Source organism: Balearica regulorum, chromosome 5, assembly GCF_011004875.1.
Source record: "Balearica regulorum gibbericeps isolate bBalReg1 chromosome 5, bBalReg1.pri, whole genome shotgun sequence".
In the NCBI taxonomy this organism is placed as follows: domain Eukaryota; kingdom Metazoa; phylum Chordata; class Aves; order Gruiformes; family Gruidae; genus Balearica; species Balearica regulorum.
Window position 1 is genome coordinate 21,243,047 of NC_046188.1, and position 144,179 is coordinate 21,387,225.

Genomic DNA, 144,179 nt, shown 5'->3' on the forward strand with positions numbered 1-144,179 from the left:
GCTTGCTGGCTTTTTGTTTGTTTCTAAGTTTTTAACTTTATTCAGTTTGACACAATATCTAATAGAGACTTGCAAAAAAAAAAAAAAAAAACATCCACACTCGTCCCTCTTCAAACTCCTAAGAATATACTAATGCAGTGTACTTTTGTGTCAGGTCTGATGGTCATGCAGATAAAAGGCAAGTTGGTTTAGTAACCTGATTTGATAGAAAGACAAGTACCAAAAATCTTCTGGTAATTCTGTGGAGCAACGTACCCCCAATGGCTTTTGTTCCTGCCAGTCTTTCTAAAATTTTATAATAATCTGTATAACTTTTATGTGGAAGAGATTTCCTGCAGACTTCCTGCAGATTTTCCAGCAGCATCATTTCCTAACAGCACAGCGAAAGTGCCAACTGCAGCTCTCCTTGACCTGACCTGCCAGCATGACATACACTGAACATACTGGCCACAGTGGAGATGTCCTTCAGTTGGCCACACTTTCTGCCTTGTTCTTTAGCATCCATGTGTGCAGCACCCAAGATTTCAGTCCAACAAGTTTAAACTCAACACCCTCAAATTCCTAGTTTGGATTCTCCAGGTAGAGAGCTTTTGGACTCCCATTCTTAGGTCATATATGTCTTTTCTTTTACTGTTGTAAAACAGAAACCAACAGCTAAATTTTATTTTCTTGCTACTCTTTTGCTGCACTCTGGTTTCAAAGTAAGCAATATATTTCTAACATTGTCTTACGTGAGAGTTCATCTTGCTTTCATTGGATTTTGGTTAGATTCCCCTCAGAAACTAAGAAATGTGCTGGAAAGAATAAACAAGACCCAGATTTGTTAGGATGCTTTTCTAATACACTTAATTCTCAGCAACTCAACTCATCACACAGAGAGAGTGACCGAGAACCCATGTCCTAGGGGCATTTTCTGTTCTGGATTCTAATAGGGACAATGCACTACTTACCTAACGGTGCATGAATATAAGATAACAATTAGATTTAATATAGCTGAATTTATGAGAGCAAGCAATCTAGCCTGTGCCTGAGCTACAGGCTGAAACTCAATTTCCTTGCATTCCCTCTTCACTTGCCCAAACAATCAGCCCAGTGGTGCATAACCTCTTTCATTTTGTAAAAATTCTGTGCTGGGAGCTATGATGACTCAATATTTTATTCTCACCATTTTCTTATATCCTGGCAGCTGTTGCACAACTGCTGCTAAAGTTTTAATTTTGCACTGGCTCGTGGTGTGATTGTTAATGCTTGTTCTTCATCAAAAGTGTAATGGATGTGAACAGTAATTGCATAGAGTTAAAAGGGGTTAATTGGGCACGCAAGCTTCTCTGCAGGTCGTCCGCTTGGCTGTGAAAACAAGTGACACTGCAAAAAAGCATCTTCTCAGTAAAAATGCAACGTCCCTATGAAACACAGAAAGCACACTGACATCATTCTGACAGGTAGAGTACTATGCTAAGCCATTATTATTGCCATGCAGATTTTTTTGTAACTATCTGCAGAGTACTTACTTAATTAATTTTGTTAGTGGTCCTTTTTACGACACTGAAAGACAAAGAGAAAAAAAAAAAGTTTGCTTTCAGAGCATATGGCATATATTTTATAATTCAGTGACTGCAATCCAAAAAAGACTGTATGAGTCTGTGTGTGTGTATGACAAAAAGATGAGGGAAAAAGGAGAGAGTTTCTATGAATTCGTTTGATTATCTCTAGATTTTTTTCTCTATCACATTTCATTCACCTAATTTTCACTTTATAGCTCTATAGGAAAACAATGACAGTATCTGAAAATCATAAGGTACTGAACAAGCACTCAGCACAATCCTATATATATTTATATATATACCTGTAGCTGCTACTACCTGAAAAGTTTGCGTGGGCATTCAGCCTATAAAGTCTCCCTGTCTTGGTAACTCTCAAGTACTGTGACTGATGGCAGATGCCAACAATCCTCCTCCCAGTGCGAAAAGCATTGTGCTACAAAAGCAGCTGACATTAATGGACCTTCTGTGGCACCCCTGTGAGTGTGCTACACTACAATGAGAGTGGAAGACTTGGATTCTGACCAATGTTATATGCTAAAAGTTCTATCTATCATCTTCTGTGTCATTCAGAAAAAAAAAAAAAAAAAGGATATATATTATCTAAGGATACTTAAGGGTTTTTGTGATTTTTAAGCCATAATAATACTTCCACTTTTTGGTTGTACAAGATGTCTATTTTATTAAGCTTATAAGCAATGCTACATATGGCTCTTTGGGGAAGGAGGGATGGGATTGATTTCTGCATGCATATGTGTAAGCAGCCGAGTTCTATTTGTTTATTCACACATTCATTTTCCCACCTGACAGCCAACCAGATGAAAAAGGTACCAACAATAATATCCAAAATATCTGCACGTACAACATGACTCAAGCCAATGGATGTACACAAGAAACAGGATTGCACCCTCCATACATGTTAAAAAGGCTTGTCATATAGTTACAAAATCTCTGGTTTTGCTAATGAATAAGTGTAACTTAACTACCCACTACAAATTTCTACTGTTTGATGCTCTTCAGAGGTACAAAACAAGTTGATGATCCTGTTTTCATCACATTTTCAACCATGTGTTCTCATAAAAGTGCCTGTTTCTGCTTTTTAAAAAACATCTGCAAAAGGCATTCGAACCAGAATATTCGGAGTGACAAAGGGCTTTTTATGCAAATTTCTTTAATGCAAATAAAGCTTTAGTAACTTAGGAGATTTAGTCAATGTGCTTTTTATAAAGTAATTTTTGAAAGAAATATTTTGAAACAAAATTGCTGGGCACTTTAACATTACCTACTTTTATGTTGTATATATTGTTTGCTTGAGTAAGTCATGAAATAAATAATAATTCATTGGAGGAAGCCCTTCTTGCTTCACTGTATGTTAGCAGGATTTGATATATGCATCGGCAGGGAGATACAAATCATAATAGCAGCCAGTGCCAGTTTACACACTTTCTTTAACCCAATATTCTCTGAATATTTTACAAACAATGATTAAAGCTCCCAGTCTTATTGGGCTCATAACAAAGTATTACCTACCTATCATACAGACGAATAGAGTTATGTTTTATAGAAGAGTGCAGAGTCGGGTCTCTCGAGCCCCGCTGTAAATAAAGCATGCCAAGATAGCTCTGAAGAAATGTTTCAACAGTCCTACTGGGTATAGCTCCTATTGTATTAGAGGTGCAAGCCAATGGTTAATAAAGTACTTCATAAATCTGCAATCTCTTATCTGGCTGTAGAAATTATGCAAGTCCTTAAAAGTACATGGAATGTGGTTGTGCTGAATGAAAGTAAAGGGACACGGTCAACCTGATATCTAACCAATTACTAAATATGAGCTAAAAGTGGTTCTACAGACATTTACAAGAGCCTGGCTGCTTCCTAGTACTTGCAGGGGGATTATTTGTAGGTAAATCAGATATTTCTGGCTGATTTCTGGCAGGACATAATCCCAATATTTTCTGCTCTGACCACGTTTAGGTTCAAAGATCTTAGATACAGAAACTTTCCTTCCCTACAGAGAACAGCCATTCCATCTGGACTTATACAAGCTTAAAAAGAGTAAAAAGATTCCTTGTGTGGTTCTCCCAAGCTGCATGCACACACAAAGAACTGATACTATCTGGCTGCAGGTAAATATTTTACTTGGAGGAATAGGGAAAGTGGGGAAAAAAAAAAAAAAAAAAAAAGAAAAAGAAAAAAAAGGTGTTTAAAAATGTTTTGTGTTCTGTTCACCTACCAGAAAAAATCTGCAGGACTGGTCCCCTGACAATGCAAATAGCAGATTATGCTTTAGCAGTGTTGTGCATATACAGACACATTGCACCTGTCTGAATGTGGAAGCTGAGCTCCTGCTGTGGGTGAAAACTTCCAAATAATTTATACTTTTTTGGGTGGTATTGTGAGGAAAGTAAAAGACTCTAAGAATCTTTCCTTGAAGTAACATTAAGGTTATAAAGAAAATAATTACCTATCACTGTTATTTTATTGTTCAGGTGGTAGCGACACAGAGAAAATGTAATTCTCACTGAGGTCTGCAATATGTTGGATCTCCTCTGGCAACTTCAGTTAAAATCTTTAAAATCTTTGTCCCATGTATCTACTGGAAAATTTGTAACAAAAATCATTATTTGGTAAAACAGTCCTAGAGGTTAAAATGAGATTAAGACATTTGGGATACTAAATCTTAGAGATTGTTTTTATTTTTCAGGTATCAGGTACAAATTCAGAAGAAAATTTGAGACATGCTGAAATACAAAGACAAAACACATTTTTCTTTTTGGACATATTTGCCTTTAGGCAACTGTGGGCAGAGTGACTGTGTCACATCAAGCACTCAGAGAGGCCTCCCAAGGTGTCCGGAACAGGAGAGCACAGAAAAGCCTGTCCTGACATGTGCTGTGACAAATCTCACTCTTTCCTTGGAGATGACTAAGGTGAGTAGGGGTGAAGAAGAGGAGCTACTGTTCCCTTAAAGTCTCTGCTTCATCCATAGCAGGTTTTTTTTTCTTTTTTTGTTTTCTTTTTTTTTTTTTTTTTAAATTGTGAGTTCCCTATGGATTTACATAGTCCACTCTGAGCTGTATAGATAGTGATGCTGACTTGGGCTGTTTACAGAGTTAGGTACACAGTGAAACTTGTCTTCAGTCCTACCCTGGAGAACCAGAAGGTGTGCTGCTTTGCAGAGATGTTCTTTAGATAAAGGTCAGCTAAAATCCTACTAGAAACCTTAGGGATCTTTTGAAGTAGTTCCTTAAGACAGCAAGCTGTATACTGGACATGGGATTCTTTGTGAAACTTTCACTGCTTTCCATAAAAGTCAGGGTTTCAGTGAGGTGAACTTTCAGCTGCACCAAAGCAGACCTCTCTAAGTGGTTCTTCTACCTCCAGAGGTGCCTTGAGCCAGTAACTCCTTAATGGCACCTGATGGGGGTGGGTAAGGGGGAAGCTATTAGGCTCAAGTACAAGCTTATTTGAGGGTTTAAAAAAGCAGAGGGTCTGAATAAAAGTAAAACTAAAGCTCTCATCACCAGCACAAGAGCAGGAGTATAACAGAATAATATAACAATTCTGTGTGCAATATGCAGAAATAATTGAGCATCAGCAGCAGAATGCTGCCACTAATGCATAAAGGTCCACCTCATGCTGTTCCTGGACTTCTGGCTGCAGAGTGTCTCAGGTGGCAACGCATCTCTGCACATCCTCCTGTAATGTAGGAATCCTAGTAATGCATCCTAATGGAGCATCCTAATATTTCTCACTTGGACTTAAATGTGAGCATCTTGCTTTGTATTTATGTGAGCCTTATTTCCAGGCTCCAGTACAGCTGCAAAGCTCTTCAGAGCCAGGGATAACAACTCAATGTGACATTTAAGCAAACTCTGTACCACGCTTGCTTGTACCCTGAGTGGCCAGAGACCAGCCTTTATGCCATTTGTACATTCTGAGTCACTTTTGTCTGCCTTTGAAACCAGTGTCCATAAAATGAAAGATTAATGAGATCATCTGGAGCCATCCCTCACACAAATAACATTCATCCCCTCATCACTCTGCCTCTACAGAAATGACATTTAGTCTGCTTCACACAATGCTGTCTGATATTACAGATCGTGCAGGGTCGCTTCCCCCAGCCTCCCTATCCTAAAACTCATGTGCCTGCTCCAAACTGAGTGAGATTCAGAATCAGCAGGGATTTCTGAAAATTCATGGCCCTGCATAAAGCTCTCTGCCTAAATGGTGAAAAGTCAGAAACAATCATTGTGCCAATCCCCAGCTCTTAGTTCCAAAAGAGTTAATTTCTGCTTTCTCGGTAACCTATTAAAATCTATTAAAACAGTCTTCCACAAGTCACAACAAAAGAATTACTCTAAGCAAATTAAGTTGCCAAAATTATTTTCTGAATTTTTAACTCCTTTTCTTCTTCTTCTTTTTTTTTTTTCCTGAGAAATTATGCCAAATATAGTTACTATATTGGGCATAAAAGGAAGTTTTGCAGAAGAAAGAGAGAGACAGATGGCGGGGAGGAAGGAAGGAAGGAAGGAAGGAAGGAAGGAAGGAAGGAAGGAAGGAAGGAAGGAAGGAAGGAAGGAAGGAAGGAAGGAAGGAAGGAAGGAAGGAAGGAAGGAAGGAAGGAAGGAAGGAAGGAAGGAAAAATGATGGACAGAAAGAGAAAAAGAGAGAACGAGGAAGGAAGGGAGAGAACAGAAATTGTCTAACTTGCATCTGCATGCAAAGTGCCTTCTGTAAAGTACAGGAAACTGGGTCCTACATACCCAGCAAACTCATGTATTAAGTGATTTATGTTAAAGAAGAGGTTTCATCCAGCTATATATTCTCATAGACTGTTTATTTTGGTTATAAAGGAAACTACAAATCTGCAACTCATAACTCATATAGCTCCTTTCTCCTTAATTAACTATTTAACTAAAAAACATCTGGTAACCTGCCATATGCAATCAGCTCATTCTTCAGATTTTAGTTGCAAATTCCTTGTAGTTATGATATCCAAAAGACCCTTGTTATAGGGGGAAAGGAAATTAATCCATGTCCCATTGTTCCTTGCTGCATAAAACTAAATCCTGTGCTTCTTCCTCCCTCCTCTGGGAATTTCTGTGGTGCAAGACAGAGCATATATTAAAGCAGAGATGTTTTAATGGATCATTAGCTTTCTTACTGGAGGCTTCAGCAAAGGAAATATTCTGCTGTGGTCACTGGTGAGCACAAAATATATTAAGGAATATGACACAGATGTTTTTATATCAGAGTTATTCTGGGTATCTACAAAATCCAATGCAGAGAAGTTTAAACTGAGAAGCTAGAAAGGAACTAATTTAAGGGGGCTGGTATTTAGAGCTTTTGCCTTGGTTAAGAACAGCAGGAAGCTCAGGTTCCAGCCTTAATTCAGACCATAAATGTGACTTAGGGTACCCTCTGGTTACCAGGTGTTCTTCTATGTTAACTGTCCTCTGTTTTTTTGTGGGTGCTCTCTCTCTCTCTTTCTCCCTGTTCTTTGAAAACAGAACAAGTAAAAATGGCTTGTCCTAATGAATAACTTGCAATATTCCAAAACAGTTATCTTCATACAACAGTGAAGCTGTATCTCGTTCACCACTATCTGTACGACCCTGACCATCAGTTCTATCACATTGAGTCATTGTCATCGAAATGGCAAATTTAACAGACTAGACATGGGGATAGCTGGTGTAACTTGCCTAAAAGTATTTAGGAAGGAACAGAAATCAAAAGCATCTTGAGTCAATTTCTGGAGAACTAATTGTCAGGGATGTTCTTTACAAATGATAACTCCAGCTAAAACAAAGTAGAGGATGAAAATAATCCTGTTTTGTTGTTTCCAAGTAGAATGTTTAGCTATTTTGTATGCTGACTGCAGGAATTGAATGCTGCAGCTCTGGGCAAGTCTGCAGAGCTCTGTCTTCTTTTTTCCACACATATGTTCCTTTGTCCTGTTTGAAGGAAGAAGTTTGACATACTGAGTCAAATAAAAACCCACAGATAGCTAGTCTAGGCAAAATAGACAAATAGGAGAAGGGAGGAGTGGACACCATAAACAAACAGGAAAACAACCTAATTCTAAGAGTATTTGGATTTGAAACCTTATTTCTCTGTCTGCATGTGCATGTGACAGACAATAAAGCAAATGTAAAGAAGGGACAGTAGCAAGAAAATAAGATGCAAATTTGTAAGTCAGGAGACTGGATATTAGAGTAGAGGGAAAGTAAAGATAAACCTTTGGGTGGGGCAGTCTCATCATTAAAGACTCATTTCTCTTTCATCTCAGCTCCTGTTATAAAACCCAGTGAAATGGATCTTGGAAACCGGGAAGCCAATTCCTTAATCAGTTTGGGGAAAATGAATACTGTTACTGGTGCTCACTCTCGCTCTCCCATACTCTGTCTTGCTCACTCACTGACTGCATCTGGAATGCAAGAAAAACATTTCTCAGCTAGCATGAGATTACACTTTTTACCAGCATTCGACATTTCTATGGCCTATGATCACAGTGAAATTTTCTCCATAAAATGATATCATCTCCACATGACTAAACCAGAGCTGAAAATCAGATTCAAGAAGAAAACAAGCTAAGCATACCTGACCACAGCCTTGTATCACGAAGGGAGGTGACCTGAGACTGCCAAGCAAGGGGAGTAGATGGAAGGGGAAAAGACTCCCGACTGGAGGATAAATGACTTGGTTTATATTCTTTTAAATAGTTTGTGTGACCTCTAGTGGCCTTTGCTGCCTTCCGTGTCCCTGTGCCTTCAACTTGTGGAAGTCACCTGAACCTACCAATGCAGCAGTGTATTTACGTGTATGTTAGCTAGTAATAGGTTTCTGTTGCGGAAGCACAAGTTGGCCAGTGGTTAGGGACAGACATGTCCACATTTTTTCCCTAAATAAACACAGAAAAAAACAATAATTTTGATTTAAATAAACATAGCAACTTCCTCTTCCCCCTAAACAACATCTCCCAAGACAGGATCACAGAACAGTTGAGGCTGGCCTAGTCCAGCCCCCCGCTCAAAGCACAAGGTCACCTAGGGCAGGTTGCTCAGGTCTCCGTCCCGCTGGGTTTTGAATATCTCAAAGGATGGAGACTCCACAGCCTCTCTGGACAATCTGTTCCACTGTTCAGTCACCCTCATAGGAAAAACTTCTATTTCATTACTTAAATGCAATTAGTTGTATTTCAATTTGTGCTGATTGCTTCTTGTTCCCTCACTGGATTCCACTGACAAGACCAAATACTTTTTTTATTTTTTTTTAAGAATGTGAAGAACATACAATACACACAGTAGAGATGGATTAAAATAAAAGATTTAAAAACTCCCCCTCCACACACGTATTTTTTGAGGGTGGATTTTTTCCTCCTTTCTTTCTCTCATTCCAGCAATTTCCAGGGCCTCTGAGCTGTAGCACATTCCACACAGTCCTCACTCTGTGTTTGTTTGACTTGGCTATGTATTTGCTTCCTACAGCTCTCAGGAGCCTCCTCATCTCTGCTCCTGCTGGATGCTCCCAGCTTGCCCCTTCCCTCAGTCCCTGCTGACCCCTCACACACTCTGTGGCATCCCCCACTTCCACAGGCACCCCTGCTCTTAAAAAGGCATAAGCTCCCCCTCCACCTCCAAAAGGGATCCAGAATTTTGCAGCAAGAAGTCAAACAGGTGATCTTCTTCCCTGCTGTTCAGTCACTTTTTTTAATGGAACAAAATATAAATAATGAACTGCAGGAAAAGAACAAATAACGTGTTTGCTGACTGTTAGGTATAGTTAGTAAACGTTGCTGCTAGCTTTCCAGTATGTTGGTGTGCTTAGATCAAGCTGGGAATTTTTCCAAAACTCCCAGTGAAAAAGCTGTATTAATCCAAATCAGAACATTTTCTTTTACAGGGTTAGTATTGCATTACGCTGTGAGCAGCAGATGGTAGGAATATAGTTGTATAGTGAGGTATACACAGATAGATGATATAATGAAGGTATACCCTTCATTACTTTTTCTAGAATAATTTTATGCTATAATTTAAATGTTAATAGATTTAGCTTTGTAGCTCTTTGCATGTCACTGTCTTGTCCCTGTTTTACAGACAAAGAATCCAGTCAAAGGCAATAATGAAGATCATTATACATTATCACATCACTACATTATCATACACACTAACGCTAGATTTTATACCACAGTAACAGTTTGAGTGACTTGGCTAAACCAACACAGGAAATATGTAAAAGAAACAGGATGACAGTCCAGCATTACTTATTTATTTATTTATTTATTTATTTTACATTTTATGTTGGTTTTAACCGCAAGATCTGCCTCTGCTAATGAAAAAAATGGAAGATTTAATTCTCCAATGTACATCACTATGTCACCAAGCTTGATTGACTTTAAATAATGAGGAAGATGGTGAGAGTAGGACCACATTAAACAGAAAAACTTAGGTGAATTTGGTTTTCCTGTATGTATGACCAGGAGCATTTCCTGTACCCAACAGCATATCTGAAAACAGGAAGTCTTTTGCAATCACAGAAAAGTTTCATTAAAACAATCAAAGAAATGGAAAAAAAACAACCCAACATTCACCCTAATCATCAAAATATATTTCAAGCCACCAGCCATTGAGCTAGCCTGGACATTTTTCAACCTCAAGGGATATTATTTTTGACCCTTTTGGCCTTTTGATTTAATAATTTTACAGTGTGATTGAATTCTAATATTCAGGTGCCTGGGAAGAGATGACTGGTGCTGAGCTGGTATTGCTCAGAGGGAGCAGATGGGATACATTGTCTCTGAGAAGAAGCAGCTGATATTTCTTGTTAGTTATGTTTGTACTGTGTTGCAATTAAATAAACATAGTAAATATACACACCTAGATTTTTGTTTTCTGGGGTTTTTGTTGCTGTTTGTTTGATTTTTTTTTTTTTTTCCTAAAGAAAAAGCTGATTCCTCACCTGTTTGTGAGAGATAAGCTATAATATACTGTTAACATACAGTTTTTATCTCTGCTTAGTAATAAAGATGGTTTATAAATGATATCTCTGCCATAAGGTAAGCAAAGATAATAGACCTGATTTGTACACAACATATGGGCCCTCGTATCCAATTTATTTCCTTTTTTATTTCTTGGATTTGCCTAAGGCCTGTATTCTGTTTGTTTTGGGTTTAATCCAAAAACCAAATCTTAAAGACATCTCTTCAAATTGTGCGTTGTCCCTGTTATTAACAATGTGTAATTCAGATATCTGCTAAACTGTCCCCCAATATAATCTTAAAGATAAAACTAACACAGCCAATTATTATATTAATCCTACATTGGGGAACTTTAGCATCTGCATTTAATAGAAATGTGTTATTAATGAAAATACGCAGTTTAAAAACAGGTTTAATCACTTATCTAGAGGAGAACATTTTTCGTTGCTATATAAGCATTAAGCATGCATTTTGGATCATGCTGGGTTTTGTTTGTTGTTTGTTTGTTTGTTTGTGTTAATGGAATTCTTTGAGACAGAAGAATAAAGTTAAATTAGTATAGTTCAAAGAAAGCTACAAAATAGCTTAGTGAGTTTACTTTCTGCCTAATGGCTGTGAGACTTGCCAACATCCAAACCTGTGGTTCCAAAACCTTCACCAAGCTGTTTCTAGCCCTGGAAGAACCAAAAGTCTCTCTCAGGAAGGGGTTTGACTGCTGTGGTTTTGGAAGTTAGAACACAACCTCCTATGAGTCAGCTGTATTTTAAAGAAAAGAATTAAACCTTCCTTAGTTTCTGTATCAAAGAACTTTGGCACATGGATCAGCATTTGCAGATGGATTCAGATCTGTGTCAGATTTACTTTGTCTCAGTACCAACATGATCAGAAAAACTCCGTAATAACTCTTATGTGCTACTGCATCCATAACTACCACAACGGTTTAAGCTGCTGCAGTCACGGCTCACATCCCTGTCTGATATTATACTGGAAGTTCAAAGTGAATGATGGTAACACATGATGTGTCCCTTGGAATCCAATTTCAGACTATAGGAGAAGGAGTTATCTTAAACTGTTTTCAAGATTATTCTGATTAAATTAGCTTTGCCTTTGAAATGGACAAAATAAATTCATACAATCTAAAAGAGCAGCTCAGTTCCATAAAAAATAACTGATTTTTTTTTTTTTTAATGAAATCTTAGTTTCACTGAAATCCATTAGGACTTAAGACAAAATTTCTTTGCATGAAGTTCTTGTTGATTTCCAAGAGATGAGGATTCCACCCCAACTTTTTACAGTGTCACATTTTACCAGACAAATAAAACTTAGATTGTCTTCCCTTTTCTTCAGTGCAAAATAAGCCAACCACCTGCTTTCACACTTCCTATTTGGAACTGCTCCAGAAACTGAAGCCTGAATGCAGACTGTGATTTATAGTTCTTGCCACAAATAAGAACAACACATCCCCAAAACTATGCTTCCCCCCCATCAGATCAGTAGAGCTTGAGTAACAACCCCATCTACCAGGCCTGTAGAAAAATCAGAAAGGCCTTACCTCTTATATATGGGGATCTGTTTTAATACTTTGACTAAGGGGCAGATTTTACCCTTCTGTTTTTTAGGTGCCAGGTAACTAAATGAAATAAGAGCCAGAGTTTGGTTCTGAAGGAAAAAAAAAATAAAAATTACTTTTAAATTTTCATTGGTCCTACTTCCAGAAAGCAGTGACTGAACAAGAGAGCATCATCTCACATATCCAATGCTAATGAGTCTTATGAAGAAGCCGTGTTCCATTAACTCATTAGAAGATTTAAAAAGGTGCACAGGGTGCCCACATCCCATCTAGTCTCTGCTTCCACAGACAACAGTGCCACTGCAGTATACATTTTCTGCAGATAGCTCATAGAAGAGGGCAATGAAGCTTTGCTAATGGTGCAGTTGGTAATATTATCTGATTCTATGAGGCTGAAGTTCCCCCAGATGTTAAGAGGCAGTGTCCTGGTTTGGTTCTCAATATTCAGATGAGACCTAAAACTAAAGTCTTGTACACTTACAATCATTTAAAATGTCATGACACTAAGGTATCTGTGAAAGGACACTAATGTAAAAAACCTTAATGACAATTCCTCTTGTTGTTAGATATATGTTGTGGGATCTGTAAATCTTATTAAACTGATTCCATTCCTCACATCTTGAAACTACAAAGTGGAAAAGTAGATTTTGAGCATAGTGGAACAAACGATTTAATTTCAGTTAATTTGAATAGTGTCAGCAAACAAATCAGATTTGTAAGCACTTGGGGAAAACATGATGATGAATATTGGCCAACTTTGACTGTCAAGCACAAACTGTAACAAGGCAATCTAATTTCCATCTATGATGTTATAACAGTTGATACAGATGGAGAAGTAGTAGAAGTCATACAGGTTTTTTTTTCTGTGAAGCTTTTGTCTCCCATGGCATTTTCATCAACAAATTAGGGAAGTCTAACAGAACTACGCCAGGGGACATGCAAAACCGGTTCCACACTCAGAGTTATCAACAACTCACAGAGCACAACGGATGAAGTTGCAGAATGGGAACTTGCATGCATGTAGTCATGTTTCATATTCATATTCATAACACACAGACAAGAAGATAATTTAGAAGATTCAGAACATGTGAGTTCAGAAGCCTCTTACAGACCATAGAACTTTTTTGAACTGAGCATCAAATTCATTTTTTAGAATAAACAGATAAAATGAACATTAATAAATAGCTAACCCATGCAATATTAACTTATGAGTTCTACAGGCACTCAGAAATGAAATTTCTGAAATGTAGTAACAAATGTAATAATTTTAAAATGTGTTTCACAGAAATGAATATAGTTTTAAAAGGTTCTATTAGGGACTGACACAGCTAAGGACCAACAAGTCTGACTTCCATGCTGGAAGTCAAAGTATAAAAAAAAAATAAAACAAATATATATGGGAAGGTCAGTATAATTTCTGAAAATGAAGGTTTAGGTCTCAGAGAGCTACCAGAGGTCTTTCAATGACCACTTAACACATGGATAAAGCATGAGGAGAGGATGCTATCACAAGCTGAACAGGAATCAACAGTGTAATGCTGTGTTGTGAAAAGAAAAATGCCAAACTGGAGCAACAGCTGTAAGAGTGATATAATTCTGATTTCCTTAGCACTGGTAGCATCTCAATATTATATGTAGTTTTGTTATGATGCCCTTGAAGACAACAAAGTACTTGGACAGAGTCATCAGGAAAGAAAATAAATGAAAGAAAAGATCTTAAAAGCACGAACAGCAAGAAATAACTGAAGGATCTGACCTTGCTTAGTCAAGACAGACACAGCAGAGGTTAGAAAAACTAGTAGTTCTTCAAATGAAAAAGGTCATGTAGAAACAAATAATAAATGCTATTTCATTCTCACTGTCCAGGGCTAGTAGGATAAGTAATAATGGATTTAATTTTCAGCAGGGGTTTAGATAAGGTGTTGGAAAACTTTAACTAAACTCCAGAGGCAATTCCCTGGGACATAGTATTTATCACTAAATACAAAGCATTGAACAGACAACTATCTGGAATGTGATGAGGTAGAAGAGAGGGAAGGATTAGAGGGCTTAGAACATCCTTCCCAGACTAATTTTCTATGATTCAATAATTATATCCACATGTTTCAAGTTCTGTTTCAGGAATTTTAATCTAAGTGCCGAATCTCAGTAGTTATAGAATAGTTCAGTTATGACTTTAATTATAACATTTCCAACAAAATAGCTTTGCTTGTTTTGTCATTGGAAAGCACCGACCCAATGCTTGTCAGGAATTACTACAGTATTCCTCAAAGACTAGTTTGGGCAACATTTTTCCTAGGCCATTATCATTCCAAAGTTCTGATTAATGTCATGCCTGGTCCCAGTTAAGAGCTGGTAATGAATGGCAGACATTTTTTCCATCTATAACCTTGAATTAAGTATGTTTTTCAGTTTACAGGTTGGTATCAAATTTAAGGCTTTGTATGTGGAGACATTTTACATAGGAATGTACACATTCAGTAATCAAATGGGGAAGAGAGTGGCTTACTGCTACAAAAACTCATGAGTTGCTAATAGGCAATTTGAGAACAGGTGACTTTGCATTTCCAAAGAATAATAAAAAAAACCCCAGTCTATAATTTAGTAAGAAGAATGTCAAACCCAACTCTAGATCATTACAGGTGAACAAGCTTTGGGAAGAGAAAATTATTTGGGAAGGAAATGACAGGCTTGAAGGGTTCCTAGGAAAAGATTTATACTAACAAAACCAAAACAAACAAGCAAAGCTCAATGTGACTTTGAAAGAATATTTGATTGTCCAGGAAGAAGCCCTCAGAAAGTAGTTATGCAGTAAGATGGAGATCCATCTTGAATGAGAGAGTTTCCAGCAGAATACTGGCAATAGGCAGAAAAATCTGATGTTAGTATAATTCAATAAAGTAGTGTCCTTTTGTTACCTTTCCTTTACAAGCACCTATAACATTGTTGTATATTTAAAGGTTTAAATACTTTTTATTTGTATTTCACCATAATCTGGTTCAGACTGTGGCCATTAAAATACATATGGTAACAGCAAGCTATTCTACATCAATAGATGTGGTGATCCTAAAAACTGGGTTCTTAGCAAGTTCTCAGCTTCCCTAAATATTGATGCAAGAAATTCAAAAGGGAAAAAATTCCATTCTTCCATTTCAGCTGCATGGATAAGAGACTATATCAGGAGATTAAGAGAAAAAGAAATATTTTTCAGTAGTTACTGTGTGGCACTGTAGCAAGCAGGACAACTGATGCCTGAAGGTCCCAAAGGAATTGTTCAAGAGTGCTTTAGCCAAGGTAGTTTGTGTTCATACTGCCCAGCCAGTTGAATCTCAGTCTATTAAACAAGCAAGAATAAGTGTTTTGAAGGTACTGTCAAGGTGAGGGGCTCAGTTTAATGAATAGGTAAAAGAAAAAGAGTGAGGTTCAACCAGTACATTTCTGCTGGAGATTAAAAGATAAGATAGCATAGGGAATTTGCAGAATAGGAAACACTTTACCTGACTAAGGACTGCTTTACCCAGGAGAACGGTCACAGACAGAGCTGTAACTGCACACAGAGAAACAACTAGTTGCTTTTGATGGCAGTTTAGCAAGGTGTAATGTGTCTGCTGAAAACGTCGATGGAGTGTAGAATATAGGACTGTGCCAGTATAGACAGCTTTATAGCCCTGGAATACATCATGAAGAATGGGGAGTGTTATTAAGAAGTACACTTGGAGGAACTGGATAAGGAAGAGCAGGGATTCATCCTTGAGTGGGAAGGTGTAGGGAGCCTTTACCTGGTGGGAGTTATTGCTTACTTGCAGGCATGCTGCCTGAAATGGTATCATCTTCCATGATATACGTAGAATGGCTAAAACCAGAGTTGCAGATGACGGAGCTGCCGCTCTCAGCAAGCCAGAGGTAGCTAAGGACTAGGATCCACTCACTGACACAAATACTGGGAAGTCAGAGGAACTTATGGGGTGAGGATCAGCCCTGCTGAATGAGACTACCTGCACCACAAGAAGGTTTCATGTGACAGAAAAGAAACTGGTTTTATGTAGAAGACCTTGTCTCTATATGACATTGCAGGTCTAAAATAAAAAAGAAATTCCTCATGGAAATTTGTGTCTATGCAGAGAGGTACCTCAAAGATGAGAGGAATCGTGAGAGAGACCTGTAGACTATTGGACACACACTATACTTTTACAGCTACCACATTACTGTTCTCATTTAAGGTCAAGAATGTTTCTGAGGTGCTCAAGAAATTCTTCTTCTTCATCCTAGCAGGCAGGGTGAAGTAAAGACAGCTGTAGCTTCTGTGATCAGCCTTTTTGAATGATCTATATGGTCATTATGAGTGCACTTATGGATCAGGCTAGATGGAGAAAAACACCTTGCCTCTAATCCCTGCAAGAAATTCTTCTACCTTAAAGCAAGTACTTTATCCTTTCAGGTAAGAAATGAAAAGACAATTTTTATGATCTTAATTTTTAAAGAATTATAAAATGATGATACTTGCCTCCTATTATCCAGAAATAAATTGTTTAATGGACTTTTTCATCAAAATTTTCATCAGGCTAAACTGAAAATATATGCAACCAAAAAGATTGCAATGGCAGCATAGTATTACTTCATTTACTTTCTGGTTACTACAAGGTACTTCCGGAATCTGTGTGGTTCATCAGTTTAGACACCCATACAGAAAGAGAAAAAAACAGAAATCTTCAGATCTCTATGGATATTTTTTGTAAAGCAGCACTAGGTTGAAGGAGGAACTTCATATATTCAGAGTGTTATGTGGTTTAAAATCCACATTATGTTTGATGCAACAAAATATGATCAAAGGCCAAAGGACCTGGAAGAAGTGGTACAACTGGAATAGTTGCAAGAATTCTTTTGAAGTAGAGGACTCGGTGTTACCCTAACATGCAAAATTCTTGGGAGAGAAGCCTTTAAGGGAATGAACAGTTTAATGAATCTACTTACAATGTCAGGAAATGACACAGTCAGGCTCTACCACAAACTGTACAAATTAATAGTTTGAAAGCCTGTTACAGATATACAAAGGTTATAAACATGGTTTATAGGAAAGAGAAGGGATCCCAAACCCCTCTTCTGTCTGATATACTCACCAACAATGAAAGGAAACCCATTCAAGAACATAAGTCTGCTCTGGGAGTTAGCTCCTTCTACAAGGCAGAACCACACTTCACAAAATCAATAGAAAAATGTTTTTGATAAAATAGCAGGCTTTGATGAAGATCCTATCAGACAAGGTTGCAGCCAGGAATATGAGGTCAGGGAGGTTTGAGCATTGTAATTAAGGACTAAGGCAAAATTAAGTAGGCCCTGAGACACAGTAAGGACATTTTGAAAATGCATTTTCCATATGACTTTACAAAGGCTTGGCACAATGACAATATGTCATTTATTTCCTTTTTTTCACGGTAAATAATTTACTAGAAACTTAGAACTGATGCAGTCATCTCAACCAAAGTTCCATTGGGTTTGATCAGTTCATATTGCCAGATTCTGCTCAAACTGTTCACATCTGTATTCACCATAGACAATTTGGGAGATCAAAATAGTGTCTCCCGGACTGTTCAGTGCAGAATTTTCATTTCAGAAACCAACTAAACAAGAGATGTCAGGACTCCATTATTTTTGCCCATCATGATCTTGGTGGCAATCATTTACAGAAGCAGCTGCAAAGAATACATAAAGCAGGTTGGATTTGTCTGAAAAAAAACCCCCAGATCCTAATTATTAGGATAACATCTAATGCATTCACAGTTAATTACCTGGGCCACCAGCTTGAGGATGGAATACCTTCCTAGTCCCTAAGTGAAAGCTACAGTGGATTGGATACCTGAAAGCCAAAAAACAATGATCAAGAAAATTCTTTGGATGGTGGAACCATGGTGAGTAGTGTGAATCTCAGAGTCATGACATAGGAACATATTCTTGTTGCCCATTTTTTATAGGAAGCTATTGTAAGAATATTTTTGGCAAAAAGAAATGTGGAATTCACCTTACATAACTGTAAAGTAGGACATTGAAGTAAAGGCAGAGTGAAAATGTGTTGCGGGTTTGATATTTAAAACCCTCCACTTTCTTAGATAATTCTGTAGATTGATGCAATATATGAAAGTTTCATCTTATCTTCATTTAAGATGCATCAAAATACTGAAATTCAATTATGTCCTTTGAGACCAGAATTTACTTTTTTCTCCACATTTCTAGGCTTTTCTTCAGTGGAATAATTTCTGATTAACAATGAAATCAGTATTGTATCTTCTGTTGGAAATTATTTGTTTTGATAACACTTTTGATACTATCACCAGTGGTATGACTGACAGTTCTGGTGTTTTGTCATGCTTTAAATTAGAATTGAGCAAAAATATGTAATTTACATATTTTTTTCTACATTTTAAATTATCTGTGCAAAAAGGTTTGAAAATCTATCTGATTGCCAAATATTCCTAACAAAGGCAAAACAAGGATTTGGCAAAATGTATATTTTTTAAAAAAAATCATTATTTTTTACTTAATTTGGATATTTGATGGCTTGATTCATATCCTTTGTAATCCTTGGTTGGTAATATTTCACTGAATCAGCTCATTCTATCCCATATCAAGACACTCCAACCCCCCTGATGCAGTAGGGTCATATCTGCAATTTTGTTCCTTAGAAGATATGTGACGTTTAAAAAAATCATTTAACATAATTCTTTTTTGTGTGTGTTTCTCTAGAAGTGCTGATATTAGTTTGAAGTTTAAATAAATTAAAAATTGAAAACATAAACATATTCTGAAGTACAAAAAGTGGCCTTGAATTTAAGGCTGTATTACACAATATAGTATAATAAAAAGGCTTTCAGCAAAGACTGAAATCAAACCTTCTGTTAAGAGGCCCCTTAAAGTATGGGTTAATTAAAACCTACCTTTAAATCTGACTATTTGGGATACATCTGTTTTGCTTAACTTATGCCAAAGTATAAGCTATAATGTTTCTTCACAAAGACATCTTTTTAAATGCAATGAGTCTTTCATAAATACTGTCCATTTCTTAATGTTTTAATGGGAGAACAAGGTGATGCATTGGATGAATTACATCCTCTGATACTATTTCCTTCTTTTATTTTTCTTATCCTTTCTGGTTTTAAAATTTTCAGACTTCATCCCTAAGTGAGGCTTATGCAATCAATCATCCTGCTGTTCTAATACGTGGCAGTGTTGTTAACACAACTCTAAATGCAACTTGTTTGATTTTCTTGCTTTTTTATCATAGCAATACCCTGTTGTTCCTTATTCTGCTTGGTCTAATATAATTCCTTAGATGATTTTCTTGCAGCATCACTTCACTATTTTTTGATAGCTTTATTTAGAAAACAAACATTTTGTGTCCTGTGTCTGCCTGTCAGATTGTCAGTCATATCTGTTTGGGTCGTTTTGTTGGTTTTCTTGTTTGTTTGTTTGTGGGTTTTTTGGGGGGTAGCTTGTTTGTTTGTTTGTTTGTTAGTTAATTTGTTGGTTATTTTTAAGCAAGTAGGAGAATAAATGGTCTCAGAGATAACCAGATGCTCCAAAATGTGTGAAAACTGGTGACTGGGTAGATTGTAAAGAAAGACACTGGAAATGCCCATTCTCAGGGAAAGCTAGATAGAGCACAACCAGCTGGGTAAATCAGAGCTCTGCACTGGCTTACCATTACATCACTGCATCACTACTCTTTCTCAATCACCCTCAGCATCTTTAGCCTGTTACCCAGCTAGTTCCATGTTTACATGACAGTAGGTAATGAGGAAGGAGCTCTGTTGTGCAGGCACAACATAGATATCACGCTACAGGTGGGCCCTGAACTAAAAGAAGGGACACAGTGGAAATGGACATGAAAAAGGAGGGGAGAGAAGAATGGAGAAGGATATGGGACATATGAAATAAATTCATAGCAGGTCAGCTTCATTACTTGCTCGTGCAACAATTTTATTATGGAGGGAGAACCTGGCTGGGAATTTGTACTTTTCAGCAGCTTGCAGTACATTTTGGGGACGAATTCAGTGATATGTTCACTTACATATTCTATAGCATTAGAGTTAATTAAAAGAAGCAACAAAGAACAAGGAGGAAAGAACAGAAGTATGAAGAGAAAGAGATACAGACTTGTAACTCTGCTCTGTATTTGAAATGCCACATCTTCTACATATAAGCTATGTGAACACTAAGCAGAAAGGAAATTATGGAAGTACCAAAAGGAAAAGGTTGCTAATAAATAGACTTTTTCTTTGAGAAAAGCAAAACAGTTAAAACAGCTAACATTTAGATGCAGTAACATGGCTGAGAAATACTTAAGACTAAGCAAAACTTTAGAAAATAAACCATAAAAAATCCTTGCCAGATAAATTGACAAAATGATCTAATGCTGGTTTATAGTCATATTTGGATGGATGGGAAGGGCACAGAGGTGTGACTAGAATACATTCATCCACTAGTTAAAAACAGAATTCTCCCAGCTTAAAAAATCTATTTTGGTATCATGTCTGGGCTGGAGAAACAAGTCACATTCAAGAATAAAAGCGAAAAGGCATATGGAGGACATCCAGCTGAGCAATGATCAGAGGCAAAGCAGCAGGTTCAGGAGTTTCTTTTCGCTATATTAAAAGTCTGTTTTGAAAACAACTTCAAATTGTTTCATTTGATCATTGCAGGAATGAAAGCAACACTGGTAGGCTTTGCCATCAAATTGTATTGGCATTTTTTTGCTTTAACTTTTTTTTTGAAATTCAACATATGGAATTTTAGGGCTGAAGTACAAACATACCTTCAGTTATGTTAGCTGTTTCAAAATTCAACAGAAAATAGTTATTATGAAGGTTTATTCATTTCAGCACTATCTATTCAGTGATGTTTTATTTAACAGCAGAAAGTCTGTGAACAATAAGTAGTAGTAATGAAATAATAATACAGAAAATGCTTTCTTTTGAGATTATGGGTTTTCCTCCTTTAAGAGAGCAAGTTTTTCATTGTTGTAAAGGCTAGCTGACCTTTTTAACCACCTGACAATCCTTAATTAGATGAAAACAAAGCCCGTTATCCCACTATAAATTTACAAATACATCAAGTAGGCACACTTGATACTGTAAGAGAGACAAGGTATAATTAGATGTCCACCAAAACAGAAAGAGATAAGGGAAAGATTGCCTTTCAAACAGAAGAAAAGAAGAAATCTTGTCATTGAGGATGTCCTTGATTTAAGTAACAGGAACCAGGCTGTATCATTTTAGGAAACCTACTAAGGATTCTATTTAAGTAATAAAAATATGGAAGGTGCCCTATACAACAGAGATGCACTAAAGCATCCCATTTTAATATGATATAACTTCTTTAATATCTATTTAATATTGCCTTTTACCTTCAGCTGGATTTCAGATCCTTGTGCCTTTACATGAGTGAGGAATTGGCATATAAAATACAAACACATGAAACTATGCTTCTTAGAGAAGTATTGAGTGATACGGAATATCTACCCTCTTAAGAATAAGCAATGATGCACTAATTTCTTCACTTAGAGGGCAATATCTCAAAACAAGACTTAATTAATCAATTACTTTAATTGATGGTAAAGTTAAAGATTCAGAATCTGTTTGAAAAACAATAAGCCAGAGCATGAGAATAAGACTTTAGGAAAATCTTATGAGAAATGTAATCTCATTAGAGAAGCCAGCCATCACACTGAGAAGGATAGTGTCTTCTAAAATGGAATTGACAGCTTGTAAAGATTTCTCAGAAACAGATTTTCCGTATCTAAGTTAAGGTTGCTGACTCACTGCAGAAACTATTACCTGCTTTGGCATGGGTTTCCACAGTACATTCTCTTTCAGAAGGCTTTATTTAGACTAAATCATAAACCTTAAATTGTAGAAAGGTAGTAGTAAAAATAAAAAATTTTAAAAAAATAAAATTAAACCACATTTTTAATTATATCTTTAAATACTTTAAGCCACTTCATAAGTACTCCTACAACTAAGATAATGCTTTTTATTCTTAAATAGATTATTTCCTATAATAGTCCAGATACTAGTCTCTAAACTAGATTAGAGAGGTTGTACAGGGACTCTCTTACAGCATTTTAACACACGTACTATCTATCCTACCCGTAGCTCAGTAGCACAATGTTTCCATCGCTAGCAATAGACCACAGGATTTGTACTGAGTTTATAAGGCCTCAGGACTATGGCTTATCAGACTTTGTCTGACCTTGTCGTGATCTGCCTGGAACTTTGCTTTGACCTGGTTTAGCTGTAAGAGTATTGTTCTCTAATAACCAGATGACCATGTTTAATATAGCTTGTCTTCTTATGGTATAACCATAGTTTGTTATATAGTTGTGATGAGTAGTTGTCCTGTATGGAATGAGATATTTGTGACTCTAACGTAATGAAGCAATGTAGAGAAATGCAGACCCAGTATGACAGCAGAGGCCTGGAGAAGAGGAGGCACAGGCTGCAGTACAGAGGAATACAGGCATGGGATGATAAGAGATGGGGCACAGGCTGGCATTGAAAAGCCTGTGGCTATAAAAAACTCATCAGTGGTTAGTTAAAGAAGTGCAGACCTGGACAAAATTCATTTTAAGAGTACCACAAGTGCATCATTGTGGTAAGTTTGGATGTGATGTGGACTTGCAGACCAATGAAGAAAAAGCAAGGTGTAAAAGAGAATTAACAAACATATAAAAATGACCCCAGCAGATCCAAAAGTGAAGAAGAAACCAACGATGTCAACATCATAGTCTTCCCAGGGAAGCAGTTGTGCTGCTGGTACTGGTTTAGTTTGTTTGGGGTTTTTTGTATGGTGGTATCTTTTTCTTTATATTCCTTATTCTCTTCTTTTTCTGTTATAGCTAGATGTTGACTAAATCTCTAATTAGACTGTTAAGATTTCAATTATACTAATAATGAACTACTGACTTTACGTATAATTGTTGTTTCCTTTTTTACCCAAAATGTTTTTAAGTAGAAGTGTGGATATGGTGATGATATAATTCAATTGTAGTTTGTATATCTTTATTGAAATCCTGTGGAGTCCATATATTAGATCAAAGAAATCTTTTTGCTAAAATGGTAAACCAGATTCTTATCTCCTACTAAGATGCCTCTAGGTGAATCTACTGTTTTGCAGCAGAGGTCATATAGCTGCATACGGTGAAATAATAAAAATGCCTAGATTTTACACAGTGCTTATCCCAAGTAGGTCAGTAAGGGATGTATCATTTGTCCCATTATAAGCAAGACTCAGCAGGCATACAGACTTAGGATCATTAGCATTTTGGTGTCAGAATTTCTGTTTTCTATGCACTAGACGACACTGAAGGTTAGAACTGTATATGTGGATCTACAGAAGAAATCATAACTGACCTAGATGGCCTTCTACATAAATTATTCTAATCTGACAGCAGTTTTAGCATGTTTTTGGCTAAAGATATGCTTCAGGATTCAGTCCAGAACTTGTTGAAGCGGTTAGAATAATTCCCTCTGAAGAAGTCTGTAATGCAATCCACACACCATTTCAACGCTTTTAAACTCCCATGCAATCCACATTTTGTTAATATCTTCTAATAAAGAGATGCACTCAAGTATTCTGAATGGATGTGGATCTCCTACTAAAAATATGAATGTAAATTATTGTATAATATATAAAAGCTGGAGCCATTAGCATTAACTCTGAATTTCCCATAAGTTCCAAAAGCTTTGGCTTTTATCAGTTTAGTTTATGGTCTTAACATTTTTTTAAAGAATGTAGTGCTCGTAGTTAGTGAACAGAAACCGGAGAATATGGAGCTAAACTCACAAACCAGGTTTAAGTCCCCTCACATATGCATCAGATTGAATGTTGGAGATGTGTGGCAGCTACTGTGACACCGAGGAGAGGTGACAGACATGGTGATGGTCCATCTCGCTGTTGCAATCCTCCCCCTTCATAGCACCTGCTGAGGGCTCTGCATTAGCTGTGCAGGTGGATGTGTCTGGCAAACTGCTATTGGGTCACCATCCAGCCTGAGAAAAACCTACACACGGGAAAATACGACATATTCTCCACATGATCCGCTCCAGCAGGGGTAGTCAAGCAGGAAAAACAAAAAGAAAAAACCTGTGAGCAAATCCAAGAGAGCATTGCCAAAGACGTGTCAGGGCTGGAAGCAGGTAATACAGCAGAAGACTAGTATTTAGCATGACTAAAAGACATTTCTGAAGTGGATGGTCTCTGAAACACAATTTTAAAATAATTATGAGAAATATCCTGTGAATAAAATTTTGAAGACCATAATGTTCGTTAGAAAATACAACTGTATTTTACAGCAAGCAGTAAATTCTAACATAAGGAAATTCATGTTATTTCAGGCACATAATACTCTGTACTCAACAGAGTAATACTGTTAGTGTTTTACTCATAACTTTTCTATTTGCTAGGGTTATTTCACTCTCATTCTTCATCAGCTGTCAAAAGCTAAATCCAAATGAGTACATGTCACCTTTTAGAATCAATGCAGTGAAGGCATTCATCTGACAGTGCATTTCTCTACAATTTCAAATTAAGATCAGCCTTTGAAACATAGATAAATCTTGTCTCCTGATCAAACTTTGTTTGCTGGATTATTGGGGCTTGCAGAAATTTATCTCTAAACAATTTATCTTCTTTAACAAGGCAGAGGAATGTTTGCTGTGAAATTTTGTTTTGCTTACACTGACAAACATGCAGCTTCCCAAACTCAATGCAACTCAGCACACACTGGCATCTTTGGGAAAAAATGTAAAAAGAAATTGGAGTGATTCAAATTTAAAAAATAAATAGTTGGCAAATGTACATAACAAATATTTTTTTCTCAACCTAGGCAAAAAAATTATCAATGGTCTATTAATTCAGGTGATTAAAATAAGCAGCAACCCTAATTAAATCCCACAAATAGAGAACATTGCTCAGAGAAGGAAGTTTTGTGTCTTTGTATTTACCACAATTATATCTGTACACCCCAGGTCTGAACAGAATTTTTATGTTTTGTCCCATATTTATTTAAAATACATTTTGTACTGGCACAGTTTTTGTCTTTCAAATCTGTATTTCTTTCTCTGCCTCCCCCCGCCCCCAATATTACATTAGCTTTGAAGTTCAGAGTAGTCTGTTACAGAAATTTCAGAAACTAGAAGGAACTTCATTACTTGTATCATTTCAATTACTAGCAGGGATGATCTCTAGCTGGAAAACAATGACATTTGCTAACAAATTCTAGGACAATATGCACTCTTTACGCTTTTGTGTTTCTAGATATGAGAGAGATATTTAGCAAAATGTATGCAGCATTATGAGTTAAAACCTAACCCTTAAAACCCATAGTAAAATATTTTTTAAATTGCAATTTAAATTTCCATGTTGAGCAATGACTAAGGCAGGAGTCCTATCAAAAACAGAGTACATAAAGTAACAAATAAAAATTACAGTAAGATGCATGTGAGCGTAGAGGTTTTGAATCTTCAGAACTATAATATAAGCATGAACAAGAGTCATTTTAACTACAGAGTTAACACATTTGGCAGAAGGAGAGTAGCTGGGGCTACTGCAATGCATGGAGCCTGGTTAGCACAAGGAAACAGCGTATACTGGTGAGGGAGCCCGTTTTTAGGTCATTCCAGGATGGCTTGCCCTTTTTTGGAGAAATAGGGGAGACCCTGTCTCTCACCCTTTCCTCCTCACCTTGGGAGAAATAATATTTATATTACAATTTATGACCTGAGGAAGGGATGGATAGTTTTGTAAATCTAAAAGGAAATTATCTTCTTTTTACACCAGAGCTGTTTCAGAAAGGGGCAGTACAGGTGACTGGGGCCACGTATGGAGCACAGAGGACTTGGCTTGTAGGCTACCCCATGTCCAGGCACACATTGTTCCGAGCCCTGCAGCTCCTGCTCCTACTCCTTGAATTTGACACGTGATTGTCCATGTCTTTTAACTACGGAGTCAGGATACCTAAGCTATGTATGAGCAACAGAAGCAAAATGGGCTTTTCATATTTCAAGTCAGCAGCCAGATGCAAATGGAATGGCGGGGAACAAAGGAAAAGGCGCTGCTGCAGCACGGCTGGTGTAGCAGAGAAGGCTGTTGCTGCATGCAAATTTCCTTGCATGTTTGCTGCAATCAGACACCCTCTAAAATGAAACATTGGAAGAGTATTTCATAGCAAATTTCTGAGTCTTCCTGTAACAGCACACTTGCTGTGTGGCTCACCTCAGACAGACATTTTTGGAACAGTTAGATAAATGAATTGAGGAGGATGAGTGGCAATGAACACTGCCTGTTTGGGCTGCTACATGCAAATGCATCCCCTCATGTACGAGAGAGGCCCTCATTTTGGGCATCCCACAAAAATCCTATATGACAAAGGGTTCATGAAGCAGTAGGTGAAGAATGAGTTAAAAGGCAGTTCACGAGAAGGAAAAACTGTCAAATATAGGGAAAGAAAAATAGGCCACAGAGAAGAAAATGACATAGAAAAAGTCAACTGTAATGTTAATGATGTAGAAACATCTGAATTTTTCCCTTCTTGTTCATACTGGGGTTTAGTCACATACTGTCCTTTCCCACATTCTGCTCTGTCTACAGTTTATTTAGCAACCACACAGGACAGTCCTACTATAAACTGACTCCTCAGATGTGCTTTGTGTATTGGAGAGTGTAGTTCAGAAGGTGCATGGTATCCACTTCCAGGAGCTATCTTAATCTTTTCTGGTTTATTCAAGATTTAGTGCACAGGCTGCCACAGCACATACATTATTGAAAAGATGCTCTCACCAGTACTGACAATACAGTTCTTAAAAAAAAAATCATGCTATTCTACGTCTTTGCTTGCATTCAGAAGCTTAAGTGGAACTGAAACAATGCATAAATCCAGAGCAAAAGATCAGTATGGGGGTCAACCTAGACCAATTCATATTTATACATTCAGAAATATGTAGTATGTGTCTATATATATGCTTATGTGTACGTTTGAGTATCTAAATAAATATATATATAAAAGATGTATAAATAGAGCGTGCTTGTGTATACGTTCGTGTATGTATGTCTCTTGTGTGTGGCAAAATGGTAAAAAACAAATAGTGCACAGACAGGTACATAGCAAATTACTACTACAGCAGCCCAAAGATTCAGGCAATCAGAAAATAGCTTTGTTTTTCTTGTTTTAATCTTAAATGTAAACACTTATAGATTACTTTATCCGGTGAGGCAGCAAGCAGAAATCTCTCCTCTAAGCCAATCATGCTAGTGAAGGTTGATGTGGCATAGAAGAAATGATGCAAATGCAAAGGAAATTGTGATTTTTTTCATAGTCTGGGTATAACCCGAATTGATATTGCAGTAGAAGATCATTACCTCATGACAAATGGTTCACGGTACTGCCAGCATTTCTGTAGCTTGGCTTTGCTAGGTAATCTTCATCACAGTTTGCAGGTATAATGGTTCTGTAGAAACTTTTTCCTTGTATTGTGACAAATAAGAAATAGTACTAACTGCTGAGTTTCAAATGTTAAGAAAGCAATTAATTGGACAAGGAATAACGAAGAAAAGTAATAGACATCTAAACTGAAAGTAGAAGTGTCCAATCTGATCACTAACACAATGATTGCTTCTGCTGTGGTTTGGAATTTCGTCTGCAAGCACCTTACTAATATTTGCATTGATAAAAGGAGAGCCCACAAAACCATGACCTTCCAAACTTGCCCTGTTATATATGCCTTGAACATAGTGCTGTACCTGGAACTCCAGAACTTACAGGAAGTAGTGATTAAAGGCCACAAAACAAAATAAAATTCAGATCCTTTTCTGCTTTTATAGGCATGGGTTGTGCATTTTGTTACAGACCTCCATGAGGATGCATCTCAGTGAAGGTACCTTACTAGGGTCCTGTACAAACCAAAGGTCCTATATAATGCCTCAGAGGACCTGTAATTTGCTGCATCCCTCATAAAATGATCCAGCTCTGCATCTGCCAGCTTCTGTAGTCAGCAAAGAGAAATGCCATAACTCCAGTTATTTTCCCTTTGTTCTGGACATTTTGGGTTTTGAGTGAGATCTCTGTGAAGTAGCTTTCTTCCTCCTTGATCACTGCAGAAATGAGTCTGATGTACCTGCGTAAGGAAGAGGAAACATTTGTCCCCTTTTCTTTATGCAGCTACAAGTAATAATCTGTAAAACTGAACCTATAAACGTGAAGTTCCTATAACCACAAACCTGAGTTTATCCACTCTTCCCAGCTCAACTTCCTAGCATGACTACTGTAATATGAAAAGCTTCATACTACTACTACTACTACTACTACTACTACTACTGCTGCTGCTGCTGCTGCTGCTGCTACTTTTATGAGATTTTTTAAGTGCTTAGAGTACTCAACTGTATATTATTAGAATAACTATAGTAATTTGGAATATCTCCCCTTTCTCAGATTTCCATGGGCTTATTTTTCTAAGTCATATACGCTTGGTAAATCATATGTGCTTTTTGTCAGCTAGGAGTAGTGTCTAGTATTGGTGAGAAAGGTTGTCTTGAAAATGACATTGAGTGCATGCCCTGCTTCTGCAGTCCTCACTTACAAATACATGCTAATACTCTGCTTGAATAAATGAAATTGCTCACATTAACATATACTGCAGTACTTGACTTCACACCAACTCTTAAATTTTCTCAACATGTTTCTTTAATGGGGAAAAATTCTTAACATTAGCATTGTAAGTCATAGAGCAATGAATTACGTATTGGTTCCTGAACCATGAATGCACAAACCAGTTTGTGAAGGTATATGAGGTCAGGCTCACAAGACTGTCATTTAAATCATTTGACTTTCAAGTCAAACCAGAGTTTGATGTTCAAGTGAATGTGTTAGAAATTTAGAAGGACTGATCATTTAAATAGAAATACAAAGCTCTTCTAGTTTAACAGTCATATTTCATCAGTTTTGGAATATTGTGCATGTGTTAGAAGTGGATCTCATCTGAAGAGTCTGAAAATTGTAAAGAAAATTTAAAATTATGTCACAAGTGTATATGTATGGAGCACATGTATGTGTCCTTTCTCATGTCCATAAAATGTCAGTAAAGAGGAGTATCTCTACATTCTGTCCATCATTATTACTATATTTCACCTTCACAGAACAAAATCTGCCTGTTCTTCATCACAAGCAGGCAGTTTCAAATTATGAAAATTACAGGACTCCATCTTTAGACACATTGTTCCAATTCCCATCACAAAGAATTTTATTTATCTATGTGATCACCTGCTCAAAGTCTATAGGAGTGGAAATACTGATTTCACTCAAGAAATACACCATTATAACAGAATCTTTCTGGCAATTGTACTTGTCAAGAATGGCCATGTTCAGCTTAGCACTCTGACTAGTATTCATCATGGAGACTTCTTGCTTTTGCACAGAGTCTATTAAAACTGTAAACACGCAGGTGCATTTGAGTTGGATTTTCTATAGTAGTTTATACACTGTCTTCATTCTTCAAGGCATTTTACACTTAACCCCCCCCCCCCAGGATAGTGTAATCAGCATGACTTTTCTTTTTTTTTTGTCACTCCCTTCTGTGTATGAATCCTTTCCATACAGAAGAAGGTAAATAACAGACCCAGCGCACAGGGTCAAGATTCTTCTTATTCTATATAAGATGTCCCCACCAAAGTTTAACTATACACTCTTAATATTCACACATGCATTTTTGCAGTCACATATGTTAGCCATAATACAGAGTTGTAAGCAGAATATGTGTGTGTTTATGTGTAAAAGAAAGTTCTTGCTATGCTCAGTGGCCTATTTGTGGCTTTAGATGTCCGTATCTTGTGTGGCTTTACGTTGGACTATGTTGCTCAATATATATTTCCGTCTTCCCCCATTTTCTGTAAAGTGTATTTTACTGCTCCCCTAGCTTTTAAAGAGAGATATCAAGCTTATAACATGATATGTAGGCGTACTACCTTACTCAGTTGATGTATTTCATATGGGGATACATAGTGTGATGTTATACAATGTGTCATAGTAGATGTTTTTAATAATCCTTCCAACATATACATTACCGCTATAAATATTCTAATTTATAGTTGAAACCAGTGGGGTCAGGATTTCACCATAAGAGTGTATTAATTTGTTTCAGGAATGCAAATTATTGTTTAAAAATTCACCAAGTATCTACCTGTGTAACAGAAGTATTTTAGCAATTTTTAGTTCGAGACTGCACTGCAAGTAGAATTAAAATATTTGTTTCATACTTTAACAACCAAATGTAGTTTTTCCATGTGGCATCATAACTCTTCTTAGATAGAAGAACTCTTTTTAAAGTGAAATATTGAAAAATGTTTATTGAACAATATCGAAAAATACTCCTCAGTGCACTTGCTTTGGGGGTTCCTTGTAGCTAAACCCTCTGTACCCAACCCCAGGAATTTATACACACACACACATGTGGGTGAACAGCTCTAGATAACTGAGCTTAGAACTATAAAAAGTAAATATAAAGATTGCTCTCTACTAAGACAAATCATTTTGATCTATTAAAAGATTATCTGATGAAGTAGTCAGTGTTTGTCAACCTTTTTTTTTTTTTAAGAGAGAAAATGAAATTGTTGATTGGAAACGATCATATCATTATTTTTGCCAGAAATATATAAAGGATCATAACTGTTTATCATTTACTTTACCTCTATTCCTCACCTTCCTGTGGTAAGGCAAGAAGGTTAAATCACCAGGGTCTAAACTGGCTCAGAAGAAATGTCAAGTTCAGGGAAGCATATTGAGGGGGGGCCTAGATGTGAATGTGTGGCACGGCAGCTCTTAGTCATTTTACTTGATATTCAGGGTTAAGACAGAGAATAAGCTAATTTATAGAGGAATTGTGACATTCAGCAATATTACATTTCTAAGCTTTGAAATGCCACAGCTTGTAACATTCAATGTTTCAGGTTCTGGCAAAGCCAAGATTAGTTCCTGTATACGTAACTAGAAGAGGGGTAATTTTCATTTCTAAGTAGCTAACACATCTCTTTATATATACTGTATATATTACCATATATGTTATGTATAAGATATAAAAAAATTTATTAAGGCCTATGTCTGAATGTTGTGCATTCTGAAAATTCAAGAACAACTTTGAAGGGAGAATTGGGGAAAAAAAATCACATTTCATTTCAAGGAAACATTAAATAGATAATAATAGGTAAAAGGCAGGTTTAAGATTGTCAAGGATGAATGTCAAATGCATTTATCAAATGACTATGCATATAATGGGTCACAGCTTCCACATACATATATATTTGTTATAGACGTGTGTAGTTGCTTATGTGTACCTATTAATTGCAAACACTGGAATACAATCCGTTCTTGTTTTACAGAGCTTTCCTATATGCGTATGAAAATGAGATAATCTTATAAAGATAAGATTAAATCTCAGAAATTGAAGTAACAAATGGCTTAACTCTTTGAGAAACAAGATGAAAATATTTGTCTTTCAGAAGCTGAAGAGAGTGTGGACTTACAGTAGAACATTTGAAAATATTACCAGGAAGGAAAGTACAGAAGTTTGATATTTTTGTTTTTCTGTTTTCCCTTTCAGATATTCACATCCTTAGTTTAATGAACTTGCTCATATAAATACAGTAGGATTGTTGTATTTTTTTAAACAACTCTTTACTGAATATGTCAACAAGATAATATATAGTGTATAGTGAGGTTTTGAAGTTAACAATGCGTGCAACATGGCAGATTGCAGAAAACAGATAATGCAGACTTCAAACCATCTATTTTTCCATGTTAAAGATAGAAAGTATACCAAGCACAGAACAGAATCAAGTTTGCATGTCTCAGTTAAAATCAATTTTATGAAAGATCATCTTCAGATATTTGGGACCAAGTGATGATAACAATTTGTTTAGTAGCTTATCTGTTTCTGAGCAGATCAGAATTCAGCTCTCATGAGGCACATTTCCACAGAGCCCCAGTATAATAAAAGCTTGCCAAATCTCTTTTGTACTAGTTTTCCAGACGGACTACTAGCCAATGTCCTTTTAAAGAGCAAGACATTCTATGCTGTACAAAAGTTTAATGCCAAATGCTTCAGTATTGCCTATATTATCATATGGGATTCAAAATGCCCTGGTCAGTAGAGTTCAGGGAAGGAGCGATCATCAGCTTCCTAGGATTATCTCTGTGTTTAGAAGAGAGCATCAGGCAGGATTTGATAAAGCTCAGAGCCCGTAACTTTTGATTTTGGCACTCATTTCTGTTTTGTTTTTCCACTGAGCTGGAAAGATAAGTCATGAGTAAAACCATTATTCTCATGTTCTAAAGAAAAAACTTTAATATCTCCATGTTATAATTTAAGGTGAAGAAGTACTATAAATGGAGAATTCAATGGTAATTAACCACTTCACTGTCAAAAGCTGAGACTGAACTTTCACTTCAATGTCATTAATAAAGTGCCTTATATAGACCCTTAAAACCATAACAACAATACAATAGGCATAATTTATTTTTTGCTTGAAAAATTAAAATCAATACATTTCTCAGAGGGAAAAATTTTCTCTTATGAAAAGAGAAAATGATTGAGAGAAAAATATAGGTGAACTACTGCAGTAGCAAATAGCATATGCTATTTCATTTTTTTTTCTGTTTTATGTGACATTCATTGTAGTCCTTTATTGGCTTGCAGGTAAAACTGCTAATATCTTTTCAGTCCAAAGTAATCCAATCCCTAAATATTCTTATAAAGAAATTCAATAATAATGTCTCCAAAAAGAACATGTTAACAAAAAGTCCATCAGGTGTTTGTTTCTGCCAGTAAGCTACATGCAAGGAACACTTGTTACAGTGACAGAATCTGTGAAAAGGAGGACTTGTTTGTAAATAAATAAGTCTTCAGAAGGAACCTAAGCACTGGACACAGCAGTGTTGCCATACTGCTTTAACATAATTTCACTTAACCTCTGATTTTATTCCACTCACCAATATTTTTCTGTACATTTATTTCCGCCATTAGCAGTATACAATGGAAGATGGGTGAGATTTTGTCTGTAAACCACTCATTTGCCCTCAGTTCCAATGAACCTGTTCAAATCAGGACCTGGAAGTGACCATATACACACATTTGGGACTTGTGCTCTATAGCCTTTAATTAGTATCTGTGGTCAGACATTTGCACTAAGTGAAGATGACCCCATTTTTTATGAAGTCCAAGGAAAAAGCTGCTGATATTAACTTTACATTGCCAAAAGATTCTTGTCCATTTTTAACTCTTTTTCTAAATATTTTACCTAGTGAAAATTGCCCATTATGTACTTATCTAGATGCGTCCCGAAATGAAGCCTCAGCTGTTTGTGTGACTGACACGTTGAAATGTCCCAAACTCTCTTGTAGGTTGAAATACTTTAATTGTTTTCCAGCTCAATAGCAATTTGAACTGGGAGAAACATTCTTCAAATGAAACATGACCTTTCAGTTGACCATAACTGTGAATTTGTTTAGATAATGCTCCCAGTTCTATCCACAAATTTTGGTATAAGTGGCTTGTTATTTTTTTCAGATGTGTGTTTATAGAAAAGAAACTTTGTCAGTATCCCATACTAATATATATATATATTTGTCCATATTGAAAAGAAGCATAGACTATGCTATCTTTATTATAATTTTGATTTTTGATGTAGGTGAGTAATAGTCCACAGACAGATATATATACATTTCATCACCCAAGATCAAAACAGTTTGTGAATGCCTTCTGTTTTTACCCTACTAGGACAATAACCAGATTTGTTGTCATCGTTTTGGGCTTGTGGATTGTTCACCTACAGTATGGCTGAACTCCCTAAGTCATTTGCTACAAATAAGGCGCCTAGCTCATCTTGAAACTATGGCCTAGAACAGATGATGTTCGTCAAGGAGGACAAAGATTCCACCAGCATCAGTCGCTGAAGTACAAAATTCTAGTAAGCGCGCACTTTCAAAGGATGCCTTTTGAAATAAAATGTACAGCTAGTTAGTTCAGTGAAATTAAATACTACATCCACACCCAAGGGGGATCTCTGCCTCTACTTAATTTCAAACAAACTCCAGCATGCAATGGGAGCGTGCAGAAGCACAACTATTTGCTGCTTGTCTTGTGGGCTTTGGCAGCTAAAACATATTAAACAAACAAAATGCATCAACCTTCTCATCATACTATTCAGTAAATAGATCACAGAAAAAAACACTTTGCATAGACGTTTCTACCTAGAATTACACCATTTGAAATCATATGGCAGCCTTTTATTCAGCAAAATTTCAGTGACTTTACTATTACAGTAGCCACACAGGTTGCCTAAAATAGCTGTTATAGCTGGAGAAAATAGCAAATATACAGAATATAGAGTGGAATTTCAAAATGTGATTATAAAAGGTGTTGGGAGGAGGATGCGGTTACTTATACAATGATTGTACTTTGCCATCAATCATAACTGGATTCATTTTGCCTTTGCAGAAAATGAGTGTTATCATGCGATTTGTATTTGAGAAACTGCACACTCATAGACTGCTGGATTTCAAGAATGGGTTGAGTGGAACGAGCAAAGGAAAGGATTAAAACCCTCTCTCCCAACATAAGCAGCCTCATAAAGTGAAAAGTCTAAGCATTCTACAGTGAAAGTGCTTTAGCCTTTACTTCCAATCCACTTCTATGAGCTTCTCCTTGTCCCTAATTGGTCACTGTAAAAAGTTTTCTCTTTGGTTCCCTACTCCCTCAGGAAAGTTTTATCTCCCTCTTTTGTTCCTCTTTGTTATGAACTTTTGCTTGTCTCCCAGCTCAGGAGAAAGTGAGCCACATTAAAAAACAAACAAATTGGGGGGGTGGGGAAAAAAAAAAAAAGAAATAATTACATTCCACCACTGAGCTGGCAAGAAATCCAGAGTTCTTGGCAGTCACAGAATCAATGGAGTGGCTGGAACATTATACAATTTTGAGAGCAGCATCATGGTTTTAATACAAGCATGATGTTTCACATAGCGCATGTAAGGCTCAAGGGCTCAGAAAGTATTCCAGCTAAAGAATTTGAGGGGAAAAAAGAGCAAATTCTAAGCCTACCTACTGCTTATAAAGCACAGATCATTATGGAAAACTTCCAAAAGCTTAAGATAAAAGAAGGGTAATTCAGAGGGACAGTGTGTACTTATGTTCTCAAAATTCCTCAGCTAATCAAATGCTTAATGTCAGTCTCTGTATACTTGAATAGGAAAAAAAAAAAAACCCAACAACAACAACCAAACAACAAAAAAACAACCAAAAACCAACCAGGATTTATACACGATTTTCCCTGCTGAACGTATTTCAGTTCATGATAGGCCTGGAGGCCTTTCCCGTAATAAATACAATTTTAAATGATTGTTCTTATTTGTTTTCTCTGTTTGCTTGTCTTTTTCCTCCTTTTCCATAGTGAACAGAACTAAGACCCCTAAATCGAACAGGGCTTGAAGCATAAAAGTCAATAGCAACATTTCCATTGGCATCATATTTTGTATCATGTTTTCCGCAATTTATACTTTTAGATTCCAAATTCTACGTGAATACTGCAGAGCTGAGAGCACTCAGAATTCCCTCATTCAGGCTTTACCTGGACATGCTGTGTCAACAAATGCTGCTCTATTAAAGAGAGGTGCAACTTAATGACAGCTATCTGTTACATACTGATAACCTTCATCTCCCACTGAGAAGGGTCAGAGAATGCCTAAAGCTTCTTAATCATAATGAAAAGCAGGAACAGTGTTTATCATAAAAGTATATAGTATTGGGGGGTGTTTTCAGAGTAGTTTTTGCAAATAGGAATCAAGGTTACTTTGAGTTTGACACTGAGCTCTGTCTACCTTTCCTATTCCAAGTATATTGGGAGAAAACTGATCAAACAAGAAAGTCGCCTTTTTGGTAGCACCCAGAGCTCCAGCTTTCAGTTGGAGGTAGGGAATGCAGAACTGACAAAGGGGAACAGAAGTACTTCCAACTGTTTGAAGCTCAACTGCAGCTGCTGGGTTCAAGTCAGAAGGGTCGTACTCATTTTATCTGAATTGCTTTTGTCATTCCTAGTGACCCTGTTTTAATATGCACTTATTTTCCTGTACTACAGGACACCTAGAAACTTAACATCCCTCAGACAGCTTCGACAGCAAAGTGGTTAATGTTTGAAGAATGAGTCATTCTTTCCTTTGCCATGACATTGGGTTCTTATTGTACAACCCTGTACAGTACTTAGCAATATTTTTTAAAGATTTAAAAAGCAAAGAGTTACAAAACCATTTGCAATTAACTTGAAATAGAAAAGATAGCACTTTTTTTAAATCCCATTATATAGTACACCGTATAAATTACAGAGTATTCAAATGCATAAATGCATCTGGGTAACATTTATCAAATGTAATTTTTTCATTGTTGTTGGGGGGGGTTGCTTTTTCCAGAGTTTTTTCTCCTTGTCCTAGACACCCCCATCTTCCCTCACTATCACGTATGACAGTGCTCCAGGTCTGAGACATTGCTGTTGCAGTATCGCATGTTGTTGGGGATGTGGCAGTCTGTGTAGTTAATGCCCCCGTTTGGGGTATAAATGGGCTGCAGTCTGAAATCTCCTTTAAGGAGCTGATCATTATTTAAGGAGACAATCTGGAAGCTGGTTTCCGTCATCTCCAGGATGGAGTTGTCCTTCTTGGTGCCTGCCTCGCAGTAGTCATCTTTCCGGCGGCCCCGGTTATATTTCCACTTCTGGGAGGTGTAACGCCCTTTTTTGTGCATGTGCCAGCAAAAAATGCTGAGTAGGACCACAAGGACAAATATCACTGCACCCCCAATCAACCCTGCCAGCAGAAATGGGGAGCCCAGGTTCTGAGAAGTTGTCTGCTCATGGCTGGAGGGGATGTTGCTGCCATTGCTCAAAAAGGAAGCCTTGGTTGTGGCTTCTGAACAGACAGTATCTTCTCCAGTTTGGTAATTGTTATAAGTATCCAGTGGAACCAAACAAATCCGATAAGTGGATTTGGGCTCCAGATTTACCAAGCTTAAGTGTTGCTTCTCACCACTAACTATTCGTTCCTGAACAATTCCTCCTACCAGACTATGGCCCATTTTAACCCATGTGAGTTTATATGCCATCACAGTAAAAAGAGACATCCAGTTAACTTGGATGCAAGTGTCATTCACAAAATGGATGGAGAGTTGAATCCGTTCAGATATAGGAGGTGTCACCCTTTCTCTGTCGTCCCTGTCAGGCACAGTGGGGAGTGTGGCTATGGTGGGACTGAGATTATATTTGCTACTTGGGGGAGGAACTGATGAGGTGGGAACTAATGTAGTTGGCATGGCTGTAGCTGGGACAGGGGTGATGATAAGTGGCAGACCAGGGGTGGTGGTGGGGCATGACAACATATTCATATTGAGCTCCCTGACTGCCATACCTCGGACCTGCTCTGGTCCCTGACACATAAAGCCCCGTACATTGATGGAAGCGGGAATAAATTTGAGCCATTCAGTGACCCACTTAATACTGCAGTCACACAACCAGGGATTATTCCTTACAGTGAGTTGTCTCAGGTTGTGAAGATTATCAAATACCCCCTTTACCAACATCCGAAGTTGATTGTTGGAAATATCAAGACGTTCCAGCTTGTGGAGGTTTGAAAAGGCTGTAAGTGGTATATGGGATATCTGGTTGTCTTGCAAGTAGAGCCTTAGCAGATGTGTACCTGGAAGATCAGGAGGAGGGTAGGTCAGTGAATTCCGCACTATTGAGAATTCCTTGAGCTTGGAGAGGTGGCTGAAGGTGCCTTCAGCTATGCCTTTATTAGTAAGGAGATTGCCATCCACAATCAGACGCTCCAGACTTGTAAGATTCTGGAAGGCAAGCTCTGAAATGACAGCAATTCGGTTTTCATCTACTCGAAGTTCTTGTAAGTCCACCGGAAGGCCAACCGGTACGCTGCTTAAGTGATTCTTGGACAAGAACAGAAGCTTGAGGCTGATGGCTTCCCGGAATGCCCCATCCTCAACACCAACAGTGGAGATGGAGTTGTCATCCAGGTGCAACTCTTCCAGCTTCAAAAGCTGAGCAAGGGCAGCCCGAGAAATGGTCTGAATGTTGTTTTCCTGCAGGTGGAGAACCCTGACATTCTTGGGCAGGTTCATGGGGAATTCATCTAATTGGTTGCCATACAGGTAGACTGTGTGCACAGACTGGACATTGTGCAACTCTGCAGGAAATCCAGCATTATTAATTTGGTTATTATGGAGGTAGAGGACGGTTACACCCTCCGGTATCCCAAGAGGCACTGAGGTCAAGCTTCGCTCATTACAGTAGACAAAGTTTCGGTCACAGCGGCACACTTTTGGGCAGGCCAAAGTTTTGGAGACCTGCATGTATAGCCCCAGGGAAAAGATAAGCCATGATTTCATGAGAACAGCCCAATCTGTGGGCCACATTCTAGTCCACAAACCCATTTCTAATTTAAAGAAATAAAGTACCAAAATGTTAAAGAACTAATAGCAATAATAAAGCACAGGTAGCAAAATCTCAGGTGATTAAAATTGGCTTCTATTTATGTCCAATGTTCAGGCCAGAGTTTAAGTCCTGGAGGCTAAGTATAAAACAATCCTTTTATAATTGGCCTGCCTCCTACTTTTGATAAGAAAGCCGCAGTCTTATTAGCCAGGGTTACAAAGTTTGTTGCCTTCCTCCATGTGTGCTGAAAGAAACAATAGCCGTGTCTTTGCAGGTGAGCAACACGTTAATTTAAAGCTACCAAAAGTCGTCCGTGTATAAGTTGCTTGTAGGGATAATATTTCCTTTCACTGAAGTCTGTTGGTGTTACATGGAGCTTTCTGAAGTCAGCAAAGTCCTCATATCAGCTATCTGCTGGATCTGTCCTGCCTGTAAAAGAAAAGAGAAAAGAAAAAGCTGAATAGCATGAAATGTTTAATAGGGAAGATCAAGGCCATTGGAAGACTATTCTAAGGCTGTGCTCTTTATGGCTTTCTGGAAAAAAAAGGCATTAATATTAAACATTAGCTTAATATTACTGTTAAATAGTCGTGAAATAGATTTGACGCAAAGTCATTGCAGTGATTGAAGGACTTTCAGTGACTTTCAGTGAAGGCTAGATCTATCACTTGCATTTGCATATTGTACGTCCAATTTTGTCCTCTCACAGTGTGTTTCAAATCTGAAAACTAAACCATTTTACCAACCTAAACCTAAACCATTTAACCGGAAATTTTTCCTCAGGTATTTTTTTTTTCTTTTGCAGAACCACTGACTTCAATGAATGCTATTCACTGATGCCTGACAGAGTAGACTCTGGGCTGTATTATTTAATCACACTCTATGGTTTTTTCATTTCCTACCAGACTCTGGAATGCTCTGCTTCTATTTCTGTAATGCCATTATGTATATTCTCCAGCTTAATGCACACTGCCAGATTATTGCACTTCACTACAGTGAATTAGCTACTTATGAGGAGAGTCTTTTAAATAAGTATGGTAATCCACAAATACAAGATACCCTGCTGTAAGGCAGATATTTGCTAAAACTATCATCTTATATTGTTTCTGATGCAAATTGTGCTGTCAACAGACTTTAGAATTAGCTTTCCACTAAATGAAACAGGCTCACATCTGCTAAGTTATTGTTGTAGGATATCAGCTCAGACTACAGCAGTTTTGTAGAAGAGCACTTTCTTTAAAACCATAAAGGTTAGATACTTCTTTTAATTCTGCTACACAGTTGTGTGTAAAAGGCTTCATAAACAAATTTGTTAGCTTTAGTATAGACGAGCTCTTTAATGTATATTTTCAGCTTTTAAGTGTACTTTTTAACTTTTACCTTCCCAGCTAATATTTATTATTCAGACCAAACAATTCAAATGTAACCAAACAATTCAAATCTCTAAAGCATGCAATGAAAGATACTGTATTGTATGGCATTAACTTGTCTTGTTATGTTGTTTCCAATGACTAACAACAAAAAAAAAAGCTGCATTTTACATACATGAACATAATGAAGGATATAAACTTTGACAAGTACCAAGTATGTGTCGATCTCAGGGTCTTGAAATGCAGTTACATAAGCATAGTATTTTTCCAGATTTTGCTGACCCAGATCAAAACTAATTGGCTGGGATTTCAGGAAAACAATTTCAGTGAACACAAATCATGTTTAAAAATCTCTTTTCCTTTACTTAAGCAGTTTAAGCACCATTCAGGTAATTAAAAAATAAATGTAATTCAGGAATACATGAAAGGTTGTTCTTTGCTACAGCTGTGCAGTTTATAACACATCCCAAATGCTGCTTTTGGGAACCTCATGGGCTGACAGTGTAGAAAGTCTCTTTAGGAGTCAAATTGTTATAACCTTGCAACCTTGCACTTGTAGATTAATATAGTTATTTGGAGCATCATCAGGTATCAGCCTCAAGGCTAGAACAGTTGGAGATAAAAAGTGAAATGCTGGAAAGTCCTGTAGCTTATCATCATGAATTCAAATGTTAAATGTACCTATATTGTAATGTAGGCTATACTGTGTGTTGTCCTTTTCTAGAAACAGTAAGATTAGCTACCCCACTGTTCAAGGTTTTCTCTCTCACAGTCGTATTTTGATCAGGAGTGGTTTCTTTTCAATTATGTAGGATGACGTGATACTGTAGAGAAACTCTAACAGGATTACATTCTAACATGAGCCTAAGTGTGACAGTTTATCCGCCTTTAATATGGCCTGGCTCCCATCTAGATCATACTGCTCTGATCCGTCATGACACTCTCTTTTTAAAACAAGAAAGGACATGCAGACCCTCCTCTGAGATGCCTGGGACCACACAGGATAATAGCGGTTCTCTCAGTCTCTTCCCATCATCGGAGAGAGACGGTCTCTATCTCCTAACAGGGCCAATGCCCTGCACTGAGCTCTCTTTCGATTGTAAGTCCGATTGCTGATCAGGTTTTGTTTGACTCCCGGGTACGATAGAAAGCCCAGCTGAAGACGTGCAGCCGCAGGCAGTTGCAGCTCCTGGTTTGCGGGGAATGTCCTCGGGAGGGAATGTCGTATTAAAACTGATTTATGTATTCACCTTATGTTAGGACTCTGCCCAAAGTACCTCTCAGCTAGGTAAATGTGGCACCTGAATGAAAGATTTCAGTAATGATTCTAGTAAATTGGGTCAAACACACAGCACTTCTCATTAGATATTACAAGTAAAAGAGCTTTGACTGGACAGTCACTTAAGCATATCAGCACTTTGGAAGCTGGCACTCTGGAGTTTATCTTCTTTTTATTGTTGGATGGATTTTGCCCTTAGAAATCTGTTAAAACTTTCCTTTGGTTTTCTCCCCTTATGATGATGAGAAAGGGACTCCTTTTATTAATGCCAGTATCCTAATTTCTAGCTATCAGTCCTTAATAAACTGTTACTATAAAATTCAGTACAGAAAATATGCATTGGTAACTACTGTTGATTGTATTAAGCACGAGCACAAGGACAAATCTAATTCAATATTTATGACTTTAGGGTTGACTGTGGTGTGACAGAGGGAAGGAATGAGGAAGCAAAGATACAACTGAATGTGTTTAAATAAATTATTTGGGAAAAGCTTTACCTCAGTAGTCTTTTACAACTGCCTAATGCAGTCATAGTTGCAGTATTTTCAGCAAATCTCAGGGACCCTAATGCAAAAGTGAATTGTGTCCCCGTGTTAGAAATCTCTACCCCAAAGACAATAAATAGATTGAAGGGTTGAACAACCTGCTTGATTTAAAAAAGAAACTCGGTGAAGGAAAAAACATCCTCAGCAAATTCCAGAAGACTGGAAAAGCTGAAATAGTTTGTTCTTTAGCAAATTGCCAACACTGAAGGCAGATGGAGTAAGTGAACTTTCTCCCCATCCCTGTCATGTTGGCTTCCTAAAGCAAGCTCTCTATTTTCACTATTCTTATAAGAACTGAACTGAGCGTCTCTGTGAATAAACTGATCATTTGCAGTAGAATTTTGAAAGTAGAGGAGTTAAGGGCACTCAATATCGTTAGCTTTCATGATTGTAAATCTTGGGAATTGACTCACAAACTATAGATGGCAGTGACTTTGTCTACTGTGAAGCCAGAAAGTTCCAAAAACCAAAAGCAAGGATGAGAGTAAGGGAATTTGTTGTGATTAACTTAAAATTAAAGAAATCTACAAGCAAATACCTCAATAATAAGACATCTGCCCATCGTCACCTTGGTCACTTTTGTTTCTATTTCCTTACCCTGTACACTTGATTTCTATTATTTCTCACTATATCCTCCTTGGAGCACAAGCCACGTCTTCCAAGTGTCTAGGACATTTCCTGTCTTACTGCAGCCAGGATATTAAATCCCATTAGGATTTAAGGAATGATACAATAAAGTTCAGAAAAGCACACTGAAATAGATGAGAACATATGCACCCATTTTAGGTGGCCATGTCTGAAAATTTGGCTTAGTGACCTGAGTTCCTGACACCAATGAAAATGTTCCCTTTCACATCTTAAGAGGAATTTCTGATCAACGTTTTTATCTCACTTGTTTTCAAACCTGCCTTATTTAAATACCCTTTTGGCAGGACAAATGCTAGCTGGAGAAGAACAATTCTGGCTTTGTGTACTGGATAAAAATTTCAAATTTGCTTTTGTTCAACACTGCCTCTGAACAGCTTCTTTCAGATATTTTGATTAAAGGTATTTAAAGGCTGAAATGTCTGGCTGAAAGTTAAGAAAGTGAAGGTTTTATTAGTGTCCCTTTCACTGGTCAGAATCATCCACACAAATTCAAGCTTTAGTCACCCTGCTGTGCATACCGATGAAGTAATTTAGCTACATTAAATAAACATGCTTCAATAATTAATATATTACTGAAAATGCTACTCAATCATAAATTTGTGGTATCTAGGGAAAAACCCCAACAACCCACTAGCAGCCTGCTTATGGAACTCTTTCCTACCTCACTGACCTATATTGCCTCAGTGGCTGTGTCTATGGTGTCTAAAGAAGCTCCAAAGCTGCCCTCAGGGCATCATCCCCACCTTTCGTGCTGCAGTCTTCCAAATATGCAGTCCCAGGTGTAGCACTCAAGGTCCCTGTGGCTGCCTGAGAACCCATTAATGTTCAGGGGAGATAACAGAGAATCAAGGGAGGAGGTAGCATATGGAGCACAGCCTGAATACTTACAGCCCTGTTATAAGCACAGGAGTTTTGCTGTGCTCCTGAAACCAGGTCATCTGTCTTCAGACATTCTTCCCATGTTTTATATTAAAGCTACTAATTTTTAGAGGGAATAAAATTAGCAATGATTGGCTATTCTTTCCTTCAAGGAATCCTGATAATCCAAATAATCAAAAATACGTCCTAGGAATGCAAGTTTTTTCTCTGATATTCTAACCACTCAGCACCACTTTTCCTAGTAGTTCATCCATTTATCTGAACCTGAGTGCCATGCAGCATAAATAGAAAGGCAAGCAAAACCAAAATCAAATGGTCATACCTACTCTTTTCACTACTACCAGTCAGTGACTCCTGTTTAGCACAAAACCATTCAGCATAAATTGTCTTGGCTTCACTGCAGACCAAGGTCATAATCAACTCATAATCTTACTTTACATAATTGTAATATGCAGCAAGTACAAAGCAGAAACTGTGTCCTGGTTTCAGCAGGGATAGAGTTAATTTTCTTCCTAGCAGCTGGTACAGTGCTGTGTTTTGGATTAAGAATGAGAATAATGTTGATAACACCCTGATATTTTAGTTGATGCTAAGCAGTCAAAGACTTTTCAGCTTCTCATACTGCTCTGTCAATGAGAAGGCTGGGGGTGCCCAAGGAGCTGGGAGGGGACACAGCCAGGACAGCTGACCCCAATTGGCCAAAGGGATATTCCATACCATATGACATCATGCTCCGTATATAACTGAGGGGTCGGCTGGGAGGTGGCATGGCTCAGAAACTAGCTGAGCATTGGCTTTGGATGGTGAGCAATTGTGCTGTGCATCACTTGTTTTGTATATTTTATTATTGTTGTTGTTATCTTCCTTTTCTATACTATTAAACTGCCTTTATCTCAACCCACAAGTTTTCCTTTTTTTTTTTTTTTCTTTTTTTCCTTTTCGATTCTCTTCCCCATCCCACTGTGTGTGGGGAGTGTGTGGGAAGGGAGCAAACGGCTGTGTGGTTATTTTAACTGCCAGCTGGGTTAAACCATGGGAGTTTGGAGTTGAATGACAACCAGAAAACAAATCTAATTCCATTCCTCTCAAACCTAGTACAGAGTGCCTAGTGCTTAAGAAAAATGCCCCTGTATTTCTATCATCTGGTAACAAAAATAATTATGGAATAATACCTGACAAATCCTTTTTCCACAAAGCAGAGTTCACATATACACATGAATGAACATACTGCTTTTTTTTTTTTTTTTTTTTAACTGATTAGGAGCCTAAGGTGATGGTTTACTGCATATGTTGCTCTATGAGTTACTTGGTTTTGAACTTTGTGTTGAAAATTTAATATGAGTCTATAATCTCTTCATCAAAGGAACAGAGAAAATGAGCCAAAGGAACCAAAATGCTTTTACAGGAAGCCCTTTTGTGTGCTTGCTGCTGTGGCTGTTTCATACTTATGGGTGTATATTACGTAAGAATAAGAGGTAAGAAGGAAGAAAAAGAGGTGAAAAGGAAAAGGAGAAACCATCCTTGGTGCCCTCTTCTAAAGTGAATATTGATGTCAGGATAATGATCAGTAGCTAGTGCTGGAAGGAAACCTTTAAGTGTCTCTGTACATTCTTACAGACACTACAGTCTATGTGGACAGATTTTGGCAGAGAAAGATAGTACTGCCTTTGCAATACTGTTAGCAAAATGATTCAGCAAATGTACAGAGATGAGCTCTTCCCTCAGGCATTCTTTTCTGCTCTGATCAGGACGTTTCTGGTTTTGCCTCTCAATTTGCACTTATAACTATTCTCAAAAGCTTGGATCAGGCATCCTGTTGAAGGCAAGTGAAATGGATTTGGATCTGCCTTGGTGGAGGCAGGAGAAAGTTTAGAGAGTGGCACATCTTGCAACAATGGGTGTAAAGACGTCACTCACCACCCTTGTCCTCCCTTGCTCTTCTCTAACCTTCCGCTCCTCCGAGCTTTTTATCTCTTTCCAGCTACATTCTTGCAAATTATTAAGCAGACACATTTCCCAGAAGGATGTAGGCTTCAGGAAATCCCTTTTTAAAAGGCATGATATTATAATGTACAAAAGCTTTGTCTTTGGAAATGTGGGTGGTGTACAGGTTCTTGTCAGTCACCAGGATTCTGACCGAACCCAATTCCTGACGCCAGGAGGGGGAGCTAAGGCAGCAGGAAACTTCCCCCCCGACCAAACAAATGAATAAACGTGGGACTCGTTTTCTTCCCACTTTATCGATCCTCATACTCATGCACACTCTTCTCCTTGCTCACAGATGTCTGGGATAGCCAGTGATTGCTGTCTTGTTTGACAGTGTCTCTGTTATATGCCTGATAAACTCTGAGCAGTCCACCACTTTGTTTCTGGGAAAAAAATCATATTTCTATATTCTAATAATGAGTATTATTCCCAGCTTGAATTTTATGTGCTTCATGGTTCAAGATTTTTTTTACTTGTAGGTTACTACAGAGTGCATTTATTCCATAGGTGTGAGGAGGCATGCAAGAGGGAGGGAGGGGGGAAAGAGAGTAAGCAATGGAAGAAAGGTTTGTGAGGGATACAGCTCAGTTACGGCAGGTTTTTCCCCATTTACAGATTAGTAGGAACCAGTGGCAGGTCAAAAGAGAGAACAAACTACAAGACATAATCACAAGAGTGACTGCTGTACTCCAGGAAGCTGGGCTGAAATAACCACAAAAACAATGGTATTAGTGCTTCAGGTGGAGACATGAATATAAGGCTGCCATTCATCCCGTCCGGCACTGTGCTGTGCCACTCATCCTACCCAGCTTCTCTGACTTGTTCTTAAGTGGGCATTGAAGTGCCAAAGTTCAGCTTTGGAGAATACACCCTGCCTAGACTTATGAATCTTCATTCCTGCGTTTACTTTAACAGTTATTTATTTATGATAGAAGGAAGTTATTCTCAAAACTTGATGTTGCATAACTTTATCAAGACCATATGACTTGTGATAATTAATAAACCTCTGAGCCCAGAAATATCTGTGTCTCCAGTCTGTGACAAAAAAATTCATCCCTGCTCATGTGTACAGATGTCCTATATGTCAATACAATTTTTGTCATAGTCAATGTATGTCAGGGAAGATGACTATTTTTAGTAATAAAACCCAGAAATTAAAAAGCATAGAACATCTAATGGACAACATCAAAGAAATACTTCATATCCTACTGCAGGCTGCATTAGTGGACACTCTTGTGCCATCCATCCAAATTTATCTTTTAGGTTTTCTTACCATCCAGTCCAACCTGAATGCCTGTCTATACAGATTAATCTTGCATAGACCTTTGCTATCGATCATTTCAGCTTCTAGCAGAACCAGAAGGAGTGTTCTAGAAATGGAAAACTGCCACTAAGGACTTCCTGCATGTGGAGTCCGGAATTTTAATTTAGGAATCATCAAAACCAACTATTTCAGCTAATTGTAGCTGTCAGAGTAAAAGGTAATGAGAACACACATGGCAATTAAAAAGCAAAATCTTTAATTGCCTGTGCACAAGCAGGTAGGACTCCCTCATTGAACACAAGGGAGAAGGAAACGTGCAGAACTCCAGGATTTTAACTTACATGAGCTTCTGAATTGTGTAGGACTTCAAGGCAGCCCAAAGTCATTGATAGCCCAAGCATCTGTTTATAAGGAAATATCCCTGCTTTCATTATAAAATTGCTGATTGTTGAACATTTACTCCAGATGGTGACCATCATGATATTTTCACTCCAGTGGGCAAAGAGGAACAGATGATCACCTCCAGGACTCATATTAAATGGAGTACTGCACCTACTAGCAAAGGGCTATTGGTGTCTTTATTAACCTTCCCCCAAGGCCTAGTCTAATTTTTTACCAGTCTAATGCTGCACTGTTCAAAACCTAACAAATTTGTCAAAAAATGTGAGAACAATCTATTTAATATGGTGGTGAATTAATTCCCTAGTCTTTCATCCCAAAAGAACTGATTTCATCTTAGGTGAAATAATAGTTTTGATGGATCTCATCTAGGACTCCGTAAAGTCAGCAATGTACTATGTGATGATGGATTGAGAAAGTTGGAAATGGCAGATGAAAAGAATCTTACATGAGGAGCTATCTGGAACATTTCAACGAAATACATTTTCATTAAAATATATGATTTAACTGAAGCCAAAATGTTTCATAAAGATTTGTCGGTTTTGATTATGTTTTCAATAGGAAATGTGCCTGAGGTCCACTACTCTCTGATCATTTATGACCAGAGGCAGAGAGAGAAAAAAAGATAGAGGAAGAGTAAAAAATTGACCTTTTTACCCAAAAAGGTAGTTTTGACACAATTTCATTTCATGAAAGCATTCATGAAATAGTGTTTACATTCACATTTTAAACCCATGAAAGTTATCGTAGAATTATCTGCCTCTGGACAGCTGCACTTAACATGGTAAAAGGAAAAGAAAGATATTCTTTGTTTGCTTTCTTGACCCTTTTCCAGAGGTCTTACAGCTTTCTGTGACAAAAACTGGACACGTCTGTTTGAGAAAAACTAATAATACTAGACTAATTTAAAATAATTCCCCTTTCAGAACACAAATGCTCTGTACTGTGTTTAGCATAATGCATTTTGTACTAAGAAAAAATGAAGGCAACCTGCTGTTTCTTTGCAAGCAAATTGGTCCCTACCTATAAATTATTCTACACTGTGAAGCAAACAGTTTGCTTTTATCTAGAGATATGTGGGCAGCCTGGCAAAACGTCTATGGATAATTTGAAAAAGCTGCTTTTAGTGACCTAAATGACTAAACATTGCTTCTGTGGAGACAACATCCTGACACATTTTAAATGTGTTACATGGTGCTACATCATTGATGAGATTCTGCATGATGTCACATTACCTTGTGGGGTATCATTCATTTAGAGTCTTAAGCAAATGAGTGTGGGCTACCATGTTCTTAGCTTCCCTATTTGTAGCATATGGCCCATGGAGAAAATACATCACTAGCTGCCCCTCAAACTCTTAGGCACGTAAATAAAGCTGAAAGTATACGTTCATCTTTCCAACAAAGCCAGATGGAGATCTCTCCTTCCCCTTTTAATATTACTTAGCATGTTGCTCCTTCACAGAACTAAGAACTGCTCCATAAACACCGCTAAGGAGCTATCAAGAAAGATTAATAAAGTTGTTTGCCCTAACAGCTTCAGAGAACCTGTCATGAATGGTGTAGTCACTTATGGGACCACTGAACAAAAGATATTCCTCAGCTAGAGAACAAATCTTGCTTATATGACACAGTCTCTGTAACATGCAAACAGAAGGTCATCAAACAAATTTTTTAAATCATTGCCATCAGATAGCCAGTTAACAAAAAAGGGGAAAGATATTAAAATGATGGATGAAGAATGTCCAGCTAAGCCTCTGAAATCCCTATTCAGCTAAATAGCTGAATTATTTATCAACTGTACAACATCTCATCATCAGCAGTGCCTGACAAGGGTCTGGGGATCTGGATTTGTTATCTTTTCCCAGTGATTCAATTACACTTTTCTGTATGCACAGGTGGAGAAAGTGCAATATTCTCACTACTCCAGGAATGACACTAGGACACTTCATACAGGAAACACCTTTTCTCCCATGTATCATCAGAATAAAAAAAATTACTTTATAGCAATATAAAACATTAAAGATATTGCAGTAACAATTTTATAGCCTTACAAAAACATTCAGTGTGTGGTGGCATTCTTTCAAAGCCCGCTACTTACCTGGACGCCAGTAAAACCAGTGATTTCCTTTAGAGTACAGAGAGGAAAGAAACATCAGAGCCCATAGGGGAAAACAGTTTAGCAGGGATATGGACCATTTCAGGATTTTATTTTTTTTTCCAGTTAATTTTGACATTTATTTTTTGCTCATTTTCATTCAGGATTCCAGTAACTCTGTGTGATAATAACTGTTTTCAGTGAGAGGGTCCTGTTGTCCCTTTTCAGCATTGATGGCCAAGCACATATCCTAAGAATGTACACATCTGGGGAATAAAACAATTAAGGAAAATCTGATAGGTGGTTAGATTAAAGAATTTGGTGTAATGGGGATGGGAATCCTCAAGTCCTAATTCTGACAGAAACCAGACTCTTTTGGCACTTTGCTCTGGTTTGGTTCTCCTTTGGTGAAAGGGTACAATACTACATTTCCATAGCAATCATTTAGATTTTCGAATTTTACTTCAAATTTCTTTGAGAAAGGGAGGTTGCATGGGACTACACAGAATTTAACACAGGGCAGCTTCAGTTTTAGGCATAAGTAGAAATAAGAACAAGCTAGAAATAGTAAATAGACATTTCTAACCCAATGATTCTCAGCCATGGAATTAAAACCACAAGAAGATCATGAGAGGCCTTAAGGGATCACACAGTCGTAAATAAAGGCAGTGTCAGCCAGCAAAAGCACTGCTCCTGCAGGATGAAGGACTACAGATTACATGTTTAAACACTGGCTGCAACAGTTTACATCAACCAAGGAACTACTAGCTGCCTTTAATTTCTGGCAGCAGCTCAGTTCCCTGCGGAAGAAAAAACAGAAGAGGAAATGGTGTTTACATCTGCAGCTATGATTAAAGTCACTTTTCGGTCTTCCTCCTGCTCTACTCTTTCCTTGAAGGAACAGAGATGCTGCCAACACAGGGGGTGCACAAAGACAAAACAAAGCCAAATGGACATCGTATTTCCAGAAGCTGGAAATGTGTTGCTCCAGCCAATTTTTCTTCTACCCCATGCTGACAGCTGCAGGACAGAGTATTTTGTGTGAATAGTTTCACATGCTATACAGTATCACAAGTCTTCTGACCATGAACAGAGGAAAGAGGATACAGTAATGGCAATAAGTCTAATTTTCTCCATGAAGTGACAGGAATGAGCTTGCCATGTATGTGTGTTTATGAAGAAGCAGCTCACAGCAGAATAAACCCCTGGTATTCGCTCCTAAAGTTTCTGTCATTATATTTTCTCAATAACTGCTGTAAAACTTTCTTTAAAGAGCTCTCCTAAGCTTATTCCACTTAGGAAGTTCAAAGCCTTCATGTTGAATGAATCCTGACAAAGATAGAAGAGAGCACAGTAAGCAATTCAGCTTTGCTTTTCCACTTCTCCCCTTTGCCTTTGAGGTCTGTGTGTGGTTGCATCAGTGAGATCAAAATTGCCAGCAGGCCCACAAATGACACCTACCAGCAGCAGAGGAAAAAAAATAGTCCTCTACCATTAATACTTCACAGTGGGTGATCTTTAGCCCTGTGCAGACAGCCAACAAGAGACTCGTGCACCACTTAAACTCTCCTAATAGCTTTTAAGTGGGTCCTAAGAGGTGCAGAAGCCTGGAGTTGGCCTTCAGCCCAAAAGCAAATTCCATCTGACATGTGCCAAAGCATTTCAGGCAACAAACTCCTTATCGATATGTGTCCTTGTGCTACTTTTCAGCACAGTCGTTATTGCAAGGAATCACAGCAGTATTCTTATCAGCATTTTGTGCTTATACAAAACTGGACATCTTGAATGAGTTCAGGAAGGCAGAGAAGGCACAATAAAACCTGAGAGAGGGCCAGAGGGAGAAATATTTTAAAAAAAAAAAAAAGGTGAGAGAGAGTTTTAAGCTATTCTACAGGCAGCAAAATATGCCTGCTCAAAAATGCAATTATTGTTTTCTTCTGTTTGCAGAGCACTTTATCTATTTGGGTCACTGCATGAGTCAAATAAGAAGACACTCTTATATTTTCTGTGTAGACCTTTGGGTACTTTCAATGGACCTCAGATGAAGGTCTGCTAAGGGATTTGGGGGTTTGCTGATGGGTTTTTCGCTTGGACTAAAAACTGAGGTAGGTCCCTAATACAAGTATCTTTGTAAGCATGGGAAATATTGGATCTAGACCTACATCTGCACCAGAATTTTAGATACTGGAGGCACAGGTTCTTTATACTTTTGCTAATAAGGCATATATTTGCTGTAACCCACTGAGGTAGGGTATAAAGCCAGTGTTAATTTTACATCCAATCCATGGTATTTTCAACAATTTTACTTCTGCTAGTCTCTTCTGACCTCTAGACAATCCTTTTGTACAGCGGTCTATAAGAAGAGGGAACTAAAATGCAAATCAACTTTGATTTGACCAGAAAAATATTCTTACTGCATACACTCATTATAGGAGGCATAGGCTCACACCTTCCCATTGCATTTCATATTGGATACGTAAATGCAGATGTGGAAGGATACCTATGGAGCAGATGAGAAAAAAAAACCAAACCAACATATCCTCTGCTTTATGGATAGATGAATGGCAGCAGTGCTGACAAGCAGACTGGAAAAGGGATTCTGAGAATTGGAGTAGCTGCAGATGTTGCTTTGATTGCACAGAGGACTTTTCGTATAGCGCAAAGCCCTCTTTACTCCACCTCTGTCTTTGGGCTACTGTGTCTGTGTTGTGTTACTCAGGACATAATACGGCCTAGACAACAGAAGTGGCACTGAAGATTAGAATAAATATGAAGGGGGGGAAGTCACCTGAGCATTCTCTCACACACACACCCCCCTCCCTTCAGTTCAGATTTGGCAGGAATTTATCAGACATTTCACTCCAGATCTATCTAGACCTCTCTGACCCATCATAGTAAATAGCTGACCTTGATTCAAAAAGTGGTGTGAAATAATAAAGGACAAAAAATGAACAGTTGCAGCTATTCCAGAGGATAACAGACTTACTGACTCCTAAGAGTTTGAATGAGCTCAGCCCACAGCAGTGGAGTTTGTTTACTGTATAATATTATTTTAGAAATCCTTTTCTTGCTAGTTCAATCAAAATGAACTGCATTTCCTAATACTATACATCCTGAAAGATACTGCCACATGCTCTATCCAAACACAGGCTTAAACTAACCAACCCTGGCAGCAATTATCTTCAAGGCTTTTGAGCCTCTTGGGAGATATTGCCCTCCTCTGTTCCAGTGAAGCAGAAAACCATCTTGTATTCAAGAGAAAAAAAATCTCATTCCACACTCACTGCAAATATTTTAAGCATTAATCCCCCTCCCCGCCCCCCCCCCCCCAATTTACTCAAATCTTGTGTGTTGGGCATATATGATGGAGAAAGGGTTGCCAAAGCAATAGTGTTCATTATTATTACTAAAAGCCAACTACTTTTGAAGCACAGATAAGGATTGGCTAAGCATTGGATGTTTAAACACATTCTGTGGGTATTCTGGTCATTTTCTGAGTTCACTTCCCACAAATCAATGAGCTACACTATAACGAAAGAAAATTTAAGATGATTTGCATAGGTACCTGTGCAAATTAACTTGTCTTGACCTGGTAAGCTCCTGACTCCCACTACCCGATAATAAGCACTGAATTAGGAAAATTCCTGTATGAAAATCATATTTTTAATACCAAGAGTCACTGAGATTCATTACAATTAGTAAGATATGTGTTTAAAACACATAATACAAAGTACTCCTTTACACAGCAGATAGAGAAGCGAAATTTGCTACCACAGGTGTCTGTGGAACATATAGTTTTGGCAGGTTCAAAAAAAGGATTCAACAATTTCATGGTCTTTAAACAGGTTCCCTCAAAGAGAAGAGGAAGGGATGCACCCTCTAATATGCCTAGTTCCACCATTTCGGGCACTGCTGGGGGCATGCAGGGATGAAATGGATGGCAAAAAGCAACTCCAACAGTTCGCTGTCTTTGTTGGGGACAAAACTCTGAGCTAGATGGACTGCTGGTCTCTCTCAGTTGGGAATTTCTTATGCTTTAGTGAGTCACACATTACGGTCAGAATTAGGGACTGAGCACAACAGTGGAAATGTAGTGTGCATGGACCTGTCCATTACACTTGCAGAGTGAGTCAGAAATTAAATACGGTCCCATCCTGTAAGGTATCTGATAGCTTAAAAGTCATTGACACAGCTCAAACTCTGCATTTTGAAACTCTGGATAGCTGCTAATGACCACAAATATAATATTAAACCTAAACTGAACAAATAATGCCATCTCAAGCAATTGTTATTTACTCCTGAGCATTCTAGATGCAACAAAAAGGAAAAGGGACACTTCACTGCTTTATTCTTCTTTTGAGTTTTAAGAGTGAGAAAAAAATATAATGATAAAATGATGATGCAAAAATGCGCTTCCAGAGCTACAGCAAGTTCTAGTTCCCTAAATAGCAATGCCCTGCTTTAGCTTTAGAGAACTGGAAACTTTATAGAGTGAAGTAGTGACCACAAAAGAAACTGAAACATATCATCATGTTTTGGACTCTTCTCTTCAATGACCTCTGAACTTTTCCTGTAGAGAAAAACCCAAGCCACAATGTCTGTATATATAATTGCACTGCCTTAAAGCTCAGACTGTTTTGAATCTAGGGTTTCAGTTTGAACAAATCTGTAATTTTTATTTCTCTAAGATTTACAGAAACATCATTAAATTCTTTTTTCAATTCCATTTGTATTCTTTCTATTTTACAGATAGGATCTTTCTTCTCAGACTCTTGCCCAAACTTTGGTGAAAGAGGTCATTAGACCAGCTCCTATATAAAGTCTATGTAAAGTCTGTGAACTTGCTAGAATATGTATTTTCCTCTTTGCTGGGAAGATTGTCAGAGTCTTTTGTAAGAAGGACTCACTTGTTCACTAGCTCACTTCACCTCCTTTGAGATAAGATATTTTGAATGAGCCTCATCTTTCACTAACCTATAGAATCCATAATTTTGGTTGTGCTTCAATGCAAAGAGAGTTTAGCAAAAAAGTTAGCTCTTTCTAAATTTGATACTTTTCAAGAATAAAATTTCAGAATAAATATAGTGATAAAAAGAAACAAAAGCAGAGGGTTTTCTTCTGGTAACAGCAAACAAATCACAAATGAAAATTTCATTTCCATGCTGTATTTGCAGTCTCTCTCTGAGAGAGTCAGCTTAGCTTTTGCATCAGCTACTGCAGGACATAGTGAATACGATCTTACAGTGTTAACACAGCCACATAGGTTCAAACACTGCTTTATTGCTAAAAGATAATTATATCCCACAATCTGTTGGGTACAGCCATACTTGTCATTGTATACATCATTATTCACCTTCTGATCGTCCTTTCTAATCCAGACTAGGTCAGTAGTGTCCAGTGATCAGTCATTAGAATGGGTGATGAGTATGGTGAAAAATGAGGTGGTAGCTTAAGGCTGTTCTTGAGGAGATGCAGAGTCTGAAATGGTGTAAAGAGGAGGCAGTTGCATGTATGATAGTGAGGCAGTTGCATGTATGATAGTCGTATTTCTCTTTCCTAACTCCAGCACCAATTTTTTGATTAATTACTGAGTTAGAAGTCAGGCATACCTCTGAAAGCAGTGCTTGGAGAGACTAGTGTCACTCCATCGACAGAAAAAACTCTACTCTTCAGGCTCTCTTGTAGACACTTTTCTCTGACAAGCTCTTAGGGTGAAAACAGAAGTAGTAGATGAACACTGGATTGAAAATGAGACCGTCCTCCTAATGTATGGCAAGTAGATTACCCCTGCACCCAGAGAAGCTCTAAATGGTGTTGTTCAACTGATGAAATAATTTATTTTTCTAAGAAATGTTGTGGTGGCCTGGACAGCCGTTTTAGCATTCACATTTGCAATCACGATTCACATCCCTGTAATCATAATCTTCCCTTGCATCTCAGGGAAGAAAAGCTGAAGTTCTTTCAGACCCACGGTTTCCAGGAGAAGGAGCCATAAAAGCAATGCTAAGTACCATAAGATTCACTATAAAATCAGAACTGGCAAGGCTGCAAGTCAGAACCTAAAATCAGGCATAAAACCAGTGGATGTGTTTCTTAAACTCAATGTAAGCATTAAGTAAATATGACTGATTAATATAATTATCCCACCTGGCTTCCCACTTGAATATTTATGGCAACTTTATCTCTCCTGAGCATAATAGAAGGTAAATTGAAGACAAGCACCTAAAAATGGCATTCTTCATCAAGCTGTGTGGGTAGGCTGTCCCAGATATCTCACTACAAAGGTGATGAAAATAAACAAAGTGTTCTCTGCCAGCTTGCGTTCAACAGGCAAAGAAACAGGGTTTGTGGCAGTACCACAGGCTTCATTGAGCCAGTGCCATGGTAGAAAAAAAGGAAATTTTCCTTTTTTGTTTTAAACTTATCAGGTTTTGGATTTCCATCTTCAAATTAAGGACTCAAAAGGCCAGGCCTCATATGTTCATGTGCTGGCTTTGTGAAGGTATTTTTTTGGTAATACAAGATACAGTTAATTATATCCGACCCAGCGCTCATTCACACGTGTCAGTTTGGGGTTTGAAAGCCCTGCAATGGCAACAGTGACCGTGTTTCTGACCAGATGGCTGCCAGCAGGAGATGGACTAATTCCCTGGTTCATTTGTGTGTTATGGGAATGCGGGACTGGGACTGACCTCCTGGGTCATGGAGTCCAGACCCCTGCTATGGCAGGCAGCTCTGTCACTGAAAGGTAATACATTAGCTAAGAGCTGATACATGGTTTGTTCTTCCTGCTGTGAATCCTTTCGCGGCCCTTCCCGTTTTCTCCTGGGTGATAAGGCCTTGTGCGCTTCAGCTGTTTTTGTTCCCAAGGTTAGCTAACAATCCCTTGCAAAATCACGGCATGACAAGCATTATTAGCCTCCTCCTGGAATTCAAAAAGCATTTTTATTTTTCAGTTTAGGTTGAGAAACGGAGACACCGCAGCTATGTGTTTTGGGTTCAGCTATGGACTGCATACAGTGTTGTGGAAGAATATAGGAACTACAGAAAACCTTTAGTCTCCTCTGAGGAAACTGCTCTGGCACAGGCAATATCAAAAGCAGCTCAGACTTTTCCAAGAAATGCAGGATAAGACCGAGTATATGGGATGTAAGGGAGTAAGGCTGAGGGCTTTAGGATCTTACATAAGCGCACTGCTTATTCTGAGCTTCCTTGAGGAGGCCTTCTTGCACCCTTGGAGCAGCCTAGAATGAGCACAACTCAAAGTGTGTCTTAAGTCTCCCTTGGCCTTTGGGATTGGTGTTGCAACGCTAAAAAAGCCAATGTTAGATCTTCCTCAGAGTTAAATAAAGTTGTTTAAGGGTTGCAAAGTGGGATGGGAGTACAAATAAAATTAAAAGTTACAAGTTCCTGTCTCCCAGTCTGCATTCAATCAATGAAACCACATGTTCCCTCTGCTTAGACATCCAGCTTTGAAGATGTGGCCCTTAATGGCCTGAGGTTTGACTGTTCCAGCTTTGTTATTTTGGTTTGGTTTTTTCCCTTCAGCCTTTACTACCAACCTCAGACGGAGTCATTCAATGCAACTATAGGGAAGAAGACTGGTGTCACAGTGGGGAACTCAATTTAATGAAAGCACTTGCAGAAATTCTTTTGTTTATTGAAAGCATGGAAATGGACAGTATGATTTACAAGGTTACAAAGAAACAAGTACGCAGCTTCCCCTGATGCTGTGGTTAAGACAACGTGGAAACTATTGTGCTGTGTGACAGAACAGCACAAACACACGCTGCTGAAAGCCACAGCAACTATTCAAATCCATCTTTGTTTTAAGTACCAACTATTAAAGTGATCATGCTGGTTTTACCTTGTCTCTCTGACAGAGGGTGACAAAAGTCCTTTTAAATGCTGAAAATTTGCAAGTATGCCTTTTCTGAATTGTAGAAGGAGTTTGTCTTTGTGGTTTTTGAGTGGCACTGCAGAGCCAAAGCCAAAAAGAATAGCTGCATATACTGTGTCAACTATGCACAGTAGAAAGCAAATATAAACCTGGAATACGGAGATCCACGTGAATTAAAGTGCCTAGATTTTACGGCATCCAGGTTTTAATGTAGCCTGAATGAGACATGGTAGAACTCATGGCAGTTATTTTACTTCATGAGCAAAATACATACCTCACGTTGGTAATGCCAGGATACTCCACGTAGGCAGATTACCCCAATCTCTTGATTCAACAATATCACATGGACAACTTTGTGCCAAAATTAAATTATCTTTGTGTCTTTCATCACTTCTTGCACTTCTATTGACATAGGATTGGATGAGCCATCTTAGTCTTCAAACTGAGACAAAAATATTGCAATACCTAACTGAAAATATCACCTCTTATTCTGTTCCTGGAGTGCTCTTGATTCAAATATCATTATTTTCTAAAATATATTAATTATTTGGAATTACATAATAAAATATTCTGCAAATTACAGCAATGACCTGGCTTATTATTGAAAGTGTCCTTATTATTTGCAGTTGATCACATTAGTCGTATGGACAGCTTCTGGTTTTGTGTTCAATGCTCATAATTCCTATGATTGATTATCTGGTGGAAATGTTCATAGAAAGATATATAAGACAAACTCATTACAACAGCTTACAATTCACTTTTCAAAGCCTTCTCAAAACTCACACAAATGTGCCCAAACACCAAGAAAAAAAAGAATGAAAATGCATCTCTCCAATTTTCAGGAATTTCTGCTTCCAGGGCCAAATTCTCTGGTGATGAAAACAAGCCATTTTATTGTGCTTGTCTGGCAGAGAACATACTGTACAATATTTTGACATTTCAAACCAAAGTCTGACTAAGGGATTACATGGACATTTTAAGAAACAAGTAAAAAGGAGCTGTACAATTCTTAGCAGCTTACAAAGGTTTATTTTTTCTGGTTCAGTTCTAAACTTACCTAAGATTTGTGGAGAAATACTTTTTTTTTTTTTTAACCAGCCACAATCTGGTAATGAAATTTGAGAATGCGAATGTTCTTCCTCTCTTAAAAAAACCAAACAGAAATAGCCCCCCTTCTGACCTTCTTTCCAATGTTGTATGCTAATATGTTAGAATAACATCTAGTCCTGTATGGTTTCTCAACAAAAATAGTATTGGTATTGTTAGTAGACAACAAAACAGACTTTGCTGAATGATAGCTATTTTATTGCCTAATTTTAAATATTCAAGTTCTATAATACTTTACTTCCCATATTTATTTTATATTTTTGTGGGGGAGATAGGTTTATTTGCACTAGGCCTGATTAAAACTGGTAAAAGAAGTTGGTGTATAATAAAAGTACAATTTTGAGAAACTAGAACAAAATCACAGTCACGGATTCCATTCCCATGTATGAAGTTTCATGGCTCTGATTCTATTCTACTGCCTTTAAAGTCAATGGAAAATTTCCCATTAGTTTCAGTTGGCCCTTTGTTTTATTTTCAGAAGTACTTTCTAAAGTTTCCCATTTCCAAGTTCCCATGATTTAACCTTGGGTGTGATCTTGAAAGAATTTTTATGTACATGAGTAGACAGAGTTACTGCAGTCAATGAGCCTGGAGGGCTGGACCCAACATCACCACTTATAGTGCCATATTCTGTTAACTGCCTGGAATGCCAATCACATCACTAGATTTCTTCATCCCACTTTATAATTCAAGATAAACAGCTCTGCAGCTTATGCAATAGTTATATTGCTAACAATGGCAGCTCACTAGAAAAACACAGTTAATACTTTGTGGAACGACAAGGACATAAAACTGCAAGAGAGTACTTTCAGTACATTAGGAAAAAAGCAAAAAGGCAATTTTCTCCAAGTTTCTTGGGACTATTTTGAATGACATTAAGTGTAATAGGCTTGAGAGCAATATTTTGAAGAAAGCATCTGAAACTTTGTTTTACATAAAGTCAGTTGATTCAGGCATGCAATTATTGCTGCATCAAGGGATTTTTTAAAGACCTGAATAACAAACAAGATAATGGGCTTCATCACTTTCATAGGATATTTAAGTGTCTAATTCACTTTTCAAAATGAAAATTTATCCCAAAGTTTCATGGAGTGATGCAATGCACCATCATGCACTGTGTGAAATCTAGCAGCCATGGTTTGATTTAATTTGAAGTAAAGATAAAAACACCACTGCATGTTACAGCAGATTTGCTAATGATCGTCAGCCAAAACTTTAACTTATTCCAGGCATTGTTCTTTTTTACTTTTATCCTCACATCTTTCTACAGAATCAATGCTATTTTATTTGCTGTCAGTTAAATTTTCTAACGTGCTTTTTCTTCTTCTTTGCCCCCCCCCCCCCCCCCTCCACACTCCCTTAACAAAGATATCATTGGTACCAGTGAAATGTTGAGAAGAACCCAACTGGAATTATGTACTAGATATTCTTTCCTCTATTCTGTGAAAATAAAGTAAGTTGACACACACAGAGACACACACACGTCTGTGTTGCCACCATTTCTTTCCCTTTCTCTCATCTGGGCATTTGTTCTACATTCTTCCTGCCTCAACTCCCCGCTCTCCAAGGTGAAGCACAGTCCACTCCAGGAGGTTTCTGTGGATTTCAGCAAGGGTGGACTGGGTTCTGACTGCTGTTCTCTCTCTCCTGTGACTTACATGAATTATCCGGATTTTTGAAAGGACTGTATTTGGTTGGAAACTGAATACTTCTTTGATTCTTAATTGTTCAAAACAGAATTTCTCCCTCTTAAATATCAAAGCAATTGAGTCTCCAGCAGCTCCAAATAAGTTCCCCTTAGATTTGTGAACTGAACTTTTTGTTTCCTTTAGTGTGCTGATATTTTTCCAAAATGGCATCAATGAAAAGAGCATAGAAAATAAATCCATTTTTCTTGCAAGAGGTCTTCTGTGCTAAATAAATGGATTTAAGGATGTCCAGGCTATCTCCATAGGAAATACTAAGAACATTTAGCATTTACAGTAAATGTACTTTTCTGCTAAATGACTTTTCATCTCTCAAGTATAGTAGAAACATGAAGTAATGAAGCTCCAGTCCAATAGAAAAACAGCAAATGGATAATTAAGAAAACAATGAACATTAGAAAACCTATAAACCCCCAGACATGCAGCTAGGCTAGTTCATTAAGTTCAGTCTAACTTGATTTCAGCTGTAACTATAATAATATCCAGCAGACGCCCCCCTGCTGAGAGCCGAATGTGCAAAGAATCTCTTGACCTACTGATTTTAATAAAACACTTGTTTCAAATGCTTCTTTTTAATTAAATGTCTGGGTTTGGGGATGCTAGGTACCAAAGAAGGAGTACTGGATACCCAGGAAGTAGGCACTACATAACCGAATATATTTGCTTATAATAAGTTGACTGCAGAAATTATTAAAATTATTATTAAACATCGGTAAGCGATAATTTATTGGGAAAAGATTGCAGAAAAGATATACAGGAATCAGGAATAAAAAATTGGTCTAGTACTCAAAAAGTATAGAAAGAGCACATCATGAAACATCTTCTGTAGTTAAATTATCTACAAGTAGACTTTCTCACACAACCATGATTTAGACCGTTGGAAAAATATATAAACCAGAGAAAATTAATCGCACATCAATAAGGCATCTAACCATAATGGACAAATTCTAGATATAAACAACATAAACTTCTGAAAAGAATCTTGGATTACCTAGTTCATTAGTACCTCCAGGGGTTCAAAGAGATTACATAAATTTCTTGATTGCACCATATTTGTTTCAGGGCTTTGATGGTCTCTTAAGGGAGAGGAAAAGATATATGTCCACCTGCCTTGATGAATAATTTAGGGTTTGGGACATTTTCCTCCACTGGCTGCTGGCCAACACTTGCGAAGGGGAGAGGGAGTGGATGTACCTTGTCCTCTCTTCTCTGGCACTGTTCTCCTGTGTTCCTCGCAGCAGCATGGTCTGTCAAATGCACACTTGGTATGACTGAAAACCATGCTTTAAGTTAAATTCATTGTCAGGTTTAAAAGCAAATGTTTTCTCACTCCCAATTGCTTTTGGAGAGAGGGCATTATTTGTTGTCCTACCTAGTGTGGGTAATATTCCACTCTCTATGTTCACATGGGAGTTCTCTTTAATACATTCACAAGTAAGAGGTTGCTCTTACTTGTGAATCTTATGTTATTTCTACTGCCAGAATTGTTTTGGCTTTTCATCTTAAACTGGGCTTTAAAATTTATTTTCTGGGTTGTAGCATATGATAGTAGACAAAGCAAATGATGTGAACTAAATATCGAATGATCGCAAGGCTCCTTCCAATATTTTTCTACCAATACTAAGGACACTACTGCAGAATCAGTATTCTCCTCACATCTCTTTTGAACATACCAGGCATACAATGCTTCCACAATGGGTTTGCAAATCCCAGGTTCTCAGATGATCTATGCTCAGATGATCTCTGCTCTACGATAATGCCTGCTCTGTTGCTTTAAGGTAACTCTGGTACTTGTAAAATTTAGAGGCACTTCAGATTGCTCTAAACCCTTCTGGCTGGTAGCAGCCTCTGCACAGCCATTTGCCATCTGAGAGCAATTGTAAGCAGATGCCAAGCGGTTGCCTCTGGTAAACGGTTGGCTCTAGTCCATCTGACCCCCAGGGTAACCCATTTTTTGTGGCCAGGCTAGTGATGGAATTGTCAACTGGGAATAAGCAGTACTACTTATTCTTCTACTTTGTTCTGCTAAAGCAAAGCTGGATTGTAAAACAAGTTCTGAACAATTCTCTATAGGGTAAGCAATATATGCATAAAAAATTATTGAAGTATTTAGTGTTTTGCCTATGAAGAATGGCTCAAAGGATGCTATGTAGGTGTCTAGAAATTAATCTTGATGACCATGCAGACTGTTTCCCCAAAGGCAATGAAGAGGGAGTTCTCTTTTTCATCGTTTTTTTTTTTTTTTTTTTCCCCATAAGAACAGGTGATGGGACTAGTGATGAGGGTACCTGGGCTCTGGTTCATGTAAGTCTCCTAGGAAGGACAATGCACTACTGAGAGCTTCTTCCTGGCCCGTGAATCTTGCTGAGTGAGATTTACTCTCACCTCTTGGCCGCTGAGACTCTTCAGCTGTTCTGTTGTTAGAACCGTGCAGGAGCTCCTATCTCACTTACTTCACTGACAGTGTCAGCAGAACAGAACGAGGCCATACGTCAGCTGGGGGGGTTTATGGGGAGAGTTCAAGTATGTGCCCAGTCTCAATGATGGGGTCTTCAGCACACTTGCCCCCTCTTGGACTAATGGGGAGGAAAGGATGTATATATATGAAGACTCTGGTCTTCATCCCTACCCCAACTATTGTGGCCACAGTCAAGAATGAAGGATGTCCTAAGAACATTACCAGTAGCTTCTGATTAGATTGGAGAAGGTGTAATCTGCAGTCTGAGAATACTGACTATAGACTCACAAGCAAGAGAACAGAGATGACAACATTTAACGCTTTGCATTACAAGCAAATCAGATATTGAATTGTTTGGGACAAAGCCATGTGGCTATTTCTTGACTAATATCAGATGTCTGCTGTAAATAAGACAGATGTGAAAGTTTCTGAAAGAAGAGCTCACAGTTATCCTTTGTAAAGGAATTGATAGCCAACCTAAATATAGAATTTGCAATTAGCTCCCACTATAATTATTGAGTCAAAACCCAGATGGGAATAATAGACATGAAAAATAAAATTCTCAAATTCTATTTAACAAAATGTTAGAGGCAGCTAATACTAGGACTACATTCCAAAAGCAACTGTTTGAATATTTTAATCAAGTTCCCCGTTTTAAATCATATAATCATAGTAAGGTTAACATCTGAGTGTTTTCTAAATGCTTATTCCTACCATTTAGAGACTGTGATTATACAAAGAAAATAAGATTTTAATCTCAGGAAGGACTGTCAGAAATTAATGAAACTTAGAGCTAGGGCAGTCAAGCCCTGAGTGAGATCAGGAAGTTTTTCAGACTAAGCTCTGTTAGCAGTGCACACATCACAGCAACACTTGATTTACATGCCTTTTTACATTTAAAAGCATGCTGTAAACATGAACAAATCACTAAAATTTTCTGTAGGGTAGATAAATATTGTAGACAAACTAGTTGAAGTGGAAAACTGAAGACCTGTATTTTGGAGATTCTGAGTAACCACAAGTAGCTTGATTTCTAATAGAATTTTAGATGCTTGGTACTAGACTGGTTATTTATTTTTCAGCAGTGTGCATTTTCTGGTGAAAAATTCTGAATCAATGACTTTGAAAGGGTTTTTACTGTATTGTTATCGTTAGATTTTTAATTGTAAATTGAATTTAAAAACTATTCAGATATGGCTGATATTTTCACTGTTCATACAAACCAGCATCTTCCTACTGCTGAACTGGGACCAGATGACTCTGAGGGTTGATTCCAACCAGCCTCACATTTTCTATCACAGGGAATAGAGAATCAGCTACTGCACCTCCTCTTGGGCAGGTTCCCACAGCCCACCCTGGCTCTCTGGAGCCAGGAAGGGAGACAAGGTGGATCTAGATGTACACAGATGTGGATTCAGTCTTCCTTCCAGGCATATATTCTGGCAACAAGGTGCCATAGTCACATTCACGTAGCCCAGTCCAGGTCTCACAGTTACCAATGACAGACAAACTAGCTTTAACTAATAAGTCTGAAAAAAAAAAAAAAAAAAAAAAAAAAAAATTATTAAGGCTTAAGTGAGATGCCTTGGAAAATCTCGAGAGTTCTATTTGTCATTACTATTAAAGAAGAAAATATATTTTAAAATTATAAAATTTAACATAGTTCTCATTTTATCAGATTTTTTTGAGGGACAAATAGAAAATAATCAGAATTTAGAGCTAGGACAGTGCAGATTTGCCTCAAAGCAGTAGGGGTCAAATGCAATTAGCCTTAGCTTCCACATCAAAGTCTGACAAATCTATAATAGTTTCTGCATGATCTGCTCCTTGTTTCAGCCTATAAAAGTTTAGATTGGAAATACTGTCCTGGAAAGAATACAGATCGTAGACATGGTATTAGATTAAGATAATTATAAGGAATTATTTGGTTGAAAAACTTGAAAATAGAACACAAGATTCCTCAAACTTTGGCATATTATTTCAAATCAATCTCAGCTGGACCCAACAGTTGTGGCCAGCTGATGGCAGTTCTGTATGAAATAAGTAAGTAGATTCCAGCACAGTTATCACAGGGCAGGTGTGCACAGCAAAAATCACAGTTCCCATTTGCAATAACTGGCCCCTTGTGAGGCCAAAAAAACAAATAAGCATGGAGATTAAATTATCTGCTAATTCACTGAAAGGTCCCTCTGGGCTAAGTTGAGGGATATAGTGAGACAATATGCATATGTGAAAGGAGGATAAAAGCACGGCTTGTGCTTCCATAGTGCTTGTGCTGTATTTCTTCTATGAATAATCAGAGACTTTCATTGTTCAAGGCTTTCAGTCTGATAAACCAGCATTACAGTAATTAATCATTGAAAATGGTGAAAATAAATCTTTTCTACTGACTAAAATGACAAGATGGGTAAATACAGAACAATCTATAGGCATCTTAGTAGTTTCTACTCTGTATTATAATAAGAAGCCATTTAAATGTCTTTATTCTTATCCTTCTTAATACAATATCAAAGGAAAATTAATCACAGTCATATCACCCTTCACCAAAACAAATGAAGGGAAAGATTTCTCTATGCTGCCCACAGATTTATGTACAATTTCCAATAACATTAATGAGAGCCTTTGGCTAAATCCCCAAACCCTGCAGCAGAGATCTACCTTTTATAACTTAGGGAAGAATGGAAAAAATGTTGGTGTAAAACCTAATAAACATGAAAAAACCAATAAACAGAAATCAAATTGTAATTGTAATTGCAATAGCGGACAGCAAAAACACTGCAGAAGTTTGCAGTTTTTTAAAGGAATGGAGTTCTTGGATTCCAACAAGGTCTTGAAAAGTTAAAAATAGAGCTGGTGTGAAAAGGAGTGCCAGAAGTCCAAGCAGCTTAGGAAGATCAGTAGCCTATCATCACCTCCGGAAATAGTGGCATACGCCTCTATGATGGTGCAGAATGGAAGATATGGTATTATTTTCCAGGGATGAATCAAAGTGACACTTTCTGTCTGTATACTGTGTTTTGTTAGTGGGTAATTGGCTTCTTGGACAGAAATTTATCTGTCCTTGTTTCAGCAAAGGGAACATGCAAGAAGATATATGAACAACTCTGTGCTTTTCCAAACAAAAGTCAAAATAATTTAAACGAGATGAGCTCTCGTTATAGCTGGATGTATATTAAATATAATTCTGCAGCATATAAGTTCATTCCTTCATTTTCCTTTGTCTCTTCACACTGTATGTGCCCTGAACAAAAATGAGACACATTCAGGGGTGAATATGTCAGTCTTGGCAATCTAAGCTATTCTATGTTATAACAACTTCTGTTCTCTTATCCCACATCTTGTAAGTTAAATCCCATATCAAATAAGAGCCCCTACATGAGAGCAGAACTTGATGTAAACAGAAAGCAAGATTTAATGGAATTATGCCAAGAATACTTTGGGGCCAAACTATATATTCTAGAATTTCTGCTAGTGAATTGAGTGACAGAAGAAAATCTAATAATCTTTTTTGCTGTGTTATCACCTTTGAATTTAATATAGACAAACAAATGTCAGAATGCATAATTTCCATGCTATAGGGGGCTGAAATAATATAGATATTAAATGAAATAGCCATTTGAAAGGCAGAAAAGAAGGTGATTTTAAAGCTTTCTGATGCAGTGTGGCTCAAGATCTGCAGTATATGGTGTGAGAAAGTATTTTTTATACCTGGAAGAGCTGTGCTGCAGAACAGGGTACTTATGCGGGGCAAAGACAAAAGGAATGAAAGATTTAATTTATCATGTGTTCTAAAAAAAAAGGCGAGCTTCTTAAGGAACAGGAATAATTAAATTCAAGCATTAATTTAACATATGAACGACAGTTTTCTGAGTTGTGATTAGCATTGTGATTCTAGGTTAAGAAACTCAGATTTGGTCAACATTTGTGTGATACATTATCTCTGTTGCCTGTTTCCAACAAATGTGCAAGACCCTTCTACATTCATTCAAGTCACCACCCACAGCTTGTTTTTCACTCCCCTTTCAGCTGCAGTGAAGTTCAGAAGTTTATCCACGACTTGAAAATTGACACTGCAAACAGTTTGGCCCTCTTGCAAACCAAGCAACCTTGGCTTACTCTATGTCCATTCTAGCTGTCATCTTACTTTGCATTCAGTCATACCTATAGTTAGAATGCATTTCTTTATGAATGAAGACTCATCAGAGTAAAATGGCTAAAAAAAAAAAGAAATAACAAAGACTGTGTTTCACAGTGACAGATGTAACCTAAAAGGTGCAAGGAATTAAATAGAGAACTGAGATTTAGGATCAATATAGTAAAAGGAGTTACAGTAACCAAAATAAAAGAAAACTCTCTACTGAAATAGCTACAGAGTGCTTCTCCCTCTTCCCCATTAAACTCTGCTATTACTGAAATAATACATTGATGTGGATGAACTTTATCAGGAAATTCTAAAGGATGACCTTTTAAAATATATGGGACCTAATTTCTCTTTCACTTATAAATAAAAAGTAAAGAATAATCATCCTTAATGCCATCATTTTGAAAATGCAATGAGGGTTCTAAAGAAAATCTGAAATCTGTGTTCTGAAATCTGTCTGCAAGAAATATAGTGTGTATGTATATGTGTATTTTTTCCTGTGATTTTTTTCCCCTTCCTTCTAAATCTGATACAAGTTTATGCAGAGAAATGGTGTCGAAGGGGTTAAAGACATAATATTAATGCTATACCACACTGATGTCAGCAATTTATGATGGGATGGTGGGTTCCAGTGCCAGAAGCTATAGCACGGAAGAGAATGTTATTTTAACAGCATGATTCTCTGTGAAAGCCTGTCATCTTCTGTTCTTGAACCTTTGCTAATGTACTAAGGCGACATGCCCAGATAGAAAAGGAATGTTTTTCAGCTGTTACGTGGTGGCTATTAATACAGTTACTGCTGTACAATGAATATACTGCTGCTGCTTGCCATCATTTTAAATTGACAAAGACATAAGAATCTCTTGGGACACCATTGTTTCTAAAGGGTTACATCCTTCATTCCTTATTCAGATGAAACTCTTAATAACTTAGCTCAGGAGAAATTTTCCTTTTAAGAATTTTAAGCCCTTGAGACTATCCAGGTACAAATACCATGCTGTGTCAGGCCACATTCACTGTGACTGACAGGGCATAATGCAACACACAAGTTTGAGTTTTTCTGCATTGTTCCTCTCATACTTCTTTGATATTTTTCTATCATGCCTAACAATGCCATAGTCAGATCCAGCACATGCTCAGCAGCAGGAAGACAGAGATGAAATTCTGAACATTATGACTGATTTGCCGTTATGTCTTACTAATAGCCCTCACAACCCACAGTGGATGAATAAAAAGTTTAGCATTTGTTTAACTCTTCCCAGAATTTCGTTTCTTTCTGCTACCACTTTCCCAAATCACTCACCTGTCTTCCAAAGATTTCCTCATTTCTTTTTCAAAACCAAATGAAAGATAAAGAGAAACTTTCTGTCTAGTAAAGAGATTTTTTTAATATATGGCATATGACCTGTTGCACATGGTTTTCTTTTGACTAACAAGTTCTTGCAAAATCATGACTAAAGACTGTAGAGCTAATTCTTCAAGGCCTGATGGGCAGTTTTACATAGTCGTTCATAGCTTACACATGTGTTCTTCTAGGCAAATTATCAATAACGTCTGGTTTTGAAAGGAGAATTTTGTCTACACTGTTCATCAAGAGAGAAATCTGAGTCACCAAGATGAACAGATGCACCTTGATCATCCCAGTCACCTGAGCCAATTAGGTCACCTGAGCCAACGTGGGACTTTGAGGCATCAGGTCATCCACAGCATCAGCTTAGTGAGCTGGGAGAGCAAGAAAATTCTGTGGAATCAGCGGAACTTATACCAAAAAAAAATCTACAGAGAAATATTTACATCTCTGTATTTGAATTTCCTATATGTCTGTAAAAATAAAATACTTTAATGTTAAATTAAAGTAGCTGTTACTGCCTTTTATAGCAAATTTAAAATATAACATGCACATATACATTACTGCTCATATTTGAAGTAGTGCTGCAGTAGCTGTAAAACTGGTTGTTGTTCATACCTACTCACACATAATTCCTGTTCAGAAAGTTTACCGTGTACCTTTCATGTACTTTGTTGCCTTTGCTCACCTTGAACTGTTTTTCTGCCAAAAATACATGAAACAAAACTTGAAAAGTCACTGGAAAACGCAGAAGTGTAGCATTATTTCCCTTATACATAAAAGACGGGGGGGGAGAAAAAAGAAAAAAAAATAATCCCAAATGTCTCCCTGACTTCATCACTGCTGGAAATGAATACTGAAGAAACTTTAGACAATGCTGAACAAGATCTCGGCAGAGGAAGCAACTAATCACAGAAATAGGTGATCTACTGGTCTGAGCACAGAACTGCAATTTGTGTGAGCACATGCTGTAGAACTAGAGGAGGCATCCTGGGTCAGTGAATCCAATTCCCTGCTATCATAAGCAATCATGTCATATAATCCCATTCATCTCATTTGAGCTCCATCTTAAAACCCTTTTTATGAATTTGCAGAATAAATGCATTCGTAGCTAGTTTATATTCATTTGTTCTTGTGTAACCTTGTCCTTTAGCAAAAATAGCTCATCCTCCTCCTGCCTCCTGTTTATTTATAGAAAGCAATCATACTTTTTCTCAGCTATTATTTTGCTAGGCTAAGTCCAGTTCTTTCAGTCCTCAGCGTAAAATAGGTTCTTCATTCCTCTAATTATCAAATAAGCTGGTCTGTGTACCTGCTCCAGTACAAGCATTTTTATTTTTTTTTTAATACTCTCTACACTATTTCAAATAGTTTTAACCATTCCTACTATTAACCATCACGTTTTCATTAACTACTGGAAATACGTCGCTTCATACATTCTAAGATGTTTTCCTTCTCTCATTCTCTCTCCTCTTCATTCTTTTCTTTCTTTCTTTTCTCTCTCACACAAGGGTTCCTTGACTGACTCATACATCCACATCTCCCTTCCCATGTGTTGTTTTCCTAGCCTGCAAGTAACACTTTTTGTTAATTAAGAATAAAAATGTGTCAATACCCTGTATCTTTGTTTTGCTTAATTTCATCATAAATCTGTTATTTCTGTGTCTTAAAACTGCCGAAGACTTCTCATATATTATTGCAGTACTCTAATGAGAATTTAACTCAAATTTGTGTCATTGGTTGATTTTGTTCCTAAAAAACTAAATTCCTAAATGAAAATGCTAATAATTGTCAGCTCCAAAAGAAATGCTAGAGGAATTCTGGTAATAATATCTCTGGAGAAAAAATATTCCTTTTTTTATTAGCTTTCTTTCCTTTAGTTGTTTTACACTTAGAAAACTAATTGTTTCTAAGTCTCGTAAGTCTCAAAGTGTCTTCCTCGGGCTAAATGATTTCACCATATCAGAAGTTCTCTTGAAGTCCAGATACAAAATATGCACTATAATTTTCATCTAGAAAACCAGTTATCTTGTTAAATACAGCTATCATCAGGCTAGTCTAGCATGAGACTTCTCTCTGTCTCTGACTAATGCAAATTGCATTCCAACCCATTTTCCACAGATATCTATATTCTTAAATATTTGTCTCAAAATGTGTTTTAAATCCTTGATCATGATAAAGGCAAAGAACCAATAGCCACCATAACAAAGACAATCACTTTCTTCTTTTCTTCTTGCTTTTCGTGTTCCTTGTGTGCTATTCTCCAATTATGAAGGATGCTTCAAGAGCTACCGTTTCAAATCTTCCAGATTTCCAGGGTGAAATCTATATGTCCTTGACTCTTGCTGCATTCTCAGATGGAGGAACATTGGCTTGTAAATACATGTTTCTATTAGCCTTTCTGCCTTTGCGTTTTTTTTCAGTGTCATCTTCACTGAACACTCAGTAACCTTGATACTAAGACTAATTTAACTTACTTGGAAGGAGTTATAAAAACCTCTCTCCCCTACAATAGGGATAATGAAATATATGTCACTCAAAGCAGGGTTAGGAGATTCTATGCTTCTATCTATGTATTACTTTGGAAATAAAAACCACTGTCTATGGCATCATCACATGACCAGTAAATGACACTGTGATCTCGCAACCTAAGTGTCCAAATCCTCACCCTCTCGGGTGTCTCACAAGTTCTGCTGGATGAAAAACTCTCATATATTTAGGTATTTTCTAGGAGTACATCTAGATTAAATCATTACAGTCTATCTTTTTGCTGTTGTGCTATGATAATAAGTTATTATACTGTTACTATTGTTACAGACTAATCCTACAGTGGTAAAAATTGCTACAATTTTATTACAATAGCTTCATGATTCATGAAAGCAAATGAGAAATAGAAAATGCTACATAGGCTGAAAATTCTAATAAGAAATGTATGCAGCATAGATAATATTTATGTGCAGGTGCATATATATCTATATATGCATGAAAAATCTTTATAAAATATATCTCAGTAATGTAGACTAGTAGCTCAGATAAATGCACTTTAATTGGTACTAAACCTGGTAAGTAGATGCTGAAAAGGCTGCACAGTATTAGACAGAATGAAAGGATTAATGCTAAAAATATACGAAAAATAAAGAATAATGTTTTAAAATATATGGTAAGTGGCAAGATCCTGACTAGAGAAAATAATTGTTTTATATTGAAAATATATGCTGTACATCACAGAAGGGGGAAGAAGGGCAAGCCAGACCAGTCAAAAGCAGTGGCAATAAGCAGATGTTTCAGAAAGTCCTAAAGACTAAAACACTAAAGAGATCCTAAACTCCAATTGTTCACATATTTTTAAACAAGTTTCTAAGCTTCTACCAAGCTCCTGAATGATTAACAGCTGTCTTATTCACTCCCTTACAAAGGCACATATCCTCACATCCAGAAAATAAAAATGTTTGGTAACTAAGAGTGTCCCGTTATCCATATAAATAGCCAATACTTGTCCTGATCATAAATTTTTGACTTTATGGATTTCCTGTGGCACTGAGTTCAGCAGGATAGCTCCTAACTATAGAGAATACAATCACTTTAGAAAGTATTTGTCTATATTTATAGTATTCTTTATATACATCCTTCTTCTGATATAAAGAAAAACAGTTTGGAATATTCTATTTCTCCCTATCTACCTAATAGTTTTTGTATTACAGTATCAGGTCCTTTGGGCATCTCCCTTCTAAGCTAAATATTTCTACTTCGTGTAGCATCTCCTCACAATATTAACAATTTTTGTTGTGAAAAATGCATGTTTCCTTTGAGGGGAAAAAAAAAAAAAAAAACAACCAAAAAACACCCCAACCCAAAAACCCCACCAAACCAACAAAACCAAACACAGGAAATTCTCTCGCTGAAGAAATTGAGATGTCCAGATTTTTACAGAACATTTCATACAAAGATCATCTTTCACGGCATCATCTTTAAGTGTTTTACAGGCAGTAGATGATTCACCAACACAGCTTTGTGGAAACCTTCTGGAACAGGTCAGTATTTTTAACCAGATAGGACCAAAGGTTAAATGACTTGACCAAGTAAGCTCAGTGAGTCAGCAGCACAGTCAGAAGGAATTCAGGAGTGAAATCTCGACTTTTTGAAGCCAACAGAAATTTCCCAACACCTTCTGCAGAGCCAGAATTTCACTTCAGTTTCTGCAATATGCTTCTCCCTTCTGCAATCACTAAAGCACAGTTGTGCTAAGTGACTCTTCAGTTACTAAACTTCTAAAGGCCGTTTTGTTGGTGGGGCTGGTTTTTGCCCACTAATGTACTTGATTTCACATGATTTCACAAAAGTGCTCATCATGCATTATTTCAATAAGCTTAGGCTTACTGACACTATAATCCCTTTAAATAGTTCCAGCATAGCATTAACTTATTACAGGGAACGAAAATGACAGTATAATACCAAAATTGAATCAAGTAAACTATAAAGAAAATTTCTGTAGAAAGACAGGTCTCATTTCAGACTATTTGCACTAAAGAACATGATGATAATGTACACTATTCGTGTACTTGATCTAGAAATGCCTTAACAACTTTTGTTTATTTGTAAGGGACTCATATTAATAACAATGATAATATGTTCTGTCTTAAATCTTTGGAAACTGTGAAATAAAGTAAATGAAATAAAACAACTGTATTTTTGCTCACTCTGAAGAAACTTGAATAGTCCAGCAGGATTAAATCTTCCTTCTTTTGATAGCAACAAAGCTGTTGAGGTACTTGCTTAAAATAAATAAACTTTTTTTTCATTCTTTGTTATTTACTATTGCTATACTTCATAAGCTTATGACAAGAATTTGCAAGCACCATATCTCTTTTAATGTTTTTGCAGCAACACTTAAAAATTAGTGGAAGCTTATCTGAGACATCTTCAATACTTTATTGATAATCCTAATAATTTTCCAATGATAGCAACTCTCTAGAATTTTGCTCAAAATTCTTGAGAAATATTCAAAATGGAAGGAGTAATTATTTGATTTAATACTTATATTTTAACCAATACAGACAGGCATGTTTTCCAATGCAGTTTTACCAGTGACATTCAATCTGAACAGCTATAGTTCTCACATTACTGAAATAACGTTATTGCTATTAATAATCTCAAAGAGCCTCTGAGTTCGAAGGTATTGCATAGAGCCACAGATGGCTGCATAAAGGTCATTATTTATACAGCTATAACACTAAAAACACTGGATTTCCATACACATGGCTTTGTTCTGCTGTATGTTTACCTTCAAAAAGCCTGAAATGAATGCGACAGGAAGAATACTTGCAGGAAACATAACACCATATAAATGACACTCTAGTGCAAGCTAAGCTTATGACAATATAAATATTGATGTTATTAATGCCACCTAAAGTATCCAAGTATAAAATATACCTCCCTATCTTGTGTGCAACATAGCAGTTTATGTCAGCAAGGCATTACTTCTGTTGCAATAATTTTTTTTTTTTTTTAATGATTTATTGCATCGAAGGCAGAGCAGCTTTAGGAGGTGCACAATGGCAGTAAGAGAGGACTGAGGAAAGAAGAGACAACCGGATGCAAGCAGAGTTCAATAAAGTAAATGATCATAGTATCTTTCCAGAGGTTTCTACAGTACACAATTTTAACTGTTGGCTGCAACATATGTACTCCTCTTATGTGAATGTGGTTTCCTGAATGGAAATTTGGACATTTGTAAGGGTTTAGCAAATTGGCCCTATGCATATAAGATCTGGAATATATACATAACAGATCTTATGAATAGGCGCCTGGACAAAAACTCTGTCAGTGTTCAATAGACTCCTGCTGTTATTTCAGTGCCATGTGTTCCCATTATCTTCTTAATTACTCACCCACAGCTCCAATTGAAGACAATGATGTTGCAGTCACTGCATTCTTTGTCAAAGGAAAAGATACGAATCCTATGGTAAGATTCAACCCTGGTTATTCTTTTCTGCTATTCCAAAGGACCAAACTCGGTTAATTAATTTATCTTAAGTGGCGGGAGATTTTCCTTATGCCAGCTGTACCAGCCCTGTCACTGCAGGCATATTTTCAACATTAATACATCAATGCTTTTCAAAGATAATTTTATTTGTGCCTAGAAATAAGGTTTCCGTAATTTCTTGGAGACTGTGTAATAGATTTTGCTCTTAGAAAAATATCCTGATGTTCTGCTTAGTTGAAACAGTGGCTAAAAAAGTAAAGATGGCATTCCAGCTGCTGAGACAGTATCATGATTTTCAGTTTCTCAAAGAATACTCAGCATCTCTCAATAATTTTTATCTGAGTATCTGGAGACAACCACTTTTAAGAAAGACAGTTTAGTAGGGTCTATGAAGCATTCAAGCCTGAATGTTACAAGATATCTACATGGCAAAATATACATATAAATTTTGGCACCTAGTTTTACAGACTTTCTTTAGTTTTTGCTGACAGATGCTAACATACAGTACTGAGTCTGAATTCTACACAGAACTCATATGTATTATCTTAGGTTCCAGGTGTCTGTGTAATACTTTTTTTGTCTGGCTTTGAGGTGTGTGCTTGTCTCAGTACCCATGTTCCATCAGTGCACAGAGCAGGAAGAACAAGAATATGTCCCTTTCCAGGTGGTTTGCAGGACTTTACAGTAGAGTTAAAATAAGCAATCAGATCACAAGCTAAGCGTTTATGTGTGACCTTTTGTTGGATAGATGCTCTTTTGCATGAGAGAGGAAACATAAAGAGCTCATAAGCATATTAAAAGTTTTACCAAATACCCAATGATGTGCTTGAATGAAGTCCTAATTAGCCATAAGGGATATGGAAAGGGCAGCCAGGAGAAGTAACCCCATTCCTTTGATGTCAGTGGGAATTATTTCTATTGATTTTGCTGAGGGCCAAAGCATCACCTAGGTCTTTGACTCCAGGAACTTTAATCACTTGTATTAAACAGAGACTCACATGGCTACTCTTAGCTGTTTTGGTGCTATTAGACAGGTAAGTGCCTAATTAATTGGACCGTATTCTAATTAATCAATTATATATAGCAATAGGCTGGTATTAAATTTCTGGGGCTTGTGGCCATCAAAATATTACTTGGGGAAGCAAATAAGTAATTCTGTATCGCTTTAGATACCCTGTTTCACCAAATCAAAATGTTTTATTCAAAATTTATTTAAATATTTCTAAAATTATCAGCCAATTCTATGCATAATGCCAAAGAGAAAATTCATGACTTTATGTTAAATTTAAGAGGAATGGCTTCATCATTAATATCTGATATTCTCTTTAATTTTTTGCTACTCTGGATAGCTAATCTAGAGATCAGATCATCTAGTTGACCATGCATTCCTTGGTGCAAATCCTAAACTAGCATAACTCATCTAATGATGAGATTATTAAAGCCAAGAAAATTATGCCAGTACAGACATACTGAGCAGCAGACCTGCATGTTCAAATTACAGAGTACATATTCTAGCATCATCAGATATGCTAAATATCAAATCAGTAACTGGATGACATACTTTCAGCCCACTGGAATCACACCTCCTACAATATTAAAACATTTTCTCTCCAGGAAACATTTGAGAAAGGAAATTTCAGATATATATGAGAAATTGCTTAGGTGAGCCTCACATTGCAAAAATTATTCCAAAAAACATTCTTTATTTGGGAAATTAATTTGCGATTTTTTTAGTACAGAAATAAGTTGCGCAATTCAAGCAGGCAAAGATGTTGAAGACATGCAGAAAACCTTTACTTTGAAATAAGTGTTAATTCCTCCCATGTATCTAGAAGGAAACTGCTTTTGACAGACTATATTTTTCCACTGTTTCATTTAATAATTCATATCAACGTTTACCAAGGGAGATTGGTCTTTGCTTTAATTCTCATTGTATGCCAGCCAACCTGCTACCTATTCTTATGACTTTTATTACTTATTGCTGTTGTTTTGTCGACTTTGCAAGTGATATTGCTACAAATAAACAAAAAAACATCAGCATGAGAGAATGTGATCTTCAGAAAGGGCTTTTATTTCAAACTGTCTCAGATTTAATTTTAGGTCATACTGTATTTTGAAATGAAATCTTTCTCACTCAAAAATCTAGCAATATAATGGGTGATGCTTCTTGTTGCTTCAAATGGAGATAACCACAACACATTTCTGTCTGTTTAATACATGTGGAGACCCTGCAAGACAGTTATCAAACCTATTGACTTGGACTGGAATTGAAAGTATGCAAAATTTTGCAGAACTTAGCCTCAGGTGTGGAAAGGGGACTGATTCCCAAATTTATTTTTGGTCAAGCTGGAAATAGAAGGAGCCTATGTCATATGTAGAATAAAATGGAGGCCTACATTTCACAGGAATAATACTCTACTGACTTTTGGGTGGCGGGGGTGGCTAGGGGAGAAATCAAAGCAACTTCTATTGTTTTGGCATGGCATGACTGCAAAAATGAGTACAGCTGCATCATTCTTAAGCTGTGCTGGGGGAAAACCAGATATTGTTAAATTCAAGTAATGATGTGGAGTCAGTTCTCCTCAGGAACAATACTCTATATGCACCTAAATACTCATGAGAGAATATTCCTGACTTACATTGCTACAATGGAGTGCAAAACCATTAGAAATCCACCATGGCTGCCTATAGGTCTCTGTAAAAAAGTGTTATACACATAAGTTGCAATAGTAATAGTCACTTTGTTACAGTATTCTTCACATTTTTGCTGTACTTTCTGAACAGCCTTACAATATCCTTCCCCTATTTATTCCAAATTCTGTTTGTATATGGAAAAATCAGATACCGCGAGGTTGCAGCTTCATTAGGAATTATCTGATTGTGGTAACAATTGTAATGCTTGCACTTGGGCTGGAAGTGGACAATTGTTTTGCGGGATTTATTTTTATTATTCTCTGGAGTCTCACACACTCAAGTGGCAGAATGGCCACATACTAAGCACATGTGTGAGTTTCTCTATAGGATGGCATGCTAATCATCAAAGTAAATCAAGAAACTTGGCTCAAACAATGTGATAATTTTGCTGGTTATGGAATGCCAATTTTTTTCACAGTTTATATTAAAAAGTAGAGGATTCTTTTTCATTTCCCTATGACTCAGTATTTTTAATGAAAATCTAACATACTTTAAAAAAATGAAATTTTGAATACTCCTTTTGGAGTAAATGTTCTAGTTTTGATTCTGGTTTCAAAAATGTTGTGGATTTTTGCAGTCGCTTTTTAAACTCTTCTCTGGATGTGGGTGGTGTGTACAAATAGGCAGTTCTTCGTAGTTACCCATTTGATTTGTCAATACTCTGATATCTATGCATTGATTCATAAACCATCAGCACTCTCTACTTTACCTCAGGCATTTCACACAGTTCGGCACGTGTGCTGCATTTCTGGTTATTTACAGTCCTAAATATGTTTTACAGTGAGACTGTCAATTCATCTGATGTAAGGATGCTCATCTTCTTTCTGCTTTAGCCTATGGATGAAGACTTGAAACAACTAGTGAGTCCCTTCATTTTCCGTTATATGGATGTAAAATAATTCCAGATTTCAGAAGAATAAACCTGAATTTACACTGGAGAAAGTCTACGGTGAAAGTGTGACCAGTCACACACTACTTCTTGCTATTTCAGGTCTTATAATTCCATTTCCCTTATTGGTAGTGGTGTGTCATGGTAAGATTTAAATAGTGCAAAACTGACAGAAAGATCCTCCTCTATTTCAGGACAGTAATATGAGATATGGAGATATTTAGTTCACAGGATTTTATTTCCAGCATTGCAATGCATGTAAGGGAAAGAAATAAGGATCCCCATGTGATTGTCAGCAATTATAGAGCATACGTACTTATTTATAAGGAGAATCTTCCTACTGGAAATTGCCTGAAAAGCAAGCAATACACGGGGCTGATGAATTCAACTTGTATAATTACCTGGGAGAAAGGAGCTAGAGTGAAGGAAGGGGAGATTTGCTTCTTGTCAGATCAGCTCTAATCTCATTTCCACACAGTCTAAAAAGACAGCTTTGTACCTATATCTATTAGAGAACCTGTAGACTCCTTCCTAAAGTAGCTCTCTCAGATAAGAGATGTTAAAATAGATAGAATCATAGGTCCACGAAAGTACGACCCTTTAATCTTGCTGGGAAGACCTCGGTTTCAATATATCTAGGGTTTTAAGCGTTGGAGGTTAAGACTGTAGTTAGAAAGAGAGAGAGAGAGAGAGCAAGGGTGAGAGAGAGATGCTATATATTACATTTCTAAAAGAACGATTCATTGGGAGTCACTTTCGCAACACTGTTGTTTGCAGTTGGAATATGCAGCACAATCGGTGTCATTTTGCTAACTACTTATCTAGACTGTTCATAAGTCAGTGGAGCTATAAATATAATCCATGCACTTATAAATAATCGTGGGTACAAACCACTGCCCTGAATTTCATGCTCAGAAGGGAATTTTAAGCTTTGCAATTCTGACTGACCAGGTCTCATGTTGTGTATTAAAAATTCTCTGCATGAAATAAAGTCATTTGGTATTATCAAACACCACAGAACTCTTTTGCAATGACACCTTTCACTAAAGTTTTACAGATTGGCATTAGGCTACTACAGCAATGAGAAGAGTATAAGATCAAGTAGAATAGAAGACAATGTGGCTCCTTATTATTCAGATTGTTTTGTATCTAATTGCAAAACACTATACTAGTTTCTATAAAGGAAACAATGACTAACAAAAGCGATACATTTATTCTCGGACATTAACTACCTTTGGGGTACTATTGAGATTTGTACTGAAAAAAGCTGCTAAATCATGTATTATATCACCGGTTATCAGTTAGCAAAGCTCCACACACTTTGCTGCCCGTTTCTGTTTGGAGACAACAGTGTAAAGTCTTACTGCAGATTCTGGAGGTAAATATTCACTCGCAAAACAGCAGTTCTTGATTATCTCCAGTAACATTAAAGCAATTTCCTCGTACTATTCTTATCTTTCTTAGCCAACATCATCATCAGAATATGCACAACTATAGGCTTAATTGAAATTAAAAAATGGCAAATGGATAGAGGACATCTCTCATTATTCTCCCCACTCCTGCAGTAGAGAGTTCCCGTAGCAAGAGAAATTATTTAATTCACTAAACCCAACCAGTTTAAAATTTAATGCAAGTGTCAAAACCTACAGTTGCATTGATAAAACCATCTGTAATTTGTAGTCCTCTGGCAAAAGGAGATGAAGATTAGGCTGGTAAAATTTTTAGAACCATACTGCATGCCCACGATGGTCATATGCATGTGAAAATCAAGTTTCATTAGATATAGCAATGGTGGAATGCATGAAAAATGTCATGGAAAATATGTCATCACAACAGGTACAGCAATTGCTATGAGACGGAGGTAAGAAACATAAATGAAGTATAAACAGATGCTTCAATAAATTACACAACCATGTCCACATATGAATCTGAAACTCCAAACTATGCAGCAAGTAACTAGAACAGTGTTGTAAACCTGACCTTAGGCAATTGTATGCCAAATCATTTCCTTAAATCATCAGTTAAATCAAGAAAAAGAAAAAAAATTACTTTGTGTAGGAGATTTGAAGAGAAGGGTCCTCTATTGATTCACAGGCAGCGAGGGCACAAACAGCACAGTGTCAGCTCCGAGACTACAATCCTTTCCCCTTACTGCTAAAGAAGGCAGGCTGGCCTACAGTCATGGCTCTAACAAGGAACTCAATAGAGAAGTTTTGTGTTTTATGTTGTGGATATTCAGCTGCTGTAAACCGGTCCAGCCCTGATTTATGCGAGTGCTACACATTTAATATCAAGCAGGTTTCTGAATCTGCTTGTGCGTCAGCGCTCCTTTGATCAAATGCTGTTATTAACTCTTCCTTCTATCTTTCGTTTGCATTGTCTCTTTTTATGTCAGGAAGAATAGTGCAGAGTTTGTTTCTGATAACATGCTTTTTACATGGACTGGTACAGTGTGACTTAGGCTCAGTTCTGCTTTGTAAGAACAGAGGAAGAAGAGGATGTGGAGGTGAAAAAGCAGTTCATCCTTTTTACCTAATAAATCTTTCCACTTCTGACAGGGACTGGAAAAATGAGGCTCTGTTAATAGTGGTGGGTTTACCTGAGTCCACCTTTCATTTCATATAGATCACTGTAGACTACGTCTGGATTTCAAATAGAAACAGAAAGAATTTGTATTCAGCAGGAGAAACCTTGTGTTGTTCTGTCCCCTCTTAAGCATTAAAAATATTGTGCTTTTTGTTATTTGTCTTAGACTGTTAGGAAAGACAGATCAGAAGCCATAACACTGTTCCTTTTCTCAGGAATGAAATGTTGGCTAGTAAGAAATTATTCACCGTATTTTAATTTTCACTTGTACTTCATTTTTTTGAAATATCTAGTAAAAGACTTGCAAATCTGACAAAATGTGAGATTTCTCCAACTCTCTAAAAACAATTACTTAAAAAACATGTTTGGCTGAATTTCAGTGCTCATGAAAAGGAAGACAGATAGCACTGAGTGAAGCATCACACACAAGTTCCCCGGAGCAGTTCTGCCAATGCAGTTCAGCCCCACACCTGTCCTGGAACTATTCACAGAGCTAATCTATGCGGTAGTTATTCCCATGTGGGCAACTATCCATGAGAGGCTTGACTGAGACCAGCCAAATTCATCTGACTTGTGTTTTATTACTCACAGGAAGCTTGATCTGAAAGAATGAAGGGCTAACATGTTAACTCATCCAGTGCCATCTTTCCACTGAGCTTTTTCTTCTCTTTTACAGTTACAGTAACAGAATTCTAGTCAGATTCTTTACTAGAGTTTCTGCAAGATTACAAGTAAGCAAATAAGTAGAGTTACATATTGTCCCAAGTATTATTACTACCAGAACACTTGTGGGGAATGCTGAAATCATACAAAAATTGCACTAACAAATCAAGGGCATATTCCTTTAGCATAATCTTCCCCATAAATTATCTCCTTCCTTTATATTAAGTGCCTGGACTTGGTGCTGCTGATGATTATGGGCATTTGGTGTGCCTGGGGGAAGAGAAATGCCAACCCTTCCATATAGACACATGCAGCGAGTTTCTGCAACCGCTGCTGGTTCAGTCCTCAGCGCGCACCACTTCTTGTCCCCTTGCTGTTTTTAGAATCCAGTGTTGAATTCTGCCTTGCCTTCAGCTGCAAGGGGCAAGAGCATACTGCAAGCTCAGACCATAATGTAGAGTGTGATCAATGTTTGACCTAGCCCCTAATTTAATCAACAGGACAGCATGAACTCACTGATGACACAGAAGCAACATCAGAATACTGTATGTTGCAGTGCATGATGATCGTTTCCTTCAGCATGTTTCTTATAAGCTAGAATAACAAAGATCCACTTCAGTGCCATTTGCCCCCATTGTATTGTCATCAGTGTTCTCCTAATTCAGTGGGGGGGTTTGTTATATAATGGATCTCTAATCTCTTTCAGATGAGAGGTCTAAAGGCAAGAGAAAACTAAATTACATAAAAGCTGCCAGGATCTATATTATATATTTTAAATAACAAATAATATTCATTATTTGCCTTTGATTTATCCATGTAAAGTGGGCTTTCTGTATATATACCCATGCCTGAAAGGAGAATTTGAGACTAGATTTCACTAATTGCTTTATCCATCCTATCTTTACTCTGTATCCATTTTTTTCTTATGGTTAACATGCACAGTTTCTAAGGTCACAAAAACGAGGACAAGAAATAATATTAAGAGGGAATACATCAAAACTCACCAGACCGGACTCACTAAGCCAGTAAAGGTTCTGTTCTGGAGTTAACCACTCTGAGACAGCATTAACACTGATGATTCCCAAGTGCTATGCCCACCACAGAAAGAACTGGGGGAACTTCACAGATCTTTTTCTCCCCTCTCAGCTCCTCCTAGGCTGTGCATTGTCCTACCTCTCCCTCTCATGGCAGTCGACAGTCTTCCTCTCAGATGAGTAACAGCTTAGGTGGTTAAAACTGTGATCATTAGGAAACTCTGATTTCCTGTTGCACAGAAAGTCGATTGTTTATCTCTGCACTTCATTCAGTCTGGACAATTTTGATTACTCACTTTCATCCTGTTTTCCCCCCAGGTATTTTCTAGTCACTTTCCCTTTCCTGCTTTTATCTTCCCTCTGCACAATACTGCAATACTTGACCTGAAAAAATAATATGGGAAATATTTAAATGAAAATAAAAGCTTCCATCCGCATTATTGCTTATTTTAGTTTTGATAGTATCTTTAGGATACTGAGTGTCCTCAATGCACCTGACATGACAGACATAACAGAATGAACTCCAGCTTAAAAGAGAGATCCTTCTTAGCTGAAGAGCTAACTAAAAATTCTGATTCAGCCTGGGCTGCCACATGTATTTAAAAAATAAAGAGAAAGTGTGAGAGAGAAACAGGAGAGAAGTATGCTGCTACCAGAATATAAATACATGTCAGTAAAAGTACCCCAGATGGTGGGAGTGTAAATTTCATAGCAAGGCTACAGATCTTTGCATTATTTCTGCTTCTAATAAGCAGGAGATACTTTTAGCATAGTATTAAAGAGTTAAAGTATTAAAGAGTTAAAAAGAATGCCTTTCTGTCAAACATGGTTATCATTCAACACAAGACAATATACAGGGCTATACTTAAACACCCCTTCCCAAGATTGCCAAATATCTCTTCACAAGACCTAAGTAGCTTGTGAACTGATACTGATGTTATCTGAAATGTAAAGGTGTTTATTCTCCTAGTGCTTAAAGAGGATCATCTTTCTGCAGCTGGTTGGCTAGACTGTAGGATGTCTTCTCTCGATCAGCACATGCATAACCAGACAATCATTCGGCAGCTTGTAAAATATGATTGCATATGAGATATTGATGGCCTAAGGGAAGTTCTGAATATCAGTGGTTCATAATTAGAATACCTATGCATTTGATCCAATAGAGTTTCCATCAGTGTCACAGAGATGAGTGGTTATGAATTTCAGAGTCATCTCTGCTCGTACAGACTGATTTATGCACTTTCAACTTTGGACAAATGAAGGGCGAAGAATTAAATCCAAACCCTTCTGCCTAGAGAGCTTCTTATCCTTAGAGGGGTTCTGAAATTTATAATCGTCTCCCCTGGTGCTCAGGATCAAGCTCCACAGTTGGTAACTCATGACCTATTTATGCTCATGCCATCCATCCACTTTCAGTCGTTCTGTCCTCTTATCTGTAAATCCACAGTCACACCATGTAGGATGTGTGGATCTGCTGATAAGAAAATCTTGCAGGAAAGAGAATCTGGGCAGATCAACAGTCCTGTTGCCAGAGCTGCTGGCAGCAAATCTAACATCTCATTTATTCCAGATTTATAAAGATCCACTGTGCTGATCTGAGGATAGAGCTGAGTGTTTGACTTCTATGATAATAGACTATCTAGTTGAAACCTGTATTTGGTACAAAATATTAAATTAAATAGGTACTGATAAGATTATCCAGACTGGGACAGAAAACAACCATCTCATTAGCGTTGAGATTTCAGTAGTTCCTGGTCTGTGGGTTTGGGTTTCCTTTGGTTTTGCTTCTGGGTTTGATTTGTTGGTGTGGGGTTTTTTTTTTCTTTCATTTAATTTTAAACCACTGCATTTTACTGGAATTATACATAATTTTATATATATATACACACACACACTTTATGTGTATATATATATAAAAAAAATTATACATAACTTGTAGGCCTCAAAGGGCCCCCTCCTAAAGGGGCCTACAAGAAAGCTGGAGAGAGACTTTTTACAGGGGCATGTAGTGGTAGGACAAGGGGTAATGGCTTTAAACTGAAGGATGGTGGATTTAGATGGGAAGAAGATGATGCCCCTCCATGGCAGAGAGGTTGGCACTGGGTGATCTTTAAGGTCCATTCCAACCCAATCCATTCTGTGATTCTATGCTAACCAAAAAGTAAGGCTCTAGTGTGAAGACAGATTGAGCACCCTGTAGACAGCACTCAAAAAAAAAAAAAAAAATAGAAATCCAATTGCATCTTTTTTTTAATACTGTATTAAACAGTACTACTTGTGAAAACAGTTCTCTATTAACTGTGGAGGGGAAAGCACTAGGGGAGATAGCTAAGCAAACAAACTAGAAAAACTGATATACAGTTTCCATTTCAAAGTTCTACAGTATCACTGATTGCCCTGCTATCATCTAGTTAAATAATAAAAAAGGAAGATGCTAACTAAGCTTTAGAAGGAAATAGATTTTTCTAAATGATCTTTTGCCATTCTAATTCTCTCAGAAATCTCTTTTTTTTCTCTTTTACATGTTGTTTGTGTGTACGCCCCTGCATGCATGTGCGTGCATGTTTATTGTTATGAATACACAATACCACATGAATAAAAAAGAGATTTTTGTTAGGGCACAGTATGGATAAAGCAATTAGAGTAACCTTACTGTCAGATAGTCTGCCACAGAGGCTTAGGCATCTCTGGGCAATTATAAGGGACTTGGCTCTGTCTGTGACATTCAAAGCATACATTTTATAAAAAAGAGCTGTCCATTATGCTTCTTTCTTGCCTAAGTATTTTCAAAGCTATAATGGTAGACACTTTTCTCTCTGAGTAAAGACTGTTATTTTGTTGCACAACTGCTAAAGCATAAGGTCCTGAAATTAATTTTGTCAAACAGTGAAAGTAATTTCTCAAATAAAAAAAAAGACTTCTACTGGCAAAATGCATTTTACAATTTACTGCTGAACTGCTGCAAGAAGCTGCTCTTCACTGAGCAGCATGGCACAGGGCCAGAACGAGCTATTTCAAAAACCGCTGTTGGGCATATACCAATTTGATATACAGGATTTAGCAATACAGTTGGGGATGACTCTGTGTGTCTGTGTGTATGTGTTCATGTTCTGTTAAATTTTAGCAGTCTCTAACTGTATACTTATCTTCCATATGAGGAAACTTGTTGTTAGACTGCTAAATTCATTTTAAAGAAGGAAAAATTTATCAGGCTGGATAATAGCACTTTTTGCTTGTTTAATTTACTTATATTATGTTGGAAATTAATTTTCTATGGGCAGTTCAAAGGATAAAATGTCTAAGACAAAATCTCTGAAAACATTTAAATGAAGAATGAAAATTTTGTGAGTATACTAGAGAGATGACTATGAGCTGTTGGTTAGCCTTATATGTCTTTTCCACCTCCAGATTCTCTTGTTCAATGAATAATGCGGGGGCTTAGAGTAATGGATCAGTACAACATGATGCAATACGCATATAGAGCATTAACATAGTAAATTGGAGTCCTCCAACCACCAGATCCAGGTTTATATCAATTCAGTTATCAAAGTGATTTTTTTTTTACATAATTATAACAAATTATGAAATAAACAGCAAGTTTTCAACTCGTATGTCTCAAGAAATAATGTTTAGTCTAGGATCATTTACGACTAACTCCAAAGCTAAGTGGTTAAAGATAAGAATAGGGTTAAATCTAGATCAGTCAATAAAGTGGCCTGTGAAACCAGATGAACAAGATTGCTAAGTGGGGTACATTTAGTTGGATGCAAATCTCTCAATGACACAAGAAGCACCACCTAGGAAAAACTTCCTATATCACAAATGAAATTATAAGGTACTACTAACAAATATTCCTTCATTTAGACACACGTCCCATGGTTTCAGCTAGCATTTCAGGCATGCAACAGACTCACTAAAACCACCTCACTTACCAAAATCATCACTGATTAAATGTTAGGCACACCCGATGCCTACAGATAGTTTTTATAGAAGTACACCTATGCAGGCTGTTTCTGCGACAAACACATATACTGCTACAATCCTAATATGGATGCAATTGTAGTCATTTAAATGACTTGTACCTATACGGCTTGTTTTCCCATACACACATGAAGAAACTACTAATGAAAGCATATTTACATTAGTATAACCAGAGACACACTGTTGGGTTTGTATCATCTTCAATTACAGCTAAATGACATCACTTTTGGCTATTCAAATTATTACTCACATGAGTAATCTCTAATCATGAGAAGAGTGTCTGTGAAATTAACTTGCCAGTGAAAGAGAGAAGGATTGAGTCTGGAATCAAATACATTAATTTAAAAAGCAGTTTTTCAGCTGTGAAGTTCTATTTCATAAGCACAGGTAAGTTTGCTACAGACTCTTTCCATTGACCTTGGGAGCAACACCTCTTGGGAGCACCTCGGGTTTTTTACCCAGTATAGAATCTTCCAACACACTGGAGGAAAAATATAAGTTTTTCTTCGTGATTAATTTGATTTGCAGTTCATTAACAAAATTAATTTTGAATGAAAATTAATTATATATGCTTTGAAGGGTCTGAGGGAGACCTCTGTGATAATACACAAAGTCACAGTCATCTACATATGTAACACAAACACAAACTATATGTATGTATATGTATAAAATCTGCATTTCTTCTTCAGAACTTTATATTAAATATCTTGTTCTGTCAGTAAGATGTTGATATAAAAGAAGACTTATTTGTTGTTGCATTCATTTCCAATGACATTGTGAATGTCATACCCGTTTTAGAACAGTTCTAATAGTGCATTTCTTTTTCTCTGTAGAAAAAGCACGCAGGAAATCTCAAGAGAAAGAAATATTTTTAACTCTGGACCTATAAGCCTGTGGCTGACGATCCTATGACTGCAGTTTGACCATGCACTATGGTTTGGTCCTCAGCAACCTGTGTGAAGATTGAGGACTGTGTATGAGCATCACTGAAGGCTCCCAGCAGTGCTAGGACACGCTGCAGGAGTGCTGTGTCCTTTCCCCACGTGGGCAACCCTTTTCCACAGGGTGTCTCTTGGCTAACTCTTGTGGAACAGCTCAGTGAGGTACGAGCTACTTGTGTGGCTACATAGTGCAGGACTGGAAGAACTTTTGAGAAAAACTCTTCTCTTCAGTTTAATTTTCCCTGTTGGTTTTGATGAAGGAATGACAAAAGCTGCCGGCAGGAACTGGGAGTAACACTGCCGCACACTGATTTCAGTTCTCAGAAGGTGCTGATGAGGCTTTTCATTCAGAGCTCTGACCTTTCCTGCTCTTAATGGGTTATGTAGTACTTTCGTAGAGTTTACAGTGTTTACTACGAGAGAGGTGTCTAGCATCAGCCTGCCCAGACCTTGCTGAACACAGAAGTGCATGACAATGAATCGGAGAGATGGAATTCCAAAATCTTTTGCCTGTAATTTTCCCTCAAGATCCCTGACATTAAACAAATTTTGTAATTTTGTCTGGATAAAGATTGTGGAATAGTTTCAGATGAATTCAATCATAGCTAGCATGTTTTCAGGAAAGAACTGATTTGATGTCTATATGAGTTTGCATTTTTAAGATAATTAGATTACCCATGACAAGTCAGCCACAATAAAGAACTTTGACCAAAGAGCAGAACTTCTGCCCCTTCATTCAAACATTTTCGCTGTGATATATTCACAAATAGATGACGATAAAAGGAAGTAAATGCCCTCTTCTGTATTCTGTAGCACAAGATATATCCCTACCTGGACCAGGATTTGTAAAACCAGACTGCAGACCATTACAGTAATCTACAGATTATTGTCCGAACTACCTTTCAAAATGATTCTTTTTCTTCAAAAAATTTTGACTGCAGTCTTTAATCCATAACTGTCACAGAAAATTACAATGATAATTTACCTCGTGAATAGGTAGCTGGTGATTAAGTGTTATGAAAGTGGCCTATTGACTTGAAGGCCAAGCCAGAATATTATCTGTGACCTTTAATATTCTGCTTCGTAAGGGGCAGATCCTACAAAATACTGACCAGGGCCTTTTGGAAACAAGTCACTTGTCACCTGGGGCCAAAGTAAAAACATCACTTTGCAGGACAAAGTCTAGCAATGATCTGATCCCGTACATCAAAACCTATTGAGTTTTGTCTGCAAGAACTGAAGGATCAGTTTCAATGACAGCGCACCTTCGAATGAGAAAAAAATTCTCTGTGCCGTAAGCTTTTATAAATACATCATCACATTAAACTAGGCTAGAAAAGGTTTCTTTTACAACAAATTAATAAATAAAGCAGTTATAGCTTGAAGTAAAATATACAGGAGATTGTTTCTAGGTAGAGCTGATAGACAGCACAAGGCTTTTTTTAAGAAGATATATTTTATGGACCTCTTTATGCATCATTAACTTTTCAGGAATGCTGAATAGAGCATGATGGATTTGTTTTAAGTTGTTGATAGTATTTAATTTTGATTCGATTCAAAGGGCCAAGTCAGAAGAAGGAATTGAAGAGGGTAAAAAACCAAAAAACCCCGAACTATTAGCTGGGTAAATCATCAATTAAAAAAAAAAAAAAAAGTATACGAAGGTCCCAATACCTTTCACCAGTGGCTGAAAATATCAGATTAAATTGCACACTATTCCTGGGACAAAGCAATGTGTCTAGAATATAATTTGCTAAACAGAGAATAGTTTTTATTTCAAATGCTTCTTTCCTGAGTATTATCTATGGGTTAAGGTTTGGGTTTGTTTTAAATAAATGAATAAAACATGCCTGACAAGAAACATATTTTAATGATGATTTTTTGTGGTTGTTTTTCTTTAAAAGAAGTCAATTACTTGAAAGGTGTAGGTTGCACATAGCTGTAGGGGAACTAAAGCTCGTATCTTCAGTGTATGTTAAATTAGCCTTCTTTAGAATAATAACTATATATTATTCTTTTCTATTGTTTTCTATAAATGACCAAAAAAACCCCAACCAACAAACAAACATTTGTTTTACCAAAAGAAAAGAAAAAGCAATTTTTATACCTCTAGGACAAGCTCCATCTCTTTTGGTTTCTTGAGGAAATAAATAAAAAGCAGTGGCAGAAAGACTCTTAAAAAGACTGCCCAAGGGGGAGGGAAGGAAACACCTAAAACCATCATATTACCAAGCACTGAGGTAATCAACTACAATCTGGGAAATGTCAAACAATGGTATTCACCTACCCAAAGATATTGCTGATCAAGTCCTCAACTGCCATTTACAATCACTAACTAAAACATGGAATATAGCTGTGGATATAAACAAGAGACAAATTAGTATTGGGAAGCTGGGTTTAATAATCCCCTAAAAGAGACCATCTGTTTATAAAGACCCCCTTTTCCTTGATCTCCGACATGTATTCCTAATATAGACACAGCTGGATTTTTTTTTTTAACATTTTTTAAACACCCTGCTACTATAAAGTCTACTTATAGTATATCTGGTCTGAGTGTTTGTCTCAAGTTTCAGTGATTATGTAAGCACTCAGGGGCAATAAAATTTCACATCAAGTCAGCCTGCTTTAGAGTAAGTATTAAAACATCAGACGGACATAAATTCAATTGCTTTATTATTGATGTTCAATACCACTGGATACATTTTATTTTTCTGATTTTTGCAAATGTTCATCATATTATCACTGGAATAGCTGGAATAGATTTAGAGTTCTTTTAAAGTTCTGGATTCATGTTTAGAACAGGAGTTTGGTTTTCTTTTTTTTCGTATTTAAAACACTTGGAAATTGCATTGTCTGTAATGGATATGACATTGATAATCTAACTAGATAGGTGATTTGCAGGTATAAAAGACCAAAACAATTTAAAGCCTGTGTTTCCAATCCACTATGGTGAAGAAAAAGAGAAAAAAACATTATTGACTATACGCTTCTCACAGATAGAGGTCACTAATGGACTGGATTTGAATCCGTCTGGTAAAAGCCTGAAAGTTACATGAAAGTAATCTAGTGAAAAATGAACTCATTTTGAGATTAAAGAGGTAGCACAAATGATTATGAAATAAAGCTTTCACCTTCCTGGAAACAATATTATCTTAAGTACGCCTTCTTTCTAGTCCTTTACATAGAAAGTGCAGTACAGGAAAAGCCTGATAGTGATGCTTGTTTAAATTCCTTTTTATTTTCTTGACTTGGTAAAACTATGTCTCTCCTCCTTTTCTGCGGGAAGGGTAGGGAAGTCAGCCCTAATAACATCCTACATTTTGGATACTGCTATTTTAAGCAGTTAAAAGCAAGCACATTCTTGATTCTCGAAGGAAACCATAGCCTATGTAATGCAGATTCCAACTGGGAGGGTGTAGGATTGCGCAAAGGAGATATGTCTACATCCTAAATCAAACTATCCAGCAGGCCAGGATATAAATGTGACTTGTAACAGTGGCTCAAATTAGATCCAGACTCTCAAAGCCAAACACAGATAACATCACCTTATACAAAATATAGGGTGTATGTGTATGTGAGGAGCGACTCTTTTAAGAACACTGGGTGCATTCCAGCACCGCTTCTGCTTACTCCAGCCTTGGACTTTGGAAAACACTGACGATTGTTCTAGTCACAGGTAGTTTTACAGACACTGTATTTACACAGTACTCTGACTTGCTTCACCTACAGTACTTCAGGCCTGCACTCTCTTACTTTTAACTGCCTCGCTCCCACATCAGGATGGAGAACCACAGTTTAAATAGCAAACCTCCTACAAATAGTAATGATGTTTGAAGTCTCTCCTCTCACATAATTTTCAGGAACAAGATCAACACTAACATTTTAACATCACTTTTGCCACTGGGAAATGGTGACTTTTAAATAACATGTGTTGTATCTTTTTGATTATGCAAATATTACATCTCCGTGATAACATTGCATACATTGACTCTTTAAAGGAAGAAAGGAAAGAAAGGTGGATAGAGGTATAGGTACAGTACCTTTTAAATGTTTTGAAAAAAATGCCAGGATGGATTTTTCTCCTTCCCAAAATACATGTATCTGAAACCAATAATGAATTTCCTCTGAAACTACAAGTATATAAAAGTGTTATTGGAGAAAGACCATGTCAGTGAATGAAGCAAGGAATTAAGTCCATGAAAGTTTGAGGGTTTTCATTTTTTTCCTGGTTGGCTGGGTTTTTTTAAACCCAAGTAGTGATCAATCTCAACCTCTAAACTGGTTTAATTTCCCTGCAAGCACTGTAAAGTTAGATGCAGTAAATAAACCTCCCTTTAACACACGCCCTGTCTTTCTGTACGCCTGTGTGTGTGTGTGTGTGTGTGTGGTTTAGAATCTTTTCCTGCTCCTCATGCAAGGAACCTCTCCCTTTCCATTTAGCTGAGCTCTGCATTGCAAAAAGCAGCATCTGAAGAAATCTAATCAGTACCTTCCACACACAGTACAGGAATTTACACGGATTTGTGCCTTGGATTTATTAGCTTATTGTAAGCCTTAAACAGATTTCCTCCATTAAAATTAATTAAAAGCTCCTGTTGACTGAGTCCCATTCCGAAAAAAAAGGTGGAGAGTCTTACTCTCTAACTTTGCTGCTTTTTCTTTATCTTTTATGAGGTTTTATCTCATGCTCTGAGAGGTCTTTTCAGCTGTTTGCCTTCTTTTTGCGATCTGTTATTTTTTGTTCATCTCCCCCCCCCCCCCCCCCCCCGCAGTATTTGTTATTAGTTTACCAGAGATCACCGCCTAACTCATCAGGTCTATGAGGGGCTCCTTTGTATTCCGAAGTCCTGACCCAATTCTCCTAAGCTCGCCCCCACCCACTCACCCCAGCCCCGCTCCGGCGGCTGCTGCTGGGGATCTGATGGATCCTCCTGCCGGGCGCAGTTTCCTGCTCTCCCCGTGGATCTCCTAACACTTGCTAGCGCCGAGCTAAGCCGACTGCCTCTTCCGAACAAGGCTCACCTTTAAAGGTCCCGTTTCACAAAACCACCTCCCAGATGATACTAATGGTGGTGCTAACACAGGCGCTCTGCCAGTTCCCCTGCAGCAGGGGTAGTTCCCGGCTCTCTATTCCCGGCCAGGCGCCGTGCGGGGCCACGGGGTGGGGGCCAGGTTCGGCACCGAAATGCGACCGGGGATCCGCGACCTCGAGTCCCACTCCTAACCCACACGCTGGCGTAAAATAACCCGGGGACCCTCTTAACACTTGCGGCCGGCCATTCATAAATTCATGCGTGTGTGTGCCCGGCGCCGCACGCTCGCAGACATGGGGCTGTAATGAGGCGGAGGCGATCTTTCTGACACACAACCTGATCCCGGCTCCTTAACTTTGCCGTCTCGGAGAAGGCAAAGGGCACCAGGGCTTTAAATCGCCCGGGGCTACAATTACCAGGAAGGAAAAGAGAGAGAAATGAAATCCCAACTGTACCTGGCGGTGTCTGGGAATCCCTCGCCGGCACCGATCATAATTCCCCTCCGCGCCTCTGGCCCCCCACACCAAAACTTTGCCGCCGCCGCCGCTCCTCGGTAGTGGCCGCCGCCCTCCGCGCCGAGCAGCGCGGCCGCCCAGCGCCGCTCCCGGCCGGCCCCGCGGGCCCGCTCCCCGCCGGCCGCCGCCGCTCCGGAGCGAACCCCGCGCCTCCCGCGCCTTCCTCCGCCCTTACGAGGCAGCGGCATCGTCCTCCCCCCTTCTCCGCCACCTCCTCCTCCGGCGCGCAGCCCGCGGCTCTGGCATCCCCAACGCACTTTCTCTCCTCGATTCGCTCGCTCTTCCCCCCGCCGTTCCTCCTTCTCCGGTAAAAAAATAAACCAGAAGGGACCGCGGGGTACGCCTGGTCTTGGGGTTTCTTTCTTTTTTCTCTCTTTCTGTCCTCTGGAAATGATGAAAGGATCACATGAGGAGCAGGCACGGAGACTCAGGACCCTTGGAAGTCGGAGAAGGCATCGGACACATACGTGTGAGTATATGTGTGAGTGTGTGTGTCTGGCTCTCTCCAAGTCCTGCGCCTGCCTTCAGCCGGGATTGCAGGCTGATCTTAGCAGTAATGATGCCTCAGATCTGACTATTCCCTGCTAATGTAAGTCGTGCCTTTTTTTCCTGCCTGACACCCCAGGGAGATGTTTACAGTAATGAATTCAGTTGATAGCCATCTCTCTCTCTCTCCTGGAGTCCCTCCCACATTTCCAGTTTAAAGAATGCTTGGAAGGCAGGGCTACAACCTAAAGCTTTCCAGGAGGCAAAGTCAGGCTAGGTTTTCTCTTTTTCTTTCTTTCTTTCCTTCTTTTTTTTTTTCCCTTCCCTTCCCGCTTTTAACCCATTGCTTGCCGAGGACAGTCCCTTTGGACTCGCCCTCCCTCCCTACTCTCAGTGCGGAGAACCAGGCGGGCGGCGCTGCCCTGGGGAGCGTGTGGGCTGCACAGCCCCCGGACCCCCGCCCTGCCTCACCGCGGAGCCCGCCGGGCCGGGCTGCGGGAAAGGAAGGTGCGGGTACCGCCGCCCTTGGCGGCCGGACTGCTTCGGCCCCGCTGCTCTGGGGACTCTGGGGGTGTATTGGAAGAGAAGCCGGGGAGTGTGCTGAAAAACTCCCCGAGCTGCTGTCCTAACTGGGAGATGCCCTCGCTAGCAATAATTACAGCCGTGCTCTCCACCAACATGGCGATATTTCATGTGCAGTCACCGACAAGCCCGCCTCCCCCACCCCCTTCTTTCCCTCTCCTTCCCCCCCCCCCCCCCCGCGAACTTTTAGGTAGGCAATAGCAGTACGTAATAAATATAACACAGAATAAAAGAAAGTCCAACCCTCAGGGAAGAGACGGACCTCCTTTAATATTCCGTCTGATTTCCATCATCAGTCAGAAAGACTTTAATACCGCTGGAGAAACCGCCTTTTGCCCTAAAGCGCTAACACCCCCCATGTCTTCTGTGCACATTCAGTGTGTGTGCGTGTGTTCCTGTGTGTGTATGCATCCCAGGCTGTCTGCGCTTGTTTCGGGGTAACCCTTCCCCCCGCCGCCCAGTTCCCTAGTAAGCTACTGCCTTGCCCTGACAAGTCTACTTAAATGCAGGACTGCTTAATACCGAGCAGCACCTGAGCGATAGGACACAGCCGTCAAGGTAGGACGTGGGGTGTGCGAAGAGAATTCGCCTCAAACTCCTCCATTAGTAAAGAAAATGCACAATATGGCTTTACTGCGACTTACTTTAAGAGAGGGGCTGGGGAGGGATGGAGGAGAGAAGAGGAGAGCTGATCAATGCCATGTGTCGAGGAAACAGAAAAGGCAACTGAAATGCCTCGGGGTTTGCTTCCCCCTCACCCGTGGCTGCTCACTAGCTTGCATTTTCTGCTCAACCGTACCTCAAAAGCTGAATCACTCGCCATTGCCTCCGCACCTCCTTCGCCCTTCGCTTGGGGGGAGGCTAAATTATTCACGACTTCAAAGGCTTAATAAGCCGTACCGAGGAGCCCGTCGCGAAGCCCCGGTGAGGGTCAGCCCAGCCGCGATGTGCTCGGCGCGGCTCCTGCCCCCCCCCGCCCCATACCCCGTGCCCTCCAAAGGGGCTTAGGAGACCCCCCGCATATTGATAGCCCCGAGCCGTGCTGCCTGCCCGCTCGGAGAAGAGGTTGTGCCCTCACCTACGCAGATGCGCTGAGCGATGGGGGGGGGGGGGGGGGGGGGGGGGGGGGGAAGGGCCGGAAGGGGGAGCGCAGGTAGCCCGGTATTTCTCGGGGGACTCGGCGAGGGACAAAGCGTTGAGGACGAGATCCCGCTCCCCTCTCAGCACCGCTGCCTCAGGGTCCGGGATCTGCTCTAGGCCCCCTGAGATGGAGGGCAGGGAGCCCGGGGCCCTCTGCGGGGCTCAGCCGGCCGGAAAGGAGCGGGTCTGGCACGGGTCAGACCTGCGGGGAGACCCGGTTATCCCCGGCTCGGAGAAGGGGCTGCTCTGAAGTCGAGTCTCTGCCTGCAGCTCCCAGCTGGTCCTGAGGGATGAAAGGAGATCAGGAGCCCCGTAGGGTCCAAAGGTGAATGAACAACCTTTTTCAAAGGCTGTTCTGGGTCTTTTTTGACTTTTTAAGATCCTTTTCCTTTCTTTTTTTTTTCTTTTTTCTTTTTTTTTTGGTTCTTCATACTTTTCAGAGCACTTATTTGAACATGATTTATATTTCTTTCCCGAAGCTGATGGACAACCGGTGCATTTTCTCGTGGGGGAAAAAAAAAAATCTCCTTTCTAAGTCTTTCTTATCTTCTGTCCACCCGTCCCTTCTCTCTCCACGTCCCCGATATTAGCAACCTGACGACAACACATAAGGCAAAGCAGACCTTCGTCGATCACAGGCATTTCTGCCCCCTATGCCCCCAGTCACGGAGGAAAGTGGGTATGCTGAAAACTTCTGCAAGGCTGCAGGCTGCTGCCCTGCCCCGCAGGCTCAGACAATTTAAGCGGAATTATGCCTGTCCCCTTCCCTGACCCCTCAACCAGCCCACGTTTCAAATCAGAGAAAGATACTCAAGATACACTTTGGTCAAATCAAGATCGCGTGGATCCAGAAAGTGAGTTAACTAGCCGTTACCTGCTCCTGCGGAGGTGGGTCCTTCTCGGTAGGTCACCCAAACCCCACCGGGTCCGGCAGGTTGAAAGGGGAGAAAGTGGCAGAACAGCTGGGCTCCGGCATGGTATTATTTTAAGGATCACCACCAAGGTCTCTGTTTTCCATAGCTGCCAACGGTCACCATCACCCAAGGTTCCTCTCAAGGAAAGGAGGAAGGAAATTTTCTTTCCAAGCCGCTGTCCAGCCGGTCATTTGACCCTGACACCCACCGATGACACTGAAGAACACCCAGCTGAAGCGGTTAAACGCCTCGTAATTTCCTTTCTTCTCTTTCCCCCGGCGGCTCCGGCGCAACGCCACGGAGCGATCTTATCGCCGTGTGATCATTATTCACCGGTGACAACCAGAGATACAGAGCTCCTAAGTGAGGGTGACAGATTTCAAACGCGGGGCTGCAGCGTACTCAGCCTCAGACATATTCTTCCTCAAACTTTGCCTAGCAAGCAAGTCAGCGGCTTAACCCTTTGCAGCCCTTTCTCTCGCCCGGACACCGAGACCTCAGCCCACGGGGGAGCGCTTGTTTGAGAGGAACAGCAGCGCACACGGCTGCTTGGCTGAGGACTTTTTATTATGTGTCATTTTCTATTCTTGGGTCTTTTCAGCGGAAACAAATCAGAACCGCCAACTCTGGGGAGCAGTTGGAGAGGTGGATACTTCTCCTCTGTGGTTAGGGGCTGGAAAAATTCTCTCGGCAAAGCAGATCTCTTGGGGACTCACCTGCGGTCCCTACTTTGTCACCGAGTCTGGTATGCAAATTGTCACACGCATCGCATGAATCCCTCTCACACACGCATATACAGAGCTTCTGCACTTTCCTCAGCATGGTGTGGCTGAAAGTACAGATCCGAAAGTGCTATTTCACTCAGACCTCCGGATTCAACTCGCTTACAGGTTATTAATAACAGCAGAGAAAGAAGCAAGCGAGAAATATATTTCCATGAAAAAAAAAAAAAAAAAGCCTTTTTCACACATGCACTTTGTAGTCAAAGGAAATATTTACCACCAGCAAATTCCAGCATGTCAGAACATGTTTCTTCCGGAGCAGAAGAGAGCCTTAAATAGGAGAAAAAAAACATGTGCAATTCAAAGATGAAATGAAGTGCATGAAAGCTTTCCAAACTCAGTACCACCAGCTCGGAGCCTGATGTCAAGACAACGCTGTAGCACTGTAACACGAAGATGTAGAGAGCGAAACAAGGAAATTAGCAAACTCCATTGGTTTTCTAATATTGATTTTTATATATTTTCAGTAAATTATGATGTTTCTGTCACCTTTCTCTGCTCCCTCCCAAAGGAAAAAAAAAGAAAAAAAAAAAAGAAAAAAAAAAAGAAAAAAAAAAAGAAAAAAAAAAAAGAGAGGACACCTCTAACTGCAGCTGAACGACACTGAGAGCCTGGACGTGGGATGGACTGCCAGGAGCTCCTTCCAGAGCCCCAGTGGTCACACAGTAGGAAGGACTCGAAGGCAGGTTGGTGCGTGTGAAGGGGAATCTGAGTGCTCTCTTCATTAAATGTGTAAAATAAGGCTGGACAAGGAAGGAGAAGAATCCTACAATAAGCAAACGGGCAGAAAAAGAATATTCTCCTCCCACCCACATTTCTAAGTTTCGAATTTAAGCACAACAGGCAAATAAACATCCTTTGAAGAACAGCCCCCAGCCGCTCTCCAAAAAAAAAAAAAGACCCTTTAGACGTTGCGTATATTCTTGTTCTATTTATAACAGCGAGTGACATAAGTGGAGAGCGTGATTAGTCCTGACCGACAGAGCTTTCCCAGGCGGGACAGCTGCCGCAGGTGCGCAGCGGGAGCTCCGCGGGCGCGGAGCGGAGCCGGCCGCGGCCCCAGCGCGGAGCCGCCTGCACGTCCCGCGGCGCGGCCAAGGTGGCAGCAGAGCACAGCGCTAGGATGCTCGGCGGCCGGCGCCGGAGCCGCCGCGGGGGGAAACTTCCCCCGTTTGCTCCCTCCAACACGCTGTTTAAACCGGTAACATCTTCCTCTCTCTCTTCTTCCTCCCCCCCCCCCCGCCCCCATTTTAATCTTGGTGATACTCTGGTTACTTGGACTTTAAACAATCCCCCCCCCCCCCCCCCCCAAATCTGTGGAGTATGTAGTTATTTATTAGCAAACTGCTTTGCATGGTTGAAAGGCTGTACATTGAAAGGAGAATATAGAAATGTATTCTCTTTAGATTATCTGTGATCATACAAGATGGCTAGCCTGGAGTGATGGTCCACTGATCCATAATACAATCTCACTTATTTTAAAGAGAATGTGAAATAGGGTAACATCAAGAAAGATTATAAAAATGAAAGTGTCTTGTTCATGATTTTTTTTTCCCCAGCTATATTGTTAGAATGATTTCTACAGCTTGCAAGCGAGAGAGTAAAGGGAGCTGGAAGTAGTTCTGTAACTGGGAGGCTGGTCTAAAGCATACCGAGTGATCTCGATTTCTGTCAATGATGTCAAATATTGGACCAGGCCTTAAATTAATACAGCCATCAGAAGATAAAAATCATAAAATGAATTCTTCATCAAATTTGGGAAAATTGGTCTGTCTGTCTTTCTTTCTTTCTTAAAAAAAAAAAAAAAGTATTTTTAAAGGAAATGGAAAGGAAAGGAAAGGGGAAAGGAAAGGGGAAAGAAAGGAAAGTTTAGAATAGCGGACCAATGAGTTATTAAGATATTGTTATATTCTATCAAATTCTAGACAAGATGAAAGTATGAATGTGTTTCCACTTTAATGAAATAAATGCAGCACTTTAGCTAGAACTACACTAGACTGGGAAAAACACACACCCAATGTGTATTTTCTCCTAGATTTCACTTCTATGGTGAACTGAAAATGAAAATACCGTAATGGTTCTGAAACAGAATTTGGCAGAGTTTGTGATATGACTCAAATAGCAAATTTCTACCATTTTGGAGTGTAGGGATTGGATTTAATTTCAAATAAAATGAAAAATAAAGCTTAAGTATGTCATTAGACTGTCCTTGTTTGTTGTGCTTCTAATCAGCTTTCTTCCCTCCCCCTTTCCCTTTAGCCCACTGTTACCTTCTTTTTTTTTACTTGTGTATGTTGTCAGGTATCACCTTGTAATAGTATACATAATGCCTTGGGTTGCTGCACTTCATAGCCCTGACCTAGTAGAGGTTCTCCCTTCTTTTTTCCAAGGGATTTCTCCGTTTAGTTTTTGACAGTATCATGATAAACTATTTGTATGTATTGCCTCTGGCCATTCTTCACCATCATGTACCAGGAGACACAGGAATGTGGGAGTCTTATAGATATTTATTTTTTTTTTATCTTTAATACTGAGGAGGATGTTCCAAGGTTTTCTATTTGCAGCCTCTTTGTCAAGTTGATTTCTAATAAAACCAGGAAATAAGCTGGTCAAGATCTGTTGAATTGTTTTTTTTTTCCTTCTGAATACTTCAGAGACTCGTCAAATTCTGTTCAAATCAAAATAGATCCACCCAGATGCCATCTGATAGACACATTGGAAATAGACAGATAGATAGATAGAGCGGTAAGACAGGAAGACTGGTCTGTAACATTTTATTATATTTGAAACAATAAAAAGTATATTTTTCTGACCACGCTGCATGACCAAAGTAAACTATGACTAATAGCATCACATATTGTGCCATCTCATTTTAAGCAAAAAGTCTGCGGGAAAGACAAAATTCTATGTATAAGTTACTGGTTCCTCATCTTAATATTCATGCTGAAAACAGTTGCACAAATGTAGACTAATCCAGCCAACAATTAATTGCATCTGATGAAATTCAGGAAATTGAAATGGCCAAATCATAGTGGACATAAGAATCTGGCAGTCATTAAACATTGCTAAGCATTGGTTCTTTGTTTTTTTCATATATGTAAAATGCAAGGGAAAATTGAATGACAAGAAAATCAACTGGCTGAAATCAACACATGTAAGAAAAAAAAGGTTCATTTATGATTGACCTATCTGCTAACTGTGGTGGGAGTGGAAGGCATAAGTAGAACCTTGTGAATAGCATACAAATGGCCCATGTAAGTTGTTTCTTTAACAGATTCTAAGTAAAATCATTATGGTCCTTTTCAATGCCACAGCCAGCTTTTAAAATAAATGAAATTTTTCCATCTCTGCTTCTGTCACTGAACTTTTACCTTTCTGGAAAAAAAATCCACACACTTCTATCAGATGTACTCTAGCTGCACTGCATAGAACCGAAACACCATCTCAGTGAAAGGCACACAGCATTCATTAAGTTGCCTTATACATTCATTACTCTTCTTTTATTCTAAGTGGAGAAGGCTAGAAGGCAGACTATAAATCTATTCTAGAAAAAGCATCACTTTCTGATTGCAAGGCCATCTGCCTTATCTCCCAAAGGACCTTAAGAGCTCACTCATTCTAATTTTCTACTGATTAAAAAAATAGATTCATTTGTACTTTCTTAACCACAGGTTTAGCAAGCTAAAATCATTCTTTCACTTTTGCCTCTGTCAAGTTTGTTTTTGTAACTTTTGTATTTTCAAGGGGATGGTTACAATTCTGGAAGAGTCCCTCTAAATTATCTAAGAGGAACCAGTTTTCTTTCAGCTCAATAAATATGAATGGACAGATTTTATAATTATGAGGATTTATAAAAGTTGGACAGGAGAAAATTATTTTAAAACAATTAGCCTGGTCAAAGTCTCTGAATATTATTGAAAGAGATACCATGAAAAAAATGCTACATTGCATAATATAGGCCTCAAGGCTCATAGCATAGCTCCTATAGCTTTATAGCTGCTTGACTTCCTTGCACCACTTTACAAAAGACTAGCAAACTTTGTTTTAAAAAACAAAGCTCTATCTGACAACTGTTGTTAACCCTCTTTCAGTATAAGCTAATTATGTGTAATTGGATACAAAGGAGAATGTAGATTTTCTATTGAAATTTATTGATTTTTGCCTTTTCTGGATTAATCCCTTGATTATGATAACGAGGTAATACCATTTTCTGAAGCCTTTTCTAATCCTCCCTGTTTATTTATTTTAGAACATATTGTTGTAAAAGGGATAGATGAAAAGGAAAATTGGTTTCAATTACCTAAAGAAGAAGGTATAAAGCCATTACCCTGACCATCGAAGTCAAGACTCAGAGGCTGCATGATTACACCTTCAAACTCAGAAATAAATGAGCAATAGTCTTTGCATGCTGCTGTTCAAGAAGGTCCCCTTTCCAAGGGCTGTTACTAGAGGGCAGAAAAACATGTCACTATGGTACAGACTGATCACCTGAAAGAAAAAAAAAAAAACAAACCACAACCAAAAAAATAACAAAAAACCCAGGCAGAATGACTAGGCAGATGGTATCTGTTCTGAATCCTAATAAATTGGCAGTAAGCTTTCAGGTCTTTGATAGAATTTTGAGGCAGTGAAAATATCTTGTGAAACCATTTGTCTTGCTCTTCCACAGTGCAAATCACCCACGTCACAGATTTGTGGACTGAGGGGGATAGGAAGGTTGTCACAGCAGTCAACAACTCTTCATCAGTTTTGAAACACAGGGCATCAGTTTAATTTTGTGCAGTCCTAAACTTTTTTTGAAGATCTAGTAAAACAGAGCTTATCCTACTTCAATAATCTCTTTATTAACAGGAAGGCATTGCCTTTTAGACTTAGAGGAAATGTTGTTAGAAGGAATGAGGATCTCTGATGAAAAGTTCAGCACCCATCCAGGTAACCATGGCCTGCTGGCAGAGAAATAGAAGGGATGTACTTTAATGAGGGATGTGTGGTATGCAGAAGCAGAAATGCGCTGCTGAAGTTATCAGGCTACTTACGACATTGATACTATGAAGAATATTTAGTTGCTACTACCAGTAGAATTTTTCTTAATGTCATTCCCATATTATAGCAGAACTGGGAAAGATTCTAGATTTATTTCCCTAAGGAGGTCTGAAGGAACCTTCTGGTGAGAAAACCCATTTGCAGAATTGCATCAAGATTGCAAATTTAGGGTGAGTTTATTTCAACTAGAGGCGTTTTTTAGGAAATTCCACTCCTCTCGGTTTCCATTTTGCAGTCTTTGCTGTTCTCAAGACCTTGAACAGTCCCTGAGGAATGACCTGTATTGGCTTTGTATGTACTGTTATTCATTCAGTCTCTGAGAAAGCGCTGACCATTTTGTATAAAGAAAACAGCTGTATGCAAAGGTAACAGCACATGGGAAGGTTTCTTTGGATCATACATGTGTATATATTTAATTATCTTCAGAATTACTAATTAAGTAATTGCTGTCTGCTTCTTTGCTTTTGACTCAAACGGAGCCTTCCTCAATTCATGATGAGTTTTCTTTTCAGTTAATTTTGCTTACTTGGTGGTGATAAATTTCACTTGAAATCAACCATGGGCTTATTTAGTTAAACACACCACACATACAATGTCATAGGCGGAGTAGTTATGAAGAAGAGTCAGGAATATACCCTCAGGATAAACTGAACTTTTTACTTGCATCATAAAATGATCTTTCTTTCTGTGCCTCAGGCAAAAAGAATGCTAAGAAGTTAAGCTATTCTTTTGGTAGGGTTAGAGAAGGTAGTGAAATCCTCCCCGAAGAGAATGAAGCAGCTTGTGTGTGTAATAGTTCATTAGTGACTTTTAGTGAGTCCAAATAAAATGAGTTAGGGAGATGAGACTTTTCAGGAATTGACTCATCCGTTTTATTTTTGAAGCACATGCATGGTTGTCAGCATTCGTTCAGCAGAGGGACAGATTTCTGCAAGCTCAGAGACAAGCTGGGTTTTCACTATAGAAACATCTTGGGAGCTTGCTTCGTGAATTTTATCAACGTGATAGTATCAATGCTTCACTTTTCTTAGTCTTTCTCATTGTTGTACATGAGATTGGACAGTCTCACAGAGGAGAGACAGTATTAGCATTTTGAACAGTTATATTACAATTTTGCTTATAATTGATGATAATTTGCCAGAGCTAATTTCTAGACTAAGGTGATTGCTTGAGACAGACTTTTGCAGTCACCTAAACTAAGATGGGTGAAGCAATTATTGCTCCAAGCTCTTTGCTGTGCTTCTGCAGGTACTTTTTGCCCAGCAGGTATTGCTGAGATGTATTCTTGAATCTCTGCACTTGACAGCAAAAGATGTACTAGCACTGACCAGGGTCAATTTTCAGCTTCCTTTTTATGCTAGGCTGTAAACTGTTAACTATCAGGAATTGCTGCCAGTCTAAGAAAGCTCTTTCTGTTGAGGGAAAATGAGGAAAGAAATGGGCGAACAGCTGGTGGAGGTAACAACTTTAACCAGCCTTGCTTGATCCCCCACTGCAAATGAGTCAATATTCACAGCTCTAATTTAAAGGGGGAAAAAAAAGTCTTTAACTTTCAAGAACACAAATCCTCAAATTGGAAAAAAAAAGCCACCCCCCCCAACAAACCCATCAACTAGCCAATACAAAGTAAGTGAATAAGATAATTACTGGAAAAAAAAAATCTAACAAACATTGGTTTAGATTTCCACATCACTCTGGATATTACCATCATGATTTCCACTAGAAATGTAGGTTTTGAATCTCATATTTGCAATTGTGTGACTGAGAAAGGATTGGAGCTAGCAGTTCTTTTGCCACCCCCCCGGCTGCTTTCTTTTTTCTTTCCATATTCTAAACTGGCCAGACATGCTGAATCGTGTTTGTGCTATGTGATATCTAAGCTAAGGAGCACCTTGCAGTACCTGTGCACTCTTCATTGCCCATATCCTCAGGGCCTGGTCTACCGTCACTTACCTTATGCTCTTATAGAATTGATTTCATTTAGCTAGACTTATTCTAGATTGGCAGGGGATAATATTAAGAAATTTATCATCTCCTAGGAAATCTGTCCTTGGAGCCATGGGAGTAGATCCTTTGGGAATATCTCTTCTGTAGTTGTAGTAAAAGAGAGGGTATGAAATTGCTTCCTATGGATTTGGTTAGTATTACAAATATGGAGCTTATATTTCTGAAAGATAAAGGGACAAAAAATGTCTCCTGCTCTTGCAGGGCAAACTCTATTGAGTCAGCTGAGTCAGATCACCCTGACTGCACAACTTTTGATGCCATGAATCAAAGACTTGGCATAGCTATGCCAACACCCTGCTACTCCTGGCCGTGCCATTGTTTGACACTTTAGAGAAATGTGCAAAAAAACCCACCTGGCCAATTGTTCAAGTTACATATCTTGATTAAAAAAGTTATGGATGAAGAAGCAGAAGTCAGGGAAACTGATGAGCTTTTTCTAGCTGAGTGCTCACATAGACACCTTGTATTTAACAGTACATGAAGAGGCTCCCTTTTGTTTCTCACTATTTTTCTAAATGCGCATGTTTTATGAAGCATGCACATACTAATCCACAGACATACATGATTGGACTATTAAGACTCATTAAATGCATTGATTTGTCTTTCTTCTTTCTGTTTCTTATCAGTCATTAATGATGCACAATGACTTGTCTCCCAAATTTTTCGTCTGTTTTCATCTATATTCCTCATATTTTATCTTGAACAAAGAGCAGTCTTGTGCCATAAAGGCTTGTCAAAGTCATAATTACATTTCATTCATCTGCATTGAACTGTCTGTCATCCGTTAGCATTTTGAATGCTCTATATGTCTTTCTGCACTTGTCTGCATTCTTCCTCATTATTTACTCCTCCTTGACCATCCATTACTGATTGCTAACTGCTTTCTGCTTTTAATTTTTTTAATTGCCAGCTGTGTTTCTAACCTTCTAGCAGTTTCAAACCACAAATATTGGTAATGGTTTTTTCCCACATTTAGCAAGTGTTTATACTCTTAACACTAATGTTTATCTACAAGACCAATGTACCAAAGCAAGACAGGATAAATCTTAGGATTGGGGATCTATTATATTCCACAGCTGTCTACGCACTTTTTCCTAGTCTACCTTTTATGCTTTGGACACTATCCTTGACATAGCCTAAAACTCAAAAGCACACAAAATTCTTTGTTGTAAGTAATTTCTTTTGTGATGTAAAATCATCAGCTGATAATGACTCGATTGGTGGCCAAGAGAGGGTAAGCACTGTTACTGATGGTTTTCATTCCTTCTTGGTTTTATTATGCATCATGTTTTATTTTTATTTAATTAAAGTATTTCTTTAGGGTTTTCTTCTCAGGTAACTGCTTACGTTTGTCTTTGAAATCTTTTTCCTCCTTGGTACCTGTTTTATCATTCATTATATCTTATTTTAAAATAGAGTACATGTTCTCAGCAAAGCTGTTTTTTCACATATATGCAATACCTTGCAAAGTTGGGTCCCAAAAGGTGATTTGCAACTTAGATGAAGAACCCAAATTTCAAAGGCCTGCTTTGAAAGAAATAAATGTCAGAAACATTGATTATGGGCTGTACAGATACTGTATTCCTTATTTGTAAAATGGGACAAATGAGCATCATTTCCTTCACAAGAACATCCTTCTCATGAGTAGATGAAGGTTATCAGACAGAAGGTTCCTGTAGGAGGATAAAATAGTATATATTTTATGGTTCAGATTCTTAACTGATGTGCATTGGTATAACTTAAATGGAGTCAATGAAACTATGGTGGTTTATATAAAAGGTTTATATAAAACATGAATGTGCAGGGGTTTGTTTATTTGTTTTTACTTTTAACAGAGATTCAGACACATCTACCTGTGGTATCATTACAACATGCAGGCTTTCAGAGGCCTAGGAACTTTATTTACTTGAGTTCAGGTGAACAAAGCACTATTTAGTGCTTAACAATTCTTTAGACTAGAAGTAGTAACAGACCACAAGAAATATGCTGAGGCTCAGTTTACTGCCATATCTCACTGTAATTAATTTTTCTACTTTCACTAAAACAGAATTTCTGATAATTTGTGTGAGGTGTTAAATAGCGTTAAAAAGCAGAAGCCATCACAAAAGTGAAAAATATTTCACCAGCCTTCTTAACTTTTTATATACTGGTTTAATTTTAATTAATTTTGTAAATACAAAAAAATACTTTATATACTCAGTACCATGAAATTAAGAAAAATAACCTTTAACAAGTGCTTTTTAAAAGTAGCAATGTAATCATCTAAGGGGTCTGTGTAGCATGGCTAGAGTATGCCTGATTTGATTTTTAAATGTTTGTATTAAGCTAATAAGTTTTAACTGATAAAGAACATACAGCTTACGATAACCAAACTCTTGATAATCCATCATAATGGTTAATTGTCTCCAATGCTAATTATACATTTGAGTTTGTCTATCTTGAATTTTCAGCTATTGGTCCCTACTACTGATTATATATCATTTTCTTCATGCAACTACTTATAAATGATCATCAAATGACGTATGAACCTTCTCTTCACAAGCAAAATGGATTCAGCTCCTTAACTCTCTTAAGTAATGATTTTTTTTCCTTTTTTCTACTCTTTTGTTGGTTACCAGTTCTTCGTCAACTACAGCATCACCCACCCACACGTCCCAGCTGCCACTGTCTCATTTTCCATCCAAAACAACAGAATGCATCACCTGTTATCAATACTGCCATTCATTCTCAAGAAACAATCAAGAAATAGGTACTTATCCAAAACTCCTGGCAGCTATCCATATTTGAAAGATTGAGGAATTCTATTTCTAGTCTGTTTCCTGATCTTCATCAGCATAGAGCATAACCTAGCTCTGGAGAAACTTCTGAACTTCCACTAGAAATAGCTAGTCACACAATGGGAACGGAACAAGTCTGTGGTGTTGCTGAGGTAGCTGGTGAAAAACTCATTTCCAACAGCAGCAGCCAGAGGGCTGCTGGCCCTCAGTGCCACAGACAGGGCTTTATCTCGGACTTGCCATGTCCTCTGCTTCTCTCCTGCTCTGTTGCAAATTCTATCAGTTTTTTGTCCAGCCATTTCATAGCTTGCTTGTTCCTGCCATTTAATTTGCCTTGCTAAATGCTATAGCACATTCAAGCCTTTTGACCGACTCTTCTTTATTGTCTTTTAATCACCTTTGCTGGCTTTCACCTCCTTTCTGCCAGTGGATTGACTGCTCCACTGCTGTCACTTGTGTAACTGAGGTTGTTATTTTATTAATCTATGCTGAGGTATGCTGTGGATTAACTCTTCCTATTAGTTCTTAACTTTGACTTATGTATTGCTTCAAAGGACATAATTCTTCTCATGCTGCCTGCTTTTCTCTTCTTATACTCCTTTTCCTTCTTTCTTTCCCCTACACTTTCATTTCTTAACTTCCCCTTATCCTACCTCAGAATCTCAAGCCCTAAATCACTAAGTGCAATGTAATAAGCACAAGTGACTGTGCTGTTATAACTTAAAAAAGAAAATGAAAAAGGGTCAGGGAAAATGCCCCAGTTAATCTCGGCTCCTGTATTTTATACAGCCATTTCCGCCCCTGCAGGACAGATAGCGAATGCTGGCAGCTTTCGACTTTGCCCCAACTTGCCCACCGGCAAAGACAGTGAGAAATGGAAGATGAAATAGCCACATCCTGTAGACATGCATATCTTCCAGAAATGACATATTCTTGCTTTTTTTTTTTTTTCTCTTTTTCCTCCCATCAAACTATCTCCTCTCTTAAATTTTTCTCCTCCTGTGTTACCGCTAGTGCTTTGTGGTATCTAAAGAAAGCACATGATATACCAGGGACCACTGCAGTCTTCATTCTCAGTTCTGCTTAGCAATGGCAGGTGAAAACGAAAACTCTGTTCTAGCTTATATAGCTGACAGCATCATTTAGAGCTACCGTCTGCTTGACTGGTTATTGCTACAGCCTCTCCACCTAACAGTAACTGCTCAAATTCAGTGTTTTTTGGCTCTCCTACTCCTGCCACACTACTGCCAGGGAAGTTTGAGAGGAACCAGACTAAGACAGCTGTAAGCTAAAGAGATACTGAGCTGGAGGCAGAACCTAGCTATATTCAGGGCCTTGTGGCACAATTCCTGATAAAGAAGAGGGTCTTCCACTCTGTGGAGTTGCCATCAAGAGTATTCTTTATGAACCAAATTGTGTACTTTTGACTGTAGTAAGTCCAGTGGTGTTTTAGGCCACATATCCCAAGTCCTTCCCCATCTTCTGATAACAGTAAGTCTATGCTGTGACTGAAACTGAATAGATACCTTCTCATCATCCACCAGAGCACAAAAGAATTTTGGAGGAAGGACGAATGTGATCCGTTTTGCATTTTGGGAATGCAGTGACCATATTTTGGTCATGTGTTGGGGGAGGATTATGAGTACCTTCTAAAATGAGGCAATCCTCGCCATCTTCATCCAAATAGTTTGTCTGGCTGACATTGTATTTTCTGCATGTCTATGACCTCTCTCGCCTCATCTGCTCCTCCCTTCAGGGTGAAAGACTGGTAAGATGGCTGGTGCCACCACACTTGATCTGAAAGCTATTAACAAAATTAATCCCCTAAAAAAAGGATGCAGGGAACAGTCTATAATTTACAGTATTTGTGCAACCTTCAGTGGAACTGTGAGAGGAAGGCTGAAAGGAAAATCAAAGATATGAAAAATAAAAAGTGTGAGGTAGGGATAGAGGGAAGTTTGGGAGCAGTGAGTATATGAAAACTCTTTTATATTAATTTTGATTCAGTGTATTGTTAACTGTGGGTTTTGGTTTGTGGGGTTGATGGGTTTTTTTGGGCGGTGTTTTGGAGTTCTTTTTTCTTTGTTTGTTTGTTTGTTTTTCATTTGGATGTACTTCTCAAACCATGAAACAACAGGACAAACCAATCAGTTTTCAATGTTAAATGCAAATTAAGGTTGTTTGCTTTATTACCTTTTTCAACACAATATTTTGTGAACACAATTTTTCATGAGTTCTTTCTAACATAGGTAGGGATCTTATCCATACATATTTATAGTGTACAAATGCATATATACACAAATAAATATATTTGTATAGCCAGGGATCTACCTATACTGGCACAATCTTTAAGCCAAATTCAACATTTATACAACTTGTCTCTCCATATTATTCTCCAGATTAAGCAAGTCTGCAGCTTTCTAATAAAAGATCAGACTGTCTCCCTTCCTGCCCTGCACAGCCTGTACATCTGGGAGATGATTTTGGAAGTGCTAAGAAGAGGAAAGATCGCTTCCTGGCGCATGTCCTACTTCGGCTGGACATGGCAGGAAGCTCTTTTCCATTGCTTACCTGGTGTTAGTGCTCTGTGAAGGGATCCCCTCACCACAGGACTCTCTCCCACTCAGGTTAGTGGAAACTCTTGAATTATATGTTAGCCCTTTACCAATCCTAAGTCCAGCTGGACAGTGCTGAAAGAGCAATGCCCTTTTTGAGCCAGTGTGAATCACAGAGCATCTATTCCGGATGTCTTGCGCAGTGGTGAATCACTGAATGCTGGGTGGGGAAGGAATCTCTTGGTATTGTCAGGATGGAAAATCCTCCTCTCCTATCTTCTCAGAAGATAATGATTAGCTGAAAGTAAACTGTCATGGGCTCCAGTTTTTTGAAAGAACCCATACAAGTCACAAGTCATCACGGGTGGCAGTAAATGCCTTGCTGTGTTGAAACCTCAAAAACTTCAGGTTTTCTTGCAGGCTCTGAACTCTCAAGTCATAAAAATGACATCAGTCTGCCTGCTGGCTTTTCCCTTGTGTTTTGTTTCTAACTTAAAGGCAGTAGTTATTTTCACAGCAATTGATGATATCATCCCTTAAAAGCTGGAAAAGACTAACAAATGATGTTGCAACGGTTTGATATACTCTCTGGAATAACCAAACCTGTGCTGTTTCCTTCACCCTCCCATTCTGGATCTCTGTAAAGCAGGCAGGAGTCATTCTCACCGATTTAATCTTCAGCATCAGTTATCCCTGTTACAAAGTAGATGGTAGATGTTTTGCATCGTCCACATCTCAGAAAAGGGTTTACTCTGATAGCAACTGTATTAGTTTTTAGATCTCATAAAAACATGCAGATGAGTGCAGCATGCCAATATTTTTGGCATTGGTAAGTGAAAAGTTGAATTATGAACAAGTTGCTGCTGTGATCTCAGCAGATCCAGTGATTAATTGTGTGCCTACTGGAAGTTTGTGCACATTTCTGGAGGTTTGTAGCAATATTCAGGTTTAGCATTGTTTTTCATAGGTATACCTGACTTGCAGCTGAAGAGTAAATAGAATTTAAAAAATTGTAAAATATATATGGGCAAATACAGGAATATCATTATTTGCCTAGACAGTATTTACACAATGTAGAATAATGGTTCCAGATAATTTTTTCTGGCCTATTGGGTGAATAAAATGCATTTCTTAAAACATTCCATTAATATTTTCATAATATTATGAGGGAAATGGGCTAATTACTACTAAGGATGTTGAAATGAGTTTCCTGTGTATGTTTACTTGGGACACTCACACTGCTTGATAGGAATTTTCAGGAATTATTATCTAACCTCATAAATAATGTCCCCTTTAATTCTAATGGAAAAGAAATAGGCTGGAAAGTCATAAGCAAGGGTTTACTTTAATTTGCTTACTTAACTAAAGATAAACATAATTTTAAGCTAGCTCACATTTTAAAAAACAAAATACAGCAAACCTGAAGAGAAAGAGGTATATTTAATGGAAATTCAGTAAGCCAGAGATCTGAGACCAGAGATCAGGAAGATTTGTGAAATGTTTTTGATGGACAGAGATATTAAAAATTGCGTGACCAATATGTACAGCTTGGCTAGCATGAACATCTTTGATATAGTCATTCCAAAATATGCTGTGACTGGAATAGCTTATATTTTTGGTGGGAAATTAGCATAAACAAGAAGAGGAAAAGTAGAGTTTATTCAGAATTATGTGTAACTTTAGTAATACCTTGCACAAGTGCTAGAGAGGTATAAGGGCATTCAGGACAAAATCCTTAACAAGACCACTTGACATCCAGGACATCTTTTCTCTTCCAGAAGCTTCCTTTCCACTGTTACTACAGTACTGCTTTACTCCAACACATTGCTGAAAGCATGGTCAACTCACTGTCAGATGAAGTTGCTCAGGGCTTCATCCGATCAGATCTTGAAAGCATCCAAGGATGGAGACTGTACAACCTCTCTGAGCAATCTATTTCATCTTGAATGCTCTCATGGGAAGGAAGTTTTTTCCATATATCTTGTGAATTGCTCTTCTTTCAGTTTATGCTTTTTGTCTCTCCTCCTCCCACCACAGGTCACTGTGAAGAGGCTGGATCTGTCTTCTCAATACCCTCCATGTAGGTGTTAGGTCATCCCGAGGCCACCTTCTTCAGGCTGAACAAGCCCTGGTTCCACAACGTCTCTTCACAGAGCAAGCAACCCAGCCTCCAAGCATGTTGTTGACCCCTGCAGAACTCACTCCTCTTTATCAATGTCTTCACTGTAAGGAGTGGGCCAAACCTGGACAATGTAGTCTTGTAGTGGCCCAATGAGTGCCATGTAAAGGGGAATAAACATTTCCCTCAGTTTCCTGAATTTACTCTGCTTCTGTTCATACAGCTCAGGATGCCGTTGGCCCTTGCTGTTGCAGGTGCACGCTGCTGGCTCATGCTCAGCTTGCTGCCCACTGTGACCTGCAAGACCTTTTCAGCAGAACTGCCCACAACCAGTCCATACCCAGCCTGTAACACTGCAAGAAGCTCTGCTTCCCGTGTGCGGGACTTTACATTTGTCTTTGCTGAATTTGGTAAGGCTCCAATTGGCCCCATTCCTTCAGCAGGTCTGGGGCCCTCCACCCTCAACTGTATCGACTGTTCCCCCTTCTTGGTGTCACCTGCAAACTTGAAGAAAGAGCACTTCATCACCTCCTTCAGGTTATTGTTAGAGATGCTAAACAGGACAGATATGTATGCAACATTTGTGTTTCAAGAATTCAAGTAGTTCATTGGGTCTTTCTGGTTCTGAGACTCACAAAGTGTCTCTCCTAACTGTTCTTAAGTCTGACCAGCTGAAGTGATTTGAACTGAGGGTAAAATGATGGGCTATATTAGAACACCAGAAAATGTATTTACTTCACTGAAAATGCTATCTGAATGAAGACCGAAATTGTGTGGTTCATGATATTGGGCAGGCTTTCAACAAAGGGATTTCAAGAAAATCTGGTTCAGCAAATGCATGAAAGCAAGCTTTTTGATTTTCATAGCTGTACAGTGTGGTGCTGGCAGGGTGAGCTTGGTGTATAATTATCATTTCTAAGAATGAATTCTATTAAAATTGAAATAAAAGATCTTTGTGAGGAAATATGAGCTCTAAAATGTGAATGTTACATTCTATGGATTGTCATTATTTTGAAGCCTTAAAATAAATAAATGCTTCCAGAAGCAAACACAGGCTATTCAGATGCCAAATTCTTTTGTGTTCATAAGTGTCCCTTTGAATGCACTGAATTCAGCATTTAGCACTTGGCATCTAATTAATTTGTTATCAAGGAGGAAGTCACGGAGCACTGCAATTCCCCATTCTCATAAGTACCAGAATCTGTTTTTAAAACTGTGGAGGCAGAGCACTAATAATAACAGGTTTCTCAGCTTAAATACTATTTCCCTTCCAGCTCCACATCATACCTTAAAGAAACCCTCCCCCAAACTCAGGGAAGGAAAAAAAAATCCCCCAAACCTCTCCTTAGCAAAATATAACCCTCAGGATTTTTTTCCATTAGTAAATCACATTGTTCTTTTATTCTGCTTTGAGAAGCCTTGTTCTCAGTACATTTTTAAGTTAATGGAGATAATATTCTGGGGAAGATGAACCAAGGGCTTTGCATATTTTCTATAACTAGACTTCCAAGAGACCAATTAATTTTAACTGGAATGATGGAGGGACAGTTCTGTTATCCACCTTTTCAAAGTGCAGAACAGGCCTTGCTTTTACTGAGTAGGCTCATCAAATTTACATCACCATTTAATTAAATGTTTGTAGCAATAATTGACCTCAAGAGTAAGTCATCTGGTAATAAATAGATTCCACCGTTTCTAAATAGTATTTGACTGACTCTGAGATGCTATTCATAGCCTGGTAGCTTTGCCACAAACCTCATCAGCAATTTACTTAAATGCATATTCCATTGTAAAATTAACAGTGAACCAGAATGAAGTTTAACAATAGAGATTCAGTGCATGGTCCAAACCAGAAAATAACATGCATTTCTCCAAAACTTTTCTTTTCAGGGGCAGATCAAAACTGAGATAGGAAAAAAACCCCAACAAAACAAACAAAAAACCCAACAAACAAAAAATAATCAGACAAACAACCCAAACTCTGACTTATTTAGTGTTTTCATGTTTTTCTATTTTTTTGGCCTGCTTAAATAATTGCTTAAAGAATTTTGTGTATATCTCAATTTGAGTTCAGTAATGTTTCAAGCAAAAAGGCAGGAGCTTTTTATTAGTTTTGATGAAATACAGTGATAACCTCAAGAAACCAAAATGGACATACATTTAATGTCCTCCCTCCTCCAAACTATCGATTTATTACTCTGCTTTTGTTTAAAACTTACGAGCTAAGTTCAGAGGTGATGTGTAAAGTATGTAATCTAGAGTCCTTTATGCTCAGTTAGACACCTTAAGACCTACTTACACTCACTTACTAGAGTATAAGTCAGTGAAATGGAGTGTAAATTGATATGATTTACATGTGGAGGAGCTGGAAGAGTGAGAAGGTATTACCTATAGGAGGAAATAGACTTTTTATGAGCACTTTCTAATATTCAGCTGGTTTTCTTGCTACATCTCTGTACCCCTGAGTAAACACATTTGCATTTGTCTGCTTAAGCTCCTGTGCATTCAGTGAGACTTTCTGGGCCAAACTCGCTGATGATGTGTAAGAAGTGTGATACAAGTTGGGTGCTGAGGAGTGAGTATGAGGTTTTTAAATAAGTCAGTAAGGCTCTGGTTCGCATTCTTCTTTGTAGCTAGCTGCAAACCCGGCAGTTTTGTAGTTACTTGTAATGACTGAAGATTTTCTCATCTAAGGTGCTTGCCCTGCCTTCTGTTGGGAAGATTTTTACATCCAATGCACGCTGCACGTTGTGCTCTGGTGCCTTGTTTGACAAACTGGCAGGTAAGAGGTAAGCTCCGTCATGTTTTCTGTGGGATGAGAACATGCACCTGGCAGCCACCACGTTGCTGTAGTTCCACACTCTTACCCTGTGGTAAGTTGCTCTTTTGCCAAGTGAGCTGTGTAAAGCCTTGTCAGCTCTCGGAATTGTACCATGTACATCGAAACATGTCTGCTGAAACACTACCAGTGCAGAGGCAATTCCTGCGGGATGAAGAAACACGAATCTACTAATGTCGATTTCTACTGCCTTAAAAAACTCTGCTGATAATATGCCAATTTAATTGTTATTAAAAAAAAAAAAAATCCTGACCAAAATACTTACCCTAAGATTGTGTTTATACATAAATAAAACTTGAGTTTAAAATTAATCTGAAGCATAATGAATATATGTGGGGAGAAAAGAGAAGGAAGAGGAGTAAAGGAAATATAAACTATCCTGGTTAAGACTCTGGAAAGACTTTGGCCTGGACTCCTCTGGAAAGTTTTGCAGCATATGTCAGAGACGTACAGAAACAGAAAAATCTGTCCAGCTTTTGCTATGCTGGCAAAACCAGACACATTTATTCTGGCCAAAAAATGTTTCTGCAAGTGTAGTTCGTATTGCTCAGAGAACTAACATTGGTTTTACTTTTCTTTTTTTTTTTTCTTTAATGCTGCATTTTTATAGAAAGCCTTTACCAACTCATTGTAGTGATGTATTTATCTATTTTAATATACAAGATGATAAAGGCATTCATATAGGTATGGTTAAAATACTAATTTTTTGCTAAGTATATTAGTGTGACCTGCAGGTACAGTTAAACTTTATATACAAGAAGAGTTAAACCTTTATATGAACTCTAATTTTCCTGCGCCTAAATGGTTTTTAGGTTTTTTGTGGGTTTGTTTTTGGTTTTTTTGTGTTGTGCTTTTTTTTTTTCCCCACAGCTGAACTGTAAATATATAGCTAAGTCTTAAACTGGTATTTCAGTTTGCATTCAAATCTTGATTTATACTAAGAAGATTTTCCAGTGCAGCCAAAAGCTTTTTCTGTGTAGGACTGAATCCAGCTAATGCCTTCTGAAACTATAGTCAATACAAGGCAAATCACTCTTTGTTACATATTAGAATGATCCTATGTCCCAATATTGACTCAACCCACTTTCTATATGACTAGCTTCATCTTGATTAGAGTTTTTGAAGGTGCTAATTAGTTCCTGCTAGAAAAACAAAATGAAACAAAACAAAACAAAACAAAACAAACACCACCCCCCCTTTTCTCTTTTTTCCCCTATTCTTTTCTAAATGAAATCTTAGATTCACTCTTTAATTTAAGCTCACACTTTTCCCAGATAATAATTTTGGTTCTAAAATTATGTACATTAGGGCCACCCATGTCATCTATTAAGTCCTTCTTTCAATAACAAAGACATGAAAGCATCAAAGAATTTTACCTAATTGGTGGTCACAGTTACAGTCCATTATCAGCTCATTGTTAAACTGCACCTCACAAATAAACAAATATTTCATCCTACTTGTTTTTGTTTCAAAATAGAAAACATTATATTTTAAAACAAATGTTTTAAAAGAAAAAAAAATTCCAGACAAAATGCAGCATTAATTCTGAGATGAGAAACAAAAAGGAGATTTTGGGAGATCATGTAACTTAACTGACAATAGGGATTTATCAAGTTGCTTTTTGTTAAAAAAGAAAGATGAAAGTACAAGGAACTAAATTTAGAAGAAAGAGGAAATATGCCTGCTAGCTTTCATAGGATATCCCCAAAGAGAATAACGAATATGAGGTCACTTGAAGAAACTGCTGATGTTCATATGAGCAAATCTTTATTTTAAGGGAAACTGACTCAGCAAAACAAAAAGTTATAGCAAATGTCAGTGAAACAATTTTCTATGAACCATCAAGGCATTAGAAAGAGTTTGTATGTGTTAGTGCAGCTGAGGAACCGGCACACTGTCCCCACAGGAGCTCTTTCGCTGGCTGTGATCAGCAGGACTGCTTGGAGGAGGGTGAGACCGCAGGGTAGCCCCGGCTGACCTGGGAGCTCATCATAGCATTGTCACATGGAGGTGTTGATTTACCAGCATCACTTTGACATTTGAAAAGTCTAACTATGACTGTGGTGTCATGCACAGATGTTTTGGAATTAACTAAAGGGAATATAATTATCTATGATATTTATGTGTCTCCAGTTACTGTACTATTTTGGTGTTGGCTCTAAAGCTAGGATAACAGCACTGGCCCAAGGAGATACTTCTCTTGCCATGGTTCTGCTGAGTGTGTAAGGAGAAGCTTTTATATTCCCTTGTCTTTCTGCATTTTTGCTTTGTATAGGATACCTGGGAAAACCACACTGTGTCCCTAAGATTCACAATTAACATGGCAAAAGACAGAAAATAAATCAGGATGATGGATTTTTTTAATAGTCACAGGAGATATAAATCTACCTTGGCACAGACTAACATGAGTTCAGGAAGTAAGATTCAGTCTGTGAACTCTTGTAAGATGAAACCAAAAAAAAATACTTAGTAAAGAATTTATTACCTAGATTCAGTCATTCATCTTTTTCTTTCTCCTGTTTCATTTAATCAATTTTCTTGGGAAATTTTGGGCTGAAATTATATCTAAATTGTAGGGGGAGGGGGTGGGGTTTGGATTTTTTTCTTTTTTTTTTTTTTTTTTTCTGTTTGACAGACTTTGGGCAGTTAAATTTGAGGCTACCAGAATTCATCAAACAAAATTAAAAGTTATTTGACAGCACCTTCATCTCCCCACACTTTTAGTAAACATCTTCAACATTTTTTTCACAAAATTCATCACCATTAGTATCAGGGATGCGAAGAAATGTAAACCTGCACAACAGCCTTTAAGCAGTTACTGATGTTATATAATTTAAAAACAACAAGGTTTTGAGTGTATTAATTAATTTTCTGCTTTGCAAAAGCCTTAATAGCCTTTGCATGAGTAAATGAGGCATGTTCTTCAAACATTACCTTTATACCTAAGTAGTTCCTATACGTGTGTAAAATGTTTGACATTAGCCAAATTCATCTGCTTGTTCAAGCCAGGATTTTTTTTTTTTTTTAATAAAGGGAATGTATAGCTATATATAGCTGTTTATTTTGTAGTTGGTTATTGACTATGATCCTGATTTACTTGGAAACAGTTTTTAGAAGGTATATTGTTGTCTTAAAAATCAGATAGGTTGCTAGTGGGATTTTCAAAGGTACCTCACCTTTCTAAGGTAGTTCTGCACATTTAAGAGTTGAAATATATTATAAAATCTGATCCCTGAGGTTTATACATTGACATAATCCCAACCTTTTATCGATGATCTTGTGTTTTGAAGCACACACTGGTGCACTGGTGTGCAACATTTTTGTTCATGGGATGCATATTTTTAAGGTGAAGAAAAATACACCTTCAATAGTTCACAAAGCCACACTAAAGTCAAGGGTCCGCATTCTGCTATGATTGAATGATTGTATCTTCTCTGAAGCAGAAGGAGGTGCTCCAGATTGTCAGAAGTGTGAAATGAAAACAGGATCTTTCCCTAACATGCATCATTGTGAATTTTAACACCATACATATGTCTAAAATCCAAAGAAATTCATATCTATATTTGGCTTTGGAAGCATATGACATTTGAGTGAGCAGTTTTCTCAACCAAGAAGAATTAAAAATAGAGGATAAAGTTATCTAATAGAGAGCAAAATCAGACACAAATGGCATATGAATCAGTGAACAGCTCAGGCTGCGACCTCTTTGATTGATTCATGAATAGTTTATGTCCTCTCGATCTTTATATTAAGCACAGTTACTCCTGATTTTATGATGCTACCTGCGTTGGAAACAGCACATTCCCTGATTACTGACAGGTCTCTGTTGGGTCAGGTTTTTCCTACTGTGTTCATCAAACAAATTCACATTTGATATTACAGAATGAGAAAAGGCAATTCATGGCAGTAGTATTAATGTTACACCTCACCACCTGTATTTCAGCTTCGGCTGTACAGGTAGCTTATTGGTATTATTTAAAGAGAAATGTATTGAAGTAATGAGTTAGGAAATGCCTAGACCAGAGTCACAGCAAGCCAAGAAGAGAAGTATTTCTACGCTCTGGTCGAATCAGTTGGGAGTGATCATTTGTCCCACACAAAGGGAGAGTTGATGAACATTTCTTGGAGTAGAAATACTCATTGAGATATTTAATGGAAAATAGGAAGAGTCTATGTTTCAAAGGAAGTGAAATAGTCAATGGGTCTATCACATCCTGAGTTTCCTCCTCTCCATCTTTTTCCCTTTGTGAGATTTTGATGGTTATATTTTGTGCTTGGGCCTATGCCACTTATGATCTTGTCATCTCAAGCAACAAAGGAAGACCATGTACTATTAAGAAAAGCATAGTTCCTGGACACAGTTGCAGAGTGCTTTCCAGCTCCTTTTTCCTTTTTCCTGTAATATCTGCTTGAAAGATGTGACATGATTCTCAGGAAAGATGCATTTTCTATATGCATTAACAAAGCCTGTTAAAAACTCCATTGAGTTTTTTTGACTTGGCCACACAGAAGAGCAATTTTTCATTGTTTGGAGTATTCCATCTGTATTCTTTTGTTAATGAAAGTGAAAAGAAACAACCAAGCTCCATCAAAGCACTTCTGACAAAAGATCCAGGCATGTATGGAACCACAGGCAAATGCCTCCACTTAGGTCAGTTGCCTGCTCCCTGCAGGGGACACTCGTTCCACAACAAGTGCAGAATGGTGGTGGTTGGACATTTTCTCAGTGAGGAGTAGCTCCTCTTTAGCTGGGCTCTCTACTGGATGAAGCTTGATAGGATCCTGAGCAACTGAGTCTTTCAAAGCCAAATCTAACTTAGATATTCCCCCTGCTCCGAGTGAGTATTGCCCTAACGGCTTCTGGATGTCCTTTCTATGCCAAATTACTGCACCATTCTAAGATGGTACTTCCATTTTCTTTGGTCCAGGTTGTGGGGTTTAAGATTGAAGTTTGTATCTATTTGTTTCTACAGGAAAAAAATTGTGGTCTTAAAATATCTTCCTTAAACTAATCCAGTAATTTGCAGGCTCAGGAATAACTGAGTCAGTCAGTAAAAAGAGTAGGTGACACTAATCTTCAAAACATAAAGAAAGTGCATTACATTTCACCTCCTTATCCTTGGGTTTCCCTTTAAAGACAATTAGTGGGTTAGCCAAGTAAATCATATCTGAAGCTATGGTTCAGAGCCTCAGAAATCACAGAGTACAGCCTGCCTGTTGATGTAGCCTGGTACCCCGGAGGGCAGGCTCTGCCCTGGCAGCATTGCATGGAAACTATTCATTCAGTATGCTCTCACTGTTTTCAGTGGACAACCTCGTTAGGAGGTGACAAGTGCCTTCTCTCTTTCCCTCCTTGACTGTTCAGATAGATTTCAATGGGGTAAAGTGAATGACAATGGTGGCATCTTTCATTGTTTGTCTACTTTGGATGATCATTAGTTCAGAGTTTGGCTTGACTTGGATTGAACTCTGATTATTGCCTCTTGGTATGTTATAAGCTGCCTTAAAAAGATGACAGTACCAGCGTAAAACTCTCCTACCAAGGACAGAAGCAGAAGACAGCTAGCACAAGGCATATGCTGTGGCAGGAACAGCTGCACTAAAAGCTGTCTCTGCTTGGGATAGAGCTAATAAGGAGTAACTCAGAGAGGGAAGGAAGAAAAACTGAAGAGATACTACACTGTTGCAGCAAAGTTTATTCCAGTTATGTTTTAAAGACAAAACTGCATTAGTCATTTCACCAGTGTTTGCATCTGGGAAAAATAATGCATGAGTTCCAGGAAGAAGTTAGAAATATATTTATAAATGTATTCACCAGAATTATTTTACGAAGAACTTGTAAGAGAATGCTGAAGACTTGACACATTTATAAAACTCATGAAAGGTTCATCTCTGTGCCCAGTGTATTTCTGATGTCGTTATTTCTACCTTCTGAGTACATTATCTATATAAACTGGTTAAATAAACTGTGGCTATGAATCCAAATTTTTATTTTGCTGGTGTGTCTTTGAGCAATGCTTAGCATCACTACACATGGTAATTATGAGCAGAGCAACAACAGTTTCTGGGTTTAGAGACAATTAAAAAGGGGATCAGTTTTAAGATACATAAACGTAAACACCACTAAACATAGGTGGAAATAGTGATTCTAGTCACAGTTCCCTTCACAAACAACGGCTCTGCTCTCATGTCAAGTTCTTGAGTGAGGTGAGTAAGTACTGAAAGAATGAAATGAGCTCAGAATTTCAGTGTAGCAAAAGCTGTATCTCGAACTTTGCTCTGAACTGCTGATCCTATAGAGATAATGCCTTTCTTAGCGCTGCTGACCTCCTAAGCTGTAAGCAATATCCAGAGAGTCATCTCTGCACTGTCTTCTCTATTTTGTGCCCATGAGTAAACAGATAGTATCTGAATATTACTTTTAAACAAAGCTTAGGAATCAGTCACTCTGCTTATCTACGTATCTCTAGCTATATCCTGAAGGGCGGAACAGAAGAAAATTGCTTAAGTACCTTTGAAGATATTGCTATTAGACACTAATGTTGCTCCTTTTGGTGCAATGACATCGATAAAGAGAGACAGACAGCAAATATCAACTTATCAGGGACCTCAGCAGAGAGAGATACTTATACACCGCACATTTATATAAATCATTTCACCTCTTTGCTTCAGTTTCTCTGTCTATTAAATAGCTCTGGTTACTCTTATCTACCACAAAGGGTCTTCTGGGGACCATCCTCATGAACTGTGCTAGCATGCATTCAACATTAGCTCAGCTATTTAGTAAATAATAACACTGCAATTTCATAATTGTGATTGCAAAAATGTGGTGAATTATCGCTCACCAAATAATTTGGGATAACTCATTAATGGACTAGTGGACAAAACCCATTAGGTTTCACCACCAGTGGCCATAATTCTGAACTATCTATGTTCAGAAATGAGGATTAACTTGCCTGCAACAAATTGTAGCACAAAACTGGTGGGACAGCAGGGTAAACTTCCAGACAGTTTACGGCATAATTCTGTTCTAGTGGATTGTTGACTTTGATAACAGCAAGGACAAGATCAGAGCTTTCATTTCTTCTGAAGGGAAATTATCTTAGTATACATAATCTTAATACAACTTCTAGGAAATGTATGTTCACTCATCTGACTCATCTTAATTTCACTCTTTTTCCTTGAATTTTGTCACAAGGCTTGAAAAAAATAAAAATCAAGACTGGGGGAGCAGAACTCCTGCAAAGTGTCAAATATGTATGCCACTGGCAGAGGAAGCCTAATGCTTTGGTGCACTGGGCCCATGAAAGAGAAACAAGAAGTTCCGTTGGTGATTAATGAGAATTCATGACTGATTTTTAGCTTGAATATCAAGGCTATAAATACAGTCTTAGGACCTTTGTGACTCAGTAAATTAAGGCACCTCAGCTCCCTCTTTATAGATTTTTTTTTTTTTCATAGCCTTTCTAAGAATTTGTGGGCGTGTGATCTTCTGGGTGCTGCATATCATTGCGTAAGCAATGTAAAATAAGTTCAGAACCACTGCACTGTGGTGGTTCAGTCACTCTTGCTTCCTGTTTCCAACATCCAGATTTACAGCCTTCCTTGGCAGAGTTATCAAGATACTTTTCTCTTAAGAAAATGAAATTATATGTATCAGATCTCCTTTCAGGGTGAGGTTTCTAAATAGCATCACCTTGCTTTTTACATAAATAGGACTCTGGGAGTGGCTTTCTTCTGTGCTCTTTGATACTGGCCTACTGGCTTCACTGGGCTACCTTCTAATTTGTAGTGATTTTGGTGAGAAGACATTCAGGTCTGTCGTGCCGGAGATTTGCATGAGCAACTCTGTTCCATATGCAACATCGTGGTTTAACTTTTGATGGGAAAGTAGAGCTCACGGTGTCTGACCTATTTATCACGTTTTTGTTCTGTTTTTTGAGATAAAAGTGTCATACAGATGAATTGCAGACAGCAGAGTATGTGTGTTTGGTTACTGTGTCACTTCTTTTGGTAAATCAAATAGAAAAATCTTTTGTAATCAGCCAGCTTTTAACTTAATAACACTTTTAATAAATTGCTTGTATCAGTAGGTTATCAAACCCAAACATTAAAGACTTCAGTTTGACACTGCCGGAATGAATCATACAGACACAAAAGGCCAAATTTATAATTCTTTATCTGGAGTAAAGCAAAAAAATCGTATCGGTTTCAAGACCTGCACTAATGACTGAATAAAGAAGTTTAGAACTGGCCTAAGGAAGCTAAAAATATGCTTGAGGTGTAACTGTTCCAATTAATTTGCCATTCAGTTTCAGCGTTCTGAGGATCATTGTTCTGCAGTTTATTGTATGGTGTCATTAAGAAAGTCCTCCTTATATTCTTTTTTTTCCCTTCTTTTCCTAATTTATTCCCTTGTCTTGTACCTTTTCAGCCCCCCCCCCCCCCCCCCCCCCGCTCGAGCTGGCACACTTCAAAATATGTGAGTGACAACAGGTTTGACAGCCTCTGGGGTGGTGAAGGATCTGGCGAGAGGAAGCCTCCCCAGCATGCTCGTCAGGTTAGTAGGGATAGTGTCATGGATGGCAATCTCTTATACTCTTGTTAGCCAAAAGTGTAAAGTGATTGCAGCCAAACCTTTCCTCACAACAAAAGGAGGAAAGACTGAAGAAACCTTCACTGGATAGCGAGTTGAAAGATTATAATGCTTTCCAATTTATAAACCAAGGCTCCCTTCAAAGTACTTTGCAAACACGCCTGCTTCTCATTTCTGTCACTTTCACACTATAAAGAGGCCTTACAGTGGCTGTAAATATAATTTATTTGAATTTTATAGTCTTTTATGCTGCTGGAACACTGTGTTGAGGCTTCAGCGTAAATATAAATTAAAAGCCAGATTGTGCCATAAAGGCCTTCATTGGTCTAATTTAGAAATTCCCCTCTCAAAAAGATCACAGAGGCAAAACAATTTTACAGGGTAACCCTGAGTACGGAAGGGAAATATCTCCTTCAGTCTCCCCAGGACTCAAGCATGCCTTCTCTTCAGCAGCCGCGCGTGCGTGCGTGTGTGCATGTGTGCACACGTGTGTGTGTACCTACCTCCTTCCTGCACCTTTAGGTGGCCAGCAACTACAGAGACCTTCTCCAAGGAGATGATATTAAAGCAGGTATATCTGGCCCATTAATTGGAAGAAGGTGGGGGGACGCTGGCTGTGATATGATGGCAGGCATAGGGAAGCAGCTCTCAGTCTCAAGGTCAGCACCTCAGCAGCAGCCACTTCAATTTATGCTAATATGTTAAAATAAAAATACAACTTATACCATTTCAGTAAGCATTAAAATGCGCTCTGTTCTTGCTGCAAAGGTAATAATCATAATAACCATTGGCAGATGAGCAGGATAGAGAATAGCGAGCATTTACCTTGCTTGTCATCCCTATGATATCCTATCACCGAGTGCAACTAAACATCCTGAGGTTGAGAGAAACAGATAGTACATCTCCACTCTCATTGCACACCCTCATAATAGCCAGGTAAAACATGATTTTCACAAGCTCCTTTTGATACAGGTAAAAATAATTGTAGCCTATTTAAATCTGGTAGATGAAAGACTCAAAGTGACATTTTCTAGATCAGAAAGAGAATCAGCATCTGTACTTGCAATGGAGTGCCGGAGCCTTGACTTCTGTCTTGTGCTCCCATTGCTAAATCATATCTCATAGAGCTGAGCAGTGGTGACGAACGTGCTGTGGAATTTGCTTTGCAAAACAAATATTTAACTTTCTACAGATCATTGAAGACCTGATAAAACTCTTAAGTGTCACCTAACCGATTTCCTTTTCTTTTTAATTGAAGAATCTTTTTATTCTTTTCATCTAAATGTACGGTTCAAATAAAATTGGAAAGGCCATTTACAGTTATCTTCAAATATCATTTATGCAAATAGGCTTCACAAAGTCAGAGTGTTCAGAACAAGGTTTTGAAGGAAAAATTCCTATTAAAAGCATCAGTTATTTGAAAAACAGGAATCACATTTGCAATTAGTCAAGAGGGCCAATGCTTCCTTCTTGCTTTTGGCTGTGGAGAGGCGAAAGGGCAGGAAGGGGGGGGGGGGGGTGATGTGCGCAGCTTCTGCAGCCTGGGCACTGCTCTCCTGCGCACAAGCTGGTGGTGCAAATTCCATGGAGGGGGCGGGAAGATCAGGAGCCAAGAAAGCACTTGAGAGAGCAAGATAGTGAGATAGATAACTCCTTCTCAGCAAAACCACGGAATGCTGGCACGAGCTAATAATTCATCCAGCTCCAATCTGCAAAATGGGAGACTGAAGAGCACAAAAGGCATTCAGCATGTGACAGGAGATGGTTGGGGTTTTTTCATTGTTTATTGTTTACAGTACCTTCTTCTGAGAATTGAAGGCTTTCCTATGTTTGGGTAGAAAAGCAAAGACAATGCAGATGCTGAAAAATAGATAAAAAAACCAAAATGTTGATAAGAAAAGCCAGTCTGGAAATGCCGGTGTGATGGACGGATTCTGAGCAGGGGACTTTACACAGTTGTTTTTCAACCATTTTTAATAAATTAACCAAATGTATTACCTACATAATTTGTTGTTCATATTAATTTAGATCACTCTGTCTATAGCAAGATTCCAATTTGACAAAATAATATATTTTTTTTTAGTTTAAGATCTTATAGATTTAAATTTGAAATATTTCCTGTCAAACTTTATTTGTCCTTCATTCCTCCCTAGAAAACAAAGGAGACCTTTTACAATGTTGACATATTTAATCTTGTCAAATTCTGACATTAAAAAAATACTTAAAAAAAACACAATTAAGGTTTAGGAAGTATTAGGAAAGGGACTGAGTACGAAATGAAAAACATCATTATGTTACCGTGTATGTTGGTGAATTGCCCACAAATTCAACATTGAATTAATTTCTGATCTTCTTATCCTAAAATGAGATACAGTAAAACAGGACAAGGTGCATCAAAAGAGAAAAGGCTAACTGAAGAAACAAATGGCTTCTATATTAAGAACATACAAATAGATTACAATTAAACAAGACAGAAAAGACACAAATAAGGGGGAAATTACAGAGATCTAAAGCAGAATTATTTGCCTAGGGAAGGCATGTTTATATGCAATGACTATTCACTGCTTCTCTGAATATAGGAAGCAATGGAAATCAAATTAAGTTTTCATATAGTAGGTTTGAACCAAACAAAATATTTTGTGGGGTTTTTTTTCTACAAAAAAAAAAAAAGTATGAATATGTGCAAATTGTTGCTACAGCATGTTGCTGATGCCAAAAATTTACATAAGTTTAAAAACTCATTGAGCAGACTCAGAGAAGAATAATCTATTAAAGGCTAACAAACATAAGATACAACCTGCTACTCAGGAAGACCTTGAATTTTGGATCAGAGGAAGCTGTTAGATTATACTAAGAAAGTACCTCTTTAATAAAATTTGCTGTTTCTATACTGTTCTGTAGATGACCCTACTCTCCTTGCTTCTTCCTTGGTCAGCACTGAAGATAAGAAGCATGTATCTTTTGTTCTACCTAGCTGTTACTCTTTTTTCTGGAGAACAAAAAATCTGAACAAACACCCCAAATTTAGCAAAACTAAATATTTTGATTGTCATAAAAATGTTTGCCAGGTTGCCATGACTTAAGGTAAAAAAATACTAAAAAGGCAAACTATCTATTTACAAGACAGAAAATCTTATTTTGCTCCCATACCTATTCATATCTACTTGCAGTCATTACATGTAAGAACATACTGCTTGTAAGGATACTTAAACATATAATTACATTAAAGATATAGTTAGAAAGTAGTAAAACAGGCAGAATCAGATAATACAAAAATTAAGACTTATTTTGTATTGGGCTATGTTTAAAATGAAATTTTATTATTATTTTTGAACCAGCTCCATTGAAAAGATTAAAGAATCCCTTCTTATTGTTTCTGTGATGTTTTACCTTGGGATTATTTTGTTATCCTGCTTGCCTCAGTCAGTTTGCCTCACTTTCACCACCTAGTCATCTCAAAGAGCAATTTAGAAGATCTATATTTTAACAAAACAAAGTAAGTGAATTTTTATTATGCTCTGCTCTGCAATGAAGTGATCTGTTCTGCTCTTGCTTTGCACCTAATTATGCAATCTTCTTCAAATTCTTAGTAAGTATAAATCTGCCTTTTCTGGTGATTGATAAGGAACTACCCTGATTTATAAAAATAGAACACACCTAATCCTAACAGCAAGTACCAAAAGGAATTGAATAAAAAAACAAAACAAAAAAGAACAAATCTTCAAAATGCAAGGAAGAAAGCTGACTTTATTGCCCCTAAATATGGTGTTCTAAGTGTGCAAATTGGGTTTCACATCAGTACATCTGGAAAGTCTTAGCTACTGTTTATCAGATTTATACTACTATTGCCACTTTTAATTCAAAGAATCCTGATGCTGCATAGGAAGAATATTTGTTAAATTAACTGAAGCTAAACTAACTGTAGCTGGAAAAAGCAAACAATCTTTTACACAGAAACAATACTTTCAGCCTTAAAAAGACTTTTTTCTGTCTCAGAAAGCTGGACTATTTTTTTTTTCCATTTATCACTCATTTCAATGATAAATATTTCCTCTTCCTACAAAATTTGAATTTCTCCTAGCTTTAAGCAATCACATCTGTAACTATGCTACCGAAATAAAGAGATCCTTAAGGAGCAGCAGACTGAAAGGTGACTAAGAAGAGGTTGGAGCCGTGACTATTTGTTTAGGAATACTTCTCCTTCTGATACTGGTATGGAGAGGCAGTGATGATCTAGCACAGCCAGAACCGGAGCTGCTTGCTCTGAACAGCTGGGAGAGCAAAGGTGAAGCATGTACTATTTAGTATAGTTCCGTGTGTTAGAAAAACCCAGAGCGTCATGGGAGTGATGCATGGCCTTTGTTCATTAGAGTGGTCCTCCTGTGGTACAGATTATGTCTGATTCTGTCTGAGTTAGCTCAGTGTTTGAGATAAGGAAAGACACTGAATCTTTCTAAATCCCTTAAGAAACCAGACACTTGAAGTGCAAACAGATGACATAAGCACCAGTGGTAAATAATTAGAAGTTTATCTCTCTTTTGTACAATTCAGTGGATGTTTAAACATTGATTTTCTCAAAATAAGGATCAGGCTCCTGGGTTCTAAATTAATTTTTAACTAATGTGCAGAAAGAAATGCTTCATTAAATTACCGCTACTGTATTATTTGTCACAAGCCCAACACCACTTTTTGCTGTTGCAGAGGCCTCAGTTCAGCAGCCCCTCATCCTCCAAGCTCCCTGAAATCAATAGCACTATCTTCAGTCCCCCATAAAATAAAATAAAAAAAAGACTGTCAGCACTAAACCCCACATAGGACTGAAAGATATGGAAGCTTGTACGATCATTATTTGCATTTAAGAACAAAATAAGGGTTGAGAAATACTGTTTTAAAGCTGACTAGGTTGTTATTTACCTAGGTCTTTGTGTAAGAATGTTCCTTTGCTTCATGGGCTCTCTGTGGACTCCCAGGTGTGTAAGAAATCCTGACCTGCAGCCTGAGATCAAAGTCTGAACATCCTGAAGTTTTCAGCTTTGCATACAGCTGCTGGACTAGACTGTATTAATGTGATGTTCAGTTTGCCCTCATTTTCTTTCCGCTAAGGGAAACGTGGACCTTCAGTAAATTTGCCAATATCTGCTATGCTTGGCGTTACTGAACTAGGTCAGGCAGTCTGAAGTTTTGTGAAGTGCCTTCCTTGCAGGAGCAATTAGAACCTGACAATCTTTTATTTGGTCTTGTCACTTGCAGGCTTTTTTAAAATATAATACAGCAGCAACAAATACAAAAGGGTGATTTTTATTATGCCAAGCTCATTTAATGTTGCTGTGTCAGGTTAAGTTATATTTTTAAGAGGAAACCACCAAATAACCCACTTTTAGTGTTCCAGTATGGTAAATTACAACACTATTATTAAGACAGAAAACTCTACAAAAATAATACTATCCTCTCTACTTTTCCGATTAATTCTAGAATGTCTCTTCTATATATGGACAGAGAAATAATAGCCAATATATGTCCAAACCATATACATGAGTTTGTATGTAGCTGTTACATGTTTCATTTAAAAATAAAGCTGCTTATGTACATTTTGTTGCACGTTCTTATATCTGTAAATGGACAGAGCGTACTTTGCATGTGAAGGCAAACACAGTTCACACATCAACAGGTAAGACAACATGGACCCTTTGAGGTCAATGAAAACAACGCTAGTGCTTTCCGTGGGCTTTTCAGTTAGATTGTGCATGTATGTACCTATGCATATTTCAACTGCAATGCTGGACAAATGTATTTACAGTAAAATGAATCATCCTTAATGCATGGCTATCTGGTTTTCACTTACTAACCAAAACTTGCTTGGTTTTGTTCAGGAAGCTTTTACACAGCTTCGCTCTCATTGTGGTAAAATAAAAATAAAAAAATTATTTAAACTTTTTTTTTTTTGCCTCCTTGCATAATTTTACAAAAGAGTTTGGTGATTCATGATTCATTTCAATTAAGTAAAAATATATTTAATTTGTATAAATCAATAATTTGAGATAGTAATGTTTAGAAGTTCAAATGAACAGAATGAAAAGAGGAAAATGCCTCTTCTAATCTTGATATTGTTTTAGGTTAAACACATTTTGGTTTTGACATTTCATTTTGTTACTGGCTAAAGTTCAAATTACAGTCATGGAGGCATACTTGTTTCAGGTTTAAATTTCTTTTTGTTTTAATGTAACTGTCAAGTCATGAAAAAAAGTCAGATCATACAAATGATAGTTTTAAATAGAAAAATAGTTTATAGGGAAGTTAAATTTCATTCATCTTAGCTTCAAAGAAGAATGGGTTATTTCAAATTTGCAAAGTCACTAGTAACCAATTTTGTATCTGATTTGCTTCATTTGTAAAGGCAAGCAGAAGCAAGGAATTTCCCACTGATGTTCACAATAAACATATCACCACGTTTAACAAACCATCAGAGATATTAGGTTCTAAAAGCTAATCTGAAATACCTGTTGAAGAAAGAGCTTTTCTTCCAGTTTTCCGAGTCATCTGATAACCTCTCTAAACGCTCTGACAACAAGCAGGCTTAAATGTAAAACTTGGGTCTATTCAGAAGGAATCTCTTGAAAGAGTCAAGAAATAGTCCAGGACAAAGAAATCTTGAGGGAATAATTTTCTGTTGAAATGTATGATTCTGTCAAAATTTCTTTTCTTATATTGGATAAAATTTGTAAAGTTTAATTTTGGGGGGGAAAAAAAATCAGCACAATGTTAAAAAAATCTCATTTTACCATTTTTATAACAACGAAGTTTTGCTTTCGGTTTTACCACTTGCATTTTATCTTCTATTTCTGTTGTGTTTTATCCCACTCTGTAAATTACAACAATTTAAAAGTTTAATCATCCACAGTAATTTTCCTTCTCTTGTGTCACCCCTGCTAAGATGGTTTGGAGTCTGAGTGGATTGTTATAGGTTGGAAATTCTTCACAAAACAGAACGTCTAGCTCCTGCACAGGTCTAAGAGCTGCCTCCAGTATAAACAAATTTCCTAAAAGCTCTTTACTGTCCTATGCAGATTTCATGTAAAAGAGAGATAATTCTGTGAGACCCCACTTGCAAAGTGTCCAGTGCTTGGTGCACCTGAAGTAGAGGTGAGGAGGTCATAGATACACATCTCAGGCAATTCAGGGCAGACTTGGTTGTCCAAAAATGAAAAGGGTACACTTCCACAGTGATGACCTGGGCCTGCGGGTTATTTTTAAACATGAAGTCTGCCCACTTCAGCATAACGAAAGGAACAAACAGAGGTTCTCCCTCCAGGAGAACTGCAAATGCTCATGTGCCACTGGGACCCCCACCTAAAGAGAGGTGGGTGACATTTCTGATGTGCTCCTGACCGCAGAGTGTCCCTGTTGGCTAATTCTCATCTAGTGACTGCTGAGCGGGGGGGGCACTGCGTAGCTCCAGCCCCCGCGGCTGCCTCTTGGGGTGCTGCAGCGAGGGGCCTGCCTCTCCGCATGCGCTCTGCGGGGACCCTGTGCGCTCAGCACAGAGGTTTCTCTGCCCAGTTTTTTTTTAGTCCACCTAAGTCTTTTGTAGGTTCTGGCCTTTTCTAAAAATAAAGCTACGGCTGAATCTGAGGATATTTAGGGCAGGTCTATCAAAAAGGAAGTTGTTTAACAAAGGTAATTTCTTGTTCAGATATCGCAGTGCACTATTTTGCAGTGAAACTATTTGCTGAATTTTAATTACATGGAGAATCTGAAGAAGCAAATTTTGCTGGCTTGATTTTTAAAGTTGTGTGTATTTGTAGTTTCAGTTAGCTTCAGTGCTTATATACTGTTGGTTCTGTTAAGTATTCTTCATTGTAATTACATTTACATTGTTCACATCATAGATACTTTGGGGTTTTTGTTTGTTTGTTTTGTTTTCCACAGAGGTATATACTTTGTTCCTTTAAGGAAAGAATATATTTCATGGATGCACACAGCTCACTGTTTTGACTGTGGTTGTATATTTCTGACTTTTTTGAAAGTATAGATGTAACCGGCTGCCAGCATCAGAAAGAGTATTCAGGATTAGTGCTTGAAATGTATTTACTTTTTACTGGCCAGTTGAATAATGAAAACGTGTTTAATTATTTCCAGCCTCTCAAATAGTGTACGGTGTAATTAACTATGATGTGTATTTCCTGGCTAATTAGAGAAAACTGTAGCACCAAGTTAATTGGATGCAATAGTACCTCTAAAGTGCAATATAACAAGTTTATCACTTCCTGTGATTGTCATAAATGTAGTATGAATACAGTATGTAAAACAAAATTAGGAAAGTTATGAAGATGATCTTCATAGCAAGATGAATTCCTAACTGTCAGTTCCTTTCAGAATCAAGGGTGTCTTTGCCTTATTTCATTCAATCCTCCCTTTTAAGTGTAGCTGCCCACCAGCACGCTGGACCTCACCTCTCAGAACTCCCCACACCGCCGTCTGCTCAGGCAGGGAAATCTTCCCCTGTAGCTATTTGGACTCTCATGAATCCGCTGTCACAAACTCTCAAGACTTTATGACACAGCTTACTGACATTTGGTATTTGTCCTAAAAACTTAGCTTCTGGAGTCATACTAATTTTTATGAATTTCACCTTTCTTGGGAGGGTAAAAGCATCTACAGAATGTCCAAGAATGGATTCTCTCATGTGCTAAAAGTTAAAAAAGAAATTAGGCAAAACTCAAAAAGAATACAAAGTACTTCAATGCTATCATAGTGATGATCTGAAGAATTTAAAACTAGTTTCGTCATATTGGTGAAGTCAACCTCCAGCTCCTGAGTTCTGACTGTTGGAGATTAGAAACAACTAGTATCCTAAGTCCCATTGCATCAGTGTCTGAGAAAGTCTGGCTAGCTTTCCTTGGATTCTTTCAATCCAAAGGAAGGAAGGAAGGAAGGAAGGAAGGAAGGAAGGAAGGAAGGAAGGAAGGAAGGAAGGAAGGAAGGAAGGAAGGAAGGAAGGAAGGAAGGAAGGAAGGAAGGAAGGAAGGAAGGAAGGAAGGAAGGAAGGAAGGAAGGAAGGAAGGAAGGAAGGAAGGTAGGTCTCCCCACCAAACACAAATATTTCTATCTATCTTGTTACTTTTTCTTCATTGCTCTTTCCTCAACTTGTTATTTCAAGTTTTAAATGATCATGGGCCTCATTTTAAAAAGAAAAGTAATTTTGCCTGAATCCACCTAATAAAGGATTGTATTTATATTTCTTTCAAAGTACAGCCTAAATCTTTCTCTCTAGTTCTGTGAAGTATTTCAGGGGTTGACTTCTGAGACACGGTACACAGCAGAGTCAGGAAAAACTCAGCTTGGTTTAATGCCACAGCAAAGTTGTTTTTAACTGTGGAAGTGAGAAAGTGGCAGTAATTTTGTTGTTATTCACAGAATGGCCGCAAGACAGGCAAGTGGGTTGCTTCTTTGTGTATGTCAAAATCCTCAAAGTAGTAAAAGATGGCAAATTTCATTTTGCCTTTCTCTGCTTCAGTACCTACCAAGAGACTAGTTGTGATGCTTGTGGGAGGTGGCAGTCACCTCTGCTACCACTCCTCTCCTGGGCCTGGAGGCTGGGCACAGCAACATCTCTTACAGCTCCACAGCCAGGGATTTGGTGTCATGCAGTGGCCTTTCATTAAAAGGAGACTACGTTAAGATCCCTCCTTTAAAAGGCATAATCATTGTATTTGTTTCTTTGATAACGAACATGGGTTATGGTCAGTACTTTCTCTTGGGATCTGTGATATGAATGAAGTGTTAGGAGTGGAAAGCACATCAAAACCAAAACACAGCTGAAAACTTCTTTTGAATCTTAGCACCTATGATAATGTTAGTGATCTTTACAGTACAATCATGGGGAACCGTCTCCATGTTTTACACTTTTGGCCAGGCTGTCTCATGCAGTCACACCTGTGACTGGTGCTGGGAAAAATTAGCAGTGGCCTGATCTATGGTGGGATCTTTTTATATCTAAGAAAGTTCAGCTTTACAGGCCATAACTACAGTTAAACTGTAACCTGAGACTGCTCAGATGTGCTCAGACATGAAATGAGACTGTAAGCTCCTGAACCCTTGGCAACAATACCATTCCCATTGATGTTATCACCAGTTAAGCTGTACCCACTGGGAATTAATTGTCCAAAAAATCCAAGTATAGAAAAAGCCACTGTGAGTGCAATTGTTCACTGGAAATGAAGAGGGATTAAAAGCATTACAAAAGAGATATTTTCCCCACACACCCCATTGAATCTGCACTTGTACAGATTAAATATAAAATGTTATGACATTTTCAGACTTTTACTTAAAATGGCTCACAGCTAACAAAAGGAGACACTTAATTCTACTAGCTTTGATACACAGCTGTTCAAATAAATTAGGCATAAAGCAGATGACCTGCAGGACTATTTGCACTTGAGCTTTTCTTTCTTAAAGGACTAAGTCTGTGTTTTCCTTTTAATTTCTCTAAGAAGAGCTGTAGACCTTATGTCCTCACCACAGAGAAGATGGACAGCACAAAAACATAAGAGGAAACAGACACAGAACTGAGGGGGCTTTTGTTTGGTTTTTGGGGGGGTTAGTTTTTTTTTTCCCTGTAGTTCTCCCTCCCCCAAATCCTTCCCTACCCACTGCAGTAAAAGGCAGCAACAATTTCTCGTAGTGACAGGGCCCTGAGGGTACTAATAGGCTTTAATGGCCCTGATCTGCCTCACCTGGGGCATCCACCCCCTGCAATGGTTCCAGAAGCCCAATTTAAGCTCAGATTTGGGAGTTTAGTATTTTCCTGAGCTGACCTCTCTCTAGCTGTTAGTCTTGTATCCTAGATGGATCCCTTGTATGGGTATGTTGCATTATTTTCACTTCTTTCTTTGCCCCTATTGGTGTGTTTGTTTGAGGGTTTGGTTTGTTTTTTTGTTTTGGGGGTTTTGTTTGTTTGGTTTTTTGTGGTTTTTTTTTTTTTTTTTTTTTTTTGTCACTGACTGGGCTTTCCACCCACCGTGCTGGTGGCTCTGCTGCACCATTTCCAGCACCGGGTCTGCTTGCTGTGTTTGGATTCTGTCCTCCTTGGCTCCCTGCTGCTGAGTGAGCAGCTGGCCCTTGCTGTTCCCTGATGTGCAGTAGATGTATGCTATTTGATCCCCATGCAGTGCTCTGGAAGACAGTGACAATCTGGATGCTTTTGCTGGTATGCCCTGGGAAAAATTTCCCTTTGGACCATTATTTAGTGCATCACTTTTTGTCTTGAGCATGAAAGGAAGAATGACTTTTCTTAAGTAATCAATGGTTATATGATACCTTAAAATGCAATGGTCTAATTTTCAAAGACAGTGAGCAAGAGCAGTTTCTACTGGTGCCAGAGGCAGACGTGGTCTTTGGCGCTTCTGCAACTCAACCACCTACATGGTAAGGTCATGGCCTAAGCCTTGGATAAGTTTTTCTTGTTGCTCTGCAGAATATTTTGTGCCTTTTGGACGTAACTAAAGGACAGAGTAATTGGGCTGTGCTCTTAACCTGTTCCTATAACAGGGGTAAGAAACAGATGATTAAGAGGTATATATAGTGGCTATATGCTAGCCAGGAGAGGAACATTTTTGCTAGAGGTGCAGGACTGACTGCCTTTGATCCTATTTGTGCCTTCACAGCAGTGAAAAGGGGGCAGAGTGAATACGTACATCTCAGAACAGGCTAACCTTGCCTGTATAAGTTCTGTTGTGTCTCAATCTCTAATAATACTGAAAGAAAATTTGAAGCAATCACTAGCAGATTGCATATAGAGCTAGGGGGTGGATTTAAGTCCTTTGCATTTTTTTGTGGTAGCATGGGAAGGAGATTAATTTATCCACTTGACGCACTTGGTCGAAGTGGAATATGTTATACTAGTCCGACAAAGCTGAGGCAAACATTTGAAGTTTACTTATTAGCCCAGATCTAAAAATATTAACATATATTAGCTTCCATTTTGCAAAATGGAAGAAGGAATAGCTCTGGTTTTGATAGTTCACAGTGAAACACTTGTTCTGATTGGCACTGGACCTGAGGAAATGATCTTTTTCTCTGGGTTGCCAGCTGACGCTCAATCCCTGCTAGCAATGCTTACAAGGAACCATCTTTTGTGTTTGTCCTCATCCTCAGTTCAAGTTTTGAGTAGGACTGTGTAACAAAAAAACTTAAACCAGAGTTTCTCTCTATACAAAGCCTAAGTTATGTTTCCCTTAAGTACAGTGAAAGATTAAAGTGTGAAGGACCCTTGGTATGAAAACATGCGTGTGACATATGCAATGCTTTTCAGTGAAGGATAAATAAATGCAAAGTACCCTTATGGCTTACTTCTTTGGTTGTAAAATATACTTGTGTACTGTGTTGGGAAGGGTGCCAGTCATTCTGTAACCACGCTGGGCCACAGAGAGATAGCAGTATATAAAATACTGATTAAAAAAGAATAGCTTATACCACTACCTGTGTGGCTAAGTTTAGATACCTTTTTCACCTGTTGGTTATGGGTGAGGAAAAGGGGACTTTGAGATATACATTGTTGACAGCATCTTTCATGTCTCCATTAGGGTTTATGGACATATAAGCAAGGGGAGCTCACGGCTCCTTCGTTTTTAGCAAGTTAAGGTTGGTGCACCTACCTGGCTGAAGACAAGGCTAGTTAATGTAACCTTTAATTATTATTTACTCTTCACCTCTCCATTTACATTGTGCACCACTCTGTCCTTTAGTCATCTGTGCTTAGTTCTTATTCTTCCCTCTTTTTAAAATATTCTTTTGTTTCAGAAGCAAAGATTAATTTAACTGATATTAACACTTAAAATGCAATGCTATTGTGCAAAGTAGGATAAATTTCTAATAAAACCTGTTGGATAAATACGTAACCAGAAAGAAAAGCTGTGTGAAAAGTTATGTAAAGAGGACATGTAAGATTTGAGCAGTTTAAAAAAAAAAAAAAAAAAAAAAAAAATTACACTTATGGTATGTTTTTGTCTGAGTTTCAGGAAGTATTTAGGAGAAAAAAGACTTGATAAGTTAAAAACATGCATACAATGGAATAGTGTGGAGATAGCTGTCATGGGCTGTTGTTACTGAAGTCATGTTCATTAACAGAAGGTTTTCAAGTTTTAGCATGTATTGATTAATGACAGGATTAGAAGGATCACCAGCCACTGTGACATGCTTACTGACAGACACTTTTCTGCCCCCTGCAAAGGTACAAATTAAACTAAAATGCTGAAAGTAAAGATTCTTAAAGAGCAATGAAAATCATTATTGTTGTGCCTCTTTGTATGGCAAATGCCTTGAGTTTTAAAACTTTGGACATATAGATTCTTGTGCAATGTATTGGGGAGGTAGACACCAGGACTAGGCTTCTCAACAGTCAAGACTCTAACTTGGGGAGGGGATGTGGTAGAAGAACATAAATTAGGCACCTTAGCTAGTCAGTAAGAAAACCAGAAAGAAGGCTTTTGTTCGATTCTGCCCCTCTCCCTTTCTCCTTTTCACTTCTAGGTGAAAGTCTCAGACTTTTCAGGTTTATTCAATCTCTTCCTTTGTGATGGTGCTAGGGTTGTTAGATAGTGATAACCTTCCTTATATTTATTGACTATTATGTTAAGCTAGTCTCTCTGAAACTCTGAAACAGTAGACTCTAATTAAATTCTTGCCAGTATGTAGACATTCAGATCAGAATTGTCCAATTTCCTAAGAGAACAAACTGTTTAGGAGAATGGTAGATTGTCTTTTTCTCAGTGCTTTGAAATCAAGTGGATGTTCTTCTGAAATCATACTTTCATTAACATAGAGCATTTGGTTCTATCAATGATATCTAACTAAAATTCCTTAGATTATAGCATGCAGACAGTCTAATACTTTTAGCCTTAAAATCTGTTGTCAAGAACCTGTGACTTGTAGGTCAACTGCTAATCCTTACTAGAGTGTTCAGTTGACTATGACTTCACCTTTATTGTTTTTTTTCTCTCACTGTATATATATTGTTGCTAACTGCTTTAAATTATTTTTCTAGCTGCAGAATGTATCCTTTCACAGAACTGATAGAACTGTTCTTGAAATTTACTATTGGGCTTGGAGTCCTTTTCAGGCATTTATAACTTGTCTGGCTTAATTGTGATGGAAGAAGATTGGGTTTTTGACCTTTTCAGTCTTGCTTGTGGATCAGATTTTTTTTTCTTGCATTATAATAACATCTACAAGCTAGTAAACAGCAAGTATACTTCCTTGTGCTTACTGGCTGTTAATTATTGCCCTACCAGACAACTCATTGGTTTTGTATTTATTTATTATTAGCATGCTTTTTTTTCTTCCTACTGTCATTACAGAGCACATATATATAGGATGGCTGCCTAGTTTTATTTTTCTGTGTATGCAGAAATAACAGATGTGTGTAGGGCTTTACAGATGACAATGGTCAGGTCATGTGAAATCAGTTGCAAGGGCTGTATTAGAAAGTTAAGTGTGGTGCTTGTATGCTGAGTAGAAATGAGCCTCACTTTCACTGGTGGTAAAGAGTATTTGACTGTTCTTGGGAAGGACTGCAAGAACTACTATCGGCAGTATATCAGGCGTAGGCTTGAGGTCTGGTGATGGGCTGGAGATAAGGGTGCAGCAGGCAGTGCACTGGAGATTTTGGGAATGTTATGTACTGCAGTACACCTCACATATTGTTTGTTCAGACTTCCAGTTTTCTGCTAAGTGCAGTTATGAAGACCCCAGACAAAAAAAGCAAGCTAGAGGAAAGTGGTACTTAAAGCTTCCATGGCTTCTTTTCTCCCACCCATTATGTTCTACAGCTAGAATGTAGCATGCCATTTCTCTAGCAACAAAGGATGTCGGGGGGGGGGGGGGGGGGGGGGGGAGGAAAAAAAAACAACCCACAAACTGTGCAGAATTTCTGTGATCCTCTCTATGTATTTATATCTTAAATATTTCACTTTCATATAAAATCTCAAACTAGCTTTCCACCCACTCTGCTGGGGAGTGATGTGTGTCAAGCAAAGCATCTCCAAGCCCCAGAAGAAAATGCTATCTTTGTAAGCTTCTCTGCAAGACACCCTCCTGATAGGATACTCCCTTTTCACCCCCTCACTTAGTCTGCAGCCATTTTCCCACCCAGTCTGCTCCTTTTCATGTTTTATTTTCTCAAGGCTTTCCCATCTTCCATTCTTAACCTATGCACACTTTTTCCAGATGTGTGGCAAACATTGCCTTTTTCAGAACACAGTTCTGAAAACAAAAACATTCCAGGGGCTAATTTATCTCAGAACATTGATGTCTTTGTGTGAGCAGATACCAGAGGAGTTCAGAAGCTTGGGGAGGCCTCTCCTTCCAGCCTTCCTGGTAATATGAGTCAAAACTCTGTGTACTCAGCATGAAGAGGAAACCTGCTTCCTCTAGCACTGGATGGGGCAGAAAAATATCTGCAGCTGAGCTGATCTTAGTCCTCATGATGTTTTAGTTGTTGATTTTGAGATTTTGTAATTTTATGATTTGGTAGAGCCAATCTCTAATTATTACAAGGTGTGCAATGTTTTGAATCTCTCAGTAAAATGTTTGAAGCTGATTTCAGTGACAGATTGCAAATTTGAAGTCAGAATTGCATCCTGTGATTTGGCCTCTCTTTTTCTGATGGGTGACCTGACCCCTGTAAGAAAGTGAAGTAGAACCTGTTGAGGCTGCAGGAGATCATGGCCCAGGTTTATAGAGGTACAAAGATTTTTAATAAGCTGCTATTTTATCTACTAGTGGAGAAGACTGAGAAAATTAAGGTACTGAGATGCATGTATGAGTTAGATCTAGGGAGCAGCATGAAGTTGTCCCTGAGAGCATGAATACCTAAACATCAGTAAGAAAAGAAGAGACCAGAAGTTCAGAGATGCCTTGAGATACGGTTCCTAATAAAAGCTCTTGTGTTGGGAATTTTTTTTGGAAACTCCAAGAATCCTGGAGAAAGTGTAGTCTTCAAATTAACTTCATGAATCTTAAATTACTGTTTCACTATATGTGGAGATGCTTCTTAAAGGCATTTTAGTTAGCTTTTGCTTTGAGGCTGTTGACTTCCCTTGAAAGCTAATCCAAGCCCCTGTTTTGTTCAAACAACTCATATGTCTTCAGATTATTTCTTAGAGCACTATGGAAAGAACCTGAAATGGGTTTTGGCTGTATTAACTAGTAATTATGCATTCCAGAAAATATCTAACAGCTCAAACCAAGCCCAGTGCAGCTGCAGTAGAAGAGATGTTCGTAATCTTAAAAATCTTGGAAAGAAATATGCTGTAGTAATGGATCATGACAGTTAAAACCAAGGTCCTTTTTGGTCTTTGTCCTTACTCAGTAAGATAGAGACTTAGCACTGCTTGAATAATGTCAAGAATTATTTGTGAGTAATTTAGTTTATAACTGACACAAACACTTATTGAATACGCTCTTTTTACAAGTGATCCATCCTAGTAGAGGCATAGTTTGAAAGCGAATGTACAGAACACTTCCTTTCAAGCAGGCTTTTCTAAATGCAGATGAAAAGTGTCATTTTGCAAGAAATGTTTTAGTAATAACAGGACAAACATATTAGGTAGCACAGGTATCTGCATATGTTTTGATCCAAAACTTTATATTGCGACAAAATGGAATTGACTTTTCCTGTGTATTCATTCCTTGATCACAGCTTTGAGACTGACAGCAAAGTGGAACCTTGTGTAGGTAGATGGACAGGGTGAAATTTAGGCAAAACACAGTATTTTCCCACTGAGCGTTTCCCTGTGAGTTACCAACCATTCATGAGAGAATAATTATCTTTAGTCTCAATGAACTTGAGTCAGGAAAGAAGCATTAATTGTGTTCATATCTTCCTATGTCACGCACAAACTAGCAGAGTACTTGCATTTGTTTTGTTGCATCTCCTTTGGATCTTCAGAGTTTGAACCTGAGACCTACCTTTTATCTTCAGAGGCTTTTGGATGACTGTTAGTACAGTTCATGCATTAAATGCAGGAGTTACTTCAACAGTTTGACAGGGTGAGTGACATTTGATTAGATAGATTAGGTTAAAGTACTCAAGTTTCTCTTGTCAATTGTAAACATTGTTTCATTCCCCCTCTGCAGATGAGGGACAGATTTATATACTGTATACCATCAGATCAATATGCATTAAAGGCAGTCAGTTAAAGAAAAAAGTAAGAAAGATTTTGTGTAATTGGCTCACTAAGGACTACAAATGAAATTATGGCAGCTTGTGGTTTCAGCGGTGTAAATTATCCACTGTCTTATTGATTATTAGGTATAAATGGAAGGATAATCTAATGTCATTACAGGATCACTTGCAGGATTTAAACTTCCTTTTCCAGAAGACTGACTTTTCTGGCATCTATTTAAGAAATGTTCAGTATTGCTTGTTCTTTAAAAAACCCTACATCACTGGAGTTTCTTCAGAAAGAGTCTTCACTGAAGGACACTTTCATTCCTAGTCATGTGTGTCACGTCCTGTCTGTGTAATTATAATTCCCCCCCCCCCCCCCAAACACACACTTAATTGGTCTATTCACCGCCTTTCAAAGGACTAAAGCTTAGTTTCCTAGTTTAATATTCTTAAAACTGTGTTTATTGAATGAGATTTGCATTTTTACCAGTGTTTTCAAAGCCCAAAAGAAATCCATTGTAAATTCCTGTGATCCCTCAAGGCCAACAGGAAACCAAGCATTCACCCTTACTTTAGCTACTTTGAGAGATATGGTTAATCCAGGCTAAGAAGGATCAGGTTTTAGAGGAATTATTAGGACTGTACCAGAATATCATACAGATTAACCTGTCAGTTGATAAAAACATGGGTACTAGATTTCCCCTAGATCTTCTCTTCAGATGAGTTTACACCTGAGAAGAGGATGGGATGCTTATTCACCAAAACTGCATGCCAGAGTCTTATAGTTTATAGTTTTCATAGTTTAATAGTTTGTAGCCATTAAGGATCATCTTTTCTGGTTGCATTCCTCTGAGCTGAAAAGGAGGAGAAGGGATGTGGTGATGATTCAGAGTGAGCAGGCAGAACCATCTAAGTACTGTTTCTAACAGTTTTTGCCGAACAGTTACTGTCCTTACACATCACTTTTCTGTATGGTAACTGCAAAGCTGACCCTCACCTTTCAGCATTAAAAACATAAAACCAAAAAATGTTATTGTGGACTCTTTGGGATCCTGACTATCAGGCTGCTACTACAGTTTGACACTGCTTCCTGTGTCTTTGATTGCTCCAGTTTCATTCATTATAAGCAAGGTTGAACATGTTTGCTGATAGAATCGGATAGCTCCAGAGTTATCAGCAGTCAGTAGTCTCTTCTGGGAAAGAAGTCAACAGAACTAACTTCTGACTAGTTTTCAACCTGCCTGGCAGGTTTATTGCAGAGCAACCTTGGTTTTAGAGATGCCAGATCTTGCATCTCATCCAGTCTGTTGTATGAACGTCTGGAAGCTGGTGTCACTGTGCTGATTCAGCCAGCTGGGAAAGGAGGAGTGTCTGTGTGGCTGTGCACACCTGGAATCCAGCTCTCACGGCTACTGAGATTAGGTCAGCCTGAAGGACAGGATTAGGAAAGTGGGGTCTATGCATGTGCAACAAGCACTCTGTCAAAGCTGATTGTGTCATTTTGACTTTTCTGATGCAGCAAACCTAGAAGAGCTAGGGGAAGTTACATTGCTAGAAAAATATATTTTTTACAACATCTACCATTAAGCACAGTGTCCTCTAAGGCTTTTGAAATATTTTATCTAACTAATAGGCCAATTTAATTCTAAGTTGACTGCTTGGATAAGAAATTAAAGATGATATGTTTTCTTTAGCTGTACCAATGAATAATTTTCACACTAAGGATGATTGATTTTAAACCTTGTCTGTTCCATTAACCTGTGATAACATATAGCATTAATCCCAAACTTCTTCAGTACTTGATTTTACAATTGAAACATAAAAATGTTTGTCTTGCAGGAGAATATTTTTGGTGAGTTAATAAATATTTCAGATGCTGAGCTAAAACTCCATCTGGAAGCATCTGAAAACAAACATCTGTGATTTTTTTTTAAATATTTTTTGGCATTTTTTGGGCAAGAACAGAACTGATAATAGAATTGAGTGCACCATAGCCAGATTGCTCCTGGGGGAGGGGAGGAGTGGTTTGGTTTCTATGTTGTTGCTGGTGTTGTGAATCTGCTGACATCCATGAAATCTCATGGGGTTGTTTTGAGTTTGAGGGCTACAATTAAGATTAAAATCTAGTTCATCATCACAGCATAGTTCTAAAGGCAGTCTGGGGGCCAGAACAGACCCAAGGGATGTTTCATCCAACTTGTGCTTTTATGCCAGGGGAGGTAGAGAATAACTGCCTGGGCAGTGAACAATTCTGTAACAGCTAACACTGTTTATTACTCCTAAAAGTGGCTTGGCATAAAGACAGGTGGATGTCACTGTTACTATGATACTTACCCTGACCAAGGAGTGGACACTTTGTGTGTCTAATGTGATAGCCATCTCCCATGGTGACAAAAACCGGGTCCTGATTAAGAAACCGGGACCCAGATTAGCATTGTCTTTGTCTGGCCCTGTTGGACAAGCCATGTCTCTCATTGTTCCTTAATGCTTTCTTCTTCTTTCCTTTGTCAATAAGTCAAGTAATTCTTACTTGTCAATATTGAGAGAAGTGATGGGTTTAATTTTAGAACTTGTCAGAAAAACAGCAATTTCCAGTTTTCCACTAGAAAACACTGTTTTTCACTGAGTAGAGCTTTCTCTGAGAACATCTGAAACATTTTATTTTTTTAACTATTTTTACAGGCGAGATTCTAGGTGGAAGCTATCAGCTGATAAATATAGGATGTGAAAACCTTTGGGCATGTGCAAGATCTGTAGGAAAAGCAGGTAATACAGATCACAAACAGAGTCAAAAATAGGCATGCTGTTGCTGAAAAAGCAAACATCAAATCCGGCATATGAACAAAGCTGTAGTATGGAAGGCACAAGGGTAAACTGTGAGCTTTCAGACATGAGTACTTTTGATCTCAGTGCTTGAGTGATTGCTAGCCCAATTGAAGAGAGCTAAGAAAACAGTTTAGGAGAACCTATAAAGCTGAAATGTAACAGCAGTGGTTTACATCACAGAAGATGAAGAGAAATATGCCAACAGTTTTTAAAGACATAAAAGGTTGCTGAGAAGGAGGGTGTAATCTGTTATTTGTTTACGCGGCGGGTGGAGCAAAAAGTAATGGGCTTAAACCGCACAAAGAAATTCTTCCTGAGGTCTCTTCTAGCCCCTTTTGTCTATGATGATATAGTACTATAAATATTCTAAGCTATATTAAATGCAGTTGCAAATGGAGTCTTCTTTCAGATAAGTGTGAGAAATCAAGGAAGTTGATCAAAAAACCCACCCCAAACATAGCACAAAACAGCAACATGAAAATCTCCTGGGGAATTGAAACTATGTGGTCTGGGAGCTATGAAAGGCAGTATTTTGAGTAGGGAGGTGAATACATTTGTGGTAGAAATCGGGAGACTTGAATAGATTCAGAGAAGCAAAAAATCAGGACTGTCCAGAGATGAACTCACAGGAAGAGGGTGAAGCCTTTTGAGTTGAGATCCAGCTCAGACTTGGAGAAGTGACAAAACTACTGTTGATTTGCTTTGTTATGTTCTCTTAGGAACATGTAAGAAGAGGAATCAACAATAAAAGCCTAGTTCTTTTGATACAATCATTCTTACTTGATAAGATATAAAAAAAAAAAATGTGCAAGATACTTAATTTGTAATTACTCTGGTCAATAAGGGGTATAACTTGATTATTAAAATATTCAGAAATTATTTTAGTCCTGACTTGGAACTGGAATAAATTTCCTAATGAAAAGCACTTCTGGGAGGTTTTTTTTGTATTTTTTTTATTGACATACCATAATTAACTAGTTATGGCACAGAACTACTGAGTGTACTGAGAATTTTGTTATATCAAATGAAAGTGTGGGAATAATATCTGGATCAAAAACCATTTTAGAGACCTTTAATACACATAAATGTCATGGGCTTGCAGCAGTTGATATGAATTTTGAGTCACTAAGATACCTGGAGAAAAAGATGTTCATTACAAATGAGGCAAAAGTTGTTAAACTGCATATGATAGTTAAAATTCTGACAAATGTGTTTAACTTCTGTTCAAGGATAGGTCTGATCTACATTGCAGTTAACATTTCAAATATCCCCAGAGATCAAATTCTGAATTTTACTTTTGCAAAGTGCCAGTAATAAAATGGATCCTAAATTAACGGTTGGGTTTTTTTCCCCTTTTTTCTCTTCTGTCCTCTTTCTACTTCAGGGTGTGTTAAACCAGGTTACTTCTGTGTTTGAGAATAACATTCATATATGTGCTCATAAACATGACTAATCAAATCCTGTGCTTCAGGGCATTGCTTGATCACTTTTTATCAAAAAAGAGACATTTTAGCATAACTTCCTGGAAAGCATTGTAGAGCTGACTTTTGATTTTATCTCCAAGTGCTTCATTCAGTAGAATAATGGATTAGAAAGTCTGTGTTTGTAAACAAATTAACTTTATTCAATATATAAGACTATGACCCTCAGCACATAAATACCTGGCCACTGGCAGTTTTAGATACAGACAGGATTATCAAAATTACTTGGGATGTTCTTAGAGATAAGGGAATATATGAAATTAAAGGTAAGGGAGAAGTCTGATGGTGTTATTTTCAGTTGAAGCCAGAATTAAATTCAGTTTATTTCATAGGACAAATAAATGCACTAACAAAAAAAGAGTATTTCCAACCAAAAAAAACAACCCCACCATTATACCTTTAAGAAATATATAAGTAATATTGACAGTGAGGTGCTTCCTACTTGGAATTCCTAATTAAGAGCAGAATGATGACGTACAAGATGTAGACTGAGGAGCTGTGTGAGAGAAAATCACAAATGGCTAAGTCATCACTCTGTAGAATATACCATTTGCCAATAAGACCGTATCACCTGTGTTTAGAATTATAACATCCCTTTTATGATGACTATGAAATTATTTTGGTTATGACATTAATTTAACTTTTTATATAGTACTAATTTCTTTCTGTATAAAATTAGTACTAAACTAGCAAGTCTGTGAAAGTTCCTATAATATTGAATTATTATTATTATTAAGACTTTTTATAACAATTTACTTTACGTGGCATTTTTTTTTTTTCCTAGCACACATTAGGAAAGATCATG

At 38.1% G+C, this 144,179-nt stretch overlaps 1 protein-coding gene and 1 long non-coding RNA gene across 5 annotated transcripts; one reads left to right on the forward strand and one right to left on the reverse strand.

Annotated features, from left to right (window-relative positions):
* The first annotated feature begins 3,508 nt into the window (after nucleotides 1-3,508).
* Nucleotides 3,509-8,693, forward strand: LOC142601907 (uncharacterized). Its single transcript, XR_012835480.1, has 3 exons — nucleotides 3,509-3,667; nucleotides 4,335-4,471; nucleotides 7,834-8,693. It is a non-coding gene; the product is annotated as an uncharacterized LOC142601907 (long non-coding RNA).
* Nucleotides 8,694-31,197: 22,504 nt separating this feature from the next.
* On the reverse strand, nucleotides 31,198-95,732 carry FLRT2 (fibronectin leucine rich transmembrane protein 2). Of its 4 annotated transcripts, none has more exons than XM_075753758.1 (2): nucleotides 95,143-95,732; nucleotides 31,198-39,043 (listed from the first exon to the last, which is right to left on the reverse strand). In XM_075753758.1, the coding sequence occupies exon 2, from the start codon at nucleotides 38,611-38,613 to the stop codon at nucleotides 36,628-36,630; it is 1,986 nt and encodes a 661-aa protein (XP_075609873.1). In that variant the 5' UTR covers nucleotides 38,614-39,043; nucleotides 95,143-95,732; the 3' UTR covers nucleotides 31,198-36,627. The 4 variants fall into 4 exon arrangements, with proteins under 4 accessions (XP_075609873.1, XP_075609870.1, XP_075609869.1 ...); XM_075753755.1 differs by lacking the exon at nucleotides 95,143-95,732 and adding an exon at nucleotides 92,318-92,853; XM_075753754.1 differs by lacking the exon at nucleotides 95,143-95,732 and adding an exon at nucleotides 92,001-92,853.
* Nucleotides 95,733-144,179: the final 48,447 nt, after the last annotated feature.

Bases quoted from the DNA above. Each gene is read 5' to 3' on its own strand.
- FLRT2 (XM_075753758.1), bottom strand. From the start codon at position 38,613: ATGGGTTTGTGGACTAGAATGTGGCCCACAGATTGGGCTGTTCTCATG.